The sequence below is a fragment of the Mesoplodon mirus genome (genome assembly GCF_964341445.2).
Source record: "Mesoplodon mirus genome assembly, chromosome: 4".
NCBI lineage: Eukaryota > Metazoa > Chordata > Mammalia > Artiodactyla > Ziphiidae > Mesoplodon > Mesoplodon mirus.
The window spans coordinates 8,838,391-8,982,569 of NC_138979.1; the positions used below are offsets into that span (position 1 = coordinate 8,838,391).

A 144,179-nucleotide genomic window follows, 5' to 3' on the forward strand; every position below is an offset into this window, starting at 1 on the left:
ACACCAGCTGAGGGCAGCAAGGAGCCACAGTCCTTATTCTATTTTTTTTTTTTTTTTTTTATTTAGCTGCGTCGTGTCTTAGTTGTGGCATGCAGGATCCAGTTCCCTGACCAGGGATCGAACCCGGGCCCCCTGCATTGGGAGCCTGGAGTCTCAACCACTGGACCACCAGGGAAGTCCCACTCCTTATTCTTAAAAATTCTAGTTAAAGCTTTAATAAGAAAGAAAGAGTCCCCTTTTTTGTCATTCTGCTATGCACATGTTTTCCTAAATCTAGCTTCACCGTTTTTGTCGGTTTCTCTGTAAGAACACCCAGTTTAAGCTCAGGTCTCGCTAGATACTGGGGAAGACATGAGAATCCCTGACAGGGTCTAAGAATTATGGAATAATTGGAAATAAAATGTACATAGGGAAAGCCAGCATAAACAGCATGTATGGGGCACTGTTCTGTAAACTTTTCAAACTAATTTTGAATTTAAAATAAATGTGAGAAAGTAGACTTCAGCAGGAAAACCAGACAGCAGAATTTGTCACTTCCCTTGTGCTTGCTTGCTTATTTATTTATTTATTTATTTATTTATGCATGCATGCATGCATGCATGCTGCGTTGGGTCTTCGTTGCTGTGCGCGGGCTTTCTCTAGTTGCCGTGAGCGGGGGCTACTCTTTGTTGCCGAGCACGGACTCTAGGCTCACGGGCTTCAGTAGTTGTGGCGCACGGGTTTAGTTGCTCCACAGCATGTGGGATCTTCCCGGACCAGGGCTCAAACCCGTGTCCCCTGCATTGGCAGGTGGATTCTTAACCACTGCGCCACCAGGGAAGCCCCCCCTGTGCATTTTTGAGTGAACTCCAACTAGTCAATTGGGAAACATTTCCCATCTTAGCCGTGTCCCTTTTGCCTACCAGTTATCTAACAAATATCCAAGCATCTGTTACTGAACCAGTTTCGTTTTGCACCAGTTTCTAGAAAGGTTTTTCAAGCCGAAATGCTGAGACCCGAGGTTTGCAGCAAACAGAGGAGACGGGAGAACAAAGTCTCAGATCTGCCTCCTGGAAGGCAAGGGGCTTGGGCTATTTATGGGATAAGGCAGCACGGCGGACTGAGGCATGGGGAGGTGGGGAGCACGGGGAAAGGTGCAGTCAGGTCATCACTGTTATTCTGTGCAGGTGTGGCTAAGCCTCAGGTCTCTGCACATTCAGAAAGGCAGGCGCACAGACCCAGGGTGGTGTCTTCAGCCCCCTGATGTCAGAAGGTCACTTAACAGAGACTCCGCATGCCCAGTTGGAGGGTCGTTGGTCCTATCCGGTCTTAACCAGTTCACCTCCAAGCAGACACAGCTGACTCCAAGTTCTGGGACAAGAACTCAGGCAAACATCTTACAGCAACAATTAAAACGACCTTGGTTAGTGGAGGCAGGTGAAATGGATTTGACTAACGATTACCCACGCTTTCACATTCACTCGGTGTAACAGGACCAAGTATGGAACGAAGACAGTAGCAGGATGAACTTGACTGCTTATTTTGCTTATGGGACCCCTGGAAAGGTGGGAGCCGATGTCTGCCGGAAACTGCTGGGCTGGGATAGGAATATCACTAGATCTTGGCAGAATAAGGAAAAGCCTGGAAGAATAACAAGAGCCTGGCTTCACAGTGGGTGAAGGGGATTTATCCTGGGCTTATGTTTATTTCACCAGAGACCCATCTAAAAAGAGTATATGAGGTACTCAAAGCACAGAACAAAACAAAAAGAAAGGCTCCTCTATTTCTATATTTGGGGCTAATCATAGGAAAACCAGAAACCTTTGCTCCTGGTATCTGCTTGGAGCTCGGCCCCTTTTAAACCACAGATTAAATGAGTTTGAAAAGCTTATGATTGCATCAACAAAACATGATAACATTTCCCAAAGCTAATTCGAGTAATACAGCGCAACGGTTCATACCATCTCAAGTTTACCTGTCAAAATCTTTTCTTACTAACCCAACACAACCTGAATTAATCTCTCCTTCAACTCAACTCTTGTACCCATCCTGTATGTATAGTACATACCACCACCTGGCACTTAATACATTTCCTGAAAGTATGATTTTCCCATTTGTAAATATCCTGCCTTCCTGAATAGAGATAGTAAGACCCTTGAAGGTCCTGCCTATTCCTTTGGGCACCTCTGTTAGCGCTCACAGTGCCCTCACCTATGAGACCCTTGCTATTTATTGCTTATTCAATATAAGCACCAAACTTCTCATTTTTTTGGCTGTGCTGCACAGTATGTGGGACCTTAGTTCCCCGACCAGGGACTGAACCCCTGCCCCCTGCAGTGGAAGTGCAGAGTCTTAACCATTGGACCACCAGGGAAGTCCCTCATTCTTGTAACTGTTTCTCTTACATAAGAGAGTATGTCCCTCTACCCTCCTACACTGTTGGTGGGAATGTAAATTAGTACAACCATTATGGAGAAGTTCCTTAAAAAGCTAAAAATAGAATTACCATATGACCCAGCAGTCCCACTCCTGGGCATATATCCAGAGAAAACTAATTCAAAAAGATACATGCACCCCAATGTTCACAGCAGCATAATTTACAATAGCCAAGACATGGAAACAACCTAATGTCCATCGACAGATGAATGGATAAAGAAGATATGGTACTTACATACAATGGAATATGACTTGGCCATAAAAAAGAATGACATAATGCCATTTGCAGCAGTGTGGATGGATCTAGAGATTATCATACTAAGTGAAGCAAGTCAGACAGAGAAAGACTAATATCAGATACCACTGATATATGAAATCTAAAAAAATAGTACAAATGAACTTATTTACAAAACAGAAACAGAGTCACTGATGTAGAAAACAAACTTATGGTTACCGGGGGGAAAGGTGGGGGAGTGGGTGGGCAGGGATGAATTGGGAGATTGGGATTGACACATACACACTGCTATATATACAATAGGTAACTAACAAGGACCTACTGTCTAGCACAGGGAACTCTTCTCAATACTCTGTAATGATCTATATGGGAAAAGAATCTTAAAAAAGAGCAGATATATATATATATGTACAACTGACTCACTTTGCTGTATGGCAGAAACTAACACAACACTGTACATCAAAAAAAGAGAGAGAGTAGGGCTTCCCTGGTGGCGCAGTGGTTGAGAGTCCGCCTGCCGATGCAGGGGACACGGGTTCGTGCCCCGGTCCCGGAGGATCCCACATGCCGCGGAGCGGCTGGGCCCGTGAGCCATGGCCGCTGAGCCTGCGCGTCCGGAGCCTGTGCTCCGCAACGGGAGAGGCCACAACAGTGAGAGGCCCGCGTACAGCAAAAAAAAAAAAGAGAGAGAGAGAGAGAGCATGTCCCTCTTAAACACACTTGGCCTGTGCAGCCTTGGCCCCAATTTCCGGTTGCTGACGTGTTTTTCCCTGAGTGTTCCAGTCACCTCTCACTCCACTGCACTCTTCGCCTCTTCACCAGTACCTCTTTCATATATGTTGGGGGACAGGGATGCTGGGAAAGAAGGTGACTGTGACTGAGAAGTTTGGTTACTCATCAGAAGCTCCACAATAGGTTTGATTGTGTTGAATTTGATATCTATTTTTTAGGTGGATATGCTTTAAAAATTTTTATCTAGTAAAATGCACATAAAATTTACCACCTTCACCATTTCTAAGTGTACATTGGAGTGCTGTTAAGCACATTCACATTGCTGTGCAACCATCACTGCCATCCATCTCCAGAGCCCTCTTCAGCTTGCAAAACTAACCCCCTACTCCTCACTTACCCCTCCCTCCAACCCACAGTACCACTAGTCTGCCTTTTATCTCTCTCTACGAATTTGACTATTCTAGGTTCCTCATATAAGTGGAGTCATACAGCATTTGTCTTTTTGCAACTGGCTTATTCCACTTAGCATACTGTCCTCAAGGTTCACGTATGTTGTAGCAAGTGTCAGAACTTCCTTCTTTTGAAGGCTGAATAGTATTCTACTGAATGGATAGACCACATTTTGCTTATCCATTCATCCATCTGCAGACACCTGGGTTGCTTCCAATTTGTATCGATCGTGAATAAAGTTGCTATGAACGTGGCATACAAATAACCCTTTGAGACCCTGTTTTCAATTCTTTTGCGGAATTTCAGGATCATATGGTAGTTCTATTTTTAATTTTTTGAGGACCCACCACATTGTTTTCCACAGCAGCTGCACCATTTTACATTCCCACCGAAAAGAGCACAAGGGTTCCAATTTCTGCACATCCTCTCCAACTCTTATTATTTTTGGTATTTTTATAGTAGCCGTCCTAATGGGTATGAGGTGGTTCTGGGTTAGATATTTTTGATCAAAGTAAAATTCTTAGCTCAGACTTGTAAGGACAGTTGAAAGTTGACTACCTTACTGAAATAGGGTAGGTGGAGGGAGGTGGTGTACATCTCTATCATTATGTAAATTCCCTCAGTGTTCCAACCTGGAAACTTCTCCATCTCACAATACTTTAGTCTTGGGCTAAGACATTGTCTCTGAACTATCAATTCTATCTTCTTCAGAAGGATACTTTTGGTTCTGGAAGTTCAGAGGGACAAAATTATTCCAAATAAACATAAGCCACTCTTGGGTTTTAGTTCTAATGCCATTATCCTGAACAAGGCAGGTCCCACACAGGTTGACCCTCTTTGTCATGTGTTTGCAAGAGGGCTGAGAAGGTTCCCACTTCAAATCACCTTCCACCTATGTCACAAATTCCACCCTAGCCATGAGTTTGAGGACCGAGCCTCTTCCTAGACGTTCTCTTTTTTAAAAAAAACGGGAATTGACTTTATTTTTTTTTAATTAATTAATTAATTAATTAATTATTTTTGGCTGTGTTGGGTCTTTGCTGCTGCACGCGGGCTTTCTCTAGTTGCGGTGAGCGGGGGCTACTCTTCGTTGTGGTGCGGGGGCTTCTCATTGTGGTGGCTTCTCTTGTTGCGGAGCACGGGCTCTAGGCGCATGGGCTTCAGTAGTTGTGGCGCACGTGCTTCAGTAGTTGTGGCTTGCAGGCTCTAGAGCACAGGCTCAGCAGTTGCGGCGCATGGGCTTAGCTGCTCCGTGGCATGTGGGATCTTCCCGGACCAGGGCTCAAACCCATGTCCCCCGCATTGGCAGGCAGATTCTTAACCACTGCATCACCAGGGAAGCCCTTGACATTCTCTTTTAAAACTCAAGTGCCTCGGGAAGTCTGGCATTAAATCCTAACATCTTAGTGGGACATTTCCTCCTTTTTGATAAGAGAAATGGAACAGCCTTGGGAACAAAGGAAAGACAACAAATGGGGATAGAAAAGCAAAAGGGAAGAGGGTCACGGGAGGTGTGTAACAGTGATGCAAGGTGACATAGGCTAAAACTGGCCTTTCACCAGAACTGGCACTGAGCCCATGTGTACCAGAGCAGTTGTATCTGCTGCTGAAATACAGAAAAACCGTCGTAACAGTGGGTAGACAGCCATTGTCCCGAGCATTTCCATCACCGCCCCCCAGGCCAAGTGCCGCCTCTCCATCCCAGTGGCTCCCACCTCTTTCCTGGGACTTCTCCTCACCACTTCCCAAATCTAGCAGCCAGAGGGGACGTGCCCCAGGACCGTGGACATGCCAAGCCTCACTAGTTATTCAACATCTGAGTGTCACCTGCTTCCAACAATTGTCAAGTGGACAATAAAAGCAAGTCTCAGGATAAATTCTGCTACCGATTCAAACAGCTGTTGGCACAGGGACAGAGGAGACAGTCATCTAACCTGGTCTGTTCATCTCAGATCTCTCTCCTCTGCCATCCCGGGGTAGGAAACAGTGACCTGAGAGCAGGTGAGCCTTGTCATTTGATCCGGCCACAGGGTCCTTGTGAATGAGGGTCCCTGGACCTAGAATGCCATACCATTGGGGTCTGGTGGCTGTTTGCTTCTGTGTTGTACATGCAAGTACAGCTGTGCCCACACACTCTTTCTAGCCACAAGCGACACGCTACTAAGGATGGAACACTGTTTCTATCTTCCCTTATGGGAATTACAAACCCTCTGGTGCAGATTTAGATAATGATAGCTAAAGTACTTGAACATGGGGCTTCCCTGGTGGCGCAGTGGTTGAGGGTCCGCCTGCCGATGCAGGGGACACAGGTTTGTGCCCCGGTCCGGGAAGATCCCACATGCCGCGGAGCGGCTGGGCCCGTGAGCCATGGCCACTGAGCCTGCGTGTCCGGAGCCTGTGCTCCGCAACGGGAGAGGCCACGACAGTGAGAGGCCGGCATACCGCAAAAAAAAAAAAAAAAAAAAAGTACTTGAACATGAGTTCCTGGTGGGGATGCTTCAATGCTGACTAATCACTCCAAGGGTGCAGATTAAATTTAATTAACATGCACCCATATTCTGCACTGTTGATTTTTCTGAATATCAGCTTTATTGAGATATTTTGCATATCAGAAGGCTCACCCATTTAAAATACACAATTCAGGGGCTTCCCTGGTGGCGCAGTGGTTGAGGATCTGCCTGCTAATGCAGGGGACACAGGTTCGAGCCCTGGTCTGGAAGGATCCCACATGCCACGGAGCAACTAGGCCTGTGAGCCACAACTACTGAGCCTGCGCGTCGGGAGCCTGTGCTCCGCAACAAGAGAGGCCGCGATAGTGAGAGGCCCGCGCACTCCGATGAAGAGTGGCCCCCGCTTGCCGCAACTAAAGAAAGCCCTCGCACAGAAACGAAGACCCAACACAGCAAAAATAAATAAATTAATAAAATACACAATTCAGTGGCTTTCAGTAGATTCACAGATATGTGCAACCATCACCACAGTCAATTTTAGAACATTTCTGTAACCTCAAAAAAGAAAGCCGGTATACACACAATTCTCCTGAGAACTGTCATTTCTTGGAACAGAGTTGGGTGGGGAGGGGAAGGGCCAGGACTTTTCTCTGTTATTTGATTTTGATTGAACCAGGTGAATGCACTCCCCATTCAGAAATTAAAGCAAAATTTTAAAGTAAAAGAAATGAACAGGAAGAAACTGAGAGTGACTCAGAGACTGCTCAGTAAGGGGTGCAAGCAAAACTCTCTCTGCCCTTCTCCGGATTTCTGCCCTAGGTCAGGAGTCAGTGATCTTTCTCTGTCTAGGGTCAAAGAGTCAAAAATATTTATTTTTGGCTTCACCGGTTATACTGTGTCTATTGCAACAATTCAGGGAGGCGGCCGTGACCCCACGAAGCTCTATTTACAAAAACAGGCGGCCTGTCAGATTTGACCCCAGCTCCTGTTTGCCCGCGTGCTCTGGATGAACGCCCGGAGTCAGCAGAGCAAACAAGTCCTTTGCACCTGGGCAAGAAGCATCTGGCCTAGGGGCAGCCGTGCTTGGGGTGTACCCACGGTGCTTCTTTTTTTAAAAATAAATTTATTTATTTATTTATTTTCGGCTGTGCTGGGTCTTCGTTGCTTCACGCAGGCTTTCTCTAGGTGCAGAGAGCGGGGTTGCTCTTCGTTGCGGTGCCACGGGCTTCTCACTGCAGTGGCTTCTCTTGTGGCGGAGCAGGGCTCTAGGCACATGAGCTTCAGTCGTGTGGCTCGCAGGCTCTAGAGCGCAGGCTCAGTAGTTGTGGTGCACAGGCTTAGTTGCTCCGCAGCATGTGGGATCTTCCCAGACCAGGGCTCGAACCCGTGTCCCCTGCGTTGGCAGGCGGATTCTTAACCACTGCGCCACCAGGAAGTCCCCACACGGTGCTTCTTTAGGACAGAGAAGGTGCCGTGAGCCTGGCCCTGCCCAATGCAGAGTGTGGCTTGCTTTCACGTGTGATGGACGGCTGTTCCCTTTTCTGCTTTTCTTTTTAAAAATGTATTCTTATTTTATAAAATTGAAATATAGTTGACATATACCATTGTATTAGTTTTAGGTGCACAACATAATGATGATTTACATATATACTGCAAAATGACTACCATAAATTTAGTTAACATCCTTATTTTTTTCCTTGATGCAGCCCACTGTTGATCTCGATTAAGTTAGGGACACCCCCGAGACCTGTGGTGTACTCTGTAGCCCAGAAAGAAGCTGCTGTGAGGTGCAGTGGAGATGCTGATACAGTCACAGAATCCACTTAATTATATACATCAATGTCCATCAAAACTCTTGGTTACAAACAACAGCCACAGATCATGACCACAGGCAACAGTCATGCGCCGTGCTGGCAGGCTCTCCAGGGCTCAGAGACATGCAGGCAGCCAGGAGGCCCGGCATGCAGTGGACAAGAGCACACACGAAAGATGGGCTGGGCCAATGGCCGCAGCAAGAGCTGTGACCCTCCCACCCCCACCCCTGACCCTGGGGCCCCTGCTCTGGAGCCAAGACCTGGGGACAAGCTCTGGGGACAGAATGTGAGCCACATGCCACCTGCTGGCTGCCACCGAGGCGGGGAGAGAGAGGACACCTGCTTAGAGATGGCCAATATTTGTTACCGGTCTGAGACAACTTTTAAAAATTGTGGCAATGTGTGGAGGTATCTCTAGTGGAAAGAAGGAGTTAGGGGCCAAAAGCATACACTTAAAAGACTAACTTGTGTCTAAGTCACTGATTTTGTGTCTCATTTCCAGAACAAAAGGCCTCAAAGACAATAGACTTTATTAGGATAAATGTGGTCAGCGGTGTCTTCAACTCCCAGAATACATTTTTAAAAAACTTTTTGATGCTACTATTTCTTTTTTAGTATTTTTTATTTATTTGGCTGTGCCAGGTCTTCGCTGCGGTGTACAGGATCTTCAGCCGCGGCATGCGGGATCCCCAGTTGTGGCATGCGGGATCCAGCTCCCTGACCAGGGATCAAACCTGGGCCCCCCCGCACTGGGAGCACAGAGTCCCAACTGCTGGACCACCAGGGAAGTCTCTGACAGAGTACATTTTACTATCTATGTTTTGTGGAGTTTAACATATTTTCATATGCATTTCCTCACTGGACAAGCAGGACAGTACAGTGGAAAGATGAGCTTGGAGGTCAGACAAACTTGCATTTAATTCCTGGCTCTGATATTAAATAGCTGTGTGACCTTGGTCAAGTTACTTAACCTCTCTGGGTCTCAGAATGCTCATTTGAAAAATGGAAGTAATAAGGCCTGTCTTTCAAAGTAGAAATATCCAGCTTGTTGGTGGAATATCAAAAGAGATCATACACTGTAGTAGGCATTCAACAAGTGTGAGTTATAATGCTTAACTTTTAAAAAAATATTTAATTTTATTTATTTTTGCCTGCATTGGGTCTTCATTGCTGCGTGTGGGCTTTCTCTAGTTGTGGCGAGCGGGGGCTACGCTTCGTTGTGGTGCACGGGCTTCTCTTTGCGGTGGCTTCTCTTGTTGCGAAGCATGGGCTCTAGGCATGCGGGCTTCAGTAATTGTGGCTTCGTTGCTCTGTGGCATGTGGGATCTTCTCAGACCAGGGCATGAACCCATGTCCCCTGCACTGGCAGGTGGATTCTTATCCACTGCACCACCAGGGAAGTCCCTATAATGCTTATTAATCCTCACAAATGTGATATATGAGGACAAACATGTGTTGCCCCATTTTTCGGTAATCCACTCTCTGAAGAGTAATTTAGCTGGTTTGTGCAAGAGATGAGATTGGAAAATCCCAGAGTTCTAATTCCTAGATCAGACGCTTTCTATCACACCACACTCAGAATACCTGCTGATGGTCTTTACTTACAATCACAAAGAAAATCGTGGTTGTGGTTTATTTTCCTTGGTAGAATGTAGAGGATGCGTGACAGGAAGTGTCTATGTGAGCTCTGATTCCTTAAGTCTCAGAGGTGGACGCAAAAGCTTCTGCACTGACTCTGTTGGGGAGTGAAACCGCAGGAGACGAGAGTGAGGGAGGGGAGGGGAGGCTGGGAAGGAGAGGGAGCAGAGGCCAGATGGCTGGTGTGACACTGAACCAGCCACAGCTTCACAACAAAACAGCCTGCAGCTTGGTCACAGGGGCATCTACAGAGAGGGCCTGGGGAACTTCTGCTGTCAGAGGATGGCGTGGGGCAGCCATGGAGCAATTGAACTGCTGACTCTTTAAAGATGACTCTGATAAAGATGGCATGGTCAATTAAATTTGGGGAATGCTAAACAAAGACAGATTTTCCAGCTGCAGGACTTGTCAGAGCCTTTGGCCAGTCAGCACCTTTGGCCCCATATATGGAGGCACCTTGGCAGTCAATTATTTTTTAATAATATCAATTTCTCCTTTTTTTTCTTTTTTTTTTCTTGCGGTATGCGGGCCTCTCACTGTTGTGGCCTCTCCCGTTGCAGAGCACAGGCTCTGGACGCACAGGCTCAGCGGCCATGGCTCACGGGCCCAGCCGCTCCGCGGCATGTGGGATCCTCCCGGACCGGGGCACGAACCCGTGTCCCCTGCATCGGCAGGCGGACTCTCAACCACTGCGCCACCAGGGAAGCCCTCAATTTCTCCTTTAACCAACAACAGCAGTAGCAGCTAGCACTTGCATTCTGCCTTACTACGTGCCAAACACCACTGTAAGCACTCAACTTCACTGATGCTTTCAATTCTCATAATGACTCTACAGTCATTATCCCCACTTTACAAGAGACAACCCAGGCACACAGAGGGTAAGTAGTTTGCCGAAGGTCACACAGCGAGAAAGTGGAGAAGCCAGGATCTGAACACCAGCAGGCGGGCTCTTGAGTCCTTGCCACTTTGTCACTGGAATAATGCATTAAAAGACCATATATAACATTGTTTATGTATTTTTAGGCTTCTCCCCACTTGGAAAGACTTAGAAAGGGGCCCCCGATGGAGCCCCACCCACCTGTGCATGATGCCCCTCTGCCTTAATGCCACGGCTGCTCAAGTCAGTCCCCAGCAGAGAGTTAGGCCAGTCCTTCCTGCACACAGTTCAGCCCTGACTCTGGGGGCTTTGTGACTCAGCCCTGGGGTCTGGCCATTGGCTCACCTCTGAGGAAACATAGCTTTCTCCTCCACGTGCCTTGGAAAATCTCTCCTGGTCTTGAACCTGCATTTCCTGATCTGTGGGCATTTCCCAGACCAATGTCAGAGCCAAAGAAACAAAACCAAAAGCAAAACAGTCCCCAGCTCTCCTCAGGGACTCCCTCTGACAGGCTGGAGGTGAAATCCCAGCTCTATTATTTACCCACCATGCAAAGTCACTTAACATCTCCAGACCCCAGTTTCTTTTTTTGTTTTTGTTTGTTTGTTTTTGGCTGCACCATACGGCTTGTGGGATCTTAGTTCCCCGACCAGGGATCGAACCCAGGCCCCCTGCAGTGGAAGTGCCGAGTCCTAACCACTGGACCGCTAGGGAATTCCCCAGACCTCGGTTCCTTTATTTGTAAGATGGGGCTTCATGGGGTGGTCTTGAAGAATAAATAAGAGTGTTGGGTATACTTCTTTTCTGCTCTTAATTGTTTGTTGAGAAGCTTATTCAGACTTCACTTGATAGAGAAGTTCTTAAAAATGAGGTCCAGGGACTTCCCTGGTGGTTCAGTGGTTAAGACTCCACTCTCCCAATGCAGGGGGCCCAGGTTTGATCCCTGGTCAGGGAACTAAGATCCCACATATTGCAACTAAGCCTGTGCTCCGCAACTACTGAGCCCGCGTGCTCCAGAGCCTGCACAGTGCAACTAGAGAGCCCGCGTGCCGCGATGAAGACCCAGCGCAGCCAAACATAAATAAATAAATAATAAAAATAAATAAATAAAATAAAACAAATGAGGTCCATGCTATCAATAAAAACAAAGCAAATCACCCCCAGGCCAGAAGAGGGGTGTCCCAGACCAGCTTCAGCGAGGGTGACCCTTGGGCCCATAATCTTGTGTTGGTCCCTCATTGCCCTGATAGGACCAAGCATCTTCCTCTGAAACAAGACCAACAAAAGCAAAAACACGCACATATCTTCCATCATCCTGTGGTTGGAGGCCCTCAGATTGTTCCCATTCACTCCTCATATCCTCATAACTTTTTTTTTAAACACCAGGGTTACACATATAATAGGTGATGATCTGCTTGTTATTAGGGCATTTTGCCTCATTAAATTCAGATTCCTTGAAAGGCATGTGGAAAACCTGGACAGGGTGAGTGGGAATGAAATCATTAGAGCGTTGGAAACTAGGGCTTAATAGATGGCAAAGACAGCTTGAGAAAAAGATCTGGGGCTAACCAACATTTTGAGTGATCTGAAAAATTTACATATGTTCCTTCCACACTTCTGACTCAACCCTCAGAATTTCACGCCAAAAAGTCTCCCAGACTCCCCAGTCACACAGACAAACTCCCTTTCACACTTCCTTACGCAGAAGACTTCACTCACACAAGCCTACGTTCACCCACTTGTTAACACTTGTACTGTTCACAAAGACACCTTTTCACGCAATCCCTCAACAGAGAAACCCAGACACCGGCCAACATGTGTGTGTACACACACACTCACATCGCACAATAGCATTCCAGTCCTGTGCTCTCAGATTTGCGTGGAAGCAAAGAGATTTGCTTCTCTCAGCTTTCATCCAAGTTCCCCACAGAAATCCCCTTCAACAGGTATTCATTAAGTGACCATGATGTGCCAGGCACTGTCGTGACTCCTGGGGGCAACAGAACTGAATAAGACATGGTCCGTGCTCTCAAGGAGTTCAGAGTCGACTAGAGAAGGCGGCTGGGAAGGGAGGGAAACCATGTTAAAATCTAAATGCATGGGGTGAGACTGGTCCTAAAATTGATGTGGGGCGTGGGGAAAAGCAGGCAAAGGGGAGAGGAGGGGAGATGGGGACATGAGGAAGAGAAGGTCTCTCCTATGTGGAAAGGGAGGTATTGAAAAGAAGGGGGAGCTTGAGAATAATCTTGAAGAATTAGAAAGACTTTGCCAGGTGGACAAGTAGGAGAAGGTTGTTCACCAGAAAGAGAATGTGAAGAAAGGGAGAATCTGCATGGCATGGCAGGGGGTGATATGCCAGACAGAGGCAGAGGGGGTTGAAGAGGTAAACAGGCACAGATGACGAAAATCCTCTTACACCATGCGAAGTAATTTGAAATGTATTCACTATTCAGTGGTGAGTCACTCAGGATGCTTCTGGTGGCAAGTGACAGAAGAAGTTGCCTCTGGAGGTTTCACCAATAAACAAAATGGATTAACTCATATAACTGGAAGCCCAGAGAAAGGGCACAATATATTCAGTGTCCTCAAAGGCTCAGGTTTTTTCACCTCTTTCCTGTTCCATCCTCATCATGTTGCTCACTCTTCTCATGGTCACAACATGGCTGCAGTGGCCTCAGGCATTGCATCCTCACATGGCAACATCCAGAGGCAAAAAAGAATTGGATCTCTTTTTTATGTGGATGTTGCCATCCCATGCAACAACAAGGGAGCTCACTCAGTGGGTCTGATGTGGTGGATGCTTGCCCGGGAAGTTCTGCTCATGTGGCACCATCTCCCGTGAACACCCATGGGAGGCCATGCCTGATCTCTACTTCTACAGAGATCCTGAAGAGGTTGAAAAGGAAGAGCAGGCGGCAGCTGAGAAGGCTGTGACCAAGGAGGAATTTCAGGGTGAATGGACCGCCCCACTTCCTGAGTTCCCTGCTCCTCAGCCTGAGGTGGCGGACTGGTCCGAAAGTGTGCAGGCGCCCCCTGTGCCTATTCAGCAGTTCCCCACTGAAGACTGGAGTGCTCAGCCTGCCACTGCTCAGGCCACTGAATGGGTAGGAACAACCACTGAGTGGTCTTAAGCTGTTTTTCCACAAACTCTTAAAATAGAAATAGGTTGACGAAAAAGAAAGAGTTTCTAAAAAAAAAAATAAAGAATTGTATGTCTTTTATGTGTCTCCTTTTCAGGACTCAGGAGCCCTTCTTTGTGTTTCTTTTTAAAAACTAAGAATCCTTTCCCAGAATCTCCCCCATTCTAGCAGGCTTGCTCTCATCTCTCAAGTTCTTATGCCCTTTCTTAAGTCAAGGATTAGCAAGAGATTACTTGATTGGCTTGAGTAATCAACACCCATCCCTGGGGCTGGACATGGAGTCCAGGGATCCTGGAAGCCAACAGCTGACAGAGAACTGGACAAAAATCTTGGCTCTACTGACAAAGAAGGGGGTGGCAGCTGCCATTACTGTGCTGTGCATCCCAGGAGGGTTTTAGGTAGTGGTGCGATATGATCAGATTTGCACTGTAGAAAGGTAAGTGTGACGATAGTTTGCAGGACAGATAAGAGAGATAGGAATGAGACTAGAGGCAGGAAAACCAGTGTCAGAGGGTTTGAAACGGTAGCCTCAATTAGAGCAAATGCATTTAGAGAAAAAGGGACAAAAGTGGATGGCGCTTGAGACAAGGAAGTAATGGATGAGGAAGAAGGAGAAGCCCAGGTGACCCCTGGTCCCTCAGGGGGACTCCCACTTCCCTCTGCCAAATTCACCTGAGAGGTCTCAGCAAAGCACTTTGGGACTCTCCAAAAGAAGGGCTTTCCAAACCCTTAGAGATCCCGCTGAGAACCAGATGTACGCGGTTCTTTCTGCCAGATGTATATGGTTGACCAGAGGTATGGAGTTACTTCTGCCATCAACCCATCTTAGTCTTTTGAGCCTTCTAACCGACCAGCAACTCCTTACCAATCTCCTTTGCTGGTTTCTCTTTACGTCCCTGATCTCTAAATCTGTGCCTGCCTGAGGTGTCTCAGACCTTTTCTCTTCTCTCTCTCCTCATTCTTGACATAAGAGAAGTGCCTGAGGTCTTCCTAAGTGTTTGGGCCATAGAGAGTTGTTTGTTTGTTTGTTTAAGTTTTTTTAGGTATTTAAGTATCTATTCTTTTATTTATTTATGATTTTTGTCTGCATTGGGTTTTCGTTGCTGCATGCGGGCTTTCTCTAGTTGCAGTGAGCAGGGGCTACTCTTCATTGCGGTGCGCGGGCTTCTCACTGCAGTGGCTTCTCTTGTTGTGGAGCACAGGCTCTAGGCACACGGGCTTCAGTAGTTGTGGCACGCGGGCTCAGTAGCTGTGGCTTGCGGGCTCTAGAGCGCAGGCTCAGTAGCTGTGGCTCATGGGCTTAGTTGCTCTGCGGCATGTGGGATCTTCCTGGACCAGGGCTCGAACCCGTGTCCCCTGCATTGGCAGGTGAATTCCTAACCACTGCACCACCAGGGAAGCCACCACAGAGAGTTTTAAGGGGACCAAGACCTAGCTCCTCAACTTGCACATGTCCTCTTTCCTAAAACTTCCCTGCCCGAGAACATCACCAGATGGAGGTGTGGGTTCCCCTCTCACCTGTTCACTTTTTACTTTTTTTTTTTTTTTTGAGGTACGTGGGCCTCTCACTGTTGTGGCCTCTCCCATTGCGGAGCACAGGCTCCGGACGCGCAGGCTCAGCGGCCATGGCTCACGGGCCCAGCCGCTCCGCGGCATGTGGGATCTTCCCGGACCGGGGCACGAACCCGTGTCCCCTGCATGGGCAGGCGGACTCTCAACCACTGCACCACCAGGGAAGCCCCCCTGTTCACTTTTTAACAAAAGACCTGCACCTGCTCCCACAACCTCCCTGAATCTTACTGAGGTTCATTGTGCCAGGGGGTTAAAAAAACACGCCAGGGGTATCTCCTTCTGAGTAAAATCTGGTGAGAATAAAGCAAAGAGACTGTCAGAAAGAAAAGGTGTAGGAACAGGTATGATTTCATCACAGAGACAAACTCATGGCAAAGCTCTGTGTCTCACCTAGAAGCAGAACTCAGAAGTGAGATGGTTGTTCCAGGAAGTGGATTAGCAGATTTCTTTAATCTGAAAAATAAAGTCAGACATTTGATGACAGAAAGTCTGTGTGTGGAGCTTCCCTGCTGGCACAGTGGTTAAGAATCCACCTGCCAATGCAGGGGACACGGGTTCGAGCTCTGGTCCGGGAAGATCCCACATGCCGTGGAGCAACTAAGCCCGTGCGCCACAGCTACTGAGCCTGCGCTCTAGAGCCCGCGAGCCACAACTACTGAGCCCACGTGCCACAACTACTGAAGCCTGCGCGCCTTGAGCCCGTGCTCCGCAACAAGAGAAGCCACCGCAATGAGAAGCCCGCGCACTGCAACGAAGGGTAGCCCCCGCTCGCCACAACTAGAGAAAGGCCGTGTGCAGCAACAAAGACCCAACACAGCCAAAAATAAACAAATAAATTAAAAGATTCAATGCTTCATTGTATCTTACAATTAAAAAAAAAAAGTCTGTGTGGGCTGGCCTGACTTTATGATGAGGGGATACAATACACTTTGCAATTTGGTGAGGTGTCAGGCTTTCCCCTAAAGTAAAGAGCAAAATATGCAGCTCCAGTATTTGATAAAAATATATATGTAAGGCAAAAAATTATATATGTGTGTATTTACATATATATGCATATTTATATATGTATGTATATACATATATATGTACATGCTTGTGATGAAATTTTTGTTAAAATAATTTATTAGCAAATGCTTAATAATAAATAATTTTAGAAGTCTTGATAAAATCCTTCTTATTCAATTTTCCAGAAGCTGGGAAAGCAAATAACTTTAAAGACAGGTAACACAAGCTTTTCCAACTCTGGTGGTTTCCAATTTGCTTTCATCAAAATTGAAAAAAGATGTAATAGATCTGTCAGCTGATAGGTCCTTATGAATGACATTTGACGACAGATCACCTATGTGATTTTTGGCATACAACTCAGAAAACTTTTGAAGAATTTCAAAGAGTGACCTTGCTATAATAATAAAACCCTCTGCTTCATCTATTTATTTATGGGAAAAAGCTTCATCAGTTTTCTACCAATGAAAATGAAAAAGTAGGAAGAATATTGCTGAATCTTGTCTCAATCTAGCAATAAGTAAGAGTCATCCACATATATATATATATAAAATCTAATTTGTAAAGAACAACTATGCTCAATTCACAAGGAAATGTTTAACGATTAACATCTATAAATAACCTTTGTTTACCATATAACAGATAACAATTACTTGATCAGTTATGCACTAATATTAATTGTAATAAAACTCAATCCAGAAAAAGAAATTAACACTAGGGACCATGGTTTCAGAAAGAAAAATGTACTAGCAGAAAAGTGTGACAGAGTGATAAATGAAAGACTTACAAGCTTAAAGACATATTGCATTAGGAAAATACTTTGTGAAGAAGCGAATGAAAAGGCCCTAGGGCCTTAGCACTTGCTATTTCATCCCAGTGGACTGATATAAGAATTCAAAGGGCAGGGCTTCCCTGGTGGCGCAGTGGTTAAGAATCTGCCTGCCAATGCAGGGGACATGGGTTCAAGCCCTGGTCCGGGAAGATCCCACATGCCGTGGAGCAACTAAGCCCGTGCCCCACAATTACTGAGCCTGCAAGCCACAACTACTGAAGCCTGTGTGCCTAGAGCCTGTGCTCTGCAACAAGAGAAGCCACCGCAATGAGAAGCCCGTGCACCACAACGAAGAGTAGCCCCCGGCTCGCCGCAACTACAGAAAGGCCGGGCTCAGCAATGAAGACCCAACACAGCCAAAAATAAATAAATAAATTTAAAAAAAAAGAAAAAGAATTCAAAGGGCAAAGGGAAAATATGTCAAATTTCCGATTGTTAAAGAAGAGCATTTATGTATTTTTTCAAATGGATGATGGTGGCTATAAAATCACTACTGTATTTAGAGTTCCTTGAATATGTTTAAAAGAGAGCAATGTTAACTTAAAAATGTTAATGACTATAACATCTCTAAAATTATTTGTAATTATTTAAATTTATAACAGAACTGTAGATAATATCTTAAAATGTGTGAGGAGAATCATAGTTTTTCAAAGTTTTTTTAGAGGCTAACTGACATTTATAGAACATTACACTCAACAACTGTAGAAATCACTTTTTCTTTGCAAGTGAACCCAAATTTTTATCAAGATACACCATATGCTGGTCACAAAACCAGTGTCAATAAATTTCAAAGGACTGAAATCACACTAAGTATATTCTCTGACCATAAAATGTTTCAGGAGGAGATAACTTGGAAAATCCCCAACTACCTGGAAATTAAACAACACACAGGTCAGAGAAATCACAGGGGAAATTAGAAAACATTAAGAAATGAATGACAATAAAAATACAACATATCAAAATTTGCAGTATGCAATTAAAGCAGTGCTGAGAGGAAAATCTATGAGTTTAAATGTTTACATTAGAAAAGAAGAAAGAAGAAAAGAAATAAGCTTGGATCAATGAGTTAAGCTTCCCTCTTAAAAGAAGCTAGAAAAAATAAGACAAATTCAACAAAAAAAGTAAAAGAAAAGATCTAAGAGTCAAAGTCAATTAAACACAAAATGGACAAACAATGGGGAAAAATCAATGAAAACAAAAGTTGGTTCTTTGAAAAGATTAATAAAGTCAATAAATACTTAGCAAGACTGATAGAGAAAAAAGAAAATTTGAATTTCCAATATTACGAATGAAAGAGGGGACATCAAAACGTCATTGAGGGCTTCCCTGGTGGCGCTGTGGTTGAGAGTCCGCCTGCCGATGCGGGAGACACGGGTTCGTGTCCCGGTCTGGGAGGATCCCACATGCCACGGAGCGGCTGGGCCCGTGAGCCATGGCCGCTGAGCCTGCGCCCCGCAACGGGAGAGGCCACGGCAGTGAGAGGCCCGTGTACCGCTAAATAAATAAATAAATAAATAAATCTTTTTTAAAAAAAGTCATTGAAACACAAAAAGTTTAGTAATAGGAAATTATGTACAGCTTTTTGCCAATAAGTTTGACAGCTTAGATGAAATGGAAAAATTCTTTGAAAGATACAAGTTTCCAAAGCTGACACAAGCATAAATAGAAAATCTGAATAGCCCTGTATCTGTTAACAACATGGAAAACTGTCATTTGTAAACTTCCCACAAAACTCCAGGCTCAGAGGAAACTCCAGGCTCAGATGATTTCACTAGTGAATGTATCAACCATTTAAAGAAGAAATAATATGAATCTTACACACACTCTTTGAGAAAACAGACGAGTAGAGAGAAGATTTCCTAACTCATTCTAGGAGGCCAGCATTACCTGATACCAAAATCAGTAAAGATATTACAGGAAAACTACAGGTGAATACCCTTGAACATAGATGCAAAAATCCTACACAAAATATGAGCAGTATTCGGCAATAAATAATAAGGATAATTCAGTATAACCAAGTAGGATTTACCCCAGGAATACAAGATTGGTTTAACATCTGAAAGTCAATCAATATAATTCATCACATTAACAGAATAAAAGAAAAATCATACTATTATCTCAATAGATGTAGTAAAAGCATTTCACAAAATTTACTAACAATAACAAGTCTCTCAGTGTATTATACTAGGAATAGAAGGAAACTACCTCATTCTGATAAAGGATATCTGCAAAAAACCAACCATTAACGTCATACTGAGTGATGAAAGACAACACTTTTTCCCTAAGATGGTTCTCTAACATCTCTATTCAACATTGCACCATAAGCTTTAGCTGCTGCAATATGGGAAAATAAATAAAGAGAATACAGGTTAGAAAAAAAAAGGATAACTTTTACTCACAAACGATAAGACTGTGGATATGGAAAATCCTAAAGAATCTACAAAAACTACTATAGTGAGGGAATTTAGCTAAGTTGCAGGATAAAAGGTCAACATACAAAAATAAATAGTGTTTCTATATATTAGCAGCAAACAAGCAGAAAATAAAAAATTTAAATTCCTTTTAAAAAAACACATAAAATACTTCGGGATAAACCTACAACAGCTGTGCATGGCCTCTACGCTGAACCATAAAAAACACTGCTGAGAGAAGTTAAAGAAGATCAAGATTAATGGAGAGAGAGGTCATGTCCATTGATTGGAAGACCTAATATTGTTAAAATTGCAGTTCTCTCCAAATTAATCTCCTTCAAGTGTTTCTATAATGTATATGGAAATATAGAAGAACCTAGAATAGCAGAAGGAAGACCAAAGTTGGAGGGCTTACACTATGTGATTTTAAGACACTATAAAAAGCTACAAAAATTAAGGCAGTGTGGTGCCATAACTGACATAAGGAGAGACAAACAGATCAATGGAACAGAATATCCCCACAGGAATATGGTTAACTGATTTTTGACAAAGTCATGAAAACAATCCTATGGGGAAAGAAAAAGATTTCATCAAATGGTGCTGGAACAATTGGATATTCATAAGGAGAAGAAATGAATATTGACTCCTATCTCATACCATACACAAAAGTACGTCAGACAGGGGACTTCCCTGGTGGCGCAGTGGATAAGACTCCATGCTCCCAAATGCAGGGGACCCGGGTTCGATCCTTGGTTAGGGAACTATATCGCATGTGCATGCTGCAACTAAGAGTTTGCATGCTGCAACTAAGGAGCCCATGTGCCGCAACTAAGGAGCCCGCCTGCCGCAACTAAGGAGCCCACGTGCTGCAACTAAGGAGCTGGCGAGCCACACCTAAGGAGCCTGCCTGCCGCAACTAAGACCTGGCGCAATTTAATTAATTAATTAATTAATTTTTAAAAAGTTAAGTCAGAGAAAGACAAATATCATGATATCACTTACACGTGGAATCTAAAAAAAAATGATGCAAATAAACTTATTTACAAAACAGAAACAGACTCACAGACTTCAGAAACAAACTTATGGTTACCAAAGGGGAAAGGGGGTGGATAAATTGGGAATTTGGGATTAACAGATACACACTACTATATATAAAGTAGATAAACAACGAAGACCTACTGTATAGCACAGTCAACTATATTCAATACTTTGTAAGAACCTATAATGGAAAAGAATCTGAAAAAGAATATATATGTACATGTGTATATACATATATATATATATATAACTGAATCTCTTTGCTGTACATCAGAAACATTATAAATCAACTATACTTCAATTAAATAAATATATAAATAAAAATAAAGCAACTAAAATTAAAAAAAAATTCAAGATGGATCATAGATATAAAAATAAAACTTGTATAAGAAAAGAGAGAAGATTTTTGAAACCTTGGAGTAGGTAAAGAGCTCTTAGAGCACAGAAAGCACAAACCATGAAAAAGATGGTCACTAGTCATACTTTATTAAAATTAAAAACTGCTGCTCCTGCTGCTGGGAATGTGAATTGGTACAGCCACTATGGAGAACAGTATGGAGGTTCCTTAAAAAACTAAAAATAGAACTACCATATGACCCAGCAATCCCTGAGAAAACTAGGCATATACCCTGAGAAAACCATAATTCAAAAAGAGACATGTACCAAAATGTTCATTGCAGCTCTATTCACAATAGCCCGGAGATGGAAACAACCTAAGTGTCCATCATCGGATGAATGGATAAAGAAGATGTGGCACATATATACAATGGAATATTACTCAGCCATAAAAAGAAACGAAACTGAGCTATTTGTAATGAGGTGGATAGACCTAGAGTCTGTCATACAGAGTGAAGTAACTCAGAAAGAGAAAGGCAAATACTGTATGCTAACACATATATATGGAATTTAAGAAAAAAAATGTCATGAAGAACCTAGGGGTAAAACAGGAATAAAGACACAGACCTACTTGAGAATGGACTTGAGGATATGGGGAGGGGGAAGGGTAAGCTGTGACAAAGCGAGAGAGAGGCATGGACATATATACAGTACCAAACGTAAGGTAGATAGTGGGAAGCAGCCGCATAGCACAGGGAGATCAGCTCGGTGCTTTGTGACCACCTGGAGGGGTGGGATAGGGAGGGTGGGAGGGAGGGAGATGCAAGAGGGAAGAGATATGGGAACATATGTATATGTATAACTGATTCACTTTGTTATAAAGCAGAAACTAATAATAAAAATAAAAAAAAATAAAAATAAAAACTGCTGCTCATCAGAAGACACAGTTATGAAAATAAGCAGGGAAGCCACAGACTTAGAGAAGATATTTACTGACCAAGTATTTAAAAAATATATTAAAAATTTATATCTGACAAAGTAGTATACCAAGAATATAGAAAATCTATAATAAAAAGACATACCAATACAAAATGGGCAAAAGATTTAAACAGAAACTTTACAAAAGAATAAGTACAAATGGCCAGTAAGAACATGAAAAAGTGCTCAATATCCTTAATTATCAGGGAAATACAAACTAAAACCATAATGTAATATGGTGTCACTAAAGCCCACTTGATTGGCTAAATTAGAAACACTAACAGCATCCGATGCTGGTGACGATGTAGGGCAACTGGAACTCTATACATTCCTGGTTCCTCACTCTCTAGATTTTGAGTCATAAAGGTGACAGTTAACCATCACCTTCCACTCTGTTTTATTCTTTAATTTGTCCAGGACTCCAGTAAGAAGAAGGGGGCTCCCAACAACCCTCATCCCTGAACTGGTGAAAATCCCCACTCACCTCCTGCCTCGGGGTTATACTGACACTCAAGTGTGGTAATGCAGGTCCTGGAACATCACAGGAGATCGATCGTACACAAGCTCCCTTCTCATGTTTTCCTCCAACAGCTGTCCCTAGGCTTGGAAAGCTCTGTGCCTGCCCCTTTTATGCCACACAATAGCCAGTCTCTGCTTCTCTCGCTCCCCAGCTACTTCCAGAAGGATGAGAGCTTCATAGATCACTAACCCTCCTGCCCAGCCCTCCGGGGGCTGCTTCTCTGCCTGCCCCAACACTAGGTGTCCTCCTTGAAATTAGCTGTGACAAAAAGTACAAGTGGCAAGGATTTGTGGTAGGGAGAGGGGGTGCTTCTTTCCTTTTTAATAATTTCACCAGAATTGACAACTCATGCTGTTAAGACCCTTTAAGGTCTTGCAGTAGCCACTTTCTTGCTTTCCTTTAGTGAAAACAAAACTAAATTAAGGGACCTCCCGGGTGGTCCAGTGGTTAAGATTTCGCCTTCCAATGCAGGGGGTGCGGGTTCGATCCCTGGTCGGGGAGCTAAGATCCCACATGCCTCACGGCCAAAAAAACCCCAACACATAAAAAAACAGAAGCAATACTGTAACAAATTCAAGAAAAGACCTAAAAAATGGCCCACATAAAAAATAAATTAATAAATTAAAACAAAACAAGAGCTTTCAGAGCTTGAAGCCTTTCTTAGGGATTGTCTGGCAGCAGAGAGCTGGAGTGGGAGCCTGCCCTGGGAACAGAGGTTGCCACTTGCCCCGAGTCCTACCAGGGACGTCAGGAGAACTGATGATGTGAAGGATGGTGCTTCTGCAACAAGGTGTAAAGAGTCACGGTTCTTAGGATAGATTTGCCATATGCTTAGGTTTTGGTCATGTGCAAATGGAGAATGATTTTTGAGCTTCCATGCCCTAAGTTGGGCTGTTTTTCAAACGGCGCTACTCAGAGTCTAACCAGGTCATAGGTCAAGACACCATTTTCACCTGAAGTTCCCTCTGGTCCGAAGAGATGACCTTGAATTCAGAATCTTTCCAAGTTGACCCAAAGTCGGATGCATAAGGAAGATGATTTTCCTTCTTTCATATGTCCATATCTATACCTATCCTTCCTTTGTTGGATTTTTTGCTTTTTCAAATGAGAAGACCAATAACCCCAGTTTGGAATTCCTCCCCTGCTCTCCGTTGAAGGCACACTGTGTTCATCCTTCAAAATCTCACATCTTCCTTTACACCAGGGCTTTCTTAGAAGCTTCCCTGCCTACACTGACTGCTCTCCTAGACAATTCTATCTCTCCCAGTGCCTGAGGTGCTCACAGCTTACTGTCATTTAAAAAAACTGTTTCCAGGGAATTCCCTGGCGGTCCAGCGGTTAGGACTCTGAACTTCCACTGCAGGGGGCACAGGTTCGATCCCTGGTCGGGGAACTAAGATCCCACAAGTTGATTTACAATATAGTGTTAGTTTCAGGTGTACAGCAAAGTGGTTCACTTGTACATATACATATATCCATTCTTTTTCAGATTCTTTTACCATACAGGTTATTACAGAATATTGAGTTCCGTGTGTTATATCGTAGGTCCTTGTTGTTTATTTTATTTATAATAGTGTGTATATGTTAATCCCAAACTCCTAATTTATCCCTTACCCCAACCTTTCCCCTCTGGTGACCATAAGTTTGTTTTTGAAGTCTGTGAGTCTGTTTCTGTTTTGTGAATAATTTCATTTGTATCACATTTTTGGACTGTATATTATTATTATTATTTTTGCAGTACGCGGGCCTCTCACTGTTGTGGCCTCTCCCGTTGCGGAGCACAGGCTCCAGACGCGCAGGTTCAGCAGCCATGGCTCACAGGCCCAGCCACTCCGCGGCATGTGGAATCTTCCCGGACCGGGGCACGAACCCGTGTCCCCTGCATCGGCAGGCGGACTCTCAACCACTGCGCCACCAGGGAAGCCCTGGACTGTATATTATTTGAGGGCAGTACTATATAATTATTATGTAACACTTGTTACATTATGTTTGTTCTTGGAAATTAGATTATTGACAAATGCCATTCTAGCTACAGACTCTCTTGTTATTAAATGACCAAGTCAGATCTTCCCAAAATAGGCCATGGGGGCTTCCCTGGTGGTGCAGCGGTTAAGAATCCGCCTGCCAATGCAGGGGACACAGATTCGAGCCCTGGTCCGGGAAGATCCCACATGCTGCGGAGCAACTAAGCCCGTGTGCCACAACTACTGAGCCCATGCACCACAACTACTGAGGCTGCGTGCCACAGCTGCTGAGGCCCATGTGCCTAGAGCCTGTGCTCCGCAACAGAAAAAGCCACCGCAATGAGAAGCCCGCGCACCGCAACAAAGAGCAGCCCCCTGCTCACCACAACCAGAGAAAACCTGCACACGGCAATGAAGACTCAACATAGCCAAAAATAAATAAATAAAACAAAATAGGCCATGGGATGTTAAAGGGTACTCCATGAATAAAGATGGTGTGGTCAATTCAATTTGGGGAATGCTAAACAAAAACAGATTTTCCAGCTGCAGGCCTTGTCAGAGCCTTTAATATGCTCCTGTCTGTGCATTGTGAATCTGGCGCAAAGCAGGAGGATAGAGTCTATATAGTACTCCCCAAATTTATTTGACCCTGGAAGCCTTCCATCTTGGAGTATCTTGTAGTAGAGGGTGTCCAAACTTTGGGGAACCTACACCCTAAAATATTCCCCAGGGCTGGGCTGTCACTGGGAGTGACAGGATGATGCCCTCTCCCTCTGGTGAGATGCATTTTGGCGTCTGGTGGGAGGAAGAGGGTCAGGGGTCTTGCCTGCTATTTACCAGTCCTTTTGGTCCCCCAGGCCTGTCGTGTAGGACTTAGCCTAACAGAGTCCCCTTGCACCCCAGTCTTGCCTGCAAAGCTGTCCCCACAAGTTGGGCAAGACGCGGGGGACTGTGTGCCTGTTTTCCTTTAACACGGCTCAGCCGTGGCCCTAGCTTCTTGACATGAGTTAGTTTCTCTCCTCCCTGGGCCTGCCTTATGTCGTGCCGAGCTGTCCAGACTGTGGAGAACCCAGGATATAAGCCTTATATTCACAGGATTCCTGGATGGCCAGGGACCCCAGTCAGCTTGGCCCACACTTCTTGTCCCACAGACCTCATCTGTATGCTCTTCCCTGGGCCTTGCCTTTCTGTTCCCCCAGAGAGCCCATCCTGAAACCAGAAAGCAGCTCCGTATTTCATCTCCAGAGAGATAGCGCGCCTTTGTTGAGAAAAATGCACAACTTTCTAGGTGCCACTGCAGGCCTAGGTTATCGATAATACCTCTGTCCCTGCAAAATTTAAAAACAAATTTTTTAATTGAAGTATAGTTGAATTACAACGTTGTATTAATTACTGCTTTACAGAAAAGTGACGCAGTTATACATATATATACATTCTTTTTCATGTTCTTTTCCATTATGGTTCATCACAAGATATTGAATATAGTTCCCTGGGCTATACAGTAGGACCTTGTTGTTTATCCATTCTACATAAAGCAGTCTGCATCTGCTAATCCCAGACTCCCAACCCATCCCTCTCCAAGCCCCCCTCTCCCTTGGCAATCACCAGTGTATTCTCTAGGTCCCTGATTCTGTTTCATAGATACATTCATTTGTGAAAGACATGAATTTTTCAAATTACACACACAAAGACTCTTAGAGGTTGAGGCCCAATGTTGGTATTATTTAAAATAATTTATTTTATTTATTTGTTTTGGCCGCACCACGCGGCATTTGGGATCTTAGTTCCCCAACCAGGGATCGGACCGGTGCCCCCTGCAGTGGAATTGTGGAGTCTTAACCACTGGGCTGCCAGGGGAGTCCCCAGTGTTGGTATTTTTAAAGCACCAGGGAGATCTGAATTCATAGGTCTGCGAACCACATCTCGAAACCCTCTAGAGTAAAGCTAATGTATATCCATCCATCCCAAGAGTGAGAACATTCAAGTCTCTTCATCTGACAGCAAGAGCAGAGTCCAGAAGTTCAGTCTCTTTCCCATTGTACATCACGGGTCCTGCAGGCTGCTGGACCTACAATCTGCCTTGGTTGCATCTTGGGAGGTTAATCTTGGGACCATGGCCTAGTGAGATTAGGGTTTGCACTGGAACCTGGCCTCGGTGAATTGAGTCCGTCACCAGGCTGGGTCAAATCTTCAGTTCCTAAAGTGGTTGTAATTGCTAAGCTGTTGTCATCATGTAGAGCAGTAAACCCTTGGGGGTGGGCTTCTCACCTTCAAGTGTCACCTTCAGGACAGGGGCTTGAAACCACTCTGACTGGGAGGCTTTTTAAATCCCTGACGGGTCCACTTCTGAGCAGTGAAGGCTAGGGGTGTGGTGTACCAATAACCCAGGCACCAAGATGCTCCTCCCAAAGCCTGGGGCGGCTCGGCAAGTGGGCAGTGGTTCAGTCTCATGGGTCAAAGGCAAGAGGCTGTTGAGGAAGGTGGGAGCCAGTGAGTCTGGGTCAGAAGGCTCAGGCTCCTACGGTTAGGGCACAGGTGACCATGGCGGCACAGGGCGCTCCAGAGGTGGAAGCTACGTGTTCTGCTCTAGTTGCTGCCACGGGTAGTAGAACAAAGGTCCTTCAGTTTGTTTCTTTGGGGAGAGATGAGCCCCAGGTGAGTCTCAGTCTAAGGTCTTCAGCCCAAGCTTGACAAGTCTCAGCAGTCTTAGTGATCAGCTCTTGCTGTTTCCACTGACAAGAAGCCCAAGGGATGCTGGGTGAGGACCTGCCCAAGACCCCCCCCCTTCACTGACCTGAAACATCCCTCCACGCCCTCTTCTTCCTCCTCTACCCCTCCAACCCCTCCCCGTCCCACAAGACCTGCCAAAGTGACTAATTCTCACAACAGTGAGGGTCTACCCATTCCAGGTGATGGATCTCCTTCCAGAAAAATGGGCCCAACTCACCTTTCCCTTACATCACTAACTTACTTTACTCACCCCTACCCTAAAGGGATTCCTCAGCAAACCAGGAGAACCTGTCACGGTGGAACACCTTTCTGGTAGAGCATTTGGCTATCTACACTGTTGTGGCTTCTCATCAGCAACTATTACACCATCATGTTCTCCATCTTTCATAACATTTCCAATAGGTACATACTCTTCTCTCACACATACACCATAATGTGTGCCCTGCTGTTTGATTTAGACTGTTTCCACTTTTCACTTTTCTAAGTATAGATACTTTAAACCTCGGTGCACATGAGTCTTTGTAATAGGTGTGGGATCTTTGGTGAGGGTTAGGGATAGTACTTCGGTGTGAGAAACATAAGAGGTGGCAAAGAGGAGAGGTGGGAAAAAATATAATGTGATTTTAGATGACTCGTGAGTAATGAGAAATCTCTGCATTCAGAGGGATATTAATATGTTTAGCTGACCCAGGACAGACATTGACCAATCAGAATCAAGGCCAGCTGTGGGAGGAGAGCAGGGTCCCCTGCTGGGCCAAGCATCATCCCCTTGGATAATGGACTATGGAGAGTAGGGGTCCTGGGAGGGAGCCTGGGGTACCTAGCGCAACAGTGGGTGAGAGATGGCTCAGGAAGGTGGCTACTGAACAATTGATAAGGAAGTACTTTGATATTTTAGTAACTTGTTTTAGCCATAACAGTGCTTGCCTGCTGAATATCAACCCAGATATTCACCGCAGGACACCATGCAGCTGTAGAACACCCCATGCCCTTTTCAGAGCTTTCTCCGCTAATGTGTCATATAGCCTAGCGGTGATGGTGGAAGACAAATGCTTCTTGGCTTCCTTGTATGGCATGTGGGGAAGGCAAGACACAGAGAGAGGTTTATAATTTTCTCTATAAACTCAAGGAAGTCGTTGGTCCCACTGAGAACAGAACATTAGCCTAGTGATGCCGATGGCACTGAATGGAGACATCTCCTGCCAGACTTAATTTCAGGGGGAGACTTCTAGACACCGTTTTCATAGGGACTGATAATATTTCCATGGCACATGAGGGAAAGAGCTATAAAGAAGCTCTATGACACTCTGGTTAGGTGCTTAGAGAAATGAATGTCTTTCACAGGAAAATAAGAAACCAGAAAGGTTTTAGAAATGTTGTCCTGACTCACGAAGCTCTCATTTTCCACACCCACCTGTGTCAACACAGTCAGATCCAGAGGGACTTCAAGTGAGTTGAAACTTTATTTTTGCGAACGATCACTCTCTTGCCCAACAAATAAGCCTTCACATGCACATCTACAGGGTGTTTCCCTCTCACTGAGGGGGCGGCAGGAAAGGTGTCCATCTACGTGCTCTGTGAGGGCTCCCGAGGGGGCCGAGCTCTGAGGACTTCCTGGTTCCGAGGGTCATGAGTCCCCCTTTTGGTACAATCCTTAACTCACCTCTACCACACGGGGAGGTGCTCAGGGGCAAAATTGGTCCATTGAAAATGAAGCGAAATTAAAGAACATAATATATTCTTAGTATTAGTTATAGACAACGGGCTTTTCTACATTTAGTTCAGGATAACACTTACAGTTGGGCCATGGCATCTGGTGACCTCACCTGCACGGACCCACTTGCTAAGGATCATTTCCACTTACATGAGTTATGCCCTCTTTCCCTGGTGGATCAAATGAGATGTTGAGTCAGTGCCCTTGTCAAAGTTAAAACTGCACCAGACAAAGCAAGGGAGAATTTATCCAAGATTATTGAAATAGGGACTTCCCTGGTGGTCCAGTGGTTAAGAATCTGCCTTCCAATGCAGGTGAGGCGGGTTCGATCCCTGGTCGGGGAACTAAGATCCCACATGCTGAGGGGCAACTAAGCCTGCACGCCACAGCTACTGAGCCCACATGCTCGGGAGCGCCCCGTCCCCATGCCACAACTAGAGAGAAGCCTGAGTGCCGCAATGAAGAGCTCGCACACTGCAACGAATGATCCCGCGTGCTGCAACGAAGCTCCCACGTGCCGCAACTAAGACCCGACACAGCCAAATAAATTAAAAAATAAAACATAAAAAGACTATTGCAATAGAGGAGAGAGACTGATCTCAACTCTACTGAAACAAAAGGCTGGAGATTTTTTTTTCCTATTGAAGTATAGTTGACTTAGAATATTATATTAGTTTCAGGTGTACCACATAGTAATTTGATACTTTTATAGAATATACTCCATACAAAGTTATTATAAAATATTGACTATAGTCCCTGCACTGTACATTACAGCCTTATACCTAGTAGTTTGTACCTCTTAATTTCCTTCCCCTATCTTGTTCCTCCCCCTATACCTCTCCCCTCTGGAAACCACTAGTTTGTTCTCCATATCTGTAAGTCTGTTTCTGTTTTGTTATATTTGTTCATTTGTTTTACTTTTCAGATTCTACATATTAGTGAAAACATACAGTATTTGTCTTTCTCTGCCTGACTTATTTCACTAAGCAGAATACCCTCCAGATCCACCCATGTTGCTACCAATGGCAAAATTTCGTTCTTTTTTATGGCTAAGTAATACCTCATTGTGTATATATACCCCATCTTGTTTACCCATTCATCTGCTGATGGGCATTTAGGTTGTTTCCATATCTTGGCTATTGTAAATCATGCTGCTATGAACACTGGGGTGCATGTGTCTTTTTGAATTAGTGTTTTTGTTTTCTTTGGATAAATAACCAGGAGCGGAATTGCTGGATGGTATGGTAGACGTGGAGAGGTTTTAAGAGCTAGGGTAGAGGGAATCACAGACCACCTGTGTTTGCTAATTGGCCGTCACAATTGGAATAAAGTGCCCACTAAAGTCAGGTGCCTACCCTCCCACAGAGGACAAAAATGCTATCTCCTTTGGTGTGAGATAGAAGTGCTATCTCCTTTGGTGTTTTCATTTCAAGAACATGATTCCCAGGTCCTTGAGAAAGACACTTCCTGGCTTGAATGTCTGGCAAGAGGTTAGAAGATTTGCATACATTTCATAGGTGCAAGGTAAGAATTTACAAGTGCACGTTTTCTAAATTAAATGTTCTTACAAAAGGGAGGTCAGGGGCTTACAGTCAGAAAGAAACCTGTCTAAAGTTCAGTCAAACTGAGGGGAACATGAAGGCCATCCTGGTTGCCCTCTAAGACAATCCACAAATGAACCACAGAATTCATGTCTGCTGCTTGAGAAGGACCGTGAACCCAGTGATACATAAACTTGGAAGTTTCAGGTCCCTGTGTAGGTACCTTCTTATGAATAACCCATTGAAGTGAGCTCATAAATGTTTCCTTTTAATGTCCTCACCCCAGAGTATTTTCCTTGATTAATGTTTATTGAAACATTTATGCATCAGTTCGGTGCCAGAGACCATCTCAGGTATGAACAAGGTGGAAACTCCTCCCCAAAGAGACCTCACAGCATTGAAGGAGACAGGCAAGTAAATGAACATTTTAGTTATAATGTGAGAGTTCCTCAGAAGTTAAACATGGAGTTACCATATGTTCCAACAATTCTACACCCAGGTATCCACCCAACAGAAATGAAAACATATGCCCACACAAAAACATGCACAAGAATGTTCATAGCAGCATTATTTATAATAGCCAAAAGGTAGAAACAACCCAAATGTCCATCAACCAATGGATGGATAAATAAAATACGGTATATCTGTACATGACATTATTTAGCAATAAGAAGGAATGAAGTATGCATGCATGCTACAACATGGATGACCCTTGAACACTGTATTGGAAGTGAAAGAAGTCAGTCACAAAAGCCACATAGAGTATGATTCCATTTAGGTGAAATACCCAGAATAGGCAAATCCATAGAGACAGAAAGCAGATTAGTGGTGGCCCAGGGCTTTGAGGGTTGGGGAAAATGAGGAGTGACTGCTAATGCGTATGGAATTTCTTTTTGGGGGTGATGAAAGTGTTCTAAAATTGACTGTGGAGATGGGATAGTATATTCACAAAATTACGGTTCTGGGAAAATGGGAAGAACACTGGATTTGACATCAGAAGACCTGGTTTGTATCCACAGATCACTGGACTTGATTTGTCCAATGACACACCCCTTGAACGTTCTCTGTTTTCTCCACCTCACAGAATGATCTTACCATCCATGCACAGTTATCCAAACTAAAAACTCAGGAGCCACCTGAAATGCACACCTCCCAATCTGTCACTCCCTTGAGCTAATTAGTCATCAAGTCTCACTGATTCTATTTCTTCAATCCTTTTAAATATCTGTCCTCTCCTTTCCTGAGCTTCCTGCCCGCTGCCGACATCATCCTTCACCTGGACGAATACAAGAACCTTCTCTAAGTGTCTCCACTTTAGTCTAATCCCTCTCACCCTCCACATCACGGGTGTGGTGTTCCTAAAAAAAACCCTGTCACTTCCCTGCTCAAATCATTCAATGGTTCATTATTGTGTCGAGATCAAACACATATACAATGGTCTGTGCATGCCAGGCACTGTTGTAAGAACCATAGATGCATTGTCTCCAATCCTCATATCAATCTGTGTGACAGAGGAGGAATTGGGCGCAGAGAGATAAAATGACTTGCCCAAGGCCATGCAGCTGGTTCAGTCCAGAGCTGGGGCTGAACTGGGGGACTGGCCCCGGGATATGTGCTTACAGCTGTCATACTGGTCTCACAAGGATGGAGGCCAGACCCCTTACACCGTGACCTAGGCCGTGGCTACCTCCAGCCCCTCCGTGTGCTCCTGTGCTCTGCTATTGCTCATTGCCTGCAATTTCTCAAAAGGGCTTCATTTCTCTGGGCCCTTTGACGATGCCTTCCGTCTAACCGGGTTCTGGAAACCCTCATCTTTCAAGCTTCATCTCAGCCATCAGTGCTTCTTTAAAGTCTTCCTGACCCTCCCCCAACCCCCATGACCCCTATAGATGAGTATCCTGAAGCTGTTTCCGTACTGTGTAATATATGTGTATATACACATTTTTGATGTTGCTGTTTTTTAATATTTATTTATTTGGTTGCACTGGGTCTTAGTTACGGCAGGCGGGCTCCTTAGTAGTGGCATGCAAACTCGTAGTTGTGGCATGCGTGTAGGATCTAGTTCCCTGACCAGGGATCGAACCCGGGCCTCCTGCATTGGGAGCGCGGGGTCTCAACCACTGTGTCACCAGGGAAGTACCCTATGCACGTGTTTTTGTAATAGCTTTTCTGAGATGTTGATCACATACCATGCAATTCACCCACGTAAAGTGTACAATTCAATGGGTTTTAGTATATTCATAAAATTAGAGTTGCATTAGAATTATGCTTTTGCCTTGAGGTGGGTGGCTTGTTATACTCTGGGGGATGATGTCACGAGGAGGCCACCTCTGCAGCACAGCCAGGTGCAGTGATCAGCCCCAGAGGTGGGCGAGCTGAAGGTGGAAAATGAAAGAGGGTGGGAAGTGTAGACACCAAAGGGTCTAGAGGGAGAGAAATCTCTGGAAGAACTGAGATTATACTTGAGACCAGCCATGGCCAGACAATTCCTTGGAGCACATCAGTGTAGCTGATAGAAATCTCAGGCCACCAGCCTTGGTATGTAAGAAATGTAAGCTTGTTTTTCCAGAACAAAGCTTACATCCCATTGCAAGCCTCCATCCTCCATTCAGTGAATTCTGGAGCTCCTGCCCTTTTCTTCCGGGCTGGGTCCGAGAGAACTTCCTAGGGCTTGAGATTCTTCCCTAAGCCTTTCTGCGTGGACAGTGGATGCACAGTGTCCGACCTGAGGCGTAAGGTACTTTGGAAACGTTGGGCAGACTTACTAAAAGCTGGTGAGCGTGTGATTAGCACAGGTGCCTGGCTTAGAGCAGGTATTCGATCAATATTCATGGTTGAAATGAATGGAACTAAAAAAGGCAGCAAGAAGAATTAGTGTATCAAGGGTGTCACAGGTATTTCACACACCCACTTTCTCACCCACAAGTCCCATCAACATCGCTCCGTCTCGTGGCCCTTCCCTCTTTCAAGTGACAGCTAGTCAACCTGACAGATGAATCCTTGCTGATGTGTCCTCGTGGGTATTGCCCCTGCTGGGTTGATCACGCAGCAGCCGCCCGCGCCTGGTTAAGTGAGGTCAGCCAGTGCTGAAGTGGAGCCCTCTGTGCTCACAGCCACCGAGTGCTGGCAGAGGCGCCAGCCGCACTTCCCTCCACTGGAAAACAACCCATTTATTTTGTTTGCTGTGCCTTGCTTATTTTTCTGCTATTAACATTCTTTTCCTGCCAATGGTCCAAGTACATGTGGGATGTTACTACATGTGTCTAATGAAAGGGGAGCTTCATGTGGGTGGCTCTAGGGATGGTCACTATTAGGACGATTCTAAACAATGCCCAAAGGCGACTCTCTGGATGGTTCAAAATACATGACAGTGTCAAGAACAAAGCTCCTAAGGGACTGGGCTCTGATGGCCCCGTAGGGCTCGGATTCCATCAGCATTCCCATTTCTGGGAATGCATTTCCTCCCCTACACGGGGTGTGCCGTGAGAAGCGTGCCCAGAGGAGGGGCTCTTTACACACTGTACTCCGCCTCTCTCCCGTGGAAGGCTGACTGCCTCCCTTTCTCGATGTCTTGAAAGGGCTCTGGGGCCCCAGGCCAAGGGGTCTGTGCTTTGCTTGACAGTGAGCATTAGCTGGGGACGTCAAGTCGGGGGCTACTGTCAGAATGGCCCACGTGTCCATGCCAGAGTCACACTAAGGGGGGCTCTTCCAGCCTTTACGGTCCCTCCTGGCCTGACAGCTGAGTCAAAGTCCCCCACTGAGCCCCCCCACCCCGACCCCGCATGCTTCAGCTTCCAGGACTAGAGTCCCCACCTCCCCTGAAGCAGATGCCAGGGGCTCTTTGAAATTTGCCCTTGGTCTTTGGAATCCTGACTCTGATGCTGGGCATTCCAACAGCGACTCCTTGGGTGCGGATCTTGGAAAGGCCACTTCAGAACTGTCCTGGCTGAGGCTCCGATGACAGACTCTGCTTTTGTGTGGTTTGCAAGGTGCCAAAAACATCTCCGGTGCTCTGGCAGGCGCAGCCAATGGAAGTCACGGCCGGGACCCCTCCCACTCCCCCCCCGCCCCACCCCCCTCTGTGGCATCCCAGCCTCCTGCCTCTCTCTCTCTCCCTCCTGATCTGCCTGACACAGAAGTGAGGACCTGGCAGCCTCAGGCTCTGTAGAACCCTCTGTGTCTGTAGTTCCCAGAGGCTTGGTCTTTCCAAAGATGGCCTGGAGACAGCTGTTCCTGATCTCCTGTCTCTCGGCCGTTGTGCTCCTGTCCAGTGAGTATGCGGAGGCCCCAGGAGGGCCTTGGTGTTAGGTGAGGCTGCTCAGGTGGCCCAGGTAGAGGGGGTACCTACTGTTAAGAAGGCTGTACCTGGGTGTGTGTGTTTGTGTGTGTCTGTGTGTATAACACAACGCAGTACAGAGAAACCAGCATGCCTGGTGGTTTCTTGGGGAAGTTGGCTGTGTGGCTGGTATTTGAGGCATCCAGTCTCCAGGGCAAGTCAGGGCTGTCCTGGCCTGGCTCAGGGTGAGGGCTCCTGCTGGGGTGCGGCAGCCCTTCACGCTGTGCTCTCGTCCCACAGTCCTGCGGGAGGGGACTGCTGTGGCGGTGGACACCAGGCGGTTGGCAGGACAAGAGGTACAGGAAGGTGAGTGCTGGGGCCACCCAGGGGGCTCCCAAGGTAGCCCTGGTGGGCATGTGCCAGTTGTGACCGGCTTCTCTCGGGTTTCAGGCGTGGAAGGGAAGATTTTCATGCAGGAATCAGATGCCTTGAATTTCCTCAGGAAGCGAGGCAAGCGGTCCCCCACAGCCCGAGAAGAGGTCAATGGTAAGGCTGCTGGTGGTTCGCGTTCCCTCTCTCTCCCACAGTCAGCCGGGCTGCGGGGACCGCCCGGGACCAAGGGCTCAACCTAGGCCCTCGGGTCTCAGTGGCTGCAGCTCTGAATTGGAAGTTACATCACGTTCCCTCGACCGTAGGTCAGTCTTTGATTGGCTATGCTGTAGGGGTAAGAAACAAAGAGGATAGGGCCACACTGAATGCACTTAAGTGTGGAATTGCAACTCAATTTCTGAAAGTTAAAATTGTTAAGGTCGGAGACGGGCGGCACTTCCCTGGCGGTCCAGTGGTTAATAAGACTCCCTGCTTCCACTGCAGGGGGCACAGGTTCCATCCCTGGTCGGGGGACTAAGATCCTGCATGCCACATAGCAAGGCCAAAAAAAAAAAAAAATGTTAAGGGGAAAATCTATGTTCGGTGGAGAGGGGACACGATAGCTCAGTGTGTGCTTTCCGGGTAATTCATGGTGTACCCTACAGGCAAGAGAGCTGCACTCTCTGTAATCAGGGAAGAGGGCACGTGGGACCGGGAACTGGAAATGTGGGTTTGGTGAGAGCTTTGCTGCTAAGTGGCCTTGACCACTTCTCCCTGGGCCCATTTCCTTATTTATAAGCCCCTGAAAGAGTGGTGTTCAGCCAGCAGTTCTTTTTTTTTTCCTAGGTTCTTTTTTTAAACATCTTTATTGGAGTATAATTGCTTTACAATGGTGTGTTAGTTTCTGCTTTATAACAAAGTGAATCAGCTATACATACACATATATCCCCATATCTCCTCCCTCTTGAGCCTCCCTCCCACCCTCCCTATCCCACCCCTCTAGGTGGTCACAAAGCACCAAGCTGATCTCCCTGTGCTATGCGGCTGCTTCCCACTCGCTATCTATTTTACATTTGGTAGTGTATATATGTCCATGCCACTCTCTCACTTCGTCCCAGCTTACCCTTCCCCCTCCCCATGTCCTCAAGTCCATTCTCTACATCTGCCAGCAGTGTTTTTAAAAGTCTTCACTTCCAATGCATTTGGGAGGCTTTTGAGCTCAGAAGTGTCTCCTTCTCAGCCTGAAGTAGGCCCTGGTATCCCCTGCTTGGCAGAGACCCTCATTTCCATGACCTGCCGACCCTTGAAGGGATTTGAGCTCTCTGTCCTTGAACTAGATTCTTCCAAGGACTCAGCTCTGACAGACTCTGAGTCCAAGGCTCGATTCGTTACTTATGTGTCTGTCTGAATAAACTCTTTGTGTCTCTCAGCACACTCAGCAAGGTAACTTACTCAGTGAAAATAACAGGACTGTTTGCAAATGATGGGCAAGAAGTGAGATGAAAATGCTTGGAGATGAAATCCCCTTCTTTTGTTTAAGTGGAGAAGTACAACCACACTGGGAAAATCTCCAGGCCTCACACAATTTGGGATTTAAAGGTTAGCAAATGTCAAGAAACACTGAAAAGACTGATGGAGTTTGTGCAGTTCTTGAGGGAAATGAGAGAAGCAACCTTCTGGCAGACTCCCAGCGGGGAACGTGCATGAATTTCAGAGGCAAATAGTTTCCATTCTCTAAGTGGATTCAGAACAATGAGATGCATGATTAAGCCAGAGGTCTGTCACCCGAGCTGGAAGCTCGGGGTTTCAGTCCTGGGAACCCAGGACAGCCCGGTGAACACCTAGGATGCACCTGAGTTAATCTGCTGTTACCTGGTCAACTCCGGTGATGGGGAGGACAATGCCCAATTATGTCTGAGGTTCAGTAAAGGCAGGCAACACTTTGATAAACTTGAATCTGGAACCAGAAAACAGGCAATTCCTATCTCTAAGCTTCTGCCAGACTAAAGATGTAAAGGTGTGAGGGCAGAAATGGATGAACCTAGAAACTTATTTTACGTTGGAAAATCTAAAATCTAGAGAGGTTTTTTGAGGGGGCTATATTAGAGCAGATGAGGGACAGCTGCACCTGCTGGTGAGATGTGACCTGGTAGCTCAGGTAAGGTTCCCTCTGGTAAGCTTCATGTTCAACAGCCAAGGAATGTTTACGTGTTCTTAGTGACAGTTTTCAGTTATCACTGGGGGTATTTCTCCAACCAGAAGTGTACCTTCAGCTTTATAATGTGAAACTGGGACTCCTCATAAAAAAGTTTACAGCCAACTTTATTGGAATGCATTGCCTCACAAACTAAGGGATACCTGAGGTTGGTATTTTCATCATCAGGGAGTTTACCTGATCACCCCATATCCTGTACTAGTTATCTACTGCTGTGTAACAAATGAGCCCCAAATTTAGCAGCTTAAAACCACAAACATTTATTGTCTCAGTTTCTGGGGTCTAGGCCCAGCTTAGCTGGTGGCCTCAGGCTCAGGGTCTCTATGGGCCGTAGTCAAGGTATTGGCTGGGGCTGCATTCATTTCAAGGCCTGATTGAGAGAAGATTCGCTTTCAAGCTCATGCACATGGCTGTTGGCAAACCTCAAGTCCTGCAGACTACTGGTCAAGGACACCAGTTCCTGCCATGAGTGGGCCCCTACACAGGACAGCTTACAACATGGCAGCTGGCTTCCCTCCGAGCAAGAGCAAAAGTGAGAGATAGATAGATAGACAGACAGACCGTGGAACCCAAGACGGAAGCCAGTCTTGTTTGTAACCTAATCTCAGAAGTCATATCCCATCACTTCTGTCATATTTTGCCCATTAGAAGTGAGCCACTAGGCCAATCCACACAAGGGGAGAGAATCACCTAAGGGCATGAATATCAGGATCATCTTAGATTCCCTGACCACAGCCATCATTATGCCCTGTGGCAATTTCTATCACAGCAGCCATAATGCTGGGTGTAATTTATTTTCATATCTTTCTCCTTAAGTGGATCACAGGCCTCTTAGGCAGAGGGACAGAATCTTTCTTACTTGACTCTTTAATCCCAGCGCTTAGCATACATGCTGGCCATGATAGGAGCGCAAAGATGCTGAATGGACTTGCAGGTTAATTAATGTGAAATTAAGTTGGATTATTCCCTCATAGAATTCATTTCTACCATCAAATTCCTAGCTTCTAAGAGGCCCAGCGTGCTTGGATACACCAATTCATTTTACACCTGGAGCTAAATGGCTTCACCTTTTGGGGGTCTGTCCTCTCACTCACAAAACGAGGCCGTTGGATGGGATGCTCCCCCAGGTCCCTCAGGTTTTAAAGTCTGTGTCAGGAGTGAACCATTTCAGTGAAGCCCTACTCTTAGCCCCTCACAAACAGCCCCTTTTGCACCTGATTAAGTTTCTCAGGCAGAATGATTAGTGTCCCCCTAAATGCGTGTGGCTGCCCCTATTCTTGGGGGCAACTCTCGCCTCTTCCTCTCCCCCAGCGGAGAACAGGCAGAAGCTGCAGGCGGATGAGCTACGGAGAGAACATTACGAGGAACAAAGGAACGAGTTTGAGAACTTCGTGGAGGAGCAAAACGATGGTAAGAGCTCGTCAGCCAGTGACTTCGGGGAAGTGGGGCTTTGCAGGAGAACCATGTGATTTGCCTGTACTTATCCCTAAATTTTAACTAGAGGAGGGAGGTAAGAGGAGGTCTACTTTCAACTCATATCTATGGGAGTCTCGGAAAAACAAGGAGAAAGTCACAAAAGTGGCTACAGAACTTGAGAAGAAATGTAAGAGGACACAACACCACTGGCTTGGAGACTGTGGGGCTGGGGGAGTTTTTGGTTGATCGTGTTTTCTCCTCCTACTTGGGTGTGTTCTGTCTTAGCACCTGCACTCGTGGCTTAGTTTCGGTTAGAGGTGAGTTGGGAGGATTTCAAACTCACTTTCAAGGGCCTTGGATTTCCATCAATGTCATGGCTCTAGGAACTGCCCATCCTGGAAAACCTAGGCCTTTATTTACCTAGCTATTATCATCAGCACCGGGTGACCAGTGGAAGCAAACCAGGACATGTGAACTCAGAAGGCTCTGGTCACGGGGTCCGGCTCTGTACCCTCCCCACCTGCAGCGTCAACATCTACAGCCCACGGGGCGGCTCCCCTCACCCAGAGCAAGTTTCTAAGGAATTTGCGTGTTCCCTCACCCAGGGGCCTCGAGAGAGTCTTGTTTGCAAAGCCTTGACCTTTGCCTCCGTGTCTCTCACCAGACAGTCAGCATACCTCATCCCCACCCTCTGGCCTTGGGAGACAGGACTCCAGCCTCCTCCCAGGAATGCTGGTTTCAACCAGGCCTCTGGGCGTGGCAGAGTGTGGAGGGGGAGGGAGGCTCTGCCTTTGAACCCCAGCCTCCCATGGGGGATCGGATTCGACTTGGTATCTATTAAGTGCCCTCAAGGGTCACCTATAGCAAAAAATCCATAGAACAGATAATTGGGATGAGACCAGGCAGGCCAATGTGTGTTTTTATTCCTTTCTTGGTCTCTTCCGAAACTTCAAGATCGAAATGCTTCCGAGTAAGTTCCTGGATGCAGGTGAGCTTGGACATAAGACCCCAGTTAAGGTGACCTTTGTTAGAGAGAGTCTGCAATTTCAGTTCCCAAGGTGTCAACCCCTCGCTTGCTTGCTCTGGTGGATTTGGGAGGTAATATGCCCCTAGAGCACCTCTTAGTGGAAAGGACACAATCACCAGGTATCAGGGGGCTGCAGGCCATGCCCATGGCCTTGGGGGTGGCACCTGGCTGAGCCCTACAGACAGGTGTTGGGCAGGATCCCAGCAAATCAAACATCCTGGGGAAAGCTCAGACTGTTGTAATTCAGAGGCAAATACTTCTGTTAAAGATGTGTTTACCTTGGTGGACAGCTTGGGGAGAAGCATTTAAAAAGTGAGAATGTGGCCTCTAAAATTCCTTCAGTGTGTTTTTTTTAAACTCATAGTATTAATAGCAACATTTTATTTTGTGCATTTTTAAATGCTGCAGGTCCAAATCCCTAGCATCTGGATAAAAACCATTCCCTGTCTTCCCTCCCACGACGGATTAGGATGAGGGGCCAGGCACCTGGGGGGATGCCAGGTCCTCCACCAAAGCCAGAGGAGACCAAGGTCAGGGGCCTCAGGCCTCGCCCACAGAGGAGGATGCTGCAGGGCAGGGCCGGGCCTTCGGGGACTGTAGTGACAGCAGCCGTTGTCACTGGCTGAGCACTTGCCCTACCAGACACTGTACTGAACCACGTAATCCTTACGACCAGCACCTCAGGTCTTACAATTTCCATTTCACAGTTTTAAAAGCTCAGGCTTAGAAAGGATACGTGAATAACCAAGGTGACGTAGGCAGAGAAGGATTTAAATGAAGGCGAGTTTGCCAGCAAAGCCCGTGTTTTTGTACCAAAGGAAGACCAAATGCATAGAGGTCTTGGACAGGTTCTTCAATGCAAGGACTGGCCCATGAGGATGGAGGGAGGGAGGGGGTAATACAGAGCGGCTCAGCGGGGGTCACCCCAGCCCCCCCACCAGCTTGATGCAAGAAGGAGAGGCAAAGAGGTGCAGGGGGCCCAGCCTGGCCGAGGGTAAACGCCGACAAAGGTGAGACTCCCTTCAGCTTCCCCCCTTCCCTTGCCTCTGCCCCGGAACAGACCATGCACAGAGGCCAGGTTGCCGGAAACCTGCACCGTGCGCAGCGCTCAGAGCCCTTCTCTGAGGCGCCCACGTTCCCCGTCGGTCAGGACCCCGGGTTCGGTTAGCTCTCTTGACTGACAACGTCGCCTATTCTCAGAAGACTGGAGAGCAGCGGGTGATCGCTCTCTCCCCAGGTACTTGCTGCACAAAAGCGAATGCTGAGATGCCACGGGTGACGGGCAGGACTTAGGTTTCCAGTGGAGGAATTTTAGGCAGGTGGTCTGAAGGGAGATTTCTGGACACCAGTGACCTTGCTGAGGGCCTGAAAACCCCACCTTAGTCAAAGGCCCCTCTACCAACCCACCCAGGACACTGGCCCTTGTCTGGGGAAGTGGGAGCGGGGTGGCTAGAGTCTCACTCGGCTCTGTCGTGGCTCCAGCTTGTAACTCTACTCAAAACCACTGACTTCAAGGCAAAAACAACTGAGTTCTGCCTCCAAAAGCTCAGGATAAACAGTGTTGAACTCCCACTTCCAAGGCTACGTGGTAGCAGCCCAGGTCTGTTTCCACCTTCAAAGCTGGAAGCCCGGGTCAGGCCTTCCCAGGCTGGCTGCATGACGCCTGGCCACAAGTGGTCCCTACACGAAGGCTACAGTGTCCAGGCCTTGGGTCTTTACTAGCGAGACCTTCCCTTTGTCTAAATGAAATGGTCTAAGAAAAGTTCAGCATGACCTGGGAAGAAAAAATCAACTTCTATGTCAAAATCATGCTCTCAGGATTGGCCAAGGGTAGCTGCTCTACGTGGCCTGAGAAAGGTCTGAATGGCCCAAGGCTAACAGCCTGGCCTAACTCTGAGCTCCAGGTTTCCTCTGAGGAACCAAGTCCCTACGAGGATTCTCAGCACCCAGGGTAGCGCTGACCCCAAGCTCACATAGAAGGAAACATACCCAGCAGACATGGCTCCTGAACACCCCGTGGTCACAAGGGCCCTTCCTGTTGCGGGCACCTGGCTCTCACAGGTGCTAAGGACCACAGGGACACCCACTTCCTCCACATCCTGAAGCCACCAGGCTGTCCTGTTTGCCCAGTGCCACAGAGGATGCGTGTCACTAGCACCAAGTCAGGGTCACAGGCTTTTTGGTGAAGCCCACATTTGAGAAAACAGGCAAGGAAGACATTTTGAGTTTTGAATCCTTGCTATTATCTTCTATTAACTTTCTATCCTCTCAACGTTTTCTCCAAATACTCAAAAAATATTGTGGTAAAACATCTAGAACATAAAATTTGCCACCTATTTTTAAGTGTACAATTCAGTGGCATTTAGTACATCCACAACCATCACCATTATTTATTTCCAAACCCCTTTTATCACCTCAAACAAACTTTGTACCCATTATGCATTAACTCCCCTCTCCCCACAGCCCCTGGAAACCTCTAATATATTCTCTATCCATACAAATTTGCCTATACTACATATTTCATAGAAGAGAAATCACACAATACTTGTCCTTTTGTGTCTGGTGTATTTCACTTAGCATGTTTCAAGGCTCATTCATGTTATAGCACATATCAGAACTTCATTCCTTTTTATGGCTGAATAATACATACAGACATATCTATACATTCCTGTCTATCTATCTATCATCTCACATTTTATCTATTCATCTATTCTTGTTTTAAGAACGGTTGGGTTAATGGTAATTCTGTTTAACTTTCTGAGGATGCTTTTTTTTTTTTTTTTTTTTTTGCGGTATGCGGGCCTCTCACTGTTGTGGCCTCTCCCGTTGCGGAGCACAGGCTCCGGATGCGCAGGCCCAGCGGCCATGGCTCACGGGCCCAGCCGCTCCGCGGCATATGGGATCCTCCCAGACCGGGGCACGAACCCGTATCCCCTGCATCGGCAGGCGGACTCTCAACCACTGCGCCACCAGGGAGGCCCTCTGAGGATGCTTTTTAAACACCGATAGCCTTGGGATATCTGCTCGCGCTTTAACGGTACCTAACAGTGAGTGACAGGCCGTCTTGAACTGGCATCAGGAGCCTCATTCTACAGCTTCACAAAGGCGTTATTCAGAAACATGTCTCATCAAAGACAGAAAAATCAGGACTTTCTTACTCATTAAAAACTCCCTTCTGCTCTTTTTAGCCTTTACTATGAAACATTTCAAACACATGCAGAAGTATATAGTATAACAAACCCTCATATAACCATCACCCAGAATCAGGGATTATCAAGATCTTCCTGCACTGGCTTCATCCACCCCTTTCCCCAGTTAGCTTTGAAAACATAACTTTATTTTTAAAGCTAAGAAACAGTAAGAAGGAACACCTCACTCATAATCCCGTCACTCGAAATTGCCAATCATTTCCATGAGTTGTTCAACAGTATGGTTTGCGGTCTATTTTTCTGCTGCTGTGATTTTGGATTCTGTCTTAGTTGGTGTGTCTCTGGGCCGGTTCTGCACGCGGCTCTCTGCCCTTCGCTGGCTGTACAGGGAAGGAGCGCTGAACTGAATGCAGGACCCCGGCCTCTGCTCTCTTGGCAATCAGCTCTGTGACGCTCACCGATCTGGGCCCGACCTGTATTAACACGAGGCCTTTAGATTTGGCATCCTCTCGGGCCCTTCCAGCTGGGACATTCTGTCTGTCATCCATGAACGCAGGCACAGTGGTTCATGTCACATGTCACAGGTTGTGGGGGGGGCTTTGGATGGACTCGGTGGCTGCCCCCAGATCAGAGCCCTCCATCCTCACACGACGACTTCATCTCTCGTCCCCAGAACAGGAAGAGAGAAGCCGGGAGGCCATCGAGCAGTGGCGCCAGTGGCATGAAGACGGCCTGTACCCACCTTATCTCTACAATCGCCACCGTATCTGAGCTCAGCCCGATGCACCCAGAAGATGGCACTTGACACACCCGCCCACCCTCAATATTTGGGCACCTCTTTTGCATACAAACAGGCCCCTTTCCAGGGCCTCAGCCTGGGGCCTTCTGTTCTCGTGGATGGAAATGCCCTGGCTTGAGCTTCTGGGCAGGTGAATTTCTGAGGTGAGCCAAGGCCTGCGGGGCATCACCCCTATGGTGGTTTCCCACTGCTTCGCCATGGTTCCCACAGTGAGACTCCTGGCCCATAGAACAATGAAAGAATCACAGTAGAGAGAAAAGACCACGTGTCTGCTTACAGTTTATGAATAAAAACGCTGAGTCAACACTCTGTACCATCTTCTTGAATCTCACACTGAGCCGCAGCAGCTTGTCCCTCCCAGGTGACACTGGGCCTCTCACCGACTTAGGTGTCGGGAAGCTTGGACTCAGGAGCACTGCTCACTATTTCCACAGCCTGTCTCAGCAGTCACGTGACCGGAAGGGACCTGCTAATGCAACTGTTTGGGAAAAACCATTCTCCAAGCCCAGGTGTTTCTCACGTCTCTGAAAAAAGTCTTAAGGTTCGACGGTGGTTTCTTGATGGCACCACTCAGTGGCCAGGGGAAGAGCAAGGCCAGCTATGACCAGAACTGGACAGCAGATAAGGGTTAATTTTAGTGTCATCTCCTTTTTCTTCATAGTATTAGTTTGCTCGAGCTGCCATAACAAAGTGCCAGAACTGGGAGGCTTAAAACAATGAACACCTATTCTCTCACAGTTCTGGAGGTTAGAAGTCTGAAATCAAGGTGTGGGCAGGGCCACGCCCCCTCCTAAGGCTCCAGGTGAGGGTCCTTCCTTGCCTCTTCCAGCTTCTGGGGGCTCAGCTGTTCCCTGGCTTGTGGCAGCGTCACTCCAGTCTCTGTCGTCACTGTCACTCGGCCTTTTCTCCCCATGTCTCCACACACTCTCCCCTCTGTGTTTCTGTGTCGCTTCTTATAAGGACAACAGTCATTGAGTTAAGGGCCCACCCTACCAGCCTCAGTAACTTGATTACATCTGCAAAGACCCTATTTCTAAATAAGGTCAACACTCACAGGTCTCAGGGGTTAGACTTCCGCATATCTTTTGGGGGAAACAATTCAGCCCATAGCAGTGCCCTTTATTCCGTCCGAAGGGCTCTGCCTTCCTGCCCCAGACTCTGCACTAGGCTGCTTCCAGCCTTGCTCCCAACTGCCTTCAGGAATTCCACACTAAGAACGCAGAAAACTCAAGAACAGCCTAAGTGGGCACCTCTGTGGGGTCAGCTCTCGAAGACAAAGCGGACTCTGGGTGGAGAATGAGCACCCACTCCTGGCCACCTCCCCGCCCTGCTCCTGGGCCCTGTGCTTCCCCCTTGACTTGGGTCCCAGGCTGGCTGGTCCAGCCTGCTTTGGAGGCTGGGTTTCCACGACAGTAAAGGGCAACTTTGTTTTGAGGAAAAGCTGCTCAACTGTAGTAAAATCCCCCACCAGAGGTAGAACATTAACTAGATCTGGACACTGTGCAATGAATGCAAAGTAATTTTTTAAAAGACTGGGATAAAATCTTTAAAAACATTTAGTGATCAGGCGATTATGCACATTCCAAGCCACCTCATGTAGAGCCAGCACTTTATCTGAAACCAGGTTGTCAGTGAACACCCCACCTACATGATCCACGTTTTCCCACTGGCCACCCCCCGCCTTTGGGCCTGTCTTCAACAGACAGGCTCTTCAGGAAGCCCGCTGCCCCCCATGGCTCCCACTACAAGTACCAGGAGCTTCAGCTTAGAAGGTGATAGCAGTGGAAGAAACTGGCATGAAATAAAAACTCTGCAGGTGCCTCAATATTTCATTACTGTTTTTTCTTATTACCTGATGAGACTGAAATTATTTGGGAGGAATGAGTATTCCAAGGTTTTGGAGCGTAAAGCTGAACAGACCAAAAGGGAGTTCTGCTATTTGTCCTCCATCTCTGCAATCTCTGGTCTACACTGGAGAAATCAGTCAGCTTGAGGGGAACACAGGTCAGAGATGGTCCTCTCTGAACTACAGGGCAGGAGCCTCACACACGCATCCCACCTGCTTCCTACTGAACCCTTGAAAAGAGCAGGACAGGGAGCCTTAGCAAACGGGCCAGACAGACCCCCTGGTCCAGGGTCTGTGCTCTCGGGGGCGGGGCTCCTCATGGTACCCAGCCACACACACAGATGAGAAATTCTTGCTACAGGCATGTAGGAACCACAGTGCCTCTGCTCAGCTCAGGTACTCGGGGAAGCGAGAGACAGGGTTGTCATGGGGCAGGTGCAAGTTCTGCTGACTGCCAACTCAGGTCCTGAGTCAGGGCTGCCAGCTGCTGGGCCAGCGATCCAAGTGGGCCTGTGCTCTACCCATATGAAATGCCCTCTTGGTTGACCAGGAGCCAGAGGCCAAGCCAGAAGATCCAGCCCCTGACCCTTTAGCTTGGTAACCCCAACTGACGAGGGTGTGCGTGCGTTTTCACACACGCAGATGTACAACAGAGAAAAGGCAAAGCACTGCTCTCTCACCTCAGCCAGGAAACAAAGGAGCCACAGTCTGGCTCATATGGTGACAATCACACACCCAGCGCCTTCTGACAGGAGGGCCAGGAACTAGGTGCACGGCAGTCGATGGAGTCTGACTCAAGGCCATACTCTGTAGTCACCTGGCTCACAAAGCCTGCTGCTTACACAGGAGGGAACGCCGGGGCCATATAGATGTCAAATACCAAGAATGGTCTCGGTGAGTGGTCGGTTTAAAAGAAGAACAGCCTTTCCTTGTTTGTTCAAGAGCCAGGCTTGGCACGGCAGCTCTAGATAAAGAGTTCTGGCAGAAAGAAGAATTCTATCACCTCCTTTGACCCCATCCTTAAGAAGGGCCCCATTATACCTCAGGGTTTTAGAATTCCTTCTCTCAGAACCAATTGCAGCCATTTCCTGGGTAGGGAGAAGGATGCCAAAGGAAACATGACCAGAGTCTGGGTAGCTGAATTGCATAGGAATTAGTAATGGAGGATGTATATTTTCAGAGACAGGCTTTGTCAAAAGGGTGGCCTTTGGGACATTCTTCTAACTAACTCTTCTCTGTTCTTTCCTCACCATCCCCAAGTCCTTTAGGGGTTCCAGGTAAGTGGTGGAAAACAAATTTTGTCAAACGATGAACTGGTTAAAACTCATTATTTTTTTCCACTAATTCTGTATGTTGTCATTTTATTTTCTTCTTCACCTTCTCCTTCTTCTTTTATTTTTTGAGCATGTGTGTGCTCCAGGGGAGATTTTGTAACTTATTATCATGTGCTTTTGTTTACTTAGATTTCTGGAAGGAGGTGGTAATTTTCCTAAGACCCAGAGTGATTTAAAAAAATTTTTTATACAAGTGTCATATGCTTTTTTAAAATATTTAGTTGGGAAAATTCATTTCTAATTCCTTTTCAACCATTACATTCTAATTCTTTGGCAAGTTTTTCATAATTTAAAAGTTCTTAAGGGATTTGTCCCAAAGCAAATTGGTTAAGTATGGATATTCTAGTTCACAATTGTAACTGGTATGCTCTATGATCTTACAGTGTACTACCACTTTAAAAAAAGTTTTGTCCACTTTCCACGTTATTTTGATTTTTTTAGTTAAAAATATTGTGCATAGGTAATGTATACACATGATTTAAATTTTTCACAGGACAAAAAAGAATTCAATATTCTTTCCCTGTCTCCCAAAGAAAACCATCATCCCCAAGTCTTGAGCATCCTTCAAGTGACCTGTGCACATCTAAGTATCCAGCTATACTTCTTTTCCATTTTTATTTTTAAACTTTAAAATGCATTTTTGACCAGTGATGCCTACTTTACATATTAAACTAATTTTCTACCACTGAAAATCTGTATAGTAATTTACAGTTAAACAGTTTTCATAAAGCCTTCTTAAAGAAAAAGCTTCCCATGGGAACGGCGATATTTGAGGGGACATGATTTAATACATAAAGCAAAAGTGAAAAATATTTTTCTAGATAATTTCTCATTAATTTAGACCCTGTAATAATGAGTTTCAAATAACACACTAGTGAGCCTGAACCATTTAGTGGGCAGGCTCCCAAATTAAAACTTTCTAAATAAAATGACAACGTCATTAATAGGAGGCAGTGAGGTCCGGGAGCCTTCGAGTACGATTTTATTAGCTCTTGTTTGGTTTATCATGTACCCAGCACAGAATTGTAGTAGCAAGGTGCAAGATATTTTCTATTTTGTAAGCGGATTTAGATGATAAAAAACCCAAATATACCGTTAGATTGGTCCCTTGAAATCACTGCTGAAAACAAGAGAATAGTACATTCCTTTAGTAAGTCACTGAAGACAGCTTTTCTTGTACCTTTAACTCAAAGTGCCCGAATGACACACAACTGGACACTACTTTTGTTTTGGCATGATTAATAATTATGTAATAAAGTCAGCATCACCACCTGAAAATGGACTTAGCTCAGGACTTGAATCCACTTCCTCCTCTCAAGGTTGAGCCCACTAATGCTCAATTGATAACATCACTCCAGGGAATATAAGAGAAGACAAACAAAAAAACCCCACACCATTATTTAGAGATCTTGTCCAACCTTACTCAAAATACTTCCTTGATACTTAATGGTGAAGGAAAATGCTTTCCTCCTCAGACTGGGAACAAGAAAAAAAAGTCATACAAACAGGAAATGAAATGTTAAAACTTCTCAGGCAACAAGATCCCATATGAAAATCTTAAGGAATGTATAAAAAAGCTGCTATATATACTAGTAGGTAAGTTTGGCATGGTCCCAGAACACCAGGCCAACAGACAAATATGCATTGTATTTCTGTATACTAGCATGTATGCAGAATAATAATTGGAAATTAAAATGGAAAAAAATACTGTTTATGACACCATCAAAACTATTTAAAAATAAAGAGAAAATATATATACGATCTGTACACTGAAACCACTAAACATTGCTGAGAAAATTAAAGAAGACCCAAATAAATGGAGAGCCATATTCATAGATACAAAATCTTAATATTAAAGATTAAACACAATCCTAATAAAAATTTCAGCAGGGTTTTTGGGGTAGAAATTGATAAGCTGATTCAAAAATTTACACTGAAACGCAAAGGACCTAGAGTTGCCAAAACAAATTTTAAAAAGAACAAAGCCGGAGAACGAACACTACCTGATTCCAAGACTTATTATATAGCTACGGTAATTAAGACAATGGTACTGGTGTAAGGCATGACATTCAGATTAATTTAACAGAACTAAGTCCAGAAGTGACCCCAAAATGTATGGCCAACTGATTTTTGACAAAGGAGTGAAAATAATCCAATGAGGAAATTATAATCTTTTCACTGAGTGGTGCCATAACAACTAAATGTCCATTTGGAAAACAAGGACCCACAACCCTTACCTCACAGCTTATACAGAAATTAACCTGAAACGGATCACAGACCTAACAGTAAAAGCTAAAACTATACTTAAAAATTCTATAAGAAAATCTTTGTGATCTTAAGGCAGGTAAAGATTTCTTAGCTAGAATACAAAACACATGAACCATAAAGTGATAAAACGGGCTCCACCAAAATGACAAAAATGCTCTTTGAAAGACACTGTTAAAAAAATGAAAAGGCAAGCCACAAACTGGGAGAAAATATTCTCCATACATATACCCACAAAAAGCACTTGTATCCAGAACATAGGAAGAATTCTTACAACTCAACCCAGTAAATAAGTAAACAGATACGTCACCAAAAAAGATATACAAATGGCCAACTGCACAGGAAAATATGTCATGAGGGAAATGCAAATTAAAACCACAATGAGAGGGCCTCCCTGGTGGCGCAGTGGTTGGGAGTCCGCCTGCCGATGCAGGGGATGCGGGTTCGTGCCCCGGTCTGGGAGGATCCCATATGCCGCGGGGCGGCTGGGCCCGTGAGCCATGGCCGCTGGGCCTGCGCGTCCGGAGCCTGTGCTCCGCAACGGGAGAGGCCACAACAGTGAGAGGCCCGCGTACCGCTAAAAAAAAAAAAAAAAAAAAAAAAAAAAAACCACAATGAGATACCACCATACACCCATCAGAATGGCTAAAATTGAAAAGACTGACAATACCAAGTACTGGTGAGGATGTGGAGCAAATGGAACTCTCGTGCACCATTAGCGGTAAAAGGCCACTTTGGAAAACAGCTCAGCAGTTTCTTATAAAGCTAAACATACTTACCAGAAATCCCACTGCTAGATATTTACCTAAGAGAAACAAAAACACATCCATAGAAAGACTTATACCTGAATATTGCTAATGGCTTTATTCATAAGAGCCCCAAACTGGAAACAAGCCTACCCAAATGTCCATCTACAGGTGAATAAACAGTGACATATCCATACAGTTGAAATACTCAACAATAAGAAATGAACTATGGACACAGGCAATAACATGGATTTATTTCAAAATATGCTGAGTGAAGCATAAGAGTACATTCTGTATGAGTCCATTTATATGAAACTCTAGGAAAGACAGATCTAAACAGATTGTAAACAGATCAGTGATGGATGGGACCAGGGCATGTGGCCTGACTGGGAAATGGCAGAGGCAACTTTTTGGGGGTGGTGGGAATGTTCTCTATCTTGCTTGTGGTGGTGGTCACGTGGATGTATAAATTCATCAAAATTTACCAAACTGTACACTTAAGATGTGTGCCTTTTGCTGTGTGAAATTTAGCCCTTAATAAAGTTGACTTAAAAAAATACCAATAGAGAAGTCTCTGCTCAAGCAACGTTACCACAGACTTGATTGCAATCCTGGTTTCTTCCCATAGTTTCAAATCACTTAATTTTCTAACCTGCAAAATGGGGACACTCCCAATCTGGCCCTGTTTTGGGAAATAGTACACAGTTGCTCCTCGTTATTTGTGGATTCCATGTTTTTCCAAATTCGCCTAATTGCTAAAATTTATAAAAGCAATAAATGTGGTGTTTTTGTGGTCACTTACGGACATGCACACGTGCAGACCGACGAGAAATCTAAGTTGTTCTCAGCTGAGGGAGAACAACAACTTCTGCTGGTTTCAGCTCTGATGCTGTAAAAAGATGTCCTTTTCATGCCACGTTCATCACATTTTTGTGCTTCTTTGGCGTACTTCTGCTGCTGAAAATGGACCACAGGCATAGTGCTTAAGTGTTCCCGAGGGCAAGAAGGCTGGAATGCACCCTCTGGAGAAAAAGCACGTGATGAGATCAGCTTTGTTCCATTAGGAGATACACTGCTGTTGGCTGCGAGTTCCATGTTAATGAATCGACGATACATATTAAAGTGTTTTTAAACAGAAACACACATAATACAAGGTTATGTATTGAGCCGGTGAAGAAGACGTGACCAGAGGCTCAAGGGAACCTAAGCCTATATTTCCTCTAGGAGTAGTGATTGGGTATCTGCTAGTTCAGCTGGTGACTTTATGAAACATAATTACTGTGAATAACAAAAATCCACTCTCTATATATTTCTAGTTCTTTCTTCCTTTCTTTGGTGAAATGGCTTTGAATTTTCACCACCTCGATTACTGATGTCCTGCTTTTCTCCAAAATGCAGGTCAATTTTACTGGATACATGGTCTGACTGTGCAGGACATGGCAGGCCTCTTCCCCATTCTGATCTGGAGAGTTCAGCTGTGTGGCTATATTGTCTTTCTTTAATTTTCTAAAATTCCACAGCTTTTTCACAAACTGCTGCCAACGTATGCCAACTGATTTCTTCCACCTTGTGTGCCTGTTATTTTCTTTAGATATATCACCATTTCTTTCTTCAATATTGGCAAATACAGAATCTCATTTTGGGGGTCAGTCATCCTTTAGAGCGGTGCTGTTTCCAAATCTCTCTTCATGGCATCTGAGATGTCTGTTTTATCTGTAAGAGCAGAGGCTCTGATGGGCTGCTAGCAGTGACAACTTCGGCAAACAGACTTACTCTCCTGATTTTAAAAAATTAATGTTGTCAGACACATTTAATCTCTTATAAACATCAAGGTTTACTTCTATCATCAACTTTTACACAAGAACCCAATCGTTCAATCACTGCCTGTCAACTTAGCTATATCAACTTGTAATGTTTTTAAAAGTTGAAAACTGGAAAATTTTTTTTTTTTTTTTTTTTCCCCCGGTACGCGGGCCTCTCACTGTTGTGGCCTCTCCCGTTGCGGAGCACAGGCTCCGGACACGCAGGCTCAGCGGCCATGGCTCACAGGCCCAGCCGCTCCGCGGCATGTGGGATCTTCCCGGACCGGGGCACGAACCCGTGTCCCCTGCATCGGCAGGCGGACTCTCAACCACTGCGCCACCAGGGAAGCCCTGGAAAATTTTTTAAAGTGGAAACTTTAAATGTTTTAAGTTCCCTTTGGGGACAATTCCACACCAATCATTCAGAAGCTTCTTAGTTGCTATTCTGGATCACTGTTATCTACATTAGTTCAGTTTTCCTTTTGTTGTTTGGAAAGGGGAAGTATGGTTTAACAAAACTCAAGAGAAAGATGACTTTCTTTAAAAAGCCACTTAATTCCTCTAAACAGAAAAAGGCATAGGGAATTCCCTGGTGGCCTACTGGTTAGGATTCCGGGCTTTCAGTGCCGTGGCCCAGTTTCAATCTCTGGTCAGGGAACTGAGATCCTGCAAGCCCTGTGGCCACGGCCAAATAAATAAATAAATAAATAAATAAATAAATAAAATAAACCAAAAAAGAAAAGAAAGGAAAAAGCCATAGAAAAATAAAACCTATTGTGAAGATCAGAACATTGTGATCAACCACGAAGGACATGGCCAGTTTTTGTGTACTAACTTAGACCACCGTGTGCTTACTCTCTTCTGATGGCCCGTGATTATACAATAATCTCTACGTTGCCAAAGACAGCATAAGAAAAAAACACACATTTTGGATTTATATGAAAGCATTTAATAAAGAAGGTGGTAGGATTAAAGACTGGCCTCACAATGAATCATATTTTCAATGCAAACAAGTAAGTACCCCCTCCAGCCCACCCATCCCTTCCCATCCCTGAATATTCTAACACACACACACACAAAGGCAACCCCAGTGGAAGCCCCCCAACACCTAGAGTAACTGAGAAGTAACTCAATTATATTTTTAATTATTTAAAATGTAAAAATCAAACTTAAAAACAGAGGGCATCTAGGTTCAGCTCACCCATGACTTATACACAATATACAAGTGAATCTGGACTCTGACAACACCCTTGGTTCAAACAAGAACAAGTTTCTTACACAGGAAGGGGCTCCTCAAAGAGCAACCTGGCGTTCGGTGTCCAGGCAGCTGCTCAGTTGTGACCTACTTCAGATCCATAGCTCTCTTTTAGGTTTATGGGACAAACGCATCTACTCAAAATGCGCCATCAAAAATATCAGAATTTCAAGTGCTTTTGGTTCTTTTTGAAACTTAAACATTTTCTCTGTTAAGAATTAAAGGAGGGCCTCCCTGGTGGCGCAGTGGTTGAGAGTCCGCCTGCCGATGCAGGGGATACGGGTTCGTGCCCCGGTCTGGGAGGATCCCATATGCCGCGGAGCGGCTGGGCCCGTGAGCCATGGCCGCTGGGCCTGCGCATCCGGAGCCTGTGCTCCGCAACGGGAGAGGCCACAACAGTGAGAGGCCCGCATACCGCAAAAAGAAAAAAAAAAAAAAAAGAATTAAAGGAAAAAACCACACACACACCTCCTGGAAAGTGAAATACTCCTAAAGATATAGCTGTAAGGATGTGACCTTAGGGGGAACACAAGGGTCAGACACAGCACCTTCTATGCATGGAGAGCAGACGTGGATGAAATCTAAGGCATGTGAAATTTATTTCTGGCTCTCAGAAACCTAAATCAACCATCTCTCACAACCACCTTATGTCCCTACTATAATACCATCTTGGGGGAAACCTAAACTATTCCCAGCTAGAGTTTAAATCCCAATATAATAATCCTACCAATTGACCCAATCTTTAAGTGGCATTCACTCGGGTCAAATGGTATTTGGAGAATCAGGTCGCCCAGGCAGAGGGCTCTCCTAAATGGAATTTTCTGGTGGCAACCTGCGTGAGGTTTGACCTATACTTCTATTCTTTGTTTGTTTGTTTTAACAATTCAGAAAACATTACGTTCCTTGTACTCACGGTTTGTAAACTCCGTCCACCCACCCAACACTCACTGAGCACCAGCAGGACAGCACTGTGTTTGGCACCTGGGAATTGAACCACACTAAAATATACAAGCTAGCAGGTGACATGGATAAACACACCCATTACAATAAGCTCCCTGCCAGAGCAACATTCAAAATACAGCAACAACCTGGAGGAAGGAGCGTCGACTACTCCCCGGGACACGGGGCAGGCGTCACAGAGAAGGCAAAGCTCAAGCTGCTTATCTTGTTTCTTTCCTTTTCATCATGACATCTTACGACATAAGTGACACTACAGAGATGAGCACTAGTCTCCATGTACCCATGACCCGGCTTTAACAATTAGTAACTCAGCCACTTTTGGTTCACCGAAACCCCCGTCTTTGCCTTCCATCCCTTTAGTTTGCTTTGAAAGCCAATCCTCGACATTTTTATCATTTCACCCATAGATACTGAGCTGTGTTTGAGGAATGACCTGGAAAGGATCTTCCATGAGTAACATTCATCTCCCCATCTGTTCTTCTGCGGTCACTCTAACAGAATCATATACCCTGATTCCTGACGGTGACTCCAAAGCCTGGGCTGGTTCAGGGCAAGGACCCAAGACATTATGGGTGCCTCTGAGTTGGCCGAAGGGCAAGACGGAGCTGACCCAGTGAAACCCCATCCTGCCTTATCTGGAATGCTGACTGCATTCTTCTGGCCCTTGGTCCTCATAAAATTGCTATTTCTTCAGAAGCATATTGAGCACCTAATGTTTGTACAAAATGGTAGCTACAGTCCACATTCCCATGTGCCCTTAGCAACCTCTGGGGGAACCTCAGACAGTACAGGTCTTGCCCTGTGGGCCAAGCTGCCCCAGAGTTGCTTCCTGTCACCGCCTTGATCTCCCTTGGGTGGGAAGCCTGGTGCATCTGAACGTCTGGGCTGTCTGTCTCCCACCTCTTCAGAGTTTCCCCTCAACATCCATGCAGTTAGTTACCTAACCCGGAACGCGACCCTGGACTCCCTCTCCAGCACAATCTGTCTGTTCCTTTAAGGCCATCCACCACTGTCCACCTCCATCATCACCCTTCCGGTCAGGCCGCCGTTCCTTTCCCTCAAGTGCTGCGATCTGCCAGCATCGTTCTGCCTCTAGCACCCCTGCCCCCACCTCATTCTCCACGCAGCAGCTGAGTGGTATGACAGAAACCCCTGCTGAAAACCCTCTCGTGGGTCCCAGCACACACAGGACCAAGACCCATGTCCTCACCACAGCCAAGGAGGCACTGCAGAGTTCCAGGTCTGCCACCACCTCCTTCTCCAGCCTCACCTGCGACACCGCCTCCCAACCCGCCACCAAACTCTCCTTTCAGGGCCTGCTTTCTCGGTCTCTGTGCTCTTACCTGGGAAGCGTAACAAAAGCCGCACCTACTGAGCCCTTGCGCATGCGCACCATCTCACGTGAGTCTGCGCCACCAGACATCATCGCCTTCGTTTTGCAGACGGGGAAAGTGAGGATGGGCACCTCGGCTGAGGTCACAGAACTAGCGAGCGGAAGGGCTGAGACTCGGGCGTAACCACGAGTCCCAGGCTGCCCCTCACCCTGCATCATGCAGCGATCCCCGACCTATAATTCTTAACGTGTATGATAAAGCATATCTGCAAATCCCAAACTCCAGAAGATTCTCCTTGTGGGATGTTTCTGTTCTCCAAATGGGCTTCATGGCTTCTGAAATTTTATGTTTGTTTTGGCTAGAGGTTTCACTTTCTTTAAGCCACATTTAAATAAAGCCACATTTTAAAATGATGAGATTTTAGGCATTTCCATTACAGAGCTCCACGATATTGTAACAACAGCACAGAGACAATATAGATATGAATTGAAATGCCAAGTGGGTCAGTGACTTGCTTTCCAAGAACAAAATAGAGGTAACAGTAGAATCAACAGAAGGAACCCGGCTTTTAATATCCATACAGCAAGACTATATCAAGGGCGACGGTCATAATTTTCTAGATGGCAAAACATTATATTATTTTTAGACTCCGAGAGCTCAAAAAAACATTTCAAGACCATTTAGTCCAACCTTCCTCATTTTACATATGAGGAAACTGAAGCCCAGAAGTTAGGCAGGTTATCTGAGCTAAATTCATTCTTTTGTCTCTGGGTGTCCCTATAAATACCAGAACCTTACTGTGATCAAGAAGCGACACTGCATTCTCTACAACCCAAGAGAGATAAACACAACTCTCTATCTACCTTCCAGTTTGGGGCATAAACACTGTGTGAATTCTGCCATCAGTACTGAGAACAGGGAAGACAATGATACCTTGAATTTCCACTTAAAGGTCAATGTTAAATTTGATGTTAAACCAACACAACCGAGGAAGGAGGCAAAGTTGTAGGCTTAGTAAGTATTCGTTCTGACTGTGTCAATCAGGAACACGGGCAATTCAGAGCCAACACTCTTGCTTTTCCAGAACCACAAGAAGCAATGTAGGCTGTGGGTACCTGTTTGAAGTCGGGGCTATTTAAGGCTATTCAGGAATTTGGCATGTTCTTCTCCTCTTGGTAACAGGGTTTCTCCTCCTATCTTTGGACCTGTCTTTTCCTAGAAAAATAAAAACAGTTTAATAAGAAATGGGTCAATATTATTTGCATGGGTCACTAAAACCCATCACCTTGCAGATGACATACCTTTAACATTCCGTCCCGTTCCCACTTGAAGAGGCCACAATTACTGAAACAGAAAAGATGGGATTGACTCAGCAGTGAGGTTATGGGCCCATACACATGAAGGTAACAGTGCTCCCTGCACTTGGGGGGGAGATCTCCCCCATTTAAGCAGAAGCTGATCAAGGTGACATTCATATTCCAGGCTATGCTCTATTGCTACTGAAAATACTCCAGTGATTTGAGAAACCGTCTTCAACTCTGCAGTAAGCTAGATACTTCAGAGAAGGAATTTCAAATGGTAGTATAACAGGGCTACACACGCTATAGGTGGTGAGTGCGAGCTTGGTTTCTAGTGCCGGTCACTGAGAAGACCCTTGGATTGAGGAAGCCAGCCTACAGGTACGTGCAGCCTATGGCTTGCCCCTTTTTCTCCTGTTCTGGAACTAAAAGGCTGTGATAAGAAAGGATTACTCTTCCTTCTGGTTTGAACAATCCCCCCCTCCCTTTTTCAGCAGTAAGAACAGGGAAGACAGTGCTATCTTGATTTTCCACTCAGAGGTCAATGTTAAATTTGGTGTGAAATCAACACAACAGGAAGGAAATCTTTTCATAACCCAAAGATTTTTCACTCAAAGGGCCTGGAGACTCTCATTCTCACTTTTTAACATGGTAGGTGAATCCAACCCTGAGGAGGCATTGGGATGCTATGGGGAAAGCTCATTGTCTATGAAGTTTACTCTGCAGGACAGAGAGAGAAACAGAAAAGAAATATAGTGAAGCCGTGGGACTATGTCTCCCAGCAGCTTTGGATCTGAGAGGGTCCGGGCCGTAGGGGTCACCCCACCAGCCTCATCCTTCCTCCCTATCTGGCTTAGACTCCACTCCCGCCCTGACCATCAGCTGCCCGAGGACTTAGCCCCAAGCCTCTCCACCACCTTCTCCAGCTAGAGACCAGCTGAATGTCTACTGAGAGACTTTCGTGGCCTTCGACCAGATCAGTGATGATATTACGCACAGCTTACTGTCAGGGGTGGGCAATTATAATACAAGGGCCAAATCCAGCCTGCCACAGTTTTCGTGAGGTTTTGCTGAACACGGCCAAGCCTCCTCGTTTGAGCATCACCTATGGCGGCCACAAGAGCGGTGAAACAAACCACAGTGCCTGCCTAATATATTTACTATCTGCCTTTCACAGAAACGGTTTGCCCATTTCTGCTCAAGATCAAGAACTGACAAGAGAGAGACCAGAGAAAGCAGATGTTAACAAAAATAACAGCGCCCCCTGGAGGCTGAAAGGCATCGTGTTCTTCCATGTGAGTTGTACTTACTGCTTGTCCTCAATGCGCACACACTTCTCTGATAATCAAATGTTTTACACAAGCTCTTGCTGTTACAATATTTTGGAGAGAAGTCAAATATCAATATACAAATAGCTACTTAGAACAATTCTAACCTAGACTGTAAAAAGATGCACAAACCAGCTCCTGACAAGGTGATGAACGAGCCCCCACCCTCATCCCAAATCAGCTTTGGAGAAACTGGAAATGAGAGTGGAGTTTGGGGTCCAGGAAATAAACAACAACCAAAACGAAATGAGTGAACAAAAAGGTAGTGAGAATATCCTGGTGAAAAGGTGACAGTGAGATTGCCTCAAATTCCAAAGAATCAACATCATACAAATTATGTCCTTCAAGAATAACGCAATAAAGTTAGAAATTAATAACAAAAAAGATAAAATCAATCCCATATATATTACTAACTCTTAGGTCAAAAAGGAAATCATCCAAGACATTAAGAAATAATTTTCACTAAGCATCAAACTTTGCAGGTGACTGCTAAAGCAGAACTACTTAGAGGGAAATAGGAGCTTTAAACTGATTTATGAGGGGACTTCCCTGGTGGTGCAGTGGTTAAGAATCCGCCTGCCAATGCAGAGGACACGGGTTTGAGCCCTGGTCTGGGAAGATCCCACATGCCGCGGAGCAACTAAGCCTGTGTGCCACAACTACTGAGCCTGCGCTCTAGAGACTGTGAGCCACAACTACTGAAGCCCGCGCACCTAGAGCCCATGCTCCGCAACAAGAGAAGCAACCACAGTGAGAAGCCCGTGCACCTCAACGAAGAGTAGTCCCCACTCACCGCAACTAGAGAAAGCCCATGCACAGCAACAAAGACCCAACATGGCAATAAATAAATAGATAGATAGATAGATAGATAAATAAATAAAACGCTGTTGGAAAAATGGTGCCAATAGACTTGCTCAACTCAGGGTTGCCACAAACCTTCAATTTATTTTAAAAAAATGGTTTATGAGGCAACAAGAAAGGTTACAAACTAATAAGTTGAGTTTAAGCTTTTAACTGAAGAATGTACACAAAACGGTACAAAGCAAACCCAAAGAAACAAGAAGTACATAAAGATAAAGGTGGAAATCAGGAAAACAGAAAGAAAATCAATAAATGTTTAGAAAACGAAAAGATGGTTTTCTGAAAAGGTTAACAGAACGAAGAGACTTCTATCAAGGTTGACTTTGAAAAACAGAAGAAAAAAACAACAGAACAAAATATAGTAAATACCTATTAATAAAATATAGCAAGTAACAGACTGAAAAAAGTACATTAGGGACAACTAAATATTAATAAGTTTGAAAATTTAAATGAAATGGATCCCTAGAAAAATATAAAAAGCTGGAATTGGTAGAAAAGAGACCATGAAATTGAAATGGTAATCAAAGCCACCCCTTTCCTCCAAGAACAGGGCCTAAATAATTTTATAGCTGAGATTTACTAAACTTTCAAGAAATAATTGCTACTTGATATGTTATTTCAGGAAGCTGCCCAATTCATTTTATAAGGCTCACATAATCTTGGTTCGAAAACGAGATAGGTCTATATAAGAAAAGGAAAAAAAAGGTCTAATTCCCTTATGAATAGATATAAAAATCACATATAAAATATTAGCTAATTGATTATAACAGTGTGCTGAAATAAAAAAGTCATCAAGATAGGTCGTGTTTATCCAAGGAAGAAAAAAGGAAAGTTCAACTTCAGAAAAACTTAACAGTGTAATGTAGCACATTGATAGATCAAAGGAAAATAAGATATCTAACAGCACTCATAGTGAGTGAGGAAGGGGACAGAGAAATACATAAATTAGGAGAGCACTGAACGCACCAAGGACCATGTTCTACAAACTGCACCCCGAACTGCACAGGTATTACTCAGGCTGTTTTACATGAAGCATGCCCCTGAGTAGTCAAACACAGCAGCTCTACCTCTGTATCCAAAATTCCCCCCCTAAGTAAAAGCAAAACGTCCCTTAAAACACACATACTCACATATTATAAAAATTTAAACAAATAACTCTTTACGGCAGAGAAAAAAAATTCCCTATCCGAGCCCCCCACAAACACACATATTTCACCAACCCACCATACACAGGCTCCATTTATTTATTCAACAAACATTTCTGATAACCTACTATGCACCGGGCGCTGTATTTAGTATTGGGGATACAGCTGTGAAAGGGGCAGGGTCCCTTCCCTCCAGCAGCATTTGGGGATACCCAGGAGCCGTAAGGTGGCACAGAGCAAGGGTGACCCTCCCGGGGTCAAGGACTGTCCACAGTTCCAAGGGAACAGCATCACATGGGAATTGGAAAAAGGTTCAGGAGGCCTGGATGAGACCAAGAACCCCAGCAATTCTCATACCTGCAGTGCTTTTGGGGGAGCCTGTCGAGGGAGACGCTTCTGTTTCCACAGGGACACTTGAAAAACCTCTTCACACCGTCGTGCCAGTGGTAGTTGTGCTGCTCGCTGACGCAGGTCTCCAGAGGCTTGAAGTGGGTGTAAGCGCACTGCACAGAACCAGCAGAAAGAAGGCACATGTCAGGTCAAGAGCTCCGAAGGAGAAATGAGCCAGCTGCCACAAGGGCAGCCTGTCCTGAGAACTTCTGTTCTTTCGTCGCCACCAGGCAGGTGCCGGCGGAGCTATTATCTTCTGGCTGCAGTGGTCATGTGATTTCTTGACTTTCCCCCTACTGATACCACTTTTTCTCATGTGTGCCCCAATTTCAGGTGTAAAATACACAATAACCTTCTGTGACATCAAGACGATGGCTAGGGCGAAGGAAGAAAAGGATTGGAAATCTCTAAGTAGCTCTGATTGGTCTGCCCTGTATTCACTGTAGTCCCTGATTGTAAGACAACAGATTACAACCACGGGGCCTGTTCAGGAAGGACGATGAGCTGCTCTTTCATTTTCTCTTACAAGGCCACTGAGAAGGATTATAAGCTTATGACTACTCCTATTTCATACACAGCAAAACCAAGACAGATATTAAGTAATTTACTTTTAATTTTGATCCTTCAAAGGACTGAAAAGAACAAGAAATGATGGGTGAAGGTTGAAACAGAGCCAGACAGTGCAATGTAATTTCGGGTAATCACACTGAGTCTAGATAAATAACTTTTGGCCTTGGCAGCCTCAAAGAGGGCAGAGCAGAGTGGTATGCCAATTGGGGCAGGCAAAATAATCCCCCCAAGATGGGCACACCCTATTCCCTGGAACTTACAAGCACGTTATGTTACATGGCAAAAGGGAATTCAGGTTACAGATGCAGTTACAGTTGCTAATCAGTTGATTTGTGATGAGAGGACCCCGCCTCCCATTGCTGGTTTCGATGATGGAGGAAGAAGCCACGATCCAAGGGATGCAGGTGAGCTCTAGAAGCTGGGAAAGGCAAGGACACGGACTGTTCCCTAGAGCCTCCAGAAAGGAACGCACCCTATTGACAACTGGATTTTACCCCAGCGAGACCCATTTCTGACCTACAAAACTGTGAGATAATAAATTTGTGTTGTTCTAAGCCACCCAGTTGGTGGTCATTTGTTACAGTAGCAACAGGAAATGAATACACCAGCTCTGTCCTAATACAGCCACGCTGTCAGAGGAAAAGCTGTCCTACGAAGTAAAAGCTTTACTGATTCTCCACGGTCTGAACTTTCTCAAGGAAGCTCCACCTTTTGGCCCACCCCCTAAATGTAAAGGAGAATCTAAGGTTTTAAAAAGAATAAAGATAGAGAAAATTGCACTGGGTAAGCTAAACCTCTTTCTCCTCTTACATGTGCTCACGAAGCAGATTAGCCATGCAGGCATATTTCAAAGAAATGGTAATGGAAGGAGTAGTATTCAGCAATAACTTTTTTTTTTTGGCCATTTTTGATTAATGTTGAGTAGAGGATTTTGAATTTTCTAACAGACTCATGGTAAAAATTCTGCCAACAATAATACAATTCACACTCTGCCCTGAGATTCAATCTAGTAGGTTAGGCGTTGATCATGACATCTGATGCCAAATCAAGTTGTTCAGCCAAGGCCCCAGGGACTTAGGAACTATGGACTGAGGGCGTGCTAAAACTTGAGGAGGAGAGAGAAGAATACTCGGTCCAGTGGTCTAACGGGAAGAGGCTCTTCCACAAAACCAGGGGCTGTGGCCAAATGAGGAACACCTCAATACAAAGCCTCTACCATCAGAGCTCAGTGGATGGGTCATGGGAAGCCCGGTGCTGGGCTATCGGACGCCATTTGGTTTGCAGCCTAATGAAATGACCCGGGCAGGACTCTGGTCATAAGATGTGGGCCCACACACACCCCACAGACTCTCCACATCCTGCTGAGTCACAGCAACCCCAGACAGGTCGTGGGGAGAACTGTCTTCTGCACTCACCGTCCTGCACGTCACGACTCGACATTTCACTTCCCGGGTGTTTCTCATCTTTTCTTCTATTTGTTCTTTTTTCACCAGGGGCTCAAAATAGTGTTCCTGCAGCTCAGCCTCGGCCTGGAATGACAAGACACCCAGAAGACCTTGAACCACATCTGATATAGACTCAGGCAGCTGCTTGATAATAATCAAATCTGAACTGAACAGACAAGCTAACTGTATGAGGACATGGATCAATGAACCACAACCCCAAAGACGGTAAGTAGAAACAAGCCCTTAATGGGCAAAAAGAGGGTATGAAAGCATTTGGTGATGTGTAAGACACTAAACACAAATTTAAACTGCTGATGTGATTAACAGCATCATCAGGTCAAGTGCGCACCAGAAGGGAACTGTTTCCACTGTTCCAATATAGATTCAGCTATGGGAGGTGCTGGACGCTTCCCCAGTGATGACGCCCATTCTATTCAATACTATTCTCCAGACCAAGCACTTGGCAGGAACAATCCCTGCTTGTCTGGAACACAGGTAGGATATTATATTGGTATTTTTGAAATTACTAGCTAGGTAATTTACATTATCCACAAATTTAATTTCAGGATAATAAGAGAACAATACAAAACACTTGTTATTAAAAAGGGGCATTGTGAGTGTTGGGTTGAGAACTACTGATTTAGAGCATTTGCAGGGTCCATATAAAACTGTATGAATGGAAAAATCCCTTCCCATACTGCAAGGCAGAAAATAGTAGATAGTGGAGAGCCATTAAAACATAACTTCACAGCCATAACTACAGGTAAACGTTTTAAAGAGTTAATTAGTCATTTAAAATTGAAGTATAGTTGACTTAACAATTTTATATTAGTTTTAGGTGTACAACACATTAATTCGACATTTTTGCAGAATATACTTCAAAGTTATAAAATATTGACTGAAACATTTTATAATACTGAACTCAATTTAAATAATGTTGAATGATATTCTTCAATGCAACAAAGGCAAAGCTAAAATCTATTAGCAATATTCCTGTTCTTCAAAACAAACTCAAACAAACTGACATACAACTAACATTTCGGCTAAGGAAACAGGAAGAGATTCTTAGCCCACGACAGAGCGCCCGAGTCTGAGGACATCTCTGTCACCTTTGACCTTCTGGGCTCTTTTTTACCTCTTTTAGGATCCCCGTGTGCCTCGATTTTGCTTTTAGAATTTTCTGAAACTCCTCAGATTCCAGGTAGGCAAGCTGTTCTCTCCTTTTTTTCCTGGCAGGCTCCAATTCATCCTCAGCTAGAGCAGAAAGAAAAAGAGTGAACAGAGGAACCTCAGAGGGCCAGCGGGCCTCGCCGACTCAGCTGCGTCTCCCCCTACAAGACCCTTCAAACTGCATTTACCCCCACTTGGTATGAGCAAAGGATGGCTCTTAGAAGAACTGAGTTGAGAAGTACAAACTAGAATATGTGGGAGGGGATGGCAGACTTGACCACTAAATTAGAATCGTTTTCACCTTAAAATAAGAGCCAATTATGAAAATAGGTAACAACAACAACAAAATTCCTATTTACAAACTCATGTTAAAAGGACACTGCCAGCTTCAGAGTTTTAAAAATAAAAACAGGGCAATTAAAAACAAAGGAATCCTACTTCTTTCAAAACAAATCTTTCTACTAATATGTATGTGCAACGATCCAATGAGTAATCTCAAGTTTTCAAATTGTGCATAATTTCATTTTAATTTAATGTGACTATAAAAAACAATCAGTTCCAACTGCAGAAATTCTACTTAGGTACTCTCCATAGAGGTAAATGGAAATAAAATAATGACTTTTGATGTCAGGGCGGCTGGTTATGTTTTGGAACATTTCCTTTATAAGCAGTGTCTCTTTCCTACTGCTAAGTTTCCCATTCGCAGTACCTTGAGGAGAAAATGTGTTGTTCTTTTCTACACGTTCCTTCACTTCCAGGACATCCTGGGGCTCCTTTAGCTTCTTAATGCTGTTTGGGTCTGTTTTTGTAAGAATCTGGCCTTTTACCCTTAATTTGGTTATAGCAGCCAACTAAAAAAAAAGGAAAGAGAGGGAGATAAAAATCTAAAAGATGAGATAGGCGTCTGTAGCTCTGTACCCCTTTCCAGTGATTAACCAGTGAATTCTGGCTGTTCTCAAACATACATTAGCAAAATATATCTTCATATTACTTAGCATTATTAACACAATTATTAAAATTTCAAAGAATGGAAGACAGGTCTCTAAGTTAGTAAAACAAATCTCAGCTTATTTGAATATCAATAGTTAAACTTCAGCTAGTCCTTCAGCTAGTGTGTAGGCTTTTAGACCCACAAGAGGAACCAAATAAACATTTTGGAAGTTTGTTTCCGAATAGACAGATTAGGATAGAATTCCAGCCCTGCCACTTACTACTAGTTTATAACCTGACTTAATTGTTCAGCTTCAGTTTCTACATTTACAAAATGGGGATGACAGCACTAACCTACCTTTTAGGGTTGTGGTTTTAAGGATAAGATGAGACAATGCAAGCCAAGCATGTACTTGTACATAGTAAACAGCATGTATGCACATATCACAGACACATAGTAACATACATGCATATTGCTATTATTATTACTGTAGGTACGGCTTTGGCTTGCAGCTAGCCTTTGCCCTTCATGTGGTTCTAGCTGCTAACTAGAATAAAGAGAAGACAGGCTCAAGTCGGGGGCTCAGGGTGACTCAGGAAGAGGAGAGACAGAGCTTGCTGAGGAGGTGGGGTTCTGACCACCCCCAATTCCCACTTCAATCAGAGCAGCTTAGCTTTTATCTGTCTACAGACTGGGCTTCTGTGTAAGATTTCTTTTAAAGAAGGATTCTTTAAACCACTATTTGACAATTCAATTGCCTCAACAATTCCAAGAATGTTTCCCCCTAATACTAGGGTCTCCAGCTGTGAAACAGTATCTTCTTTTAGGTTACCTCCTGCAGCCTGACAAGAAATAGTATGGAGACAGTAGCTAGTTCTCTTGGATTAAATAAATGGCATTATGTTGATACCCATTATCATTTAAAATTCCTTTGACTCTAATTATCATGATCAATAAATAGGTATGAGGGGACTGTCTTTCCTGGTCACAGGTATATAAAGTTTGAAATACCAGCTGTGTCTCACAGAATACAAATTCAAGTGGTGAAGAAAAGAGATGCCAGTTACCTTTTTGGCTTCTGCTAACGCACTCAGTTTTGGTCTTGGTGGTGGTGACTCATCAAAAAAGAGGACATCATCTCCTTCTGAGATGTTTCTTCCAAGCTTTGGCATCTGTATGGCTGGGGCTCCTTCCAGCTTGGGGAACTCAACCCCCGTTGGTGGAGACCAAGAAGGGGGCTGCCGAGAAGAGGACGGCACAGCTGGGCTCTCAACTTCACTCGCACTTTGGAGAAATCTTTAAAGAAATAGGCAGTCACAAACTATGCACATGAGCACAAAACATGCAGACTGGGAGACCGCAAGCAGGCCACCAGCTGATAAGCAGTCGTCAGTAAAATAATTTTCCCTTCTTGGTTATTAATTCAGATTAGTGCACAGTAAAAACAATATTAGCCTCACTAACTCTTAAGCTAACTGATTTTTTATTGAATAAGTGCTAATTGTTTCACCAGTTTAGAACTGATTACTATTTTTATCAACTAGCTTTCCAGTGGGTGCAGACTATGGAGCACCTTCAGCCCTGAAGGCGAGCTGTGGACTGTATTCCTAGCCCTCTGGTTAGCTGAGATCCTTCAGGAACTCACCGAATCTCTCTGTATTTTGTTTCCTCTACTGGGAGGAGATAACACATTTGTTACATTTGGAAGTCCTAACAGAAAGGTGCTATAATTCACACAGTGATTATTTTATATATGGCTTTAAGGATTATTTAAAAACAACAAAGGTCAGAAATCATCTAGGCCAACCCTCTCATTGTAGGGATAAAGAAATTGAGGCCCGAGACCTCACTGCTCGTAAGTGAGAGGCTCAGGACTAGTACCAGATAATCCTGGGCCAGTCTTCTCTTCTCTACCACATCCCCACTCCTGTAAGCTCCAGGCTGAGTTTGCAAATTGCCTAGCAGATCCTGCCCAAAGGTATGTTTTGTTTGGCCAGCGAAATTCTGAAAAACTTCAAACTAATGCCTTTAAACTGACGGGTGCTTTCTACTCCCTACAAGGTTCACAACTCCATATACATTTTTATGTCCATATATATACATTTACGTCACCTGTAGGCCCCTGATGAATACCTCTATAGATATCCCACCAGCACCTCAAACTAACCTGCCTGAGGCCAAATCCATTCTCTTATTTTTCCAAAGCATTTCCTCTTGACTCATAATAGGCGTCCTTTTCCATGGAACTAGGTACCCTATAGGAGCCTAGATCTGGGACAGCATAATGGTTCAACACTGGAGTAGAACAGGTAGGTGTGAGTTCAAACTTGGCTCCACCACTTACTCTCTGGTCTTCAGTTACATTAGCCATAAAACAAGGATAATAACACCTTGCAGATTATGGTAAGGACCGATGAGACGTGTGTACAGTGTAAAGCATGGTGGCTCAGCACATGCTGGGTGACTGTAAACAGTAGCTCTTACTATCATTGGATAACTTGAGTTCAAGAGTCTTTGATGTTTACCTTCCACACCCATTTCCACTTGATTCTGCCTCTGAAATGACTCTCCATTCACAGTACCACATTTTTATCACTGACCTGAACAAATGCAGAATCTACGCATTGGCCCAGCCTGTAATTAAAAACCTAACTGTGGCAAAACTGAGAAATGGGCACCAAACAGCTCAACGCCTACTTTCCCTTTTCACAAAACTGTCTTTCTATGTTACTCCTTTCTCGTTTCCACAGTGATGTTAATTACTGCAGCCTGTACCACCAGGTCTCAGGATTTACTAGCATAAGTCAGAAATACAGAACTTTAAACGCTTTATAATTTTAAAGGTTATGTTAGAATTAATTTTTTAAAAACTTCCAAAGTTAAAAAGGTAGCCAACCACCCCAAACCAAAGTCACACTTTTGAAATCTATTAAGACATCCTCAGAATTCCTGAGATGAGCTACCTAAACAGGGAACATTAAATCTGTGACTCCTACCGTTTCTGTCTTTCTTCTGATTTCTTTTTCCGCATCTCTAACATATGCTGCTTCTGTTGCTTCAAGAGGGCTGATGCCGAGATAGACTGGAAAGCAGGTTTCGGGCTCGCCATGATCCCTGAAACACAAGGCACAGGCTGTGGGGGTTCTGAGAGGCTGTGGGGACCCACGCGTAGACACTAGAGCAGGTACAGTCTGACTCTACCTGATGACTTGACTTTGGCTAAATGATGTTTCAGGTTTCTGGCTCCAGATGTAGGCAAGTCCATCAGTTCCCTGAATTCCTCAGAGCAAGACAAGCTCTTCTGGGGTACTCCTGGAATACACAAATATCAGCATTAGAGGATTCAAAATTCAGAGTATTTTATGTCATGTGACTTATCCCTTTATAAACTCTGCTTTCATAACTTTAGTTATTTGTAAATGAAGTAGATGGAATATCAAGAGAAAAGAGAATCTTTCACCTCTAACCTCAGACAAGTAGGACTGCAAGGGTAAGACAAATGTATCTTATTTTTGAAAAATGGTTAGAATACTAATACCTGCGGGGTCATTTCATACACTATTCCTGGAATATGCACTATGCATAAGGATCCATGCTAGATCTGGACCACTGTTATGAACAGAGCCCCAAGGACAGGGTGGAGGTGGCATTCTTCGACCTAGACCTGTTTTAATGAAAGATAACCGATGAGTTTGACCAGGAATCTGATACTACTGATTCTAGTGCTGGACACTAAGAGTTAGACCCAGATACATCAAGACATTTTATTTTATTTTATTTTTATTTTTTTGGCTGCATTGGGTCTTCGTTGCACACTGGCTTTCTCTAGTTGCAGTGAGCGGGGGCTAATCTTCGTTGCAGTGTGCAGGCTTCTCATTGCGGTGGCTTCTCTTGTTGTGGAGCACAGGCTCTAGGTGTACGGGCTTCAGTAGTTGTGGTGCACGGGCTCTAGAGCGCAGGCTCAGTAGTTGTGGCGCACGGGCTTAGTTGCTCCATGGCATGTGGGATCTTCCTGGACCAGGGAACGAACCTGTGTCCCCTGCACTGGCAGGCAGATTCTTAACCACTGCACCACCAGGGAAGTCCCCATCAAGACATTTTAAAAAGCTAGGACACAGCTAAGATTAATATGCTGTTTTTTCTTAAGATGCTGCCAACCAAGCTTGGTTCGTTCAGCTGAGGCCACATCGCTCACCAAGTATAACTTAGTGTTAGGATCTAACCAGTTTCAATCCCGAAGACTTCATGTTTAAACTGGAGAAAGAAAAATAGTATCTAGAAACCAAGTTACCAAGTTTTTGTTGAGTTTCCTGAAGGATCAAGTCTGCACCCTTAACCACCAGATTAGTCAGAGTGGTTTGAATCTTCTTTTTAGGTGGGACAGCAGCTGCACTGAAATGACAAGAGTCACACCCTCAAAAAAGGAAAATCACTGAACTTCAACGCTCTGTGAGGTAAAGAAGGCGCAGAAGTAGTCATTTATTACAAACTGTCAACGTTTCTCAAATCACCATGTAAGTAGACTTAATACCGTGGCCCTACAGCATAACTGGTGTGTGCATTATGTCACAGATATAAAACAACAGGCGACCTACAAATTTGATTGAAGGCTGTTCCAGAAGAGCACGTTGGCAAAAGAAATAAGAAATATGCCAACACTTTGATCAGGTAGACTAGGACTTACCAAGTAGTTAGGATTTACCTAAGACCGATGCAAAAATTTAGGATATGAATGGAAGCTTTGTTTGTATTGTTAAAAGTTGGAAATGCTATAAATGTTCATGCATGGAGAATTATTTAAATTATCACAGAGCCACGTAAAAGAACACCATGTAGCCACTAAAAATAATGCCATAAGTGAATGTTCCACAAAGAAAAATTCGTTATTTTATGTGGGAAAAAAGAACGCTGGCAAAGTATAGATATATTATGATCGCACTTTATTCTATTAAAACTTTATACATTTGAGAAAAAAGGACCCCTAGAACCACATATACCAAAACTAACAGTTATCTAGGTGGTGGGATTATAGATGGTTTTTACTGTCTCCTTTGGGCTAAACTGTACATACATTTAAAAAAAATAACATATGTGTATTGCTTTTTGCAATTTGGTAAAATACAGAAATTATTTTAAATCTTAAAAATGTGCTTGATATCACAAAATATACAGGAAGTGAGAGTCCTCTAGCCCAATTTCTGTTGGATCGAGGACAAAATCTGTTTTGTCCTTGGACCAAGTGTGGCTCCCTTTGAGTCAGGTCCCCACCTGCCGCATCCTCAGACGTACTTTCTAGAGAACAGGGACGAGGCCATCGATCATCTACTCAGGGACTCCAGGGAGAGAATGAGATCCCCAGAGGGGAGGCCAGGCATGCCAGCCTCAGCAGCACCCCTCCCCTGTGAGGCTTCTCTGCATATTCATTCACTAAATTAAATGTGGGTTCCACGAGGTCAGCAACCTCACACTAACAGTCGTCAGGGAAATGATTTCAAGTATGTCAACACTATGATTAACACTTTTAACGGCCCATCAGCCCTGACAAAGCTGCACTATTCACATTAGAAGCCAAAGAGGAAGTGTGGGTTCCCTGTTAAAGACCATCATGACCTGACTTAGTTTCCCCGCCTTCTGAGTGTTTTCCTCTCTTCCCGGGAACGAAAGAGGCCCTCAGCCATCTTGTTCCAGGCAGCACGCTATGAAAGATAAAACCTGTACAAGTCTTCCAGGACCGGGACAGAAACGTACAACCACTGGGTTTACTCTTAAAAGAAGACAAGCAAGACCCCTGACCCCAAAGAAGCTCTGAGAATGTCTCACATTGAGGCTGCATACGAGGCCGAAGAAACTCCTCCGTAGTAAAAACCATCCTGACACAGCCTTTCTTTCAGGCTGATGCCTTTGCGGGCAAACTTCTTTGGAATTCGGCCGCCGGAGAAGGTGGACTGCAGGTCTGCTCGCCTGGCGCTGAGCCTCTTGTACTGGGCCTGGATGTGATACTGACAGTATTCACAGTCATTCTGTAAAAAGGAAGAGCAGCTGCATCAGCGTTAGGGAGACAGGCTGGGGACAACGTTAAGAGACACAGCTCCTTTCTCCCAGTCTCACAGAGAGCTGTTCTGCAGGCAGAAGCCTCCCTGCTGACCTCCGAGACCATTCTCAACGCACAGCTAAGCAGCAACTTAGAAGTTCTTTTCCTAGGTAAGGATGCGGGGGCGGGGATAAATTGGGAGATTGGGATTGACATATACACACTACTACATATAAAATAGATAACTATGAGGACCTACTGTACAGCACAGGGAACTCTACTCAGTACTCTGTAATGGCCTATATAGGAAAAGAGTCTAAAAAAGAGTGGATATATGTATTGATATATGTATAACTGATTCACTTTGCTGTACACCTGAAACCAACACAACACTGTAAATCAACTCTACGCCAATAAAAATTAAAAACAAAAAGCGGGGTTGTGGGGAGAAGTTCTTCCCCTAAACTCCTCTGAACACACTACCTGGGTGAAAGAAAAAGTGGCATCAATCACTGCCTTTGCCCTCTTTCTACAATGGAAGTAAAATCAGCTTCTAGGATGAACCTTGAAAAGGTTTTGCTAGCGACTTCCCTGGTGGCACAATGGTTAAGAATCTGTCTGCCAGTGCAGGAGACATGGATTCGAGCCCTGGTCCGGGAAGATCCCACATGTCACAGAGCAACTAAGCCCGTGCGCTACAACTACTGAGCCTGCACTCTAGAGCCTGAGAGCCACAAATACTAAGCCCGCGTGCTGCAACTACTGAAGCCACGCGTCTAGAGCTGGTGCTCCGCAACAAGAGAAGCCACCGCAACGAAGAGTAGCCCCTGCTTGCTGCAACTAGAGAAAGCCTGCGGGCAGCAACAAAGACCCAATGCAGCCAAAAATAAAATAAATAAATAAATTTATTAAAAAAAAAAAAGAAAAGGTTATGCTAAGCGACAGAAGTCAGACACCAAGGTCCCATGTTGTATGATTCCTTTTATGGCATATATCCAGAGACAGAAAGCAGATTACACGTCACCAGGGAAGTTATTACTTAATAGGTAGGGGGTGTTTTTATGGGGTGATGAAAAGGTTTGGAAGTTAGAAGAAGCTGGTGGTTGCACAACAAAGCGAAAACACTAAATATTACTGACGTGTACATTTTTAAATCGTCAATTATAATGTGAATTTTACCTCAATAAAAGTTAAAAAATAAAACAAAATCAGTTTCTAGTGAGGTTTTATTTCTCTGGTTGACTCTTGGACGAATGCTACCCTTTCAGTGAAAGGAACAAAGAGAAACTCTGAAGTATTATCCTATTGGGTGAACCTCAGAGATGGTGGCAGTGGCAGTTTAAGTGATTTGTCAAGTACTCCCCCGAGACCTCTTTTCCTAACTATCTCCCTCCTTCCTACGTCCTGTTCACTAGTTCATCTGTTAGACAAGAATGAGGGAAATAAAAAGAGATGAAACCAAAATCTGTCATTTAATCCTTTCAAAGAGCTCTAAGAAGTACCACTTAGATGGATAGTATCCACTGGGATGGCTGTAATCAAAGACAGACAATAACAAGTGTTGGCCGGGATGTGGAGAAACTAGAACACTTACATACTGCTGGGGAGAATGTAAAAGTCACTTTGGAAACCAGTTTGGTGGTTCCTCAAAAGCCTAAACATAGAGTTACCATAAGACCCAGCAATTCCATCCTAGGCATATATATACCCGAGGGAACTGAAAACGGACATCCACACAAAAACCTGTACATGAATGTTTACAGCAGCATTGCCCGTAGCAGTCAAATGCAAAACAACCCAAATGTCCATCAACCAATGAATGGATAAAAAGAGTGTGGTCATCAATGAAATATTATTCAACCATAAAAAGGAATGAAGTGCTAATAAATGGCTTTGTAGCATGGATATAGCACAGATGAATCTTAAAAGCATTATGCTAAGTGAAAGAAGCCAGACACAAAAGGCACATTTTATACAATTCCATTGTATGAATTGTCCAGAATAGGCAAATCTATAGCGACAGAAAGTAGATTAGTGGTTGCCAGGACTTGGCGAGAGAGAAGAATGGGGAATGACTGCTAATGGATATGGGTTTTTTGGAAGGCTACTGAAAATGTTCTGAAATTACACAGTGGTGATGGTTGCACAACTCTCTGAATATATTAAAAGTTACTAAATTGTGCACTTCAGAATTGTGAATTGTCTGGCATGTGAATTCTATCTCAATAAAGCTTTTATTTATTTTTTTAAAAGAAAGCTCTAAGAAAAGGTATAATAGAGTTAAGTATTGACTAAAATAAGGTTTCAGTGTATTTCATCATTAGCGTTTAATCTCCAGCACTAGAAAGAACTGAGAGCAAATTAAAATTCTATCTTTCTTATACCTCCTAGTCAGCTAGCAATAAAAGATCACTTTCCTAAGAGGTTAAATCTTTCCCCTACCCTCAGCTTTGTAAACTGGCCATTATTAACCACACATTCAATTTTCTCACTTTGATGCTTCCTGTTATGTAGGAAACTCAGTTCCAAACAGGTCATTACAGGTAAAGTACCTATAATTTATTCCTATTAGTTTCTGTCTTTAGCAAAAACCATCCCAACAAAGCTGAAACCTACCAAATTCACAGTCTGTGTACACGGTTCTCCGTTCTTCTTCTTTGCTTTACAGGTTCCCAGGTCAAGAGCTTCCCCCATAATTAAGATCTTTTGAGGATGGTCAATAGATAAGCACACCTGTAGAAAAAAGGGGGAGTTGGAGTTAAAAGCAGACAAAGGTATGGCCTTTCAACAGCAAGAATGGATATAACAACAGTTGGCGCAAGAAGGCTTTTTATCCTTTTTATCAGTGCACTGGAATTTGAAGCCAGTGCTCCATAAGGCAGCTGTAGAAATGGGAGGTCTAGAAGACACATTTAGGTCTCCACCCACTATTTTCTCCTGTGTCTTTGCTATCAGAATCCAAACGCTCAGCCTTAAATGATGGATCCAGTTCCCAGTTTTCCCAGCATTCTTTGTAGCTAGTGATGGTCATGTGACTCCACTCAGCAGGAGTCAGCAGGGAAGGTAGCTGGGAAAGCTTCTGCTTTCCTTTAAAAGCAGAGCAAGGAGCCTGGCTCACTTCCTGCCTTGAATGGAAATATGATGGCTAGAGCTTCATGGCCATCTTGTGACTAAGAGGAAAAGGCTGAGAGACTCATGGACACCAGCCCTGGCATCACCAGACTGCCTATGTCTGGATTTTTTTATTATGTAAGAAAAACAAACCCCGGGGTTTACTATGAAGAAGAAACTGTAGCGAAGTTTTTCTGTTATTTGTAGCCAAACACCTTCTTAACCAATAAATGAAGACTTGCTGCCCCTCTCTGTGAAAGCAAGGAATGAAATAACTTAGTCTCTCACTCCTGTGATACAATAATCTGTCTACAACAGAAGCAGTAGCTTCTCGCTGGCTTGAGTGGAGAAACTGTTGCTATTCATACTGTATCTAAGTTTGCAATATACTAGAGAATCAGTAGGTAGTACCCAAACTCTAATGATGCTCGAGAAGATGAAAATTCACTTTAAAAATGAAAATTCACAAGCTGCAGCTATGACTGTACTAACAAATGGAACACAGTTCCCTCAACTATAAACCCCTGGCTTCTCGATGCCATCATGGAAATTCATGGGAGATCTAAGGGAACCTGAGCCCAAGAGTTGAAAGAATTACAGGAACCTTGGAACGAACTTGAAAAGACATAATGAGAGAAGCTGTTATGAAATACTCTAGAGTAGTCTGAAATTCAGAATATTGGTGGGTGAGGGGTAGATGAATAAACAAAAAACCAGTTTAATGGAGACAAAAGAATATAAAAGCTTGACTTATTACCTGGAGGTAGACCAATATAAATGTTTTTGATAGAACTCAGCTAATTTATAAAGACCAAAAAAAAAAAAACCCCAAAACATGGAAACAGAGTCTTACCTCCTCTGAACCATCCTTGGGCTTCATGGGGTTCGCGTTGAGCAGCCCTACGACGGTACCCTGCTCAGTCTTCCAGAGTTCTTTGTGAACCTCTCCAAACAGGAACAGTGACACGTACCGCGTCAGGTCACGAAGATCATTCAGTCGCCAGATGCTAAATGTTTTCCCCTGGAGCAAACATTTATTCTTATTTTTAATAAATTTTGAACAATGGGTTACAATGTCTCCATTTACTGTTCGAGTGTTCTGTGGAAAAATATCTAAGTATAACCCACCCTGAATATGTAATCATCAGAATGTCTGTGAATTATAAATTAATCCTTTCTCTAGGTTTTGGTATGACTCTTCTCATTTTAGAAATGAAGGTGAAGAAAGGCAAGCCAATAGCAAACTTGTTACTAGCAGATACAAACTATGATATATAAAATATTTAAACAACAAGAACTACTACGGTATAGCACAGGGAACTATATCCAATATCCTGTAATAAACCATAATGGAAAAGAATATGAAAAAGAATATATATATGTATAACTGGATCACTTTGCTGTACACCAAAAACTAATACAACATTGTAAATCAACTATACTTCAATAAAAAAAAGAACTTACTGATTTAAATTTAGTAAATATTATTTATCACTGATTATGTTATTAATATTAATGAGGTTTCAGCTTAATGTTTCTAAATCTTTCCTTAGCTTAGAAGAAAAAAGCATCATTTGAAGAAGAAAACTAGTTGTATTTAACTGTAAAATTTTGGAAATACTATGACACATCAAGAAGTGCAACTCAAAATGCTGCCCACTTATAATATGAACATCTTCCATGTTTACAGATTTTTTTTTTTAAACAAAATAATTCACACAACATCGAATCAAGCTATTTCAGAGGCAGCCCAGAGTGGGTATGGTTACAGGTTACGGTGATCTATCGCCTAGACTCAAGTATTCTAATTATTCTCCCAAGGATTTGTACAGAGGAGTTCAGATAAAATTCACCCCTATTATTTCCATGTCATTATAGCCAGTAGTGATGCAATTAGGAACTTAACCAAATGAAAACCAGACTTGTTCACATTTAGCGAGATAGAACAGGGCTAGAGCAGGATTCAGAATCTGAAACTCAAGCCCTCATGTCAGAGCTCATAAAAAAATCTAAGGTTGGCCAAGATCTAAATTGGAGAATGAATTAGTTTTGAGCAAGATTATTTGCAGTATTTTAGAGAGAGCCTTTGAATCAAAAGCCAGTTCCTTCATTTTACACATAAGGAAATGGAGGTCCTCAAAGAAAGATTCAGGGCCACCCTAAGGCCACAACTCCTGCTAAATGTAGAACGAGGCTTAGCATCCAGATTTTCTGACTTGTCAGGCCATAAAATAATTTTCCTGTTATGCCTCAGTCAACTGTTATTTTAAAACTTGCTAGATCTTTTGTAATATCAATCAAATTAAATATACCATACTGTACTTGCACAAGTCAGCAATTTCAGGACTTTTGCAATTGACGTCTTACACCTAGTAAAGCTTTCCAAAGGATCTGTGAACTCAGCCTCTTTGAGGACCTGCTTCCCTTGCACAAAAGGGATTGCAGTGTCATAGGGGCATCTACATGCATCAACAATGACAAGTGAAATAAGAAAGAATGACATGGACAGTAAAAAGCCCAAGAAGCCTGTACAACCAGATGTTCTTTAAGTAGGGCCCTCCTTACACATCTCCCCCTCGGGTACCAACCCAACGATGGTGTGGCAACTTGGGAACTTACTAGCAATGACTTCAAAATGAAATACTGATTGATAGGCTCTGGGTAACAAATCAAGAACATGAGTTCCCACTGTCAATCTGTGATGAAACAGCTGAGAAATCAATAAAATGGCTTACGCTGTTAGAACTCTGTGGAGTGATTTTCTTCAATATAACCCCAAATGTCACCCAGTCTATTTCTTCCAACTTCTCCCTTGCCATCTTTTCCTTGAGCTGAGATAGTCTGATCAGTCTTCGGCCAGTCATTTTCTTGTTCATTTCTGTGGAGGATACTCGAGGCTTCCTGGGTCAAGAAACCAGCGACTGGTAGATTATCATTCTAAGAAGAGATTATCTGGCACTGTAGCAAATTGGTTAGCAGAGATGTAATTGGCAGAAATCTCTAAAGCACCTGTTTTCAGGGAGGTAGTCATGTAGTAATGGACAAGGCACATATTTTTACAGCAGATAAAAATGAGATAATTTGGGGATTTCCCTGGCGGTCCAGTGGTTAAGACTCTGTGCTTCCACTGCAGGGGGTACAGGTTTGATCTCTGGTCAGGGAACTAAGATCGCACATGGCGCACAGTGCAGCAAAAAAAAAAAAAAAAAAAAAGAGAGAGAGAGAGAGAGAATTTGAAAAGCTAGGTTTGCTTTTCCTTGGATCTAGAACTGGGACCTCTGTAGAAAATAAAGATCACAAATTCTTTAAGTTCTTATGAATTCTAATATAAAGTTATAATATCCTTTTAAAAATAATCTCTTGACTTTAATACAAAATCATGAATTGCTTAAGTAAATAAGATATTTCAATTCCATCAATTCTGTAAGAATTTCAGAAGTTCTACTATTTCTAATTAGTTTTCTTTAAGCCAACCTTTTCACATAATAAATAAAAGCTTTGAACCTAGCTTCAATTAATATATTCTTTCTCCTAATGAGTGGCTAAAAACTCATGAATTTGCAAATTGTTTTTCTCTAGTAGAATATTAACATCGGTTCCATGTTTGATCATATTACATATTCAAGGACAAGAGAAAACAGGAAAAAACATGCTTTCTGACTCTTTCAGAAGTCTTCTGGAATAGAAAGTCCAAGAGCTACCTCTGAACAATGAAGAATATTCAGGACGGGAACACTGACGTAGGTGAAGAAATCCTTTCTTTGCCTGATTTCTGTAAGTTAATAGGTTACTATCAGGCAGTGATCCTTCGGAGTATTTTTAGGTTCTGTGGTTCAGGTAGAACAATTATAGAGACTCAAACAATTCTGCAATCCACTCAATTTGTAGGCCCCTCAGAAGCTTTGGCTGAGCGTTTCAACTTCATCTACTTCCATTCAGTTCAAACGTTCAGCACGCTCACATCAGCAACATCTTTCGTTATCTGTAGGGAGTTTCAACTGGGAAAGGCAGTATCATCTCAGGAGGGCCACGTTTACCTTGAGAAAGAACGCTGAGTCCCCTCAATGAGCTTCTACTGAATTCTGTCCCTCCGACTCTGTCTCAAATGTAATTAAGATACTGACTTTTCGCCCAATTTTGGAGAGTACGGAGTCTTTACAATCAACTTCTACTGCATGTTAGCAGTCACTTGTTCTCCCCCTGCTTAATAGTAAACTATTTAAGAGCTTAGCAGTTTTATTTGAGATTGACAAGGCTCAGGTCTTCTAGAGGGCTTGCACCTGGCTACTCAGATAGACAGTGCTAAAGGCAATCGGGTTTCAGAGTAAGGGTTACTGCTCTGCCCTGGGCTTCAAGGGCAGTAATAATGGAGATGCAAGGCAGTAGTGATGTAGAGCACAGAAGATTTAAAAGTCCAGGCTTTTCCCTGAACTGATCCTGGGATTCATTCCTATTTTAACTGAATATCTTAATTTCTCCATGGAACACATACACAGAATATAAATTGGCCTTAAAAGTTATTAGGAAGAAAAAGAGTACAGCTAGTTCTCTTAACATCCACTATAAGAAGATACTACTATCCTGGTTAAACTGTATATACCTTTAAGTGTTTAAAAATAGTCTCTATCGCTGTTTCCATCAGTTTCTGATTAAATACAGTACTTATTATTTACTGATCTTTTTTATGAACATATATCTTTTATTCTTTACACAAGCAAGAGAAAGTTTTCCTTATTCATATGTAAATATACTGAGTCAAACCCAGTGCTGATGGCCTAGTATGGTCAAGTTCAAGAGCTATAGGTCTTATGCGGATCTGCGGTACAAACACACGATTTCTGGAAGGCCAGGTCCCTAGGAAAGAGGAAGAGGCATCTAGAGGGGCCTATGAGCAGACTGAGAGGCCCGTTACAGTTACTGACCTGAGCCTCAGGCCGGAGAAGGCTTCCACGGAGACAGTCTGAGTTGTTTCCCCAGAGCTCCTGGGGGTCCCTGCACTCTGAGCCCTCGTCATCCCACCAGGCTTGTTCCCAGGAGTTGCTCGGAGTGGTTGGGAGGGTGCACCTGTCATCCTGAAAGATGAGCTTTGAGGCTCTAAAAAATGAACATAAAAATTAAAAAGAAAACCACATGGATAACTAAACATTAAATGGAATTATTTCTTTTTTTAATCAACATATGCAATAACCAAATCTTGAGAGAACAAAGGAAGCCCACAGGATCATTTCTGTACTACCCCCAGATCTCTGCAGTGTGGTCCAAAGAGCTTGCTGTGCGTACAAATGTTTTATAGCACCACTGTCCGGTGTGGCGGCCACCAGCCACAGGGGGACATCGATCACTTGAAACTGACTGGTGTATCTAAGGAAATGAATGCCTAATTTAACCTACTCAGCCACGTGTAGCCAGTGGCTGCTGTAGCAGCACTGCTCTAAAGCACTGTTCCTCTGGGCAAAGCCATTTACTGAGTGTTCACCATATACAGAGCACCGCAGAAGACTCCACAGGGGAGTTCGAGACCTCCCATAGAAATCAGTCACGAGTGGAGATGTGTGCACAGGTCAAATGCTACCTGAAAAACATCCGAAGTTAGCTCCCCTTTGTTTTCTTATCTCGTTTCATTTCATTTCAATCCATTTCATTTTACTTGCGGGGGGGGGGGGTGGTAATCAGGGGGCCCAGGGTATTCTGACATGGTTACTTTTCATATTTTAGAAGCATTTGATAATGCTCCTGAGGGTCAGAAAGCTTGGGTACTCGCCTTAATAAAATCTCTCTCTCTCTTAAGTAAGATTGTTGTTTACCTTCAAAGCGACTTTGGATCACTTCTCGCAAGCCAGGGGCCAGGACAACCCTAGAACTTTAGAATCTCCAGAAACCATGCCCTTGCCCCATCCCTTCAAAATCCAACTTTGGACATTGCCTGATAAAACACCTTAGTAATATACCAAAGGTCTTAAGGGGATAAACACTATTAATAAGTGGATACATGGAGTATATAATTTGTTGTCAAATAAATACGAACACGAGGAGCCTATGGCTATTCAGTCCTATTGAGCCGTACGTATCATATACTGTAATGAAAAGGGCCTCTTTGAACATGTGTGATCAATAAAGTGTTGCTTACTCTAAACTATGTTATCTCCAGACCATTTTGTTTTAGACCTTCCAAAGAATAATCACTTTGGGCAAAAAGGCAGTACAACAAAACCAATACATAGAGCTTATAAATCCTCTTCATTTTATTTTGTGTGTATATATGTACGTGCTGAAATAGGATGCTGAGTACCATTCTATACTCCTGGCAAAGAAGCCTTTTCTAAAGAATGGACCTTCTGGTTTAAAACAACCTGGCTTCAAATAAAACTTGATCATTTTATAAGGGGATCAGTCTCACAGCCTGAAGATTAAATCTCTAGATTGCTAGCATAAGAACTCAACCCAGTGGTTATACTTGACTATAATTCAAGTCAACTACAGGACTATAAGAGCTAAAAAAATATTGAATCCACTAAGCATTTAGTTAAATACCTATTCTCTACCTAAGGATTTTCTAAGCACTTTGAGATGTAGAGAAAGATTAGGAAGTATAGCATATGGTTTCCATTCCCAGGAAACTTACTTTTCTCAATGGGCAGGGAAGATACACCAAAACACACACACACACACACACACACACACACATGACATTGCCAAAATATATTGCAAACAGAACCCAAGCAGTGAGAAACCAGGGAGGCCTCAAGTACTACACCTGCAGGTGAAACCTTTGGTGTCCGAGCCACCCGCTTGGGTTTTGGTAGAGTAGGGACGTCAAGCTCCGCAGAAAAGCACGACGACTCCTGAATTCTCTGAACTTTCTTCTCCTTAAGAGGGGGACGTGGAGACTTATCTACTTGATTAAAAGTAAAAGAAATTAGTAAAGAAAATTTAGAAAGGGGCTCAAAAACCGTTTTACCAGGAGTTGGATGCAGAAGTAATGTTATAATTTCTTCATAACAGAAATGCATACTATCCTTAGAATTAGTCTGATTACCTGGGGTTTTATGCAGATGGGCTGGACTTGCAGGCTGTTTAATTGTAGCTAGTTTCAGCTGTTCTTGTAAGGACTTCATTTGCTCTTGCAACTTCCTTAATTCATCTAGGGAAGAAAAATATATTGATTTAAGAACCAGACCAGAGGAAACATTATACATGATGAAAGTGCTGAAATGATTTTTGATGTCCACCCATCACCTCCACAACCTTGAGACCCACAATAGAATCACATACTGAAAACTCACAATTAACTTTTGCACTTCGAAGGGGTCCCCTCAGAGAAAGAAACATAATTATTTCCAGTAACCAAATCTCTAATACCAAAGCTGGTTATGAATTTGTACTACTGACAGATAATCACAGATACATGTCCATGGGTGACAGGTTCTTAAGAGTCAAGAAATGATTATATTTCGTAAATCAAGTGCCATAATTAATACAATAAATGCTGGCTCCTGTATTAGAATAGCCCATTGATTAGAGGAGAATTTTACTGTAATTTAAAAATATATAAGAAAGATGCCAGGGGGCTTCCCTGGTGGCACAGTGGTTGAGAATCCACCTGCCGATGCAGGGAACACGGGTTCGTGCCCTGGTCCGGGAAGATCCCACATGCCGCGGAGTGGCTGGGGCCGTGAGCCATGGCTGCTGAGCCTGCGCGTCCAGAGCCTGTGCTCCGCAACGGGAGAGGCCACAACAGTGAGAGGTCTGCGTACCGCAAAAAAAAAAAAAAAAAAAAAAGATGCCAGGAATAAGAAAATGGCAGTCCTCAATGTGAGTGTTCAGAAATGGTCTTCTGCTGAAGTAGAATGTGTAGCTGCTTTGTAGTCTTGTCCCTGGCTCCCTTTGCTAATCCTGAAGTATTATTTTTCTGTGATAAGTGTGAGAAATGTTAGAGCCATTCTGTGAAGGATCAGTCACACCTGGCTGACCCTGATATAAGGGGGCCTCTGTACTCTCAGATGCTGGCTTTAAATGCTCGCTCCACTAACTCGTACAATGTTCTTGGCAAAGTCATTTATCTCTACCCCTGACTCGGCAGCTATTTTGAGGAAAGCTGTCAGATGGGCGGTCTTCATCAGGGCTACTGTAAAAGGAATTAGAGAAAGTAAGTGGTAGGGCACCTTGCAATTCCTGATTAGTTTTCCCTTGACTGGGGGCAGGAGCAGGGAGGACCCTGTTGTTCGCTGATTGTGATGTAGGAGCTTCTTCCTCATCTGTTAAGTCATCCATGTCTCCAAAGAGAGCATCCAAATTCTCCTTTTGGTCTTCAGCCTTTTCCACTTCTCCCTCATCAGCCTCCTCTGTGTAAGATTCACCATCACCGTCAGCATCAAAGAGCTCATCGAATGCATCAGGTTCACCATCTTCCTGGGTCAAGGGCTGACTCTCTTCTGAATTACAGTCCAAGGCGGACTCATTCTCCTCCAGCAGTGCGGTCAGCAGAGACAAATCATCCTCCTCCACTATGGGAAAAAGAAGAAAAAGGAAAGAAAGAAAGCCTACCTGTGAAAAACAGCCATTGACAAGCAGAGTTAAAACATTCAACATTCATAAGGCAGTTAAAATGGCTCGGCAGATTCACCATTTTGCCTGGTATAATTATTGTTCTTGTTTCTACCTTTCCTCTCCCCAAGTGCTTCTTGGAGGGCACTGGGGTAAGAAAGCAGGAGCCAGTATCTGCTTATTGACCACCGTGGGCCAGCCACTGGGCTAGATCTGTTTACCTGTGCTACTTCAGCTAATCAGACACTTCCTGCATACGAAATTCAACCCACAAGGGAATAACTGAAAAACACGCTAAGTATACATTTAGGTTCTAGATGGATATATTCCCTCACTTTTTAATCGTTTGAGCAATTTTAAAAAACTATAGAAAGTTACAAAGCATTATATTAAATGTATTCATATCCCGTCACCCAGAATTAGCCATCATTAACATTTTATCATGTTTGCTTTTAGCTTTTACATGAAATGGGTGGGGGAAAAAAAGTTTCAGAGGTTTATCATGTCAAATCTTGTCCCAACTCCTTACCACTGGCTGGCTCCAGGCCCCATTGCAATCACTGTCATAACTTTGCTATATCACTCGAGGCCAGAGTTCTTCATACTTTTAACATAAATATATAAGTATCCATTAACATAGTATTCGGTTGCTTTAAAAATATTTATATAGATTATTTCACACTGTACGTGTTGCTCCTATCCTGGTTTCATTCAACATTGCATGTAAGATTGATCCAAATCAAAATATAGTTGTCGTTTATTTCTTTCCACTGCTGTATAGTATTCCACGGTAAGACTGTATCACGTTTTACTCACCCATTTTCCAATAAAGGCCATTTTCCAATAAACGGGCTAGTTCTAATTTTCTCCCACTGCAAACTAGGCTGCAAGCACGTATCTACCTTCCTGCACATTTTTGAGAGTTTCTCCTTACCACCTCACCAACGTCTGGTACATCATCTAAGATGGTCTGCTAACCTGATGAATGATTTTTAAAGGTAGCTTGCTGCTTTGATGGGCATTTCCAGGATTACTGGTGAGGTAGAGAACTGCTTGTGTTTACCGGCCAGTTGGATTTCTTCTTTCTTGATTTATCTGTTTATTTGGTTTGCTCATTTTCCCCCCTATTTGGGCATGATTCCTTTATAATATCAGAGGCATTTAAAGCGAAAACATTAAGAATATGTGATGCACACCCTCGCTGGAAAGACAGGGGCTGAAACCTAGAGAGGTTAAGGGTCTGTTCCGGATCACATGGTGAAACAGGTCAGCACAGGAACCTGGGTTGGGATGGAGATCTCTAGATCAGTAAACCGGTATCTTTTCCACTGCTCTATGCCCCCTTACCCGAAGGAAATGAGCCAACAGCCAAACTCAAGGCCTAGAATCTGATGAAAGACTCTAAAGCTTAAAGTCAGAGGTTGCATAACATTAGTCTGAATTGCTTAGTCAACAAAGACTCCAAGACTGCAGGGCGCGGAAAGAGAGAAGAGCCCATCAGACTCCCTAGGCACCCGTTGAGATCACCACACCCCCAAACGGAGCCAAGAGGCCCTCCTCTCTCTCCCGTTCCAAGCTGCTGTAAAGAGCACACCCCGGAAGAGGCCTGGGCCCGCACCTCGGGGAGCCACAGGTGAAAAGGTTGCCTAGTGGCTCCACACTCTGGGCCCTGAACCCATCTTTTCATGAGAGAACCAGGGCCGATCCTGTGATGCCTTCCATCCCAGTTTACCTCGGTCACCACCCCAAATCATCTGTCTTCTCCATGTTATACTGACCCCATCTTCCACCCTCCTCGCTCCCAAACTCCTGGGATCTGCTCTCTGGACCCAACAGAATCTACTACCAGCCCATTTCCTATATCTTCAGCGGCTCTTACAACAAAAATCTGGCTGCCCTGTGACCCTCCTGAGTGGAAGTTCTTTAATCATCCACACTGCAAATGCTGGAACAGCGTCCAGCATGCACTAAGCATGCAATAGATACCTGGCGATCAACTCCAGGGCTCTGACGTCTTCTTTGCTTATCCCTGTTCACTCTGGAACCTCTTAACTTTCTTTTTTTGCGGTACGCGGGCCTCTCACTGTTGCGGCCTCTCCCGTCGCGGAGCACAGGCTCCGGACGCGCAGGCTCAGCGGCCATGGCTCACGGGCCCAGCCGCTCCGCCGCATGTGGGATCTTCCCGGACCGGGGCACGAACCCGCGTCCCCTGCATCGGCAGGCGGACTCTCAACCACTGCGCCCCCAGGGAGGCCCCCTCTTAACTTTCTTCAGGCCACAGTTCACGACAGAAGATTGTTTTCATCCAGATCCCCTGCTGGTGGCTGTCACCGACCGGTTCCCCTTTGGATGCCTCCCTCCTCCCCTCCACCTCCACTGCTGTCGCCATTCTCAGTCACTACAACCCGCACAAGGCTGATCCAAGCCAATGCCTTCGTCTCTCGGTTTCCTGACCTCACCTTCAATGGTCCTGTCCTCCCCTCATCTTAGCCACTTACTCCCAAGGTCATTCCGTGTCATCAGAGCAGAGGTACAACCTACCTCTGAGATCCTGATTTCAAGCATCCCACTCTGATCCCCACATCCTATCCTTCCGCCAACTCACTCTAGTGCTCCCATTCGTCAGCTCCTCCACTTTATTAAGATGTCCAAATCAAAACTACAATGTGGTATCAACTCACACCGGTCAGAATGGCCATCATCAAAAAATCTAGAAACAATAAATGCTGGAGAGGGTGTGGAGAAAAGAGAACCCTCTTGCACTGTTGGTGGGAATGTAAATTGATACAGTCACTATGGAGAACAGTACAGAGCTTCCTTAAAAAACTAAAAATAGAACTACCATACGACCCAGCAATCCCACTCCTGGCCATACACCCAGAGAAAACCATAATTCAAAAAGATATATGATCACTGCGGCACTATTTACAACAGCCAGTACATGGAAACAACCTAAATGTCCATTAACAGAGGAATGGATAAAGAAGATGTGGTACATGTATATTCAATACAATGGAATATTACTCAGCAATAAAAAAGAACAAAATAATGCCATTTGCAGCAACATGGATGGACCTAGAGATTGTCATACTGAGTGAAGTAAATCAGACACAGAAAGACAAATATCATATGATATCGCTTATATGTGGAATCTAAAAAACAAGGGTACAAATGAACTTATTTACAAAACAGAAGTAGAGTCACGGATGGAGAAAACAAACTTATGGTTGCCAGGGATAATGGGGGTGGGTGGAGGGATAAATTGGGAGACTGGGACTGACATATACATGTTGCTATATATAAAATAGATAACTAATAAGAACTTGCTGTATAGTACAGGGAACTCTACTCAATATTCTGTAATGGCCTATATGGGAAAAGAATCTTAAGAAAAAAAAAATAAAAAGAGTGGATATATGTATAAGTATAACAGATTCACTTTGCAGTACACCTGAAACTAAACAACATTATCAATCAACTATACTCCAATTAAAAAAAAAAAAAAGATGTCCGAATCCATCGACCCTCCTACAGTGTTTTTACCACCCTCATCCCCCATCTCCTCACTTTGGATCCATGTTCTATCATTATAATCACTGCCTTCTAAAGCTTCTTAACTCCCCTGCTTGTCTCTCTTGCCCTCATGGTTCTTAACCCTGATGAAATCCAACAGGCCACCACCTTCCTGCCTGCATTCCAGCTGGTGAACTTTCCTGGACAAAGACCCACCACCATGACTGGTTTAACTTTAAATATACACCCGCCAATAACAAACGGGCAGTCAATACTGCTTAAAAATCCTCACACTTCCCTGATACACTTGCTTTCCTATTCTCTAACTCCTTCACACGTCTCTCCTTAAACCTCTGATGCCCTCTCCTCCCACTTTAATCTTGGCTGATTGATCTTGTTTCGTATTTTATAGGAAAAAACATAGAAGCAATCAGACTTCATCATCTTTCACTACCAAACCTGAACCTGTATTCTCTGCTTTTCCTCCAGCGACGACAGATGAAGTGTCAAGTCCGATTTCTGGCCAATTCCTCCATTTAGACACTGGTTCCCACTACTTTCAGCTTCTCCAGGACTTCAGTTGACAATCACCAGCTCTCTCCCACATCACCGGTTCTTCCCTGTCTCCTGGCGCATTCCTCTCAGCATCCAAACTCATTCCGGCGTCTCCCATCTTACCAACTACCTGATATTTTCCTACTTGTTTTTTTATTATCTTGCTCTCTCTACTAGCATGTAAACATGGATGTTGTTCAACAGCACCTAGCACCAGGAAACTTTTTGATTTCGTCTATACTGGACCAAATTGTGAAGCCATGCCAACAAAATGAGACTTTTTTTAGATACAGTGATTTCCGAGAGAACATAGACCCATTCACCACTTCTTCTCATGACCACCTCATAGCAAAAAGTTACACTTTGTATTACATCAGTGGCTCTGTAGGTAACTTGGTGATTTTAAGAAATAGGAAACTATCATTATACCAATTGTACAATCAATCTCACATATTATCACAGTGTGATGAATTTCAACGTTTGGTTTTAATTTTTTTAAAAGGCAAAGTATAACAAACTTGGGCTTTAAAATTACCAGCCAGAGTACACCTGAAACTAACACAACACTGTACATCAACTCCAATAAAAATTTTGAAAAATAACAAACAAAATTATAAAACCAGAAAAATAATGCATTTTATTTGTTAGGGTCTCTTCACAGCCAGCACATCATTTTTGTGCTGCTCTCAGGCTAAGCTCTGCTAATTAGAGCAACATCACTTTGCTAGGGAAATATTTTGCACACATCTCTACAAGATGAACAAAATTTAAAAGCACTATAAGAATTGAAGTCAGAGCTAGACTAAAACCACTTCAACAGATTTCAATATCAAATGTGAACTCGGACGCGAGGCTGCCTGGGTTCAAATCCCTGCCTCTGACAGTTTCACTTGTGACAAGTCACCCAGACATCTGTCTTCCTGTCTATAAGATAGTTGCTGTGAGGGTAAAATCAGTTAATACAGTCATCTCTGGTATCGACAGGGCATGTGTTCCAGGATCCCGCATGGATACCAAAATCCACAGATGCTCAAGTCCCTTACATAAAATAGCGTAGTATTTGCATATAAGCTATGCACATCCTCCCGTACACTTTAAATCACCTCTAGGTGACTTATAATACCTAATACAATGAAAATGCTATGTAAATACTTGCCAGCTCTCAGCAAATTCAAGTTTTGTTTTTTGGAACTTTCTGGATTTTTTTTCTCGAATATTTTCTATGTGCAGTTGGTTGAATCCACAGATATGGAAGGCCAACTGTATACGTAAGATCTTCGAGCAGTGCTTGGCATATTGTAAGTACATGTCAACTACCGTTATTATGAAAGACAGTCAGTGCTGTCAGGAACAGAAATCTCACCTGATTAAAACAAATAACATTCACTGACTGAAGTGAGATTTCTTTTGAAACACTCAGACAGTGCTTGAGGGGAGGGCAGCTATTTTCACTATTTTATAAGTGGAATAAGTAACAACAAGCCCATGAACACAAGAGTGATTTTCCATGAAACAAAGAGGAACTGGGAAAACGGCCAGGACTTACCATCCATGCTGCCAAGAGAACAGTGGAGATGGAGAACTGTGAGGGAGGATCAGGTGCCCAGGAGATGGCAGGAATGCAGGACCTTGGCTGCGTGAAATGAACACAAGAAAAGTCACCCTTGAATCTTCTCTCTCACAGCGCACGCGTATCCAGCAAACCCAGAAGTCTACAAATTGTAGGGGCTCAAGCTCAGAATTCATCCAGACTCTGGCTATTTCTCACCCCACCACCAACACCATCTGCCTCCTAGTATGGAAGCAGTCCCTTTTCTTGTCTCCAAGCTATGGTTACAGAAACTCGGTTGAGGTATAGAGTAGTTTGTTTGATATTAGGTTACACAGATGAGACAAATTGTGAACAGGTATTATGAAGGCTGGTCTAAATAGTAGGGCTATTATCTGTTTTATTTCTTGTAACACATCTGAGGTCTACATTGTCCATAAGAGCCTATTGTGTGGTTCTACTTAGTTGCAGCTTTAGTCACATCAAGATTTCGATTCAGTACTAGTTAGCAAAGCTCAGAGGAATAGTTGGCATAGCTAATTAGGATAAAGTCATATAACTCTGTGCACTTTCCTTTTTTCATTTAAAATGGTTTTTAAAACTGCAAGAAGAAAATATAAATTTTCCTAGGCTACTGCTTAACTTACATGGGCTCTATAATATATATGACCTTGGTAAGTCCGATGTCAAATATTAATTATGGTGCTTTCCTTTCACTTATTCAACAAACATTTCTATGGACCCATCATGTGTCCTGCACTGTGTTGTCTACTGGGGAATCTGCGGGACTGTAAGCTTCCTGAGGGCTAGGTAGGAGCAAACTGTTCTTGTTTATTTGTATAACCAACCCTGTTTTCCCCCGAACAAATCCACTCACCCTTCCTCACCCTCACACCTAGGGCTATCCGACAAGTGCTAGGGGTTCTATCTCCAGTATATTGCTCAAATCTTTTACTTCTCCCCAGTTTCACTGCCAAAAAGCCTGGTCCAAGCCACCATCAATCTTTTGCCTGGACTACCGTGTTAGCTTCCTGTATTGGTCTCCCTGTCTCTCTGTAATTTATCCTCTGTACAAAAGCTACAGTAATCTTTTCTTTCCTTAGTAGACTTTTAGGAACGTTAAGTCAGATGGCAGCATTCCCTTGATAAAATTTCTTTAATGTTTTTTCCATTGCCCTTAGAACAAAATTTACAAAAGTTCCTGCGAGGCAATGGCTACTCTCTCTCCCGCTTACTTCCACTTCCTCAGTTTCTTCGAAACCACTCGGCCCCCCCCGCCCCACGGAGAATGCTCCAGCCAGACTAGCCTGCTTTCAACTTCTTGAACACACAAGTGCTTTGGGGCCTCAGGTTCTTTGGAAAGCTCTCCCCTAGTTCCTTCTCATCCCTCAGTCTCTGCTTAACTCTCCATTTTTCTAAGCCTTTCCAGACCACCCTATCTGACCAGGCCCCTGGAACCCTCTCACCTCCTCCTTTTCACGACTTTATTGCACATTCCACTATGGCATACCTGTCTGTTACCTGTTAGCCACTTTAAAGTGTAAACTTCACGAAGGCTGAAGTGATGGATGACGCATTCAGTAACTATTAGCAAATCATCAATTTGAGCAAATGAACGAATGAATAAAACAAAGTACAGACGGCACGCGTTTAGCAAGCGCCTTAAAAGGTTACCTTTAAAAAGAAGAAACTGGACCCTTAAACAGCCTGGACGGCCGAACACCTGGCACCTCTCGGTGCATTTCGGAACTGCCCGCAATCCCCCAGCCCCGGAACCTCCGCCGCTCAGCACTCAGCGCCTACCCCCGCGCCCGGCCCCGCGCTCGGCCCAGGTCGCCCCCGCGCTCGCCCAATTCCCGTCTCGCCCACCTGAACGCCCCCGGACTCCGCGCCTCCCGCCCTCGGAGCTCGCTAAACTCTCCCACAGACGCGCGCGGGCAGTCCCTTACCCTGCCCCTCAACAGTCGCAGACCCGCACCTTACCCGGCTCCGCACCCCTTCCCTTTCTACAGTCGGACCCGCCAAAATTCCAACTCGACTCCGCCCGCCCCGCCTCTGATGTCAGACGCACGCCGTCTCGAGGCTGCACTGATTGGCTACTTCAGAGGTCTTGGCGGAAACGCCCGCGGGGGGGGGTGGGGAGAAGGTGACCCTTGCGTAGGGCAATATGATTGGCTCACGTGACCGGCGCCCTCTTTGTTGGGGGCAAGGGAACTTCCGGTCGGTGCAGCCATGGCTTCCTCCGGTAAGTGTTCTAGCGTCCCCACAGGCGCCGGGAAGTAGAACTGTCCCTGTACGGTATTTTCATAGGTCAGAACTTAGTTCCTGACACTTTCCGGCACTGACCGTGTCATCCAGTTCTGAGCCTCGTTTTCTCTTACGCTTGACGCAGAGAAGCCTGCACGTTGAAGCTCAAACCGCGGAACCCACTGCAGACCTTCCCCCTGCCCTCATAGATTGCCTGTGGCTGGGTTGACTGTATAGAGGTCTGAACAGGATGGTTGATAATTTCGCTCGGTTGGTTATTTTACAACCTCGTGTTCAGTTGAGATAATGGGACTGAAAAACAAACCAACAAAAATCTGGTCCACTTTTACCTCTCTCTGACCGTCGTCACCGTCTGTAAAATGAGAAGGAAAGACTAGATGAGATTCTTAGACCCAGTAGAAACCACTGTTTGCAGAGGAGTTAGTGGTCCGTAGACTTTAATTGCGTCAGAGTTGGGAATAACTGTTTTCTGCTTTTTCCCACCAAAATGTCAGCATCGGGAGACAAGGGACCGTGTCTTTTTTTTTTTTTTTTTTTTGCGGTACGCGGGCCTCTCACTGTTGTGGCCTCTCCCGTTGCGGAGCACAGGCTCCGGACACGCAGGCTCAGCGGCCATGGCTCACGGGCCTAGCAGCTCCGCGGCATGTGGGATCATCCCGGACCGGGGCACGAACCCGCATCCCCTGCATCGGCAGGCGGACTCTCAACCACTGCGCCACCAGGGAAGCTTGGAGACCGGGTCTTTTTCATCTTCCTAGCTCTTCCTCTGTTTTTTCTCTTGCTGCTGGTGCCTGGAACACAATAAATGTTCATAGAGAGAAAAAGTCGAATAGAGTATTTGCTCCTGAACAAGTCACTTAGCTTTGGCGGGGGCGGGGCGGGGGGTCAATTTCTTCATCCGTAAAGTGCTGATAATAGCGATAACTAGAGGGTTTCAGGAAGGATCAAATAAGAATTTCCAGTACCTTTTCACACACTGGTTATCAGCCATAATCACTTAGTGCCTCAGGTGTACAAGTTTGGACAAAGACAAGGTCCATATTGTAGGCATTTAGTCTAGTGTGGGAGATGTGATCTATGCATAAAAGACAAATAACATAAGGTGACTACCAGGGAGCATCAGTCTTGCTGATGAGGAGGTAAAAGACAGGTGGAAAGATGAGGTGGAAACATTTTAAAATGTAGGTAAAACAAATAGGGTGGCAGATGATGAATACTTTATTCTGTAAGCGGTAAAGAGACCCTGTTTGAGCAGGTGGGGGAGGAAGGTAGATGGACAGAGAAAGGTGTGGCTAAGTGCCCAGACTATGCAGTTAAGACTGCATGATTTTTAATTGCCACATGCTAACTGTGCAACCTCGGCTAAGTTACTTAACCTCTCTGAGCCTCATCTTACTCATGTGCAAAACAGGGACAGTCATAGTTCTTTCATAGGGTATTACGAGAATTCATGAGAAAAACTTGAAAATATGCAGAGTGTGCCCAGCACATGTAAGCATTAAAAGTGTAATAACTTTTATTCTTACTACTTTATAAGGCAATGCTTAGGACGATTAAGCTAACAAAGATAGGTGCTCAGGAGAATTCCCTGGCGGTCCAGTGGTTAGGACTCGGCGCTTTCTCTGCCGTGGCCCCAGGTTCAATCCCTGGTCAGGGAACTAAGATCCTGCAAGCCGCGCAGCGCGGCCAAAAAGAAAAAAAATTCAAAAGATAGGTGCTCAGGAACTGGATACACCAGAAACTGAAGACAAAGAAGCTTGATAGATCGTGATAGTCCCAGACTGTGAGAGCTGGAGGGAAGGGACGAATTGGAAGCATATTACGAGGGAAACCTATCTGCTTTGGTAACTGACCAGAGGAAAGTTACCTTTGGCAGGAAAAGGAAAGGACGATGGCCAGGTTGGCAACAGCTGAGAGACCAGCAGACTTACAGAGGAGGAGCTTGCTTTGGACAGGGTAGAGATGTGAGTTCAGCCTGAGGCGATGGTGGGGAGATTTCAGCGCTACCTTTAGATAAGTGACCCAAGCCAAGGGGACATATCAGGGCTGCAGGTGTAGGCTTACTGAGTGCAGTTGAGTTCTCTAAAGTAGAGATTGTAGAAGCAGAATATCTTTGAGTATGTTTCCAGGGTTAATGCACCAGGCGATTAAATCGATGCTTCCACCTTTCGGCCCAGCAGGAAACAATGCTATTCAAAATCAGAAAATCAGGGCTTCCCTGGTGGCACAGTGGTTGAGAGTCTGCCTGCCGATGCAGGGGACGCGGGTTCGTGCTCCGGTCCGGGAAGATCCCACATGCCGCGGAGCGGCTGGGCCCGTGAGCCATGGCCGCTGAGCCTGCGCGTCCGGAGCCTGTGCTCCGCAACGCGAGAGGCCACAACAGTGAGAGGCCCGCGTACCGCAAAAAAAAAAAAAAAAAAAAAAAAATTAGAAAATCAGATCTTCTGCTGGGAGTAACAGCCGGTTTCCAAAGCACCCACACCACCTCCCTGTAGATATCTGTTTACATCTGCCTTCACATCTCATGCTTTATGGCACAGAATTCTCGAGAGTCTTATCCCAAACTTGAATTTGCCCAACTGAACAATTTTCCTAACAGAATATTGTCTTTGTTGCCCAAATAAATGACTATTGCTTTTCAAACAATCTAGAGGTTATTTCAAGCAACAGGGTATGTTCCTCCATCTCGACTGATGCTTTGCAAAGAGAAGCCAATAAAAAAACCTCTAGCCTTGCTGTTTTTAATTAATTCATGAGAATGCTCAACACATTTCTTCCTTGGTTTTGCTGAGTTAATAACTACAATATATACTTTATGCATGCAGAATAAATTTTACCCGTGATTATGGCTCCATATGTTTAAAGGACAAAATTGCTACATAAACCTATCAGCTTACTGAGAGTTCCTAAGCCAATATTTTTTTGTATTATACTTCATATCTTTGCAGTTACTTACCTAGAAAAAAAGAACACTTACAATACTCAGTGATGACCAATATCTTCACAAAGAGAACATAATGTTATTTCAATAATTTTTAAAATGACAAACTCTGTAAGTCACAGGATACCAAAGAAGATGGTAAAATTATTTCTACTTTTTGCTTTCATAGCAAAGCAGTTTTGGTACCTGTCCTTTCACTAAAACATTTGAATATTCGTCCATATACTTGATTCCTGTTACACTTAAAAGCTGCAACTAGCTGTTCTATCAGCTTTCTTCCATTGAATTAATGATTGCATAATAAATCTGATATTTCATTAAAAGCAATTCCAACTTAGCCCTTTCATTATGGGTCAAATGAAATTGTTGGTCAATTTTCACCATAATCTTGATTTTATGATTTAATGTGAACACATTTTATATGTGTTCATATTAAATAATCATATATAGTTAAAAGGTTTTTTTTCATTTTTAAAGAAAATAATAGACTTTATTTTTTTAGAGCAATTTTCGGATTACAGAAAAATTGTGTGGAAAGAACAGAGTTCCCATATAGCCCCTTCCACACACACAATTCTTTTTTTAGTAGATCTTTATTGGAGTATAATTGCTTCACAGTACTGTGTTAGTTTCTGTTGTACAACAAAGTGAATCAGCCATATGCATACATATATCCCCATATCTCCTCCCTCCCTCCCTATCCCACCCCTCTAGGTGGACACAAAGCACCAAGCTGATCTCCCTGTGCTATGCAGCTGCTTCCCACTATCTATTTACATTTGGTAGTGTATGTATGTTCATGCCACTCTCTCACTTTGTCCCAGTTTCCCCCTCCCCGTGTCCTCAAGTTCATTCTCTACATCTGCGTCTTTATTCCTGTCCTGCCCCTAGGTTCATCAGTACCTTTTTTTTTTCTTAAATTCCATATATATGTGTTAGCATATGATATTTGTTTTTCTCTTTCTGACCTACTTCACTCTGTATGACAGACTCTAGGTCCATCCACCTCACTACAGATAACTCAATTTCGTTTCTTTTTATGGCTGAGTAATATTCCATTGTATATATATACACCACATCTTCTTTATCCGTTCATCTGTTGGTGGACATTTAGGTTGGTTCCATGTCCTGGCTATTGTAAATAGTGCTGCAGTGAACACTGTGGTACATCTCTCTTTTTTTAAATTTATTTATTTTTTGGCTCCGTTGGGTCTTCATTGCTGTGTGCGGGCTTTCTCTAGTTTCAGCAAGCGGGGGCTTCTCTTGTTGCGGAGCACAGGCTCTAGGAGTGCGGGCTTCAGTAGTTGTGGCTCGTGGGCTCTAGAGCGCAGGCTCAGTAGTTGCGGCGCATGGGCTTAGTTGCTCTGCGGCATGTGGGATCTTCCCAGACCAGGGCTCAAACCGATGTCCCCTGCATTGGCAGGCAGATTCTTAACCACTGCGCCACCAGGGAAGTCCCACATGTCTCTTTCTGAATTATGGTTTTCTCAGGGTATATGCCCAGTAGTGGGATTGCTGGGTCATATGGTAGTTCTGTTTTTAGTTTTTTAAGGAACCTTCATACTGTTCTCCATAGTGGCTGTACCAATTTACATTCCCACCAACAGTGTAGGAGGGTTCCTTTTTCACCACACACTTTCCAGCATTTTTGTTTCTAGATTTTTTGATAATGGCCATTCTGACTGGTGTGGGGTGATACCTCATTGTAGTTTTGATTTGCATTTCTCTAATAATTAGTGATGTTGAGCATCTTTTCATGTGCCTCTTGGCCATCTCTATGTTTTCTTTGGCACACACACAATTTATTATTAACATCGTGCATTAGTATGGGATTTTTGTTACAATTGATGAGCCAATATTGATACATCATTAACTAAAGTCTATAGTTTACATTAGGGTTCACTCTTTATGTTACACATTCAATAGGTCTTGACCATTACAGTATTATGCAGAATAGTTTCACTGCCCTAAAAATCTTCTGTGCTCTTACCCCTCATCCCTCCCTCCACCAAACCTCTGGCAACCACTGAGCTTTTTTACTGTCTCCGTAGTTTTGCTTTTTCCAGAGCATTATACAGTTCAAATCATACAGTGTGTAGTCTTTTCAGATTGGTTTCTTTCACTTAGCAATATGCATTTAAGGTTTCTGCATTTTTTTTGTGTGTGTGGTTTGATAGCTTATTTCTTTTTAGCACTGAATAATATTCCATCACATGGCTGTACACCATAGTTTGATTATCCATTTATCTGTTGAAGAACATCTTGGTTGCTTCCAAGTTTTGGCAGTTATGAGTAAAGCTATTATGAACATTCATGTGCAGGTTCTGTATGGATGTAAGTTTTCAATACATTTGGGTAAATTCCAAGGATTGTGTGCTTAGTTTTGCAACAAACTGCCAAACTGTCTTCCAAAGTACCATTCTGCATTTCCATCAGCAGTGAATGAGAATTCCTGTTGTTCCACATCCTCCCGAGCACTTGGTGGTGTTATTGTTTTGAATTGTAGCCATTCTAGTAAGTGTGAGATGCTCTCTTGTTGAAATTTGCAATCCCCTAATGACGTACGCGGTTTAGCATCTTTTCATATGTTTATTTGCCAACTCTGCATCTTTGGTGAGGTATCCATTATCTTTTGCCCTTTAAAAAAATTGGGCTGTTTTCTTATTGTTGCATTTTAAGAGTTCTTTGGATATTTTGATACCAGTTCTTTCTCAGATATGTGTTTTGTAAAGATTTATTCCCAGTCTGTGGCTTGAGTTAGTTTTTGTGAAAGGTGTAAGTTCTGCAACTAGATTATTATTATTATTTTCCTTTTTGAATGTGGATGTTCAGTTGTGCCGGCACCATTTGTTGAAAATACTATCCTTTCTCCATTGAATTGCTTTTGCCCCTTTGTCAAAGGCCAGTCTTTGTCAAAGACTCTCTGGGTCTATTTCTGGGCTCTCTGTTCTGTTCCATTCATGTATTTGTCTATTCTTTCACCAGTACCACACTGTCTTGATTACTGTAGTTTTATAGTAAGTCGTGAAGTTGGGTAGTGTCCATCTTCCAGCTTTGTTCTTTTCATTCAATAGTGTGTTGGCTATTCTGAGTCTTTTGCTTCTCCGTATAAACTTTAGAATCAGTTTGTTGATAGCCACAAAATAACTTGGGATTTTGATTGTAATTGCGTTGAATCTGTAGATCAGGTTAGGAAGAACTGATATCTTAACAATATGGAGTTTCCCTATACATAAACATGGACTATCTCTCCATTTATTTCTTTAATTTCTTTCATCAGATCTTATACATATTTTATTGGATTTATAACTAAGCATTTCATTTTGGGGTGTTAATATAGATGTTATAGTGTTTTTTAATTTCAAGTTCCAGTTATTCATGGCACACTGATATTGGTAATCTGTGTCTTCTCTTTTCTTAGTTAACAGGGGTAAAGGTTTATCAATTTTATCAACTGTTTCAAAGAACCAGCTTTCGGTTTCATTGATTTTCTCTATTGAGTTCCTGGTTTAAATTTCATTGATTTCTGGCCGCAGTTGTATTAAGTTATTTTCTTCTGTTTATTTTGCATTTAACTTGCCATTCTTTTTCTAGTTTTTTTTTTTTTAAAGAAGAGTTAACTATTGACTTTAGATCTTCTTTTCTATATATGCAGTCAATGCTACAATGCTACACCTTTCCTGCTAAGCCCTGCTTTCATTTCATCCCCAAATTTTGATGTTATATTTTGTTTCATTTAGTTTAAAATATATTTAAATTTCTCTTGAGACTTATTTAATCCATGTATAATTTACAAAGTGTATTTAATCTCCAAGTGTTTTGAGGGTTTCCAGGTATCTTTGTGTTATTGATTTCTAGTTTAGTTCCACTGTGGTATGAGAACATACTGTGTATGATTTCTGTTGTTTTAAATTTCTTAAATTAAATTTAAATTTCTGTGTTTAATGGCTCAGAATGTGGTCTGTCATGGTAAATGTCCTCTAAGAGCCTGAGAAGAATGTGTATTCTGTCATATGTACACTATGAAGTATTCTATAAATGTCAGTTAGATCTAGTTGATTGATGATTTTTTTGCCTATTGGGTCTGTTAATCACTGATAGAGGGATTTTCAAGTCTCCAGCTATACTAGTGGATTGGTATATTTTTCCCTGTAGTTTTTGCCTTATGTATTTTGATGCTGTGTTTTTAGGTACATATACAGTAGGGATTTTTATGTCTTATTGGAGAATTGATCCCTATATCATTTTGTAATGCCCCTTTATCCCTGATAATTTTCCTTGCTTTGAAATCTTCTTTGTCTGCAATTAATATAGCTACTCTTTCTTTTGATTAGTGTTGGCATGCTGTATCTTTCTCCATCTCTTTACATTTTATCTATATGTCTTTATATTTAAAGTGGGTAGACAGCATATAGATGAGTCTTGCTTTTTTATCCACTCTCAAAGTTTCTGTCTTTTAATTGGTATATTGAGACCAATGATGTTTAAAGTGATTACTGATATAATTGGATTAATATCTACCATATTTATTACTGTTTTCTGTTCACTGACCTTGTTCTTTGTTTCTTCTATTGTCTTTCATTCTATTTCTGACTTTTCCGGTTTTAATGGAGCATTTTATGTTATTCCATTTTCTCACTTCTCTTAGCGTATCAATTATATTTTTTTAAACTTTTTTTTGGGGGGTGGGGTTGGTGTTGCCCTAGAGTTTGCAATATACATCGACTACTAATCCAAGTTCACTTTCAAAGAACACTATATCACGTCATGGGTAGGGAAAATACCTTGTAACAGAGTATCCCCAATTCTTCCCTCCCATCCCTTAAAACATTGTTGTCATTTATTTCATTTATCCATTAGCTATAATCACCAAATACATGTGGCTATTGTTACTTTGAACAAACTGTATTCTATTTGGGAATTCCCTGGCAGTCCAGTGGTTAGGACTCCATGCTTTCACTGCCAGGGCCTGGGTTCGATCCCTGGTCGGGGAACTAAGATCCCACAAGCCATGCAGCACAGCCAAAAAAACCACCAAAAAACAAAAAATGAGAAAACCTATTATCTGTTCATGAAGAATAAGAAAAATAAAAGACTTTATCTTCATGTATTCTTTCTCTAATGCTTTTCTTTTCTTTTTATAGATCTGAGTTTTTGACCTTCTCTGAAGAGCTTTTACATTTCTGGCAAGGTAGGTCTACTGGCAACAAATTCCATCAACTTTTGTTTGTCTAAGAAAGTCTACTGCTCCTTCACTTTTGAAGAATAATTTCCGTGGACACAGAATCATCGGTTGGTGGTTCTTCTCTCTCAACTTTCTTCTTGCTTGCATGGTTTCTGAAGAGAGGTCTGATATATTTCTTATCCTTGCTCTTCTACAGGTAAGTTATTTTTCCCTTTTGGCTTTCAAAAAAAAATTTTTTTTTTTGATTTTCTGCTTTTTGCCCATGATATACTTAGGTGAAGACTTTTTTGGCATTTATCCTGTGTGGTGTTCTCTGAGTTTCTCAGATCTGTGGTGTGTACCTGTCATTAATTTTTGAAAATTCTCAGCCATTATTACTTCAAACATTCCTCTATCCCCTTCTCTCCTTCTGGTATTCTCACTGCACACTTTCTGTAACTGCCTCACAGTTCTTGGATATTCTGTTCTTCTTCATTCTTTTTTTAAAATTGCTTTTCAGTTTTGGAAGTTTCTCTTGACATTTCTTCAAGCTCACGGATTCTTTTCTCAGCCATGGTCAGTCTACTCATGATCTCATCATAGGCATTCTTTGTTTCTGTTACAGGCTTTTTGATTTCTAGTATTTCCTTTTGACTTTTTCTTAGAGTTTCCATCTCTCTGCTTACATTACCCTTCTGTTCCTGCATATTGTCACTTTTTCCATTAGAGCTCTTAGGATGTTAATCACAGTTGTTTCAAATTCCCAGTCTTTTATCCATTATGTCGGAGTCTGGTTATGATGCTTTCTTTATCTTTAAAAACTGTTTTTTGGTCTTTTAGTATGCCTTATAATTTTTTGTTGAAAACTGAACATGATGTACTAGGTAAAAGGAACTGAGGTAAATAGGCTTTTGGTGTGGGTTTTTTTGTTTATCTGGCTAGGAGTTGGACTATGATTAGTGTTTGCTGCAGCTGTGTCATATGATAAAATTTCCTCTGGTGGTGTCCTTGTTTTTGTCTCCACTGTTGTCTTTGGGTTTCCCTATAGACTCCTTCTTAGAGAAAGTCTAAGATGTGCAGTTGTTTCCGTTGTAATCCCTTGCTGTTATACAGAAGCCCTGTTGACGTGGTGTTGAGGGGTAGCAGAGAGGGGAAGCATTCTATAGGTCTATGGTTAGTCTTTTCGTGAGCTTGTGCCTCTGGGCTGTGACCTTTACAGGTTTTTTCCCTCCTCCTTAGGTGCTAAGAATAAGGGGGCAGAAGTTGGGTGTATCTGTTCCCCCAGGTTGGTCAGGCTCTGATAATATCCCAGCAAGTTAGGCTCTGGTAAAAAAGGTTCCCTGAGGGCAGCCTTCTTAAGAAGAACAGAATGCTCTGGTGTATTTCAAAATGTCTACTCCCACCTGCCCCCTGGCCCCCGCTGGATTTATGGGGGAGTTTCTTCTAACCTTTACTGTGGGAATCTGGTAGGATTTGTGGAGGTAAAACTCATGAAAGTGCAGGGTTCCCCCTAAGACTGGGCTCCCCCTGGAGTTTTTAACTCTCAAGCTCATCCACACTGAGACTTTAGCAATTCTTCAATTACAGTTTACATTTTCCTACTCAGGTACTGGCTCCTACTGTGGTTTCTGCTCCTGAGACCCTGGTCTGGTCATCAGTGACTCTCTGTATCTCCCTGTTTGTCTCTCCAGTTTGGGGGCAGAGGTTTACCCTGTGACCTCAGTTCTCTGAAAGATTTAAAAGAGTTGACGATTTTAAGTTTGTTCGGCGGTTTTCTTATTATAAGGATAGGAGTGATGATGTCCAAGCTCCTTACATGCCAGACCAGATCAAAATTATTTTTAAACATAATATTTAAAGACTTAATTGTGTAAACTTATTAGTTGTAAAAGTTTCTTTTGCTCACTCATATTTCTTCACATTTGCCATCTTTCTGTTGTTCCCATTAGCCACACAAGAATACAGCATGGCTGGCCCTAGAAGAGGGGCCTAAATTCTGATGAGGTGTAGTTAACTGGTAGCATGGAACAAGGCCTTGAAGACTAAATTAACTGGATAAGACATGCACAGACTTTACAAGTTGTTTACCAAACTGTTTGATTCCCCCAAAACAATAGCCTTAATTTAAATTGACCATATGAACTTGCCTTCATCTACAATCCTTCTAATTAGCAAGGAAACAATTTGATAACAGGCTTCATCAGCACATTCACACTGTTATTTCACATTGGGATCAGGTTAATATTTTGTTGTTGTTGTTTGCGGTACGTGGGCCTCTCACTGTTGTGGCCTCTCCCGTTGCGGAGCACAGGCTCCGGACGCGCAGGCTCAGCGGCCATGGCTCACGGGCCCAGCCGCTCCGCGGCATGTGGGATCTTCCCAGACCGGGGCACAAACCCGTGTCCCCTGCATCGGCAGGCGGACTCTCAACCACTGCGCCATCAGGGAAGCCTCAGGTTAATATTTTTACTTGAACAAAGTAAAAGGATATTCCCAATAACTTAAGTGCAGAACCATTTGGTTTGCTTTTTTATTTAGGATACTGTAGAAATCTACTCCAATATAAGATAGTAAGGGAAAAAAATTTAAACTAGAAACTATAAACAAGAAATTAAAAGTAAAATTTTCATAGTTATTTTAGAAATGTCTTTAACAAACCCCCTGGGGTGAGGGGGGGATCTAAATTACGGTTGAATTTGTGCAGTGTGTTCTCCTGGCATGAAGCTGTAATTAACTGTTTTGATTCCTGTTTTAAAATATATATATACCTACACACATATGCACACACAAGTCAAGTTTGTCTAGGAGAGATTCTTATGACAAAGTCAAACAGAGGAGATTTAAAATTTTTCTCTTAAATATTTTAGGATATAAATACATAAGGACATTGCTAACTTTTATGCTGGTAAACTGTAGGTTTACAAAATATGGCAAATCCCTATCTTTTCACCTCCTTAGAAAGAACAGTTTCTAATTCAAACACCACTTACTGGTATCTAGTAAAGGGATTTGCTCATATTCACGGAATTAACAAAATGGTTCTGAATAAGTATTAAGCTTATATGAAGCTGAATACAGAAAACACATCCTATGAAATTAGCTAGTCATATATGAACAACGTGAAAGATTCATAAGCAAAATTTTATTTTGCAATAACTTTTTTTTTGCAATAACTATTTTTGTGATTATGAATATACAGCCTGATCCAGGAAGAAAATGAATAGATAGCTATTGTTTTTAGAAATTAATACACTATTTACTGTATAGTTGATAAACATATACCTGCAGCACAACAAAAGAAAAAGAAAACTTTACACTGTGGATGATTACATGAAATCCAGTGAACCTAATGTATCCGCTTCACGTAGGTCAGTATTTTTTCACTTGTCCTGATGATCAAGTAAAAGGTCACAGGGCTCATCTGAAAAGAGCCACATCATAACTTTGGTGCTGTGGCTGAAATAAAACTGTAAGACATACACATATACACAACCCCAGATAGATCTGTCTTAAATGAATAAAGAAAAATAACAATGTAATTTATTTAAAAATACTTCAAAGACACTTTTCTTGATTAAATCTGTGACCACTTCATTTTTCCTGCCTCCTTAGAAAGTTCTTAATCAGTGAGGCTTCTTCCATCTTATTACCACATTTACTCTATCCACGATGTCACACACTCATAACCCGCATGGGCAGTTCAGTGCTCACATCAACTGAATATTAAAGAAAAACAAAAAACCTCTTATTAGAAGAGTGGTACGTTAAAGATTCTATTTTGCGAGTTTATGGGAATGCACCAAAAAAGGTCCTTTTTAGAACATAATGGTTTTCTTTCTCCTAAAATAATGAGCCAGAATATTTGAGTGAAACGAATGACACAAAAGTACAACTCCTGGAGGAAAAAAATCGGACATTTACCAACAGTTTGGGGGAGGTGAAAGGTCAACACTTAAATGATACAGTCCGTAACATGAATCAGTAGTGTATCTATGTCGGGCAGAACTTCTCCACATTTGGGGCAAGAATGAATTGGAATATTCTGTTGTTGCTGCTGCATCCAGTTTCTATCCTCAGCTCCTGGGAATAAGCATTAACGGAAATGTTAATCCATTCCTTCCATGTTGCAAGCAGTTTTTAAAAACAGATGGTGAATTTTAATTTTAACATCAGTTAAACTTGGTAATCAATACCTCGTGGGAAATGAATACAGGTTTTTTTTTTTGGTCTTTAACTGAAGTAATCGACACACAGAAAAAAATCTCCAAAAGTGATACCTGCTTCCCTATCATGTTAGGATTTAGGCTGTATTCCAGGTTCTAGGTATGTGAAAATATGTGGTTTCGGTTTTAGGTACAGAATGATACATGTTCTAGTAAAAACTAGAATATCTGAGAGAAGAAAAGGATAGAAGAGGATGTAAGCTAAGGAGAAGGAGAGAATGTGGACAGTGCGAGAGCAAGGAGAGGGACCCTGGAACAGCAGGGACCTTCTCAGAAGCAGAGACAACAATTACGGCCATTCAGTAGATGCTTTTGAGCACTTGGGAGATGGGAGATAAGGATACAGACATGGTGGGGACATCAGGCAAGAAAAAGAGACAGTGGCAGGACGTGAGGGAAGCACTGAGGCTGTGTCATTCACAAGGTGGTTTGGTGGGGGAGGGCAGAGAAGGGCGCCGGGCTCAGACTGCTCGGTGCAGACAGGCCCCCTGATGAGACCAGCTCCACGTGAGAGGAGTCTTAAGAATGAACGAGAGTTATCCAGGCAAAGGAAGTGAGGAGAAGGAATTGAAGAATCAGTCCTATTGTTTCCCCCAATTCTGGAGTTGGACTGAGGTTCAAGTCGTAAATCAAAGCATGCTCTGAAGAAGTCATGGCTCTTAGCAGGTCCCCTGGTGCAGACCGTGCTCAGTACAAGAAATGGTTTCTAGTTCCCAGAGCACCTCATTGATCTGATCTTTCTGCACCGATGCAAAGCATTTTAGTTTTTCAGCGTCTCCACCCAGGTCTCTGGATTTTTATTCAGCCCCCAAAATGTTTGTTTTTGCAGGTAATAGTGGAGGTAACTTTTTTTTTTTGATTAATTCATTTATTTTTGGCTGCGTTGGGTCTTCGTTGCTGCGCGCAGGCTTTCTCTAGTTGTGGTGAGCGGGGGCTGCTCTTTGTTGCGGTGCGCGGGCTTCTCATTGCAGTGGCTTCTCTTGCTGCGGAGCACGAGCTCTAGGCACGCAGGCTTCAGTAGTTGTGGCACGTGGGCTCAGGAGTTGTGACTCACGGGCCCTAGAGTGCAGGCTCAGTAGTTGTGGCGCATGGGCTTAGTTGCTCCGCGGCATGTGGGATCTTCCCGGACCAGGGCTTGAACCCATGTCCCCTGCATTGGCAGGCGGATTCTTAACCACTGTGCCACCAGGGAAGCCCAAGGTAACTTTTAATATGGTTATTTGCTTCTGAGCATATTATTTGAATTCACTAACATGAGAGACTGTTACGGATAGTTTGTGTTAAGCAAACTTTAGAAGCACCCTTGAATAGAAATACTGGTCACAAAGCATGATTTCTGAAGCAGGGAGCTTTCTAACAGTCTCATTGTTTTAGATCAGGGGTCAGTAACTTTCTCTAAAGGGCCAGACAGTAAATATTTTAGGCTTTACAGGTCATAAATTTCGGTCATAACTACTCAAGTCTGCCACTGTAGCATGAAAGTAGCCAGACAATATGTCAATAAGAGGGCATGACTATGCTTCAATAAAACTTTACTTATGCAAACATGTGACAGGCCAGATTTGGCCTGTGGGCTGCAGTTTACCAAACCCTGCTCTAGATGACAATCTGCCACTTATCAGGGACTGTTAGTTTGTCCCTTTAAACTTTATTGCATCTGTCTGTGCCTTTATTTTTGTCCTGGTCTAGGTTTCAAGATGCAGACTGGGGCTGTTTTATCAGTCAGCTAATGGGTTCCCTCTGCCTCCTGGCTCTTCATTATAAAATAAGCTTGGTCAGTTTTCATTATTAACACATCACACTCATTTCTGCCTTTGCCCTTTTAGTCTCATACAGAAGTTATCTAAATCCTGGCTTCCAGGTCAAGCTTAAAGTCACATCTTTCCAAGGCCTTTCTCAACCCCCCTGGCCCTTAGGGGTTATCCTTTCCTCTTATCTCCAGCACTGTTATTTCTATTCCTTACTTGTTATCTTGTATTATGAATTCATCTTTTTATGTGCACATCCTGTCTCTCCAACTAAACCATGGGCCTTCACGGATCTGACCATGCCTTATGCCCGTTTGTTCCCTCATGTTCAGTCAAGTGCCCAGACCAGAGCAGACACTTAGACGGCTGCAGACGGCAGAGGACAACCATGATGAAATATATTGAGAGGAGCTATTGTTTAAGGCAGCTTTGCCAGGAAACAAAAAATCTTGAGACAATCTGTTTGGAATATTGTTTTTTATAAGACAAAAAAGCTTATTAGGATAATTATGAATACATTTGCACTCTGTGGCAATTTTTAGATTATAAGTCAAAGAGTGTTTGACCAGTTTTTTTTTTTTTAAGTGTAAATAGATATTTGCCTTATATAGCTATGAGGAAGGAAAATCTTCCCCTAAGAAATCCAGGTGCAAGAGATTGTCCTTTTTTTGAACCAAAACAATCTTGGAGGCACTTCTAGGTATGGGGTATATGGATGTTCCTAGGATATTTAAATTCACGTTAGAGAAAAGGCCTGGTGGTGCTCACGTGGGTAGATGCAGCCTTCAGAGAACACAGCTTTACCTGCTGATGCTAAAAAATGCCTGAGGCTAATATTTATGTCAGTCCCTGTGCTGCTTCTGCATATGCCCCATGAATACCATGTGTAGTTTTTTTTTTGGAGTTTTTTTTCTATGTGTATTTTTAACCTGAATTACTACCTCTAATATTTACTTTAACCTGATTTTTCCTGTAAAAGAACTCTGGCGGGGGCATCGGTGGAGTTAGGAGGTAAAAGGATACTCAGAAATTTCCCTAGGATTTAATAGTTAACTATACATACTAATATTGCTTCCTTGCTGTCGATAACACTGTGATAGTTCCATTTCAATAGTCTGTTGGTATGTGGAAGGGACTTAGACTCAGCCAGCATTTAAAAAAAGTTAAAGAACCAGTTATGTGAAATTTGGATAACATCTCTCTCTCGCTCTTTTTTTTTTTTGGATAACATCTAACACCCTGATTCTTCTTAGTGGCGTTGCTATTAACTTTTCATCTAGCTATGAAAGTCTTTGACCCTGTGAATTTTATGTTTTTTCATATCTAGACTCAAGGAAAATACTTCCCTTTCAGTGATGTAATTTACTGTAAATGACGGAACATTATTACTAGAGTATTAAAACCACGTAATAAACAAAGCACCATACTTTGAATAAGTGTCATGATCAATTTCACTCAGGGAATTAAAATCTGGATGTAGTACATAATTAGTGCCAGTCTATTACATGCAGTACCATGTAGTGGTGAACAGTCAGATAACCTTGGGTTCCATGTCCAGTTCTGCCCCTAAAAATCCTCGTGATCCTGGGTTATTTAACCTTGTCTTCTGGAAGATGGTGATACTATATACCTTGTGGAATTTTTGAGGATCACATGAAATAATATGTATGAAGAGATCAGCACAGCAGCCACACATAGTAAACTCTCAATAAATGGTAACATTACTATGTGCAAAACAGGAAGCAGGTGAGCATATAAGCTCCAAGGGAGCTTATTTATTGGAGTACTTAAATGCATATTTAGAACACATAAATAATGGGGTAAGAGTTCACTGGAAAGAGACTGTAGGAGGAGAGATATGAATGAGGGGAGGGCATCTACGTGAAGGATACCGCATAAGCAAGTATATGTAGCTGTATAAGCTTAGGATAAGTTCAAGGAACAGGAAGTGATTCCATTGGCTAATATCTGTAGGGGAACAGAGTGAGAGAAGGCTCAAAAGTTTGGCTATGCCAGGCCTTCACTGCTATTGTGAAGAGTCTGGTCTGGATTCAGTAGAGAGTAGATGGAGTTTGAGGTACTGTGGAAATAAGACTGACAGGTGCTATATTTTTGGTAGCTTGATTTGGAATCCATTATATAGAATGTAGTGGAATTTTTCTTCAAGCATCTTCTTCATAGGATAGCTCACCCCGGGAGCCCTGACAACCTGGAATCACACGTGACTCACCTCTTTGAACGAGATAAGCCTGCTGGTCAGCGTCACTTGCTATCGCCCCGTGACGGCTCTGCATTTCCATCAGGGACTGCCTGCTGGGATGAAAAGCAGCAACACATTTGAAACCCTGAAATGTGACAACACTAAACAGGCATTCAATAGAAGTATGAGAAAAAAAGACCTAAACTACAAAGCCAGGGTTCATAGAAACCAGAACTTAAGAGTAATTTGAGTTTTAAATATTACTGGCACTAGGACACAATGTAGTAAAAGTAAATAAGATTTTTAAAAATCAGGAAACAAACAAAATGTCAATTGATAGGGGAATAGATTAGAAAAAAGTGGCAAATTTCTAAAACACACAACAGAGCAATTAAACAGAGTGAAGTAAATCTACATATATATATACACACACACAGAGTTCAAAATTAGTTATGTAAAGCAAGTTGCAGAATAATACCTATAGTGACCGTAACCTAGGCACCTTGTTTTAAGAAATTAATATTACCTTGTTTTAAGATATTATATAGATGTGTATATATGCAAAAGTACGAAACAGCTGGGGATGCTACCCACCAGTTCCAGACAGTGTGGGGAAAGGAGAGAGGACTATAATGGCAGGGGGTGTGGGGAGAAGACTGCAGCTTCATCTACAACTCCTTTTTCTTTTAATAAAAATATACTTGGGGCTTCCCTGGTGGCGCAGTGGTTGAGAGTCCACCTGCCGACGCAGGGGACACGGGTTCGTGCCCCGGTCCGGGAAGATCCCACATGCCACGGAGCGGCTGGGCCCGTGAGCCATGGCCACTGAGCCTGCGCATCCGGAGCCTGTGCTCCGCAACGGGAGAGGCCACAGCAGTGAGAGGGCCGCGTACCGCAAAGGGAAAAAATATATATATACTTGAAGCAAATAAAACAAATATTAGTAACTGTCAAATCTGGATGGATACATATTGGTGTGTATTATTTTATTCTCCGTATTTTTCTATTTCTATTCCTCAATATTTCAGTTTTTTCTCAAAATGAAAAATTTAAAGATAGAAGTAATTTTAGCAGTATTTTCTTTGAAAACATTACAGAATTATTTAAAGTGTTAGGAATATTTCATCCATGACAATGGCAGGATATGACTTTGGAACACATAATGTCACGTTTTTACAATTTATCTAAAAGAACTCGATCAGGTTCCCACAAGATGCTGCCAGGCCTTGCAGGGCAAACTAAGTGTTAGGGACACCATCAGGCAAAGTGTGCTCAGAGTGATTCTTTTTCTTTTTTCCTTTTTTTTTTTTGGCGGTACGTGGGCCTCTCACTGTTGTGGCCTCTCCCGTTGTGGAGCACAGGCTCCGGACGTGCAGGCTCAGCGGCCATGGCTCACGGGCCCAGCCGCTCCGCGGCATGTGGGATCTTCCCGGACCGGGGCACGAACCCGTGTCCCCTGCGTCGGCAGGCGGACTCTCAACCACTGCGCCACCAGGAAAGCCCCAGAGCGATTCTTATAGCTCAAATTAGGAAACACTGTGGGTCACCTCTCCCACAGACCGGGTGATATGTGCTCTAAGTCTTCCCCTCATTTACCTGCCTTCATCTTCAAAAGCATTATTGTCTTTCAGCAAAATTGCCAGCTGCAATGCCAGTTGCTCCTTTTCTTCATGAATCTTCTCTCTTGCTGCTCTTTCAGCATGAAAGTCAGAACAATAAACCTCCATCTGTTAGAGGCAAAAAAGAGACAGAAGTTACCACCTAGACAAATGTGGATTCTCTACAGCTCACCTGCTGATAAGGTGAAGAGGTAGTGCTGCATCCTGTGACATTGTCTTGCAAATAACAGGCACTTGTTCCTGCTAGAAACCAGTGTAATCACCATGACTTTCCAACTACCTTCAAATAGAAGACACAAGTTACATGTGTGTGTGTGTGTGTGCGTGCTTTAAACTATCAGAGCCCAGCAATTACACAGATATAGGTAGTTTAAATACTGTGTGTACCATTAGTTCAGTAAAATTCTCTGGTCTCTTTTTTAAAAATAATATTCAGCACTAGCTTAATATAGTAAATGGTTTATTTACCCTGTGAGGTATATTTATGAAGGCTGGCCTTAAGCTAAATTTAAAATAACAACAATAAATAGATGCTATTATTGAATTCCAAACATCTGCAGGGTCCTATGTTTGGCGCCCTTATTGACCATTTTATTTCCTCCTTATCCAAAATCCTGGGAAGGCAGAATTGCTATGCTCATCTTACATTTATAAATTTAATAGCTCTTAATCTTGGGGAAATTAGTTAAGTGCTCAAACCAGCATTTGAATCCAGATTGAAGCCCATGTACCATGGACACTTCCATTTACCATACTGCTTCCCACAGTGGTAGCCAGCCTCCAAGATGGCGCCAGTGATCCTTACCTCTTGGTAATCATACCCTCATGTGGTCCCCTCCCACAATGAATGGGCCAACCTGTGTAACCACTAGGATATTACAGAAGTAATGGTGTGTGGCTTCTGAAACTAGGTCATAAAGGACACCATGGCTTCTGCCTTGTTCTCTCAGGGATCACTTGCTCTGGGGGAAGCTAGTTGCCATGTCATGAGGGTATTCAAGCAGCCCTATGGAGAGGCACACATGGTCAGGAACTGAGGCCTCCCGCCCATAGCCATGAGAATGAGCCATCTTGGAAATAGATCTTTCAGTCCATCCTGAGTGTAGCCTCATGAGAGACCCTGAGTCAGAATCACCCTGCTAAGCTGCTCTTGGATTCCTGATCCATAGCAACTGTGTGAGATAACAAATGCTTGTTGTTTTAGCTGCTATGTTTGGAGAATAATTTGTTACGTATAAAAAAGTAAATATGCCATAATATGTAATTTCTTCATTCTTAAATTATAAAGTAAAAATGAATGCCTTAGGGCTTCCCTGGTGGCACAGTGGTTGAGAGTCCGCCTGCCGATGCAGGGGACACGGGTTCGTGTCCCGGTCTGGGAAGATCCCACATGCCGCGAAGCGGCTGGGCCCGTGAGCCATGGCCACCGAGCCTGCGCGTGCGGAGCCTGTGCTCTGTAATGGGAGAGGCCACAACAGTGAGAGGCCCGCGTACCGCAAAAAAAAAAAAAAAAAAAGAATGCCTTAATAGTGAATTGAGCATTATTTTAATACCAGTTTTTAACTTCCTATATTTAAAATTGGGTTTTTCATTTCAAATTTAGTGGTTCTCGGATACAAATTTTTATTTTTTGGATACAAATTTTTATCCATTACTTTAAAAAGTAAAATTAATAAAAATTTAAATATTCTAATCTCACTATAGTTACCAAAAAAAGTATGAAATAGATCATTTTAAGGGACTTCTGCCATTTGTGAGTGATCCAACATTTTATGGTTATCATTGATAGATTATGGGCTTTTTTTTGAGTCAGACCTAAATCTGAGTTAGAGCCTCACCTCCATCATTTATAAGCTTTGAGCCAGTAAGAACTGGGCCTTTGTTTTGTCCATTCCTATATCCCCGGCAGTGAGAACAGTGTCTGACAAAAAGTGCTCAAAAAAGAGTTGTTGAATGAATGAACAAGAGTATCCATCAAAAAAAAAAAAAAAAAAAGAGTATCCATCAAAACAAAACAAATGTCTCCGTACAGAACATGGCAAAAGTACATGACTACAGTATCATGCACAAACAAAGGAAATGCCTTAAAGAGCTCAGGTTGAAATTCTATTCCTGTCGAAATAAAACTAAAACCATAAGTTCAGTCAACCACTTCCATATTTCCCTGGGCCAGCCACTCTGGGCAGCTGGTACTGAGTATGTATATAGGGAATAATAAACTTCTGGCATTGTTACACTACAAATAATCTGTTTATCTTCTTCAGATTGGCAAACATTTAAAAGAGTGATGCAAGGATGTGGGGAAATAGGAGCTCTCATCTACTTTTGGTGAGAGAATAATTTTCATTATGCATTTTTGGAAGACAACTTGGTAATACTTATTTAACTTAAAAACAGGCATATCCAATGACCCAACCACTCCATTTCTGTATCTTACAAGAGATTCCACAAGTGCACAAAGACACAGATACAAGAATGTTCAGTTCAGCATTGTTGATAATAGCAAAAATATTGGTACAACCTACAGGTCCATTAATAGAGGACTGGTTAAACCTGTCATGGCAATGTACACTTTGGACACCATACAACTGTTAAGAAAAACTACATATGGCTGTGAATAATGACATGGAGAGATATCCAAGATATATCATGAATGAAAAAGTAGTGCAGGGCCTCCCTGGTGGCGCAGTGGTTGAGAGTCCGCCTGCCGATGCAGGGGATACGGGTTCGTGCCCCGGTCTGGGAGGATCCCATATGCCGCGGAGCGGCTGGGCCCGTGAGCCATGGCCGCTGGGCCTGCGCATCCGGAGCCTGTGCTCCGCAACGGGAGAGGCCACAACAGTGAGAGGCCCGCATACCGCAAAAAGAAAAAAAAAAAAAAAAAAAAAAAAAAGTAGTGCAAAATGTATGGCATGATCCCACTTTTAATTAAGCAAACAAACAAAATAGGAACAAACAAAAAAAGGTTTCCTCCCACTTTTTTGGTGATTTTACATCTCAGGAAGGATGTATGTTCACTAATAAAACTCTTCTCTAAGGACTCCACCCACCAGTATGAAAAGTGGGCCAAAACACTCACAACCAGCCAATTGTACACAAATTCTTTCAGAGAACAGTGAAAGAAGAAATGTGCCCCAACTTGTTTTTATGAGGCCAGTAAAACCCTGAAATCCAAACCCAACAAGGATATGAGCAGAAAGAAAATTCTAGGCCAATCTTACTCAAGAATATAGCTACAAAAATCCTAAGCAAAATATAAGCAAACCAAATCCAACAATATATACAGAGGATAATTCAAGAAAGGCAAAGTTTAATATTTAAAAAATCAATGTGATTTACCACATTAACAAATTAAAGGAAAAAGGCATATAATTATCTAATTGTATCATTATATGAAGAAAAAACATTTCCTAAATAAAATTCAAAATCCACTCAGAATAAACATTTTTGGCAAACAAGAAAGAGAAGGGGATTTTCTTAATCTAATAAGTGATATCCATGTAAAGCCTATAGCAAACACCACACACTCAACAGTGAAATGTTGAACACACTGCCACTGAGACTGAGAGCAAGGCAAGGCTGCCTGCTCTCTCCACTGTTACACAGCATTGCACTGGGGTCCCAGCCAATGTAATAAGGCAAGAAAAAGAAAGAAAAAAAATATAATGAACTGGAAAGGAAAAAAAAAACTGTCATTATTCAACTGATCTTAGTGTATCAAGTCCAAAGGAATATTCAGAAATATTATTAGAATTAAAATGTGAGTTGAGTAAGTTTACTGCATGGAAAGTCAATATTAGAAATCAATTGTATTTCTATATAGCAGCAACCATTAGAAAATGAAGTTTTAAAAAATGCTATTTATAAAATTATCATAAAAATAGAAAATATGGAAAAAATAGAAAATATCTAAGAATAATAAAAGATGAGCAGAATCTTTACTAAGAAGATTAAAAATATGACTGAAAATAATTAAAGAAGATATGTCATGTTCGTGGACTGGAAGAGTCAATGATGTAAAGTTGCCAGTCATCTCCAAATTGATTTATATATATTTAATAAAATTCTAATCAAAATCCCAGGTTTTTTTTTTCTGTGTAGAAAATATCAAGCGAATTCTGAAATTTGTAAGAAAAGGAAAACCTAAGGTCCTCTTGAAGAATCTCAATGAGGTAGGAAGACTTTCTACCAGATATCAAAGCATTTGATTCTTTATAATAAGACAGTATGGTACCAGAGCAAGGATGTACAAATAGCCCAATGGAACAGTATAGAATCCAGAAATAGACCCGTGGTACCTGGACACAATATGTGACAAAGAGGGCAGCAGAGTCCTTAAGAAAAGATGACCTTCTAAATAAATGGCACCAAATGAACAGGATATTCATGCAGAAAAAAATATGAATCTTTACCCTTACCTCACTCCATATAGAAAAGCTAATTACAGATGGTTTTTAGATCTTAATGTAAAAGGCAAAACCATAAAACTTTTAGAAGACAATATAGGAAAATATGTTCATGGCCCTGAGATAGTGAAAGTTTTTAAAACAGGACACAAAAAGTACTATAATCATAAATAAAAAGACTCATAAACTGGACTGCATTAAAATTAAGAATTTTCGTTCAACAGACACCTTCATGAGAGTGGAAAGGCAAATCATAGAGTCAAGAAATCTTCAAAAAGTATAACTGGCAAGGGCTTGTATGTGGAATATATAAAGAACTCCTATAAATTGAAGAAAAAGCCAGAAAACCAGAAGAAAATTGGGCAAAGACCTGATCAGGCTCTTCACAAAAGGGGATGCTTAGAAGGCCAGTAAACATCTGAAAAAGTACTCACTCTCATACCATCAGGGAAATGCAAATTTAATGAGACACCATTATAAACCCACTAGAATGGTTAAAAATTCTGATAATACAAGTATGGGTAAGGATATAGAGCAATAGGAACTCTCTGTTGGTGGGAGTGAAAACTGGTCCACTTTGGAAACCTCTTGGGCATTATCTATTAAAGCTGAGTAACATGCATATTCTATGAACAAGCAATTCCACTCCTAGGTGTGTACCCAACAGAAATGAATGCACAGGTGAACAAAGAGACACGCATAACAATGACAGAGCAACATTAAACACAAAGCCCCAAGCTGGAAATAATCCAGCTCTCTATAAACTGTAGGATAGATAAATTCAGTGAGTAATACACTTAAAAGTGTGGTGCACTTTCCACCTGTGATATACTTCGGTAAAAAGGTTTTTAAAAATATACTGGTGGAAGGCTTCCCTGGTGGCGCAGTGGTTGAGGGTCCGCCTGCCGATGCAGGGGACACGGGTTCGTGCCCCGGTCCGGGAAGATCCCACATGCTGCGGAGCGGCTGGACCCGTGAGCCATGGCCGCTGAGCCTGCGCGTCCAGAGCCTGTGCTCCGCGACGGAAGAGGCCACAACAGTGAGAGGCCCGCGTACCGCAAAAAAAAAAAAAAAAAAAAAGAATATATATATATATATATATATATATATATATATATATATATATATATATACTGGTGGAAATAGTATAAAATCAAAAAATATATTTTAAGCACTATCACTTTCCTGTTAGAGAATATAATCGGGGTTGGCCTGCCTCGGCTCACATTTGGGAACGAAGTCTACCTGAGCCCTGAGAACAGCCATGGTTTCCAGGTCCTTCTCCTGCTTGGCAATGGTCTGCTTCATCTCATCCATTTGGAGCTGCTTGGAAGCCAGGGCTTTCTCTGCCAGTTCCAGCTTTCCACTCAGTTCCTGCAGCACCACCTTATCCACTTTTTCGGACTGAAAAAGACAAACTTATTCTAGACATGGTTTTGAAATAATTCAACCTATTTTAGTAAAATATTAGATGAAGGTTTATTTTTTAAAAAATGACTGGCTCTAAATTATTCTGTTAATCAGCAGTGATAACTTATTCAGTAACTTTCATGCACTTAAATTTACAGCTTGAAGATAATAATTTCCTAATTTAAAATAATGATTTATAAAAAGAAAACACTAAAATAAGGGAGTTAATAACAAACCCTATCTCAGAGTGGGTTTAAGTTGCTGATACTCCTATTCTTCCGCTCACATTACTCTTACTTTATGAAGTCAGTGGAATGTTTAAATTAAAAATTTACTAGGTCCTAGAGAGGAACAATATTCCAGTAAAAGTAAATGAAAAACAAAATATATTTCTAAGAATATAAACTCAAAGACCCCTTCTAATTCGAAGCTCCCGTGGTCTTTATTTATTCCAGCATTATTGAGGTAAAACTGCCAAATAAAATTGTAAAATATTTATAAAGTATACAACATGATGATTTGATATACATATACATTGTGAAAGGATTCCCACCATCGGGTTAATTAATACATCTATTACCTGACATCTCTATCCATGGTGTTTAAATTATCACACCATTCTGGGGGCATTATTACTATTACTATTACAATAATTCAAGATGCAGCCAGATAAGTCCAGGGCCTCAAGTTCACTGACAGCAGGCAAGCTAGCCTTGTGATAGCTCCAGGCAGCAGTCTCACTATACAGTCATTACTCATGTAGGAGCCCAGGCTCAGCTCTCCTACAAACCATCCACTGTTAGAAATGCTAAAAGCTTAGCCGCGGAGCAAGTAAGCCCATGCGCCACAACTACTGAGCCTGTACTCTAGAGCTCGTGCTCTAGAGCCCGCGAGCCACAACTACTGAGCCTGTGTGCCACAACTACTGAAGCCTGCATGCTTAGAGCCCGTGCTCCGCAACAAGAGAAGCCACCGCAATGAGAGCTCGTGCACCGCAACGAAGAGTAGCCCCCGCTCACTGCAACTAGAGAAAGCCCGTGCACAGCAACAAAGACCCAACGCAGCCAAAAATAAATAATAAATAAGTAAATAAATTTATAAAAAAAATGCTAAAACTGTACTCCGACCATAGGAAATGCACATCACCTCTGTGCACAAGGCACATTATACATGTGTGGAATATCAGGAGTTATAAAATGTTATAAACACTTAGGCACAAGAAATCAATCATAAATGGAAAAACCACCCTTGAAACCAGACCTAGTTAAGGATTAACACAACTACTTTAGATATTTACATAAAATGTTAAATGGCTATGAAAGTAATTTTTTTTCTGTGAGTACCTCTCTTCTTTTTAGTTCCTCAGTTGTTTTCAGTGCATTATTGTATTCTTGAAGAAGCCTGTTGTGTGTCAACTGTAGAGTGGCTAATTTGGACCTATTTAAAAAGAAATTTTAAAATGGAATCTTGGGAAAAACATCATAGAAGCTTAGTCTTACCTCCCAACCCTCTTCTGAACACTCAGGTGACAAAATCTTCCCTCCCACCCTTATCATCCCACCACCTGCTAGCATGTCCTTACTTGCGAAGAAAACAATCCCCCCTCCCCAGTCAAGACAGATTACAAATAATTTTCATGATTGTTATTATAAAACTCCACAGCAAAGTCTACTAGTACGCCTTCAAATAAATAAAAGAGAAAAAATTTTAAATGTATTCTTAAATCCTGATTCCAATCTGCATACAAGAGCTATTTTATCTTCTTTCAGCAAGTAGCCATTCAGTCACAGCAGACTCACTTTTCATCTTCTGTTTTTGCTTGCTCCATTTTGATTTCTGATCGCATGCTTTCTACTTGGAGCTCTAACTTTCTGTTATTATAAACAAGCTCTTGCTTTTCATTCAGCTCTGATGGGGTTGCAGAATTTTTCCTTTCAAGGGCCTGACATCTAAGAAAGAGCAAAATTTCATGAGGACAAACAATACTTCATTTCTCAGTAGCTTTTAAATGAATCCCCAGATTATGTAGCAAATGCAAAGAATTTTAGGATTACATTTTTCAAAAATTTAACAGTACAAAATTAAATATTTTATCCTCCCTGCTTCTTTACTAGAAGTAAGTAATATTTCTGAACCGTTATGCCTGAATATAAAAAAATACAGATTTTTGTAAAAGAAATTTACATATTTCTGAACCCTTATGCCTAACATAACAAAGTACAGATCTAAGATCACACAAGCTACTACTTGGAGTAATTGTTTCAACTAGTCATGCAAATATATTTCTGTGATTTAGATACAGACCAAACTAGTAATTGGCTAGAGGTGCTTCTCATACAGTGATCCATGGATATCTTTAGTATTTTTAAAACTATGGGCTCTGTTAAGCACAAAAAATATGACTTCTGACAAAGATTCAATAGGGGAGAAGGAAATGCTTTCAGTCCTCTTAAAGATCAGAGAGAAAATTTCAATATAACAGCAAATACAAACCAATGATAGCTACGTGCAAGGCATTAGCGCAAAAGCATGTTAAACATTAGCTTACTTAATACAAAGTCAGAATTACGACACACAGTTTACAACTGATAAAACTGAGACTCAGAGAGGTTAAATAAATAACTTGTCCAGGGTAATACCACAAATAAGGGGTAGATCCATATTTCAGCCTTAGGTCTGTTTATCCAAAGTCTTTAGCATCAGCTGCTATGCTGTACTAGATAACCATTAATACTGTACAACCTTGGTCAGTGTAACTCCATGGAAACATACACTTGTATATTGTGCTGGAAATATGTTTGCTAACTAATCCAAAAGAACAACATCAACTTAGCTTTCCTAAATTTGGGATAACTTCTTACATCAAGAGAAACAAGCAAACGCAAAATTCTCTCAATTTATAAATTAGACTTCATAACTGATTGAAAATCAATTTTTTTTTCCTAAGTAAATCTCACTCAGGTTCTTCTTGCCCTTTGTAGCTTTTATGTTTGTTCACATCAATGTTGTCAGCTCACGTAAGTCACAGGAAGTCTGGCTCACTGCTTTTTCCAGGTCCTCATATACGCTTAACAAATGTCCCCAAACAGCAGAATCAGAGTCCCTTGGGCCCATTCCCCCATATTACTACAAGGACTTCATGTTTCTATATTAACCTGAACATTAGTGTTTTCTGAATTCATATTTTAATTAGGTCTCTTTTTCTTTTACTCAGTAAAACAGTAATAAAACTATATTTTGTATATTAACATATTTTGTAAAACTGTACACTTTTCGAAGGAGGATAAAATTCATCTCTCATTCTTACTTTTCCTGAAGTCTCTTCTTCATTAGCTCAGCCTCACTGAGTTTCGTGTGAGCCTCCTGAAGCTCCTTAAACAGGGTTGTCACCTGAAGGTTCAACGTTTCCACTTCACTTCCAACCTGTCATCCAGGCAATCACAAACACGCATTATTCAGAGGCTAAATGAACCTCTTTGTGAGAAAACAGTGTGAACCACTGGTGTCTAAATAAGACTGTTGAATTGATTAAACTTTTGGCAATTAACGCCCCAAATATCTTGTATGGAAAAAAAAAGCTTTGGGTACAACTCTGTTTCCTTATAGATCATTAACTGATCAGTTTGGATGCACTTGTGATAATGACTTTATCTTAATTAAAATGAATCCTGGACTTCCCTGGTGGTGCAGTGGTTAAGAATCCGCCTGCCAATGCAGGGGACACAGGTTAGAGCCCTGGTCCAGGAAGATCCCACATGCCACGGAGCAACTAAGCCCGTGCACCACAACTACTGAGCCTGTGCTCTAGAGCCGTGAGCCACAACTACTGAAGCCCACGTGCCTAGAGCCCATGCTCCACAACAAGAGAAGCCACCACAATGAGAAGCCCGTGCACTGCAATGAAGAGTAGCCCCTGCTCGACGCAACTGGAGAAAGCCCGCATGCAGTAACAAAGACCCAAAGCAGCCAAAAATTAAAAAAAAAAAAAAAAAAAAGAATCCTGATCATAGTTCAAGGGATCACAGATCACAGTGATGTCAAAGCACAATCTTATTTATCCATCTAGCAACTCATGCCCATATTCCCTGGCTGATTTATTTTTCTAGTTTACTCAACTATTTTCACTGTACTGCCTATTTCCTGGCAGCTCTAGAATTTTTGTCAGTGAGTTTTATGGTTCCAGGGAAGTCTCAGTACTTCTCTATTATTAGTTATCGATTAGTTTTAGTCAACAGGGTACTATTACTCACAGGTGTTCTCTTCATCTCAGTTTTTAAAATATTCTCCATTCTCTTGAAAGTAGGAGACTCAGCCCAGAGCATGGCATACAGTAGGCATTTGATATATATTTGCTGAATAAATAAATTAGCTAAAGTATTTTATGTAAATGCCTTTCTCATGGGCTACTGTGGGTCTTACAACTTCCTGCCTTCATCACCTTTCCCTAAGCTTCAGACTGTGTTTGCAGGCTATGAGGCACGTCTCTGAGTTGCCACAGAACAGAAATGTATATGAGCATGTATATAAAAATGAACCTTTTTTGTTCATACTATTTTATTCAAACCAGTAGTGGGATAGAACCAAGATCTTTCAATTCTACCTTACATTTCTGGGTCACATCCTCAAATGATCTTATTTATAAATTAGACAAAATTCCTTTCTCAATTAGTGGGCCTGTCCACTTAGGAATTCTGGAGAGAAAATCAGCCAAGAAGAGAGAGAGAGGTGATCTCCTAGAATCACTAGGATAGAAATACATCTCAGTACAATTTACAATGAATGAAATTCAGATCAGGACAAGGAAATATAAGAGAAATAGAAAATATTCAACATGGAAATTATTTCTCTATTGCTAAAGCCAATAACACATCACAAGACTCGGCTCCAGCGCCTGTACTACTCTCTGTCCATCGGGGGTGTGGTAACAGTCTTAGACTCTTAGTACCCACAGTTTCTGTGCCTTTCTCCTCTTCCTTCTCTTGTTCTGTGCGCCCCTCTGTCTGGGTCTCAATCTCACAACGATCCTTCGCTTTCTTTTCAAAATCAGAAATTCTGAAAAATTAAAGAATATAGAAAAGTTACTTTCTCTTTGGCTTCCAGAGGAAAAACAATTGTGGAAGCACTGAAAAGAACATTGTTCAAAATTTGGATAGAAGATCAATGTTTTCAAAACCTCTTCGCATTCTCTGTATTAGCTCTGGTTTTGCTTTCAACCTGATATTGGCTAGAATTGATTTAAGGGATGAATGCAGATGGAGGTATAAGATATGTATAATTTATCTTGAACACTAAAAAATACTGCCTCTTTTCACGTCATTGTCATGCACAGAAATATTTTTTAAATTTGTGTTTTTATGTGTGTACACATGTGCATGCATATGTGCTACGTGAGAGTGGGTGTCCCTTTATAAGGATTCGGCAGAGAGGGAAAGACTTGTTTTTTGGGACACATCTAAGTTTATGAGGTCCTGAAAACAAACAAATATAGCAACATTCTTACACTGAATCATAATCATGTGAAAGCCATCCCGATACAAATGAAATAAAGAGACTTGTGGTTAAAGACGGTAGATTTAAATATACGCATGTAATTTTTCTCCCACCTTGAATACCACTAAAATGACTTTTACAAGCCACATACCTACAAGAACAAAGAGAAAGGGAGAGGAAATAACAGCAAGATTTGGGAAGCATTAGGTATGAGTGGGAACTGACTAGATAGCCCAAGAGGACTGGATCTGAGCCAACAGTAGGGAGAGCCACGATGGAACCCACTTCATACTGTGGGACCCCAAAGGCTCAGGAATCAGTGACACCAGGTACCTCTGGACGTGGGGATAAAGTTGGGACCTGTTTAAGAATGACTAGAAGGTCATAAAATAAAGGGTCTCTTGACTCAGAGTCATTAATCAGAGTTGAGGGGTTGGGTTCCCTACTGAAAAGAGGGGAACTTACAGAATACTAAGACCCTCAGCCTTCTGTTCCTACTCATCTCCAGAACGCTGGCATCTAGAAAAGTACCCTTCAGACAGGAGACTGGAAAAGTCTCCTCTGGAGAATTTGATCAGGATAAGGAAAAGATTTAAAGTTTCTGACGTAAGACTTCCCCAAGGAAACCTCCCGGCCAGATCTCCCTACACATGCACACAGCACTTTGTTTGTTTTTTAATATATTTATTTATTTATTTATTTATTTATTTTAGGCTGTGTTGGGCCTTCGTTGCTGTGCGTGGGCTTTTCTCTAGTTGCGGCGAGCAGGAGCTACTCTTTGTTGCGGTGCGCGGGCTTCTCATGGCGGTGGCTTCTCTTGTTGCAGAGCATGGGCTCCAGGTGTGCGGGCTTCAGCAGTCGTGGCTCACAGGCTCTAGAGTGCAGACTCAGTAGTTGTGGTGCACGGGCTTAGTTGCTCCGCGGCATGTGGGATCTTCCCGGACCAGGGCTCGAACCCGTGTCCCCCGCATTGGCAGGCGGATTCTCAACCACTGCGCCACCGGGGAAGCCCCACACAGCACTTTGATCAGCATCTAACCCCCAAGTCTTAAATCCGATCAAACAGTAAAGATTACCAGACATTTCAGGAAAACCTTAAAATGAAACAGACAAAGTAAACCAGAAAATAAAACAACTTACTGAAATTAGAGTATGCCAAGGGGAAAAAACTTCAAAAAAAAAAAAACCTATCATTAATATCCTTAGGGACAGAAGGAAACATATTACCACCATAATAAAATGGAAGAGGAACATTCAAAGGAACTGTCCCCCGCCCCACAAAGAGGATGAAAGTTGATCAAATGTATCAGAAAGCAGAAAAAGAGAAAGAGCAAGAGTGAAGGGGGGATGGAGAGAAAGAGAGAGATACGGAGAGAGAGAAAACTGGAAAAGAGGAGCACCCAGTTGAGAAAGTCGGAGGACTGGTCCAGGAGGTCCAATTAAAAATAACAGTAGTGGGCCTCCCTGGTGGCGCAGTGGTTGAGAGTCCGCCTGCCGATGCAGGGGATACGGGTTCGTGCCCCGGTCTGGGAGGATCCCATGTGCCGCGGAGCGGCTGGGCCCGTGAGCCATGGCCACTGAGCCTGCGCGTCCGGAGCCTGTGCTCCGCAACGGGAGAGGCCGCAGCGGTGAGAGGCCCGCATACCGCAAAAAGAAAAAAAAAAAAAAATAACAGTAGTGCTAGAATGAGAGAACAGAGAAAACTGAGGATGAGAGATTATCCCTGAATTATTTCAAGATCATTTTTCGAGAAGTGAAGGACATGAGTTTGCAGAACGAAAGAGGCCAAGAATGTCCAGAACAAATGGATGAAAGCAAGGTCACACCAAAGCACATGTGAAACGTCAGAAAACTTGAGACACAGCAAAGAACCTCTGGGGGAGAGGAAAAACAAAAGAAGGTTTAACCCAAAAGATTAAGAATCAGAATGGCGATGAGCTTTTCAACATGAACACCAAAAGCTAGAATACGAGGAAGTAATGCTTTCAAAATTTGGAGGGACAATTATATCCAATACAGATTTCTATATCTAGCCAAATTATCCATTAAGTATAAAGGTAGAAACAGAGATTTTCAGATATGCAGATCTCAGAAAATATCCTTCCCATATATTCTTTCTTAGTAAGTTAGTGGAGATATTTAAAGATATTTAGAGAATGAGAAAGGCACTGGATTCAGGAAACAGGTGATCCAACACAGCAGAGATGAAGGAATTCCACAGGACAATGACAAAGGGAGATTCCAAGATGACTGCAATACAGCAGGACCTAGATAACAACCAGGCTGACTCCAGGAGAAAAGTCTTCAAGAGAAAACTATTAGACTACTAACATGTTTGAATGTAATTGAGATTTCCTCATTGGAGAAGAGTACAGTAGAACTAAGCAAATTTTTATAAAGGTAATTCTGCATAGAGATTTTTTTTTTAAGTATAAAAAAGGAAAAGTGGTCAAAGCATAGAGCACAGCTCAACAGAGAACTGTATGTGTGCGTGGGTATGTACGCATAATAATAATAAACACTGAGTAGTGATCTAACTGAATGTCAATATAATCAGTTTTGGAGTGGGGTGGGAAGGGTCCAGAAGTGTGTGTAGTGACAATGGTGAGAGTGAAAGGCAGTTAAATCCTCATCCTTCATAGTGGGAGGTCAATAGATTATGTCTAAAATAGGAAAAAAAGGGCTTCCCTGGTGGCGCAGTGGTTGAGAGTCCGCCTGCCGATGCAGGGGACATGGGTTCGTGCCCTGGTCCTGGAGGATCCCACGTGCCGTGGAGCGGCTGGGCCTGTGGGCCATGGCTGCTGAGCCTGCACGTCCGGAGCCTGTGCTCCGCAGCGGGAGAGGCCACAACAGTGAGAGGCCCGCGTACCGCAAAAAAAAAATAATAATAATAAAATAAAATAAAATAGGAAAAAAAATTTAAGTAGCAATTTAATCTTGATATATGGGAGTATGTATCAAAAGAACCAGCTAGGGCTTCCCTGGTGGCGCAGTGGTTGAGAGTCTGCCTGCCGATGCAGGGGACACGGGTTCGTGCCCCGGTCTGGGAAGATCCCACATGCCGCGGAGCGGCTGGGCCCGTGAGCCATGGCCGCTGGGCCTGCGCGTCGGGAGCCTGCGCTCCGCAACGGGAGAGACCACAACAGTGAGAGGCCCGTGTACCACAAAAAAAAAAAAAAAAAAAAAAAAAGAACCAGCTAAATATGTTGCAAGTGGTTGTCTGAGAAGCAGGAAAAGGAGGTGGGGGATGGAGGGGGGGTTGGTCAAAGAATTACTGTTTTTCCATAAAAAGCTTGTGGAACCAATCTTTAAACTATGTGAATTCAAACCTGATTTTTAAAAAACTTAGTGATAATAACAAATAAACAAACAGCATTAGTATCTGTTGCAAACTGCCCAACCTAATTGGTGCACAGGCACTGTTTCTAGCTAAACAAATCAATGGGCCAAGAGCTGGTTGGTGCTGGGTCGAAGGATGGGCCGTTACGACGCCACTCGCATAGGACGCAGGCTTCTGACCTACGTTTGCATTTCAACGTAAGTTTGTAGGGCAAGTTTTCATCTCGGCTGACTTTTCCCTACTACCTCTTGATTATCCCAGGTCACACTTCATATACACTTTCCCTTTCCTTCCTGGCTATCAGTTTAAGTTTGTTCAGAAGACACAAAGTGCATGAAATATGAATCCTGGCAAACAATGGAAGAAAGGCAAGTCTGTTGTCCACTGTCCCCACAAATCCCTAAAATTTTTCAGAGTAAATTTTAAACTGTTACCCCTATTTCTCATGAAAATGGTTGAAGACTGACGTATGTATTTGAGAAAAAGACATGTTAGGTCTTGGAATGTCTTTCCATCATATCCCACATAGTAAATCAAGCCAGGTTGTCCAGGAATCAGTGATTTTAGTTCTTGGTTTCAGTCCGACCTTAGCCAGGAGGTCATCCTAATACCCACATGGGGAACATTACTCTTGGCAACCAATCACTGACTTGCCAGGTGTTAAATACTGCGAGAAGGCTGACTCACAAAATGGAAATTTAATGCTATTGAGAAAGGGATCCTTTACAGGGAGCTCAGGGTGAGAAAGGGAAACACCCATCTCAAAGGCAGGCCTGACTTCCTAGCTGCAATCTGAAAAGCTATACCTCCAGACAGAGAGCTATCATTATTTTGAAAGCAGGAAATATACACTAGATTATATGAAAGATCCGGATATATAATCAGAAAATTCCTAAGTTTACACTTTTATTATTAAAGCTAATCATGTTATCTGAGGAAGGATGAATTACTGGCTAAACTTCACTTCTTAGATTGGTGTGCAGAACTCAGGAGGTTAAACGTGCCAATGAAACAGAAACACACTGATTACTCATGACTATTAAGGGTCTTTTTCAGAGCAAAACATCTTCCCTTTAAAAATCAGCTGGAATAATTAAGGTGTAAAAAGAATGCTTTTACTTAATTATTTTTCTGTGCATTATTACTAGATTTTGGGACTTGTCAAAAAGGCAGGATGAATATTTTACTCCATTAGAATACATGGTACTAGTTTCCTGGAAGTTAACCTCTGAACTTTTCTAAGGGACAGCGGTAGGATATGGGGTAAAAACCTACGATTCATAGCTATCATACATTTTTCACCTCTGAAAAGAGCTGAGGATCAAATAAGTCATTGGACAAACACTGATTATTCTAGGTTACCCTCATTCTGAATAAATAACTTATGCTTCATATTTTAAAAACAGATTTTATAGTTAAAAATTTCAACTGCTTCAGTTAGAAAATGCTTCTTATAGTGCTATAATTTTAAGATTAATGAGCCATTTATAATGTCTGAGAGAATTAATTATGTCTTAGACATAATATATTTATGTATATTATAGTATATCCTATTTATAGTATATTATTATTAAATGTTGCAATCAATGGAACCCTAAAACTGTTGCATTATCTCCCGCGTCTTATGTGGTTTCACACTTTGCCTTCATAAAAAGTTCATTCACACGTAGAAATTCATTGACTTCACAACTCTATGAGGTAAATAAATTTTATCCCAAAGTGCGTGTGTATACCACATTCTACGAGGCCAGTATTTCCCTTATACCAAAGCCAGACAAAGACAACATAAGAAAACTACAGACCAGTACCCCTTAGGTATACAGATGCAAAGATCCTTAACAAAAGACTAGCAATCCAAACCAGCAACATATAAAAAAGATCATACGTCATGACCAAGTGGGATTTATCCAGGGATGAAAAGTTAGTTTGACATTGAAAAATCAATCAATGTAATACATTATATTAATAGAGGTTAAAAAAACCCATACAGGGACTTCCCTGGTGGTCCAGTGGTTAAGACTCTGTGATCCAATGTAGAGGGCTCGGGTTCGATCCATGGTCAGGGAACTAGAGCCCATATGCATGCCACAGCTAAGAGTCTGCATGCCACAACTAAGAGCCCGCATGCCGCAATTAAAAAGATCCCCCATGCTGCAGTGAAGACCTGGCGCAGCCAAATAAATAAATTAAAAGTAAATATTAAAAAAAACCCATACAATCATCTTCATAGACTCAGAAAAAGCATTTAACAAAATCCAAAACCCTTTCATGATAAAAATTGTAACTAGAAGTAGAAGGGAGCTTCTCAACTTGATAAAAGCATCTATGAAAAACAAAGGTAATACCAGCTTAATGGTGAAAGACTGAAAGCATTCTCCCCTAAGATCAGGAATAAGACAAGGATGTCTACTTTCTCCTCTTTTATTTAACATTGTATGGGAAGTCTAGCCAGGGCAATTATGCAAAAATAGAAATAAAAGGAATCCTGGTTGGTAAGGAAGAAGTAACACTATATCTTTGCAAATGACATGATCTCGTATATAGAAAATCCTAAGGAATCCACTAAAAAAATGATTAGCACTAATAAATGAATTCAGCAAGGTTACAGGCTACAAGATCAATATACAAAAATCAGTTGTAGGGGCTTCCCTGGTGGCACAGTGGTTGAGAGTCCGCCTGCTGATGCAGGGGACACCGGTTCGTGCCCCGGTCTGGGAAGATCCCACATGCTGCCGAGCGGCTGGGCCCGTGAGTCATGGCCACTGAGCCTGCGCGTCTGGAGCCTGTGCTCCACAACGGGAGAGGCCACAACAGTGAGAGGCCCGCGTACCGCCAAAAAAAAAAAAAAAATCAGTTGTATTTCTCTACACTAGCAATGAATAATCCAAAAATGAAATTAAGAAAACAATTTTATGTATAATAGCACCAAAAAGACTAGAATACAAAGGAATAAATTTTGAAAAAGAAGTGCAAGACCTGTATGCTGAAAACTACAACACATCATTGAAAGAAATTAAGGATGACCTAAGTAAATGGAAAGACACCCATGTTTATGGATCAGAAGACTTAATATTGTTAAGATGGCAGTGCTTCCCAAATCGATTTCCAGATTCAATGCAATCCCTAACAAAATCCCAGCTGGCTTTCCCCCCAAAATTAACAAACTTACCCTAAGAATTACATTAAAAAAAATAAACAAGGGACCCAGAATAGCCAAAACAATCTTTTAAAAGAAGAACAAAATTGGAGGACTTGCATTTCCCAATTTCAAAATTTACTACAGAACTAAAGTAATCAAGACTGTGTAGTAGGGGCTTCCCTGGTGGCGCAGTGGTTGAGAGTCTGCCTGCTAATGCAGGGGACACGGGTTCGAGCCGTGGTCTGGGAGGATCCCACATGCCGCGGAGCAACTAGGCCCGTGAGCCACAACTACTGAGCCTGCGCGTCTGGAGCCTGTGCTCCGCAACAAGAGAGGCCGCGATAGTGAGAGGCCCGCGCACCGCGATGAAGAGTGGCCCCCGCTTGCCACAACTGGAGAAAGCCCTCACACAGAAACGAAGACCCAACGCAGCAAAAATAAATAAATTAATTAATAAACTCCTACCCCCAACATCTTAAAAAAAAAAAAAAAGACTGCGTAGTACTGACATAAGGATAGACATATAGATCAATTGAATAAAATTGAGTGTTTAGGAATTAATCTTTACATTTATGGTCAACTGATCTACACCAGGGGTGTCAAGACAATTCAGTGAGGAAAAGAATTATCTTTTCAACAAATGGTGTGGGACAGCAATATATCTACATATGCAAGAATGTAGTTGGACCCTTACCTCACACCATGCACAAAAATGTACTCAATATGGATCACAGACTTAAATGTAAGAGCTAAAAGTATAAACCTCTTAGGAAAAAATACAGGGGTGAATCTTTGTAACCTTGGGTTCGGCAATGGTTTCTTAGATACAACACCAAAAGCAGAAGGGACAAAACACCAAACAGATAAACAGGACTAGATCAGAATAAAAACATTTTGTGCTGCAAATGATACCATCAAGGAAGTGAAAAGATAAGTCACAGACTGGGAGAAAATATTTGCAAACCATATACTTCATAAAGGACTTGTATCCAGAATATTAATGAACTCTTACCATTCAATAATTAAAAGACAATCCAACGTTTTTAAATGGGCAAAGAAGAAGATATACAAATGGCCAACATGAAAAGATGCCCAACATTATTAGCCATTGGGGAAACAAAATCAAAATCACAATGAGATACCACTTCACATCCACGAGGATGGTCATAATCAAAAAGATAGACAACAGTGGTGTTCGTGTGGATGTGGAGTAAGTGGAACCCTCACACACTGCTGGTGAGAATGTAAAATGGTGCAGCCACTGTGGAAAACAGTTTGGTAGTTCCTCAAAATATTCAACAGTAACCATGTGACCCAGCAATTCAACTCCTAGGTATATACCCAGAGAATTTTAAAAATATGTCCACACAAAATATTGTGCATGAATGTTGAGAGCAAATATTATTCATAATGGGCAAAAAGTGGGAACAACCCCAATGTTCATCAAATGATGAAGAGATAAAACGTTGTCTAGTTACATCATGGAATATTATTTGGCAACAAAAAGGAGAAAAGAACTGACACATGCTACCTCATGGATAGACTTTGAAAACATTATGCTAAATAAAATAAGCCAATCACAAAAGACTACATGTTGTATGATTCCATTTGTATGAAGTGTCCAGAAAAGGTAAGTCTATGGAGACAGAAAGTAGAAGTACTAGGAGGAATGGGGAGTGAGTGCTAACAGGTATTGGGTTGCTTATTTGGAAGGAAAAATGTTCTAAAATTATAATGTGGTAAAGGCTACATAACTCTGTGAATATTCTAAAAAAAAAAATTGAAATGTACACTTCAAATGGATGAATTGTAAGGTATCTTAATTATATCTCAATAAAGCTGTTAAAAAAGCAATGTATGGGGCTTCCCTGGTGGCGCAGTGGTTGAGAATCTGCCTGCTAATGCAGGGAACACGGGTTTGAGCCCTGGTTTGGGAGGATCCCACAAGCCGCGGAGCAAGTAGGCCCGTGAGCCACGACTACTGAGCCTGCGCGTCTGGAGCCTGTGCTCCGCAACAAGAGAGGCTGCGATAGTGAGAGGCCCGAGCACCGCGATGAAGAGTGGCCCCCACTTGCCACAACTAGAGAAAGCCGTCACACAGAAACGAAGACCCAACACAGCAAAACTAAATTAATTAATTAATAAACTCCTACCCCCAACATCTTAAAAAAAAAAAGCACAATGTATGCATATTTCGCGTTGCCTATTTCATACCTTTCTTTGGCTTCCTTGAGGGCAAGTTCAAGTCTCTCCACCTTCTGGTTTCCTTCCCTTAGACAAAGCAGGAGCTGGCTCACAGTTAATTCCTCAAATTCCAGATAATTCCTGGCACCTTCTGCAGATTTGCTCCTACATCAGGACAGCATAAAGGTTAAAAGGTTTTCATGAGAAAACAGAAATGTCAGAGTCTACGAATATTACTGGAACCAGTTTAAAGGAACTGCTTTCCAGAATATTCCCTAGTTAATTCTCATTTACAGACCAAGCACAGCTGGCCCGGTGACCACCAGTGCCTCACTCCTCCATGGTTTCCAGGGAAGGAGTGGGGACTGATGGGTAGGCTCGATTTACACTGCACATGCTCACTTCCTCCAAGTGGTCACCATGTCCACGGCACCAGACCACAGGACTCACAGAAACAGTGGAGCAGAGGTAGCCCTGGTTTTTGGTGTCCGGCTTTCCTAGAGGACTAATCTCCAGGAAGACCACAGTCATACAAAGGGCACAAGCATGTGTGCCGCCCATGGCGACACGCAGACCACCCGCCTTTCTCCAACTCGACCGAAACCACCACATTCTCTCGTCAGAAGAAGATCATTTTTGTTTCTGGTTTCAAACAATTAGAGCAGAGAAATGTAGGCACTGTTGGCACGTCAAATATTTTTCTTGATTTCCAACTCAGATTAAATCAAGAGGCAGTTCAATGATGAAGAAAACCACAACAAGTACTGCAGCAACTAAACATTCTGGACAACTATGCTGACGCCAATGGCAGCTGCTCTCTCAGTAACCTACTCACGGTCACACATCTAACAAAAAGCCGGGATTCAATCCCAGTTCCCATCGCCAAAGCTCAAACTCTGAACCTAGAAATCCATCTCTGACTCCTTAAAATACTTTCAAACAGGGTAAGGAAGCTGTTATTAAAAAATAGCTGTGTGGGGACTTCCCTGGTGGTCCAGTGGTAAAGAATCAGCCTTACAATGCAGGGGATGCGGGTTCGCTCCCTGGTCGGGGAACTAAGATCCCACATGGCGCGGGGCAGCTAAGCCTGTGCACCACAACTGCTGAGCTGGCGCGCCTCAACCAGAGCCCACCTGCCGCAAACTACAGGGCCCAAGCGCTCTGGAACCTGCGCCACAACTACAGAGCTCACACGCCCTAGAGCCTGCGCGCCACAACTAGAGAAGAGAAAACCCACACGCCACAACTAGAGAGAAGCCCACGCACCGCAACAAAGAGTAGCCCCCGCTCGCTGCAACTAGAGAAAGCCTGCGCGCAGCAACAAAGACCCAACGCAGACAAAAAAAAAAAAAAGCAATAGAGGAAAGGGGGAAGCTGAGGAATTTCTAACTAAAAAAGGGAATAACTTTCATTTCTGCCAACTGCCCTGTTTGATGAAAAAATATTATCTAATCCTGATTTTCTCCCTTATACAAAGGCTTGGGAGCATAACTGAAAAAAAAAATAACCCATTTTTATGTTTTATAAGTACATTCATCAAGTTATATAAAAAAGATACTAAAAGCCTATGAGGGACGAGATCCTTAGGGAGATTTTCAGATAACTCTTCTTAAGCAGAGTCATGCAGTAGGAACCTGCTTACAGAGGATGAGCTGACAACGCATCCTGGGTCAGAGCTGCTTACAAGAGACTCAGGTGCCCAGTTCCCCTGCCATCTCCTCCTCAGGGTCCCCCACCTCTTAAGGTGTCAGCTTCCTAATATCTACTTGTCACAAGTCTACTTGCCATCCCCCAGGTAAGATATCTGGGTACTTTCAAAAAACAGCCACCGTCACTCAGAGCAACAACAGTCATTGCTATGGAAGATTATCCTGAATTAGTCACCTTGGCTTGTACTCAGGAATGAACAGGGAAGACAAAATGGAAACATCCCCCTTATCAGCTGGGCAGCCTGGTCCAGATCAGACTGCACTGGTAAACAAATCAGGAAACATGGGCCTCTTAATTGAGAAGAAGCTTGTTTTCACTGCCCATCTGATGGAGATGAAACACCTCTACACAGAGTGGTGAGGGGTCAGTTCGCCAACAAAGGCACCAAACAGTTTTTCTTCTCCACCAGTTTGGGCTGCAACATTAAATAGCAATTCAAATGGAACATTCTTGAAAGGTCCCGGTATAAATTAATAAGTGGCTTTTTCAGCCCACCATGTTTGGCCTCCCAGGGGAGAGCTGAAAGTGACAAGACTGCCCAGCGTGTCTGTCCGAAAGCCCCAGTCTGTCTTCACATACGTGTCAATGGAATCAGTTCTTGTGGGCCCAGGACTTGGCTTGATTTCTTTCGTTGCCACATCTGCTTCTCCCTCCTGTAAAAGCAGAAATGAAAGGGATTTAACACAGTAGGTCTGCAAGACGAATTCCTTATCAAAAGAGAAAAAGGCAAAAGAGCAGGAATTTGGATGACACACAACCCAAGGAACCTATCAAACGTGGAAATGTGAGATGTTTAAATTTGGTCACTCAAATGTAATGGAAATTTACCCTTCCCTCAACCTGCACTCCCCATCAGGACTATAAACATCCAGGCGAAGACAAGAAGGTGGAGAAGGTCAGGCTCCTCTCATTCAGCAGCCAACCTGACTGCCCGCACAGAAAAGCTTATCTTCTTCTCTTTCTCCTTGGCAGTTCCCTTCTCCCCGACCAGGTTAAGGTCACACAGAGCTAGTGACAGTTCCACATACCTTTCCCACACAGTCCGTTAACATGCAAAATGTTAGAACTTGCTGAAGCCACGTTGAAAAGAAGGCTGTTTTCTGTGGGCAAGGCTCACAAAGCATAGGTTAGCTCCTATTAGAAATCTGTATGCATCTCGGGCCACTTAGGGAACAGGAAGACTAAGACCACGTAAATGATTTGAAAGACGTTTCCTTTTTTTTTTTTAATATTTATTTATTTATTTGGCTGCGTCAGGTCTTAGTTGCAGCATGCGGGATCTTTTGTTGCAGCGTACGGGCTTCTCTCTAGTTGTGGCACGTGGGCTTCATTGCCCTGCAGCATGTGGGATCTTAAGTCCCTGACCAGGAAACAAACCCGCGTCCCCGGCATCGGAAGGCAGATTCTTAACCACTGGACCACCAGGGAAGTCCCTTGAAAGACATTTCTATTCCAGTGAGCTAGCAGAAAGATCTTCCAAAAATACAGAGATGGTTCTAGACAATTCTGCGTGTGCACACTGTTCCTAAATCTTGGGCAGTGTTTTTCTGTTCACAGAAGCAAGGCAAGAAAAACATGTTAACACTAGAAATTACTGTCACTCATCAGTGAGGGAGAATATTATGCTAACCATTCATCCCAAAGAAAGAAGCCTCATTTGGAAACTTCTGATACGCTCCTTGGGCTTCCTGAATTTTATCAGTTATCTGCAGAAGGTTAACGCTCTTTGATCAATGCTGTGTTTTCATAATCTTTGCTCACTTGCAGAAAGAGTACTCTGACATTAGTGTACTTCCTGATTAGTATTTTACTTCGCTTGACTTCAGCCCCTATTCATCTAAAATTTATGAGGGGTGTGGGTGGTGGGGCTATTAAGAGCCATTTTGCAACTCTGTTCACCTTGTGCACAGCAAATAAATGAGAAGGTAAAGGAAGTCGCACTCGACCATTTCAGACACATCCATTAGTTATGAAGCTTTTCGTAAGGTGTCCCTCACCCCGCCCCACTCCCACTTACCTACAAAGTCGAGTTTTCTCTTTCAGAGACACAGGTAACCTCTCTGGCTGTATCAGACGTGTACTCTGACAAAGCTGGAATGACTGTGTGTATGAGGGAGGATTTTCTCCTCCTGTGCTTGTCTCCCTCACCCTGTATGCAGTTTTTTTCTAGTAGCAGAGAAGGAGAGGTCCCTCTTGGCTTCACTTACCTTCTGTGCTCTTTAGCAGGACTGCCTGCACGCCAGCTACCCCGACACATGCTTCCCACCAGGGATGGGCCGGCACATGCTGCCTCACCCAGCTCGCGTCATTTGGGGTTGCACATAAATGCCAGTTAGACCACCCTGCCTTCAAACCCTGTTCTCGGGGGTTCCCTAGCAGCTGCCGTTAGAGGGGAGGGACAAGCCAGGGTATTCCCTGAGGGTACAACCAGGGCCACTCTGCTCTTTCTTTTCTCCACTTCTTAGTTTTAATATACCAACGTTCCTCATAAGACTTTGTTTGAAAAGAGGGTTCTGTTATTCGTAAGTGTTTTAAAGCCTTTTGATTTTACCGCATCTGATCACAACTCCGCTTACCTAAGTGAAATGCTGAACACAGCTTTGAGACCTGGGCTGAAAAAGTTTATGCCTTTTTTTTCTTTTTAGGTCAGTCACATAAATTTGTCAGGACATACTGGAAGCAAAAGGACTATCTCTTGTCAGGACATACTGGAAGAAAAAGGACTACCTCTTTGGTCATAAAAGGTAATCAGCATTTTCCATTTCAGCTACGATAGCCACAAGCATTATTATGTTATACATTTACGTTGACTACGCTGAAGTTTCCCCACTATCTGGCTTCCTCGTGTTGAAAGGAAATGGTGGTATTTGTAGCAGCTGTCCAGGTGAGGTTTTGTAACTTGCTTAAAACAAAAACAAAACCAACACACTTACAGCCATCCTGATTTCAACAAAGGAGTCTTCGGAGGGGCCACCTGAGTTCAGCTTGAGTTGTAATTCAGACACGATGCCCAGAAGATCGACCTTTTCAGCTTGAAGGCGTGCCACCTGGGTCTTCAGCTGTTCCACTTCCTGTTCTGCTTCTGCCTTGAGGACCTTGAGGACGAGGAGCAAAGTGAATTAATGAATCACGCTAGGGACTTGGCCATCAAACTCGAGTGCCTCCATACCCACTGGCAAGACAGCTATGCTTTACAGTAGGATATTCTAGCTTATCCTTAGCAATTTATTTTGACATGCCAATTAAAATGGAAAAGCTTACATTATTTTATCATATGCAAATAATTGGAAGTTAAAATAACCTCATGACAAGAAAGGCTTCCTCAGCATGCTGAAATAATCTGATGCCATGAAAATAACCAACCAGACTTTGGCAATGGTAGACTTGTAAATTCTAGTCCAAAATTCCACAAAGAACTGCCACAACTCAACCTCCTGCCTTTTTTTTTCCCCCTACAAATGCATACCCACCCCTACACTTCCCATTCTTGTGATGTCTACTCAGAAGCCAAAGCACCAAGGGCATAATGTTATAGTAATGACAAAACACAATGAAAGGTCCACAATTCTCCCAGTTATGTAGTCTGGTTGCTACAGTACTCTATGCTCATGTTTTAAGGTTGCTAAAAATAAGTCTGGTGAGAAATAAGAAAACTGAAAATTCAGAGGCTGGTACCAAGGGTGGAAAAATTAAATTTCTGCCTCTATAAACATTAATAATAAACACTACTATTTCCCTGAGTACCTGCTGTGTTCAACCTGTTGCAGTTACTACATATGACAAAGTCATAAGAGAAAGAGCCTGTTGACATGTGGTGTTTTTACTTGGGAGAAGGGAGAGCAGATTCTAGTCCACACTCTGCTAATCAGAGCATGTGTCACCTTGAGCAGATTCACTCAATGTCTTGGCTTCAGTTTTCTCGGCTCAGAAAGAAAGACGTGGTACCACGTGGTCTCTGTGGTCTCTTCCAGCCGTGACCTTCTTAGCCTCTCTGATTTCTTCCCTCACTGCTCTTATGGACATGGCGCCACCAGAAACACATACACTTGAGATTATCAGAGGATTGCAACACACAGAAAATTCATACACACACACACACACACACACACACACACACACACAAACACCCTATGACAGATCTCCTAAGGAATGGTAAACAGGCCCAAAGGCAGAAAGGCTTGTGCACGGACCATAAACCAGCTAGTCCATGAAGTATTAAGAACAGAGGGCTTGGTAGTAACTGGCAGCATGGAAGTGCCCCTCACACCAGTGGAATCATGCTCTGCGTTCATTTGGACCATTCTCTTGCTAGGAAACTCCCACAGGCGTTAGAAAAAAGCAACTCATTGTAAAACTGAAGGGTTAGGTCTGTAAGGAAAGGTTCGAAGCCTGTGCAGTCTCTCCTGGTAATGACTCAGACCAAAGAAATGTATATTTAAAGGCATGAAAACATAAAAGAAAATGTGCTGCCTAGCCTGGTACTAGGAAGCAGGCAGGGAAGGGCAAGACTGCTCTGTGAGGGATTCTCACATCCACCCTCTTGCCCTCCCTGAGGATACTGTGTAGAATGGACTTTTAAGGAAGGAAATAAAAGTTTTAAACAAGGGTCTGAGGACCAGGGATATAAGGCCATGACTCTAGAATCTCAGATGTCAGGTTAATTTTCTTTTTTGCAACTGTGCAGATCTCTTAACTATCCTGGGGAAATTATGGATCCGCTTATTTGGCTATAAAACACCTTGTGAGGTGACACTTTAAATTTCTCTTCATTTCACTTGTTAAGGCTCTGTCCATCGTCTTCCCGGACTAAACTTCCAGGGCTTATTCTCTGGATATCAAGCCCAACTCCATTATTTGTTACGTCTTTCATCAGTTTTGAGCACTTAGCATTGATTAGCCTTCGTAACACAACAATTTCTCTTTTTCTGTGCTTGTATTGTCCTGGAAATGTTCCCAGGCTGATATGCCATTTTATAATCCAAAAACAATCAATAGTCTATCTAATGACCTTTGCCTGGCCATCTGTAGTTAAAAGTTAAAAAGTACTCTTTAGAGATCACTATGATGTATAATTCAGGGAAACTGGACAGAACCAGTAATGCCTCGGCCTCACTCTAAAGATCAGAGGCAGATTTCCAAAGGAAATTCCCTGCTCCCTTCCCTTGTGTGACACAGACCACAGGAGAGGCCCCGATGGCTTGTGGGGGTGGGTGAGTGGGGAGGAGGGGTGCATCCTGCAGAAGCAGCAGCAAAGATGGGCCAGCGTGAGTGAGGAAAATCTGAGGCCTTGAGAGCTTTAGTAAATCAGGAAGATGAGGGCCTAAATTAAAAACAACTGGGCTTCCCTGGTGGCGCGGTGGTTAAGGATCCGCCTGCCAATGCATGGGACACGGGTTCGAGCCCTACTCCAGGAAGATCCCACATGCCGCGGAGCAACTAAGCCCGTGCGTCACAACTACTGAGCCCGTGTGCCACAACTACTGAGCCTGCGCTCTAGAGCCTGTGAGCCACAACTACTGAGCCCGCGTGCCTAGAGCCCGTGCTCTGCAATAAGAGAAGCCACTGCAGTGAGAAGCCCGTTGCACTGCCCCCGCTCGCCGCAACTAGAGAAAGCGCGCATGCAGCAATGAAGACCCAGTGCAGCCAAAAATAAATAAATTAAATAAATAAATTTAAAAAAAATTTTTTTAAAAAACCCAAAAAACAACACAAGTCGTCCAGGAGACAAACATTACAGAAGAGGCGGGGGGAGGGGTGGGCCTGGGAGGTACAGTTTGGGGGGATACAGCTGATGACCAAGGGTTTTTAAGAGTCCTAAATGTCACTTTGTCCCAAGGACTCATTTCTGAGTCCTGCTTGTAGTTTGCTTCAGCTGATCGTCTGCACTGAAAGAAGCTGTCCAGAGCTCCAGCTTCTGATCTCAACTTCTTCCCATACTGGGACCTTTTTGGAAAACCTACAGGCAGACTATCTCAGGCAGACAAACTGCTTCTGGAAGCTTCCTTCTTGGCTTCAAAGTGCTGGGCCCCCGCAGGCTGAAGCCAACTGTCAGCCCACATCCCAAAAGCCGAGGAAAACAAAGTGAGATATTTTCTTCCAGCAAGTAGAAAATTACCCATATATCCCAGTGATCATTTCTTCAGAGTATTCTACCTCAAAAATATTTAGACAATGAGAGGTTTCGCCCAAAGAAGTGACTTAATGCTCTTTGAACTGTAAGACAAACTGAAGCGTCAGACATGATAAATCTTACCAACAATGAAACATTTCCAATACAAATACAAATTTATTAAAGCTGAATGTTTTCATTGTCCCATGAGCAGGGGTTGATGAGTAAGATCATTGATATAAACTATGATATTTTTCTAAACAACTTTTCATTCTTTAGATTATTCCATATTTCTCTTTTCCTTATTTTATTTCTTTGTTTGTATTCTTTACCTATTTAAGAAATTAGACATCAACAAAGTTCAAGGTAAAGTCTCAAGAAAAATCACTGAGGAGGGGAGGGATAAATGAGGAGTATGGAATTGACAGATACAAACTACTTCTGTAATAAACCATAATGGAAAAGAAAAAAAATAAGGGAACAGATACAAACTACTGTACATAAAATACATAAGCAACAAGGATTTACTGTTAGCACATGGAACTATACTATGTATCCTGTAATAACCTATAATGGAAAATAAACTGAAAAAAATTTATATAACTGAATCACTTTGCTGCATACCTGAACTAACACAATATTGTAAATGAACTGAAAAAAGAAATCACTGATATCCAAGAATTAACCCAGTGCTCCATCCTCCCTAAAGCTGTTAAGTTCTAGGTTTGGAAGAAAATGAACTGCAGATGTCCATCTAAACAAATAATACCCAGTGAGCCTTAGAAGATGGGCAGAGGCTTCAAATGTGCTCTGATTTGCTTTTTCACTCACATCTTTGATACTCGTTCTCAGGTGTGAGCACACTGCTTGTGTTCTTTGGGTCAGTGGAAATGTGGCAACCGTACAGCCTCATTTCACATGACATTTGTCAAACCAGTTTTCAGAAGTAAATGTAAAACATAAAGCGAGGAATCTATTTTAGACGGAGAGAAAGGACAAGGTCAATAAGTGAAAATTCTGAGTGACAGATTTTTAAAGTGTAATTCTATATCAAAGACATAAACTAACAGCTAACACTTGGATGGTTCTAGGCAGAGGTCCTTCCGTACCATCTATAATGAATACAAAATACTGACTTATAACCGTAACACTCTTCTGACTATAATCAATATGGTCAAAGCTTTACCCATTTCTTTCCTTCACCAGAGATTATACATGACTCTTAAAGTTGTAACCAATCTTCTCATCAAGCACGCTTCTTTCAAGATAATGCAAAGCACTCATCTAGCCTGAACTGTGAAAGGTTTTGATCTAGAAGTCTGGTCAAGTAAGATTACACTACAAATATGAACAGAATAAAATCACAATTGATCAGTCTGCTCACCTCGAATGACCTTTCAGTTTTCCCTTTTAGTTTTCTGAGTTCTTGCTTCAGTTTTTCATTTTCAAGACTCAGTGCCGTTAGGCGCTCTTTGGCTTCTTTGCTCTGGGTCTCAAAAAAAAGGCGTTCTTCCTTCTGCTTTTCTGTCCAGGCTGAAAGCTCCTCAAATCGCCCTTTCATAGCTTGATTGTTCAGCTTCATGGCTTCTGCATGGGGTGCAGAGGGGGAGTGTCACACCAGGGGACTGGACTTGGGGTCATGAATGGAACCCGCCTGGGCCCCAGGGTCAGCCGGAAAGACTGCGGAGCGAGATGAGTGAGTGGTTTCTGCTTCCAGACAGGACTAGCAGGGTCTAATGTCATCTCTAGTCCTCAAGGGTCTCAAGAAAATAAAATTGATGTTATTGATTTATTATAACAAAATGTCTATTAATAACTACATAGACTGAGGTCCATCACTCCTGGATTCGAACACTGGTTCTCCCCAAAAACCATGGCTGGAGATATTAGAATGCTTTCTTTTAAGGTAATATTTAGGACTAGCTCTGTAATAATAGCAGCCTTTTTTTCTTTTTCCTTTTAAATGGGCTAAATGTCATTATGCCATTTCCCGGAGATGCATACTTTTTATTTCTACCTGTATCCAAAAGCAAACAGTGGAAACAGCTTTAGCCTTACTCAAAGCTAATTCTGTGCTATTTCTTCCCCCAGGGAACCAGGCGCAGAGAAAGGGATTCACCTGCAAGCTATTACCAAAGGATGGCATTCCCGAAGGCCCAGGGTGAGTGAAGAAACATGGGGCCAGGTGTTGCTCACCTTTCAGCTGATGGTTCTCAATTAGAAGCTCTCTCATCTGCTGCAGCAGCTCATGTGGGGTGAACGTGTCCAGGTTCGGGTGAGCCAGATTGGGGGGTCCATTTCCTGTGGTTTCGTTGGGGCTGTCCCCCTTTTCAGTCAGGCAGCTAACTGGTTGGTGGGACATGGCAGCAGTTCCTATGGCAAAGTCACAGACCGGAAATATAACTGTTCCCTCTGCATGGCGTCCTCACGAGTCCCACAAGCCCATGTGCAAGTGCTAATAAGTATTCTACTAGGTGCTTTCTCTCCCATTATATTTTGAACAATCTTGATTCTTCCTTTTTAAACAAAAAAGGTACATCCTAGCTTCAGTTTGTATGTGTATGTCTGTGTATAAGGGTGTATAAAGGGGTACAGTGAGGAGATGGGGGATAGAGGAGGGAGAGACGGACGTGATATCATCATGATCAGGAATCCTAACGTGGGGAGTTCCAGAGGCTTTCCATATGTACATTGGTAGATGTGGGCAAAGTATTATTAAATGGATTTTTCCCCAGAAAAATCTTTAAGCTCAAATCTTCCTATTTTGGGTGAATTGTATGGTATGTGAATTATATCTCAATAATTAATTGTTACAAAATCTCCGTATTTTATTTCTTGTATATTTGGCTGAGAGGAAAGGGAGAACTAACATATTTCGGACGCTTACTACGCTCTTGACCACCGCACCAGACTGTCCGTTTCTAATCCTCACTAAAACTCAACTAGACAGCTATTTTCCTGGGGACGGAGCTGAGTTCACAGAGGTTTTATAGCTCATCCAAGGTCACTCAATGAAGGGCACAACCGAGCATTAAGGGTGATTCTGAAACCCAGCCCTGTCATACAGTGAAGTTGGCACTGAATCCTTAGGCTTCCATAGTCGATACTTCTGCAAAGCGTTCTAAAAGACGAAGAAAATCTTGCTTAGTTGTTGCATATTCTGAGACTAGTTTAAGCATACCACTTTATTTGTCGAGGGGTCAGTGTGGCCATAAATAAGATAGATGGGTGTATCCCAACTGTGCTTCTGTATGGCCTACCACCTGGGCAAACACAGAAATCAAATGCTGTGGGCAAACACTTTCCTTTTCACATTTCACAAAGATGATGATATACCTTTTCATGAGGAATTGCAGAGTTCCTGCATCAGTCACTGGAAGCTGAGGAGAGAGAAGTGCTCTCTGACCTATCGCTGTATAACCTCTGGGTGCGCTCTATAGATAAACATGGAAGGCGGGCCCATTCACCTCACCCAGAGTTCAGATTCCACTTCGCCCATCCATCGCACACTGCCAGACATCTTAAAGAAATAACCAAGGCTGCCGGAAGGATTTTTTCTTCTTACTTCTTAGCAATAGCAGTCAATGAATTGCTTACAAACAAGTTACTAACAAATTTTCACTGCGTCCAAAGAACCTCGTCCCTGTAAGAAGTTCCCACGTGAGCCGATAGAACCTGCCACTGCCGACAGGAGGGCAGGGTACAAATGACTCTCTACGAGGCTGCAAGGGAAGCTTCAGTTATGGTTTTTGTTGTTAAGTCCCTGTGCATGTTAGGGCAGAAGCTGGGGAAACCACCATATATTAGTGCCCGTATATTAATGCACCAAACCCCTGGGGTGCAGAGCGGTGCTTCCTTCCCACTCTGGCAGGAGGCAATCCCTAGGCTCTCTGGAGGTTTCCTGGAACTGAGAGCCTGGTGACCTGCTTTTGGTCTAAAGGACCTGTAAGGTGAGCTGGGACGAAGTGAGAGAGCGGCATGGACTTATAAATACTAGCAAATGTAAGATAGCTAGTGGGATGCAGCCGCATAGCACAGGGAGATCAGCTCGGTGCTTTGTGACCACCTAGAAGGGTGGGATAGGGAGGGTGGGAGGGAGATGCAAGAGGGAGGAGATATGGGGATATATGTTTATGTATAGCTGACTCACTTTGTTATAGAGCAGAAACTAACACAACATTGTAAAGCAATTATACTCCATATTAAAAAAATAAATTAAATAAAGGACCTGTAGGAAATCAGAGACAGTGCTGCTACTGAGCGGAAAGCCAGCCCCTAGTGTGGCCTGTGTGATTCCTCTATAGCAGCTGGCACGGGAAAGGCATCCTCATGGAATTCTTTAATGAGGATGGCAATTCTATGAAGTGAAAAACACGGATAAAGCATTTTGAGCCTTTTGAAAGCATCTGTGTTTTACGTATCCTGATTCGTTTAGAAAGAGGTACACTGCTAAAGTGTGCTATCTCTTAGCATTAGGTGACCAGAATAGACTGCTTTTGTTTTCCCCAATAAAATAATTTGGATTATTTTGCATAAAATAATTCGGGTAAAGCCAGTTTCTGACTTTCCATAAAACTCATTTTTGCATAGTACTATGTTGGCACTAAAATTTCATAAAAATGGGTTTTTACTAAATAACAGTGCTCCTGTCTATTTTGCAAAGAATACTAAAATTCTAAGTAATTGACAAAGATAAAATCCTTGTAACGTGTGTCATTCACTTGTCAATATTAAATTTCCTCAGGTATTCAAGGATTAGACTATACTTTGGAGACATTTAACAGATTTGTTTTTAAAGTATCTAAAGCAGAGGGAGGGAAGAGTAGGGGAAGGGGGAGGGGAGAGAAGGGGAGGGGGAGGGGAGAGAAGGGGAGGGGGAGGGGAGAGAAGGGGAGGGGGAGGGGAGAGAAGAGAGACTGTTCCTTCCGATATTTTTCCTCCTTGACTTTCTGTTATATCTCCACCAAGACTTGAGGCACAACCGTAACAGTTAAAACCGATTCTACTTATCAACTTTTTCTGGTTGCCCAGATTTTATAAGGAGAGGAAAAAAAAAAACAAAGACAGGGTTATGCTGAGGGAGACACAGAAGAAAAATAAACCGGGTGCCACTAACCAGACACGTGACCTTGAGAACTCATCTGACCTCTGTGATGATTTACTGACTTGCCTAGCAAATGATGATCACTATAGCTGCTTTCAGCTCAAAAGCCCTATGAAAAGTATTAAGCTTCTAGCAAGAACACAGTCCAACCTGCACTGTCCAGCACGTACACCCCAGCACCCTCATGGTCATGCTGCCCTCTCTCACTAATACATACGCCCGTCCCAATTATAGTGAGCTCTTTGCTACGCAGCATTGTTAGGAAAACTATTTGGTAATTCAAATGTCATAGTATATAAGAAGTTAACATAAATGCCAAACATAAGCACATAAACACTTATAAACAAAATTTTACTAAAAGCAATTTAATTGATTTTTGGTGACTCAAAGTGCATTTTATGATTTTAGAATATTTGGGGGGCGTCATTACAAGCTATCACAGTACAGTGCGTATATGAGATGTCTACTGGTAGAATACCAGTTAGAGAAAGCTGAATTCTCTAAATGTTTAGCATCACCTTGAAATGTTTTCAGTTGAGAAAATTCAGAGATGTATTATAAATCCTTGCACACATCCTCAAAGGTTATGAACTAAGGAACTAAGCCATTTACTCCAAGTTTCTGTCTAATAACAGAATTTATCATAAAAATCCAACCAATGATCAGAAATGCATCATTTCTTTTTTTTGCTTTATAACAAATTTAATCAGTTATACATATACATATGTTCCCATATCCCCTCCCTTTTGCGTCTCCCTCCCACCCTCCCTATCCCACCCCTCCAGGCGGTCACAAAGCACTGAGCTGATCTCCCTGTGCTATGCGGCTGCTTCCCACTAGCTATCTACCTTACGTTTGGTAGTGTATATATGTCCATAGAAATGCATCATTTCTAAGCAAAGGTGTTTTATTTTTAACTACAGAAGGGTGAATTAATTTAGCACAGGATTTGTCAAGATTTCACCAATGAGGAAAAATAGGAACCACCTGGAAGGTGGAAGCTCAAAAGCAAGATCCCCTAGATTTTATTCCTGGATCTGCTATTCAAATTCCTGATTGTAATTATTGTTCTTAATTCCAGAGGTCAAGTAATTATAGCAGTGACTTGACTTCGTGGGCATGAGCTTAAATCTTGCTTCTGAGTTGGCTTTAAAAATGACCCAGCCCAACTTGTTCAATGCAGGAATGTCCTGTCCGGTTTCCATGGCAGATGGTCATATAGACCAGGCTCGAATGACTTTAATGACAGAAAAAATGAGCACATGACCTTAGCAGGCAACTGCCCATTCTATTCCAGGATGGCTCTGACTGCCAGAAAGCTGTTTTGTATCCAACAGAAATCTGCCTTACACTGACTTCTCTCCACTGGTCGTTGGACCATCAAGAATAATACAGAATAAACCCAGGTCCTTACCCTGGTGTGGCTGATTCTCCGAACCTGCTGATTAAGTATTCACAGGTTCAATCCCCACATAGATAAATTAGTTTTAAACAGTGAAAACCTATTTCCTGATCAGAGACAATTGCTGGCTATTGGCAAATCCTGGTTTCGGTTTTCAAGGGGATTGAGTAACATTCCAAGATTGCATCAAATAACTCATCACCATCCTGGAAAAAGAACTCAAAGTACATATCCTATTAAGGGGGTAAAAGAAGACTTACCTTTTATGCCAGAAATGGTACTCTGACTTTTGTAACTGCAAACATACAGAAAATGGAAATAGATAGCCTCATCACCCAAGGCAGGAACCTGAGAGTTATGCTTGATTCTTCCTATTTGCTCTTCCCCCAAGTCTAATGGGTCACCGAGTCCTGTCACTCCCACCTCCTCTCAATCCCCATCAGCTTAGGTCAGGCCCTTCTTGTCTTGTCTGGCCCACAGAGTACGGGACTTTCGTCTGTTTTGTCCACTGCCGTGTCCCTAGCACCTAGAACATTACCCGACATATATGGGGGTCAACAAATACTTGCTGAATGAATTTGCATAGCTTCCTCCATGGCTGGACTCATCTCCTTCCACTGCAGCCCCACTACCTCCATGGTTTCTTTCCTAATACCAGGGCATCCCCCTGCTTAAACCCCTCCCATACAGACAGAGCTCCAGCTCCCGAGCAAGACAAACATGGCCTTTCAGAGACTGGCCCCCACTTACCCAGCAGTATCATCTCCTGTCACCAATGCCACTCATGCCGGAGGCACATTAAAGAGCTCATAGTTCTTGGCCTTCTTTTGCTTTTCTACCCTTCCCCGAGATGCCCGGATCTGCTTTTACCCTGGCAAACCTCCACTGGACAGTTCAGTGCCAGCTCGAACAGATGTCCTGTGTAAAATGACCTGTTCTTTCCTCTGAGCACCCAAGAGCGCTTTGTGTGTTCCACCCCCTTGGTCCTTTTATGTAAAGTACTGTGATCATACCATGCCAGCCAATCTTCCCATCAAATCTAAGTCAAGGTCTCTATTTTATTCTTCCTACAGGCTGGCACACTGAGAGCAGGCTCTCAGAAAATGTCTGTTGAAATGAAATGAAGCTATAGTGTAAGAGGTAAAGTCATACACTTGTAAAACACATAAAACACAAACCCGACATACTAGTGTTATGAGTTTTTCTACAGTTCAGTGGCACTCATTTCCAGATTCTTGAACTCAACTTATTTTGAAAATTAGTACCACTTTTAAAATATCACTACAAAGGTATCTGGATGTCATTTCATAACACATATTCCATTACTCAACCCACATAATAGGTCAAAGTGAAAACGAGAACTTTCAATATAATTTTTTTCTTCCTCAGTGAAACAGATTTTATTTTCAAAACACAGAGTTTAATTTCTTCCTTTTCCTTTGGATTGACTATTCCATAGATTCCAAAGAACATATCACACAGTCCACGTCTATAAAATTCAGAAAAAGTGAGGCTTGGAAAATAGAATACCCATGTGCCCCTACCTAAGGGTGGGGATTTCATGGGAGGGTAAAACAGTGACCAATTCCTTTCAAGAATAACGTCTGTTTTTGTTTTTTCGGAGAGTTTAGTTGGAGCCCATAACATAATATGCAACTTGAGGTCAGTTACCAAAAAAAAAAAAATGCTACTTTTATAATGTTGTACACAATACATAAAGAACAAATAAAATTGGCCCAGTAGAAGAACTGGCCAGTCACCCGGAAGACTCTAATTACTGTCCTCTCTACAGGCTACATTTCGAGTTGTCTTGCCCAGGGCATGACGGGGCAGTCCCTGGACTGGCCTCTGCTACTGGACCTCCCCAGCCCACTCCAAACTGGGCATATCCTGGGCGGGGTGGCCAGGGCCCCCCAGCTCTTCTCTCCTTCCGGCAAAGAGCAAGGGTGAGGGGTTCTTCTGTTAACAGTGCGTTTGCTTAACCAGATCCCAGGCTTTTGATGTTTTAAGTTTCGGTTTTCCGTTTCATCATTAAGCAGTGTTGTGGCATATAATTTCCATACAGCAGTCTTCCTGGTGGAGGAAGGAGGCTAGACGGA

At 43.0% G+C, this 144,179-nt stretch overlaps 3 protein-coding genes across 10 annotated transcripts in view; 1 reads left to right on the forward strand and 2 right to left on the reverse strand.

Moving 5' to 3' along the window:
• Positions 1 to 34,520: 34,520 nt before the first annotated feature.
• On the forward strand, positions 34,521 to 43,888 carry UCMA (upper zone of growth plate and cartilage matrix associated). 2 transcript variants are annotated; one of them, XM_082618991.1, is made up of 5 exons: positions 34,521 to 34,659; positions 34,966 to 35,031; positions 35,116 to 35,211; positions 38,561 to 38,659; positions 43,515 to 43,888. In XM_082618991.1, the coding sequence occupies exons 1-5, from the start codon at positions 34,602 to 34,604 to the stop codon at positions 43,610 to 43,612; spliced, it is 417 nt and encodes a 138-aa protein (XP_082475117.1). In that variant the 5' UTR covers positions 34,521 to 34,601; the 3' UTR covers positions 43,613 to 43,888. The 2 variants fall into 2 exon arrangements, with proteins under 2 accessions (XP_082475117.1, XP_082475118.1); XM_082618992.1 differs by lacking the exon at positions 35,116 to 35,211.
• A 5,851-nt stretch (positions 43,889 to 49,739) lies between these two features.
• On the reverse strand, positions 49,740 to 89,664 carry MCM10 (minichromosome maintenance 10 replication initiation factor). 5 transcript variants are annotated; one of them, XM_082617842.1, is made up of 21 exons: positions 89,573 to 89,664; positions 87,621 to 87,707; positions 81,625 to 81,966; positions 80,499 to 80,603; positions 80,217 to 80,357; positions 78,385 to 78,556; positions 76,198 to 76,363; positions 74,316 to 74,483; positions 72,968 to 73,084; positions 70,141 to 70,340; positions 68,612 to 68,712; positions 67,522 to 67,632; positions 67,317 to 67,434; positions 65,388 to 65,616; positions 64,099 to 64,240; positions 63,355 to 63,473; positions 62,190 to 62,303; positions 60,172 to 60,317; positions 56,484 to 56,526; positions 56,298 to 56,397; positions 49,740 to 51,544 (listed from the first exon to the last, which is right to left on the reverse strand). In XM_082617842.1, the coding sequence occupies exons 2-20, from the start codon at positions 87,625 to 87,627 to the stop codon at positions 56,314 to 56,316; spliced, it is 2,625 nt and encodes an 874-aa protein (XP_082473968.1). In that variant the 5' UTR covers positions 87,628 to 87,707; positions 89,573 to 89,664; the 3' UTR covers positions 49,740 to 51,544; positions 56,298 to 56,313. The 5 variants fall into 5 exon arrangements, with proteins under 5 accessions (XP_082473968.1, XP_082473967.1, XP_082473971.1 ...); XM_082617841.1 differs by having other exon boundaries at positions 49,740 to 51,608; XM_082617845.1 differs by having other exon boundaries at positions 49,741 to 51,608; positions 80,217 to 80,354.
• A 12,228-nt stretch (positions 89,665 to 101,892) lies between these two features.
• The window catches only part of OPTN (optineurin), a 43,139-nt gene continuing 852 nt past the window's right edge, over positions 101,893 to 144,179 (reverse strand). Inside the window, exons 1-14 of one of the 3 annotated variants that reach the window (XM_082617458.1) lie at positions 139,803 to 139,825; positions 137,771 to 137,947; positions 136,959 to 137,161; positions 132,399 to 132,560; positions 130,045 to 130,118; positions 127,786 to 127,920; positions 118,552 to 118,654; positions 116,910 to 117,025; positions 115,402 to 115,551; positions 114,946 to 115,039; positions 113,438 to 113,596; positions 107,764 to 107,894; positions 106,198 to 106,280; positions 101,893 to 102,076 (exon numbers count right to left, since the gene is read on the reverse strand). In XM_082617458.1, coding sequence (XP_082473584.1) covers positions 101,949 to 102,076; positions 106,198 to 106,280; positions 107,764 to 107,894; positions 113,438 to 113,596; positions 114,946 to 115,039; positions 115,402 to 115,551; positions 116,910 to 117,025; positions 118,552 to 118,654; positions 127,786 to 127,920; positions 130,045 to 130,118; positions 132,399 to 132,560; positions 136,959 to 137,161; positions 137,771 to 137,936 — 1,704 coding nt within the window. In that variant the 5' untranslated portion in view covers positions 137,937 to 137,947; positions 139,803 to 139,825 and the 3' untranslated portion in view covers positions 101,893 to 101,948. Of the gene's footprint in view, positions 102,077 to 106,197; positions 106,281 to 107,763; positions 107,895 to 113,437; positions 113,597 to 114,945; positions 115,040 to 115,401; positions 115,552 to 116,909; positions 117,026 to 118,551; positions 118,655 to 127,785; positions 127,921 to 130,044; positions 130,119 to 132,398; positions 132,561 to 136,958; positions 137,162 to 137,770; positions 137,948 to 139,802; positions 139,826 to 144,179 lie in introns of those variants that run through there. The other 2 variants (XM_082617460.1, XM_082617459.1) reach the window with 2 other exon arrangements.

Bases quoted from the DNA above. Each gene is read 5' to 3' on its own strand.
- MCM10 (XM_082617842.1), bottom strand. The intron at 64,241-65,387 runs GTAACTGGCATC...CTTTTTTTTTAG, and splicing joins CGTTAGCAGAAGCCAAAAAG to TTGGCTGCTATAACCAAATT. The intron at 60,318-62,189 runs GTGAGTGCAGAA...GGTTCTGTGCAG, and splicing joins GAGTCGTGACGTGCAGGACG to TGCGCTTACACCCACTTCAA.
- UCMA (XM_082618991.1), top strand. From the start codon at position 34,602: ATGGCCTGGAGACAGCTGTTCCTGATCTCCTGTCTCTCGGCCGTTGTG. The intron at 35,032-35,115 runs GTGAGTGCTGGG...CTCGGGTTTCAG, and splicing joins AGGACAAGAGGTACAGGAAG to GCGTGGAAGGGAAGATTTTC. The intron at 35,212-38,560 runs GTAAGGCTGCTG...CCTCTCCCCCAG, and splicing joins AGCCCGAGAAGAGGTCAATG to CGGAGAACAGGCAGAAGCTG.